Source organism: Pseudophryne corroboree, unplaced genomic scaffold (genome assembly GCF_028390025.1).
Source record: "Pseudophryne corroboree isolate aPseCor3 unplaced genomic scaffold, aPseCor3.hap2 scaffold_1212, whole genome shotgun sequence".
NCBI classification, from domain to species: domain Eukaryota; kingdom Metazoa; phylum Chordata; class Amphibia; order Anura; family Myobatrachidae; genus Pseudophryne; species Pseudophryne corroboree.
This window is the reverse complement of record NW_026967838.1, coordinates 42,204-170,000: the sequence shown is the minus strand read 5'-3', so window position 1 is coordinate 170,000 and position 127,797 is coordinate 42,204. Positions and strand designations below refer to the sequence as shown.

The 127,797-nt window shown below is 48.0% G+C and overlaps 1 long non-coding RNA gene across 2 annotated transcripts; it reads right to left on the bottom strand.

The window, feature by feature from the left end:
- Positions 1-10,497: 10,497 nt before the first annotated feature.
- On the bottom strand, positions 10,498-87,477 carry LOC134992604 (uncharacterized). Of its 2 annotated transcripts, none has more exons than XR_010196738.1 (3): positions 87,378-87,477; positions 10,709-10,854; positions 10,498-10,590 (listed from the first exon to the last, which is right to left on the bottom strand). It is a non-coding gene; the product is annotated as an uncharacterized LOC134992604 (long non-coding RNA). The 2 variants fall into 2 exon arrangements; XR_010196737.1 differs by having other exon boundaries at positions 10,709-10,787; positions 87,378-87,475.
- Between the last annotated feature and the right edge of the window lie 40,320 nt (positions 87,478-127,797).

The following is a 127,797-nucleotide window of genomic DNA, read 5'->3' as shown; positions in this document are numbered from 1 at the left end:
ACAGCAGAACCATGGTTCCAGATGTTAGCTTAATGTTTTATTACTATATTGTGTTATAATAATCAAATGGATAAATACACATATAGGAGGTTTTTGTGTTAAATAAAGAAGTGAGTTCCAAGTAAGGGCTGAATATGTTATAAGCCTCACTATATGAAACAGATTTAATTAACTGTATTGAGCTTAGAGACAGTCAGCAAACTTATCTGTACTATATTTATCTATATGAAGTAAAGGACAGCTGGAGACAGCAATATAAGTACAGAGTTAAGAATATACTCTGTTGGTAGGGAGAAACATCTATAGAAAGTGTATGATGTAACCAATGCTGTAAAATGAACTGTACACTGCACATTTGCTGATTACCAAAGATGGAAAGAACATATGTTATATTGAGTGTGCCCCCACCTTCGGGGACAGTAATGTGAGCTGACCACCATGACTAATATGTACAATGTGCCTTATATATGCTCTGAAGACAACACAGTAAACAGATTACTTATGAGACATACGGCTGTGTGTCTTATTGAGTTCTCTCAGCAATACATTATGACCTGATATCCAGAGGTGACATGATACTTGATGGGATCCACAGGCTACCTAGACAGCAACGATATCATTAAATGAGGGCTCTTGACGGGATGACTAACACAAGGAAAAGCATCTAATGAGAAGTTTCTGTGTTGGAAGCAAAATTGTTCTCACGGACTCTGATTTCATATTGGGTGAGTAAAACGATTGTAATACAGTCATATTTTACTCAAAATCAGACTCCCTGAGTGTAATTTTTAGTACATTATAGAGACAATAGGCATTTATGTTTTTCCTTGAACGGTCATTATAAAGAAACCCAAGTATCTTGTCACACAGCCTAGATTACTTAAATTATGTTGTATTGCGCAGCTAAAGTATTGCTTGTTGTAATCTAAGGCAGATACAGGTGTATTGCTTGCGCAGCTAAAGTTTATTGCTTGTTGTAATCAAAGGCATATACAGGTATATTGCTTAAGCTAAGGTGCATTGCTTGTTGCAGCTACAGTATAAAGATAAGGCATAAGGCGTAAGGCATATTGCAGTTGTTGTCATATGTTTGTATGAGAGTTGGGTCAGCCATTTACGGGACCTGAATGCTAGCTAGAATTTGTGGTATGCTGACCAATAGTTGATGCCATAATGAACAGCTTACTGTCTTGTCTGTGTCATGTAAAGTGTCTGTTTTAAGATAACAAGAAACGGTGTAAAGTGTATAAAGGAGGTTGGTCCATAAGGTCATCAAAGACAGCCCTTGGCACGCGCAACTGTAGGCTTGTCCTGTCACCTGTCAATGGAAGCACCTGGGTGGTCATATGAGACACAAACCTTGCCTTGCCTACACCATTGATAAAAACATTGTTACATGTTGTACAAAGTCTACAGTGGCTGAATGACTGAATCTTTGTTTATGTCTTATTAGCGCATGCGCCCACAGAACAATTGAAATTGTGTACAAAGGCGTACCAAGTTTGCAATTGTTTGCGGTACAAAGGCGTACCAAGGTTAATTATTTTGCAGTATTTACCCAGTGTTTTTTGCAACATAGATAGCAAATCAAAATAGGAAAGGCGTTTTAACAGAATTTGCTAGAATAGTGGGATATCATTTGAATGCTCAATTATTGTCAGTGCATAGAAATGAATTCTTTATAGTTAAATGATTGACTATGATGATCATATGATCATTGTAGCAGACTGGCAGTGTGCACAGCAAGTTCTCAGACATTAGTAAATGGTGAATATGGTGTTTTAAATTACATGCATTATAGATGTGGTAGGTTAAAGCCAGACAAGTTAAGTTAATTTTCAGTAGAAACAAAAATAGGCTAAGAAAGGTTTGTGTCCAAACAAAACTTATAGCCAGTGATATACAGATACTTCTCGTTCAAGGACATATCCCTCTTCACCGCAGGTGGATTCGGCCACACCCAGGGGGCTTAATTACCCCAATGGGAGGGAAAGGGAGTAGAATGAAAAAGCGCTTACCTATAGACATTGTAGCAGAGCGAGAGGGAAGGAGACGAATTAAGCGTATTAACGCTATCCTTAAAAGAGCTAATTTTCCAAAGAAAGGAATATTAGATACTCAGGCTTGGAAAAGGTTCCAGGCCACAGATGGTCACTGGTTACAAAAGAAAGGTTATTTGGACACTGTAAATATATGGCTTATTGTCTCACAAGAACTGGAAGATGAGAGAAGAATTAGACAGGATGATTGTATGTCTAATGTAATACCACCACCCTATGTTCCAATAACATGTAATGCTATTTATAATGATGGGAATGTGGAAGGGGGGTCAGCCCCCTCAGCAGTATCAATGCACACAGAGCTAAAGTCACCAGCTGTTACAGGGAGCTTATATCCCTCACTGATATCAATGCATGCAGAATCAAGGACACATGATAAAGCAGGAGTTTTAACTCCTTCAGCAACATATGCAGAACAAATGACACCTGAAAAACGTTATGTAAATACTTTAAGTTATGAAAAAAAAAAAATCCAGAAGGTACACTGGTTCTTAGAGATGTTATCCACTACCCTGAAAGAAAGTGTCTTTATTGTGGGAGATGTGTTCTGGAGGGAAGTGAAAAATGTTTCTTTTGTGGTAACTGGGTAGAGCCAAATTCAGGACCATGTGAATCACAAAATGTTAATGACGGGGGAAATGTTAAACCAAAAACTCCAGGGATATTTAGGAGGTTGTGGAACTTTGCTAGTAGTCCTAACAGAGATCCAAGAGGAATATCTCGTAAAAATTACAATGTAATGCTTGTTAGAGTTAGTAGTCATGCTAATCCCAGACATACAACTAATTTGTTACCTAGTGATAATGGTTACATTGCAGAATATGTGGAACAGGAACAGTACATACCATGGTTCCCCTCAGACATTATGCGAATTGTAAATGAGTTACCAAATATCAGAAAAAGCCCAGCAGAGTTTGAAAAAAAAATTAAACAAGTGTATCTTGTGTATAGACCGTGTTGGGTTGATTTAGAACAGATCCTTAGAGCTTCTATAGCAGGGGTGGCCAAACCAGTCCTCAAGATCTACCAACAGTACACATTTTCCAGATCACCTAGCTGGTGCACAGGTGTAGTCATTACTAATTAAGATGTGCTGCATTCATTCCTAACTGACAATTCTACAGGTCTCCAGGAGGCCTGGAAAACATGAACTGTTGGTAGATCTCGAGGACCGGTTTGGCCAGCCCTGTTCTATAGGAATAGGTGAATATAATATGCTTCTTGCCATAGCTGCTCAGGAGGCAGATGGTGATAGAGGGAAAATTGAGAATGCTCCCCTTGAAGCCAACCGCTATACTATGGCTTCAGGCTCACAACTGTTGTATAGAGTACAAGTCAGATGTCAGCAAATCAGAGACACTGCACCAGCTGAGCCTGATCTGATACAGAAAACCTCAGCATAAGGGAATATTATGACAGACTGTCTGTCAAACAAGAAAATGAAGGTTTTCCCATTGCAGAGCCTAATAATGCCAGACTGTTAAAGCCTACATTCCTTAATGGACTTAGACATGAATACAGGCAGCAGTTGTATGCTGTCAGACCAGAAGCAAATTTGATGAACATTACCTCATTAGTAGAAGTCCTAGAAGGAATTGAGGATCATGAACAGGGAAAACAGAATAAAAAAACATCCAAAGCACCAGCTGTTACTATACATGTGGTACAGGCTGCCCAGTCTAACACCAAGACACATAAGGTCCAAAACCAAAGTAGAGGTGTTAATAACTCCATACCCTACACTACAAGGGATGTACAAGGTGAAGACATGACTGGTAAATGTTTTTGGTGCAAGGTTACAGGTCATCAAAAGAAGGAATGCAGAAAATACCTTGCGTGGCTGAAGTCTAAGGATGGTGTTCCAGCTTTCACGGTAGAACGGGAATGACAGATTCCTGCTCCGGGATACACCTGCTCAAGCAACACCTACACTGACCCCAATAAAGTTACTGTTATGCTTACTCTACCTACAAGAAACACCCTGGAATGCCTTTTGGACACTGGAACAGCAGTCACTGTACTTAAGAAAACTGATGTCCCAAAAGAACTTTTAACCAATCACTATGTTAATGGGACAGGACTGGGAGGACAGCCCCTCCCTCTTCAAAGAAGTAAGCCAACTTCTCTCCTTATAAATGATGAACTTACACCTGTACCCATTGAATTTCTGACTTCACCTACATGCCCAGTGAATTTGTTGGGAGCTGATATCCTTAACGTCATGCAAGCTACTATTCAGTATACTCCACAAGGAATCAAGTACACCAGCAATATTCCAGCTATCATGAAGCCTAACATTGAAGCAGCAATTGAAGTTTACCTACTGCAAGAAACTGCCAAGTCCAGCTCAGAACTAACCCTCCCAGAATGGGTTACTTCTCAAGTTCCAGACAGACTATGGTCAAAAGGAAAGATGGATACTGGACTACTACGAGTTCAACCTGTCCACCTACAGCTCAAGCCTGGAACCATACCTGTCTCAATCAGGCAGTATCCTCTCACCCCAGCACAAACTGAAGCTATTACAAAGCAAATCCAAGCCTTTCAAGAAAATGGGATCATTGTCCAGTGTAGATCCCCATGGAATACTCCATTGTTTCCTGTAAAAAAGAAAGGTGGTCAAAGTCAAGGTCAAGGTCAAAATGAAGCACAAGAAGTACAATATAGACTTGTTCATGATCTAAGAGAAGTCAACAAGAGACTGGTGATCAATTCTCCTATTGTGCCAAATCCTTATACCTTGCTGAACCAGATCCCACCTTCAGGGGCCTGGTTTACGGTAATTGATTTGGCCAACGCATATTTTTCCGTACCGATCACTGAAGAATCACAGGCAATGCTAGCCTTCACCATGATGGAAGACAGTACTGTTGGACTAGACTTCCACAAGGAGGAGCAACCAGTCCATCAGACTACACCGAAGCAATGTCACTCATCTTACAAGCTTGGAGACCAGTGTTTCCAGAAAACACCCAGCTCATACAGTATGTAGATGATCTACTGCTATCCACAAGCACAGAAGACCAATGTAAACAAGAGACTGTATCACTGTTGAAATTTTTGGAAGAACAAAACTGCAGAGCTTCCAAAGCAAAGCTTCAACTATGCCAGAAGAAGGTCATCTTCCTTGGTCACTGTATCTCACAAGGAGCCAGACACCTTACAGAAGAAAGGAAACTGCTTATTCTACAAACCAAAGTACCAAAGACTATTAAACAGACCAGATCATTCCTAGGTCTTGTTGGGTACTGCAGAGAATGGATACCACATGCTTCTATCTACATGCCAGTTTTGTATGACAGCACAAAGAAAGATGCTCCAATCTACACCACAGAACAAGTTGAAGCAGTTCAGAACCTTAAGGCTGCCATAGCATCTCCACCGGCTTTGGGTCTGCCAGACTACACCAAGCCATTTACTCTTTATTGCCATGAGGAAAGAGGTCATGCACTTGGAGTCATTACACAGACGCATGGAAGCAAGCAATGCCCAGTGGCTTATCTTTCAAGCAAACTGGACAACATTATCCAAGGAGCACCCACCTGCATCAGAGCAGTTGCAGCAACAGCAGTCCTCAAACAGAAATGCATAGACATTGTGCTTAATCATGAACTGATCATTCAGGTACCACATGCGGTGACTGAAATACTACAGCAAGCCAGAACCAAGCACTTATCAGCTGCAAGACTCACCAAGTATGAAGTAGCTCTACTAAGTGCCACAAATGTCACCATTAAAAGATGTACCACCCTCAACCCAGCAACTCTACTACCAGCCCTATTGCAGGAAGAAGCAGCAGAGTGTGAATCCCTAGATTCAAAAGGAGGGAGAAGAGAGACATATAATATCTCTAGCAATGGTACCCAGAATAACCAGGATGATGTGGACCACATGAACTATGGGAATGCAGAAAGTGATAAAAATATACACAATACAAATTTTTCCCATGACTGCATGGCTCTGATGGAACAAGAGACTCAACTGTTACCTCATGTCACAGACACAGCCCTTCCTGATGCCCAGCACAACCTCTATGTGGATGGATCAAGATACTATGATAATGGAACCCCATATACAGGGTATGCTGTTACAACAGAGACTGATATCATTGAATCAGGAAGTTTACCAGCACAGCTATCAGCACAAGCTGCAGAGCTAATAGCTCTCACTAAAGCTCTGGAGTATGCAGAAAACACAACAGCTAATATATACACAGACTCCAGATATGCTTGGGGAATTACGCAAGATTATGGCCAAATTTGGAAAAGCAGAGACTTCAAGACAGTTACAGGAAAACAGATACAGCATGCAGATCTGATAAAGAAACTATTTGAAGCTCTGGACAAGCCAACCAAAGTAGCCATCATAAAAATCCAAGCACACACCAAGAACCAAACTAAAGAAACAAGAGGAAATAACTTGGCGGATGCCGAAGCAAAGAGAGCAGCCAAAAGCTCTGACAAATCAGAAGTACAAGTGGCAAAAGAAGGGAGCCATACAAGACCAAGATACAGGACTCTGTAAAACAGAAGATAAGACATGTTTGCCAAGAGTGCTATATTCAGCTATGTGCCAAGTAAGCCATGGAATTACCCATGCAGGAAAAGATCAAATGACGAGACAAGTCAACCAAAAATGGATAGCCCCAGGATTCCAAGGTGCAGCAGAAAAGCACACACAAGCATGTTGGATATGTGGAATTTCAAATCCAGGAAGTAGAACCAAGACTCCAGCAGGAGCCATTCCAAAAGCCAATATGCCATTTCAGAGACTACAGATAGACTATATTCAGATGCCAACTCAAGGCACGTTCCAGTTTGTACTGGTTTGTGTCGATACCTTCTCCAAATGGGTAGAGGCCTTCCCAGTAGCTAAAGCCACAGCAAAGAATACAGCAAAGAAAATATTGACTGAAATAGTATGCAGGTACGGAGTACCAGAAGTGATTGAATCAGATAGAGGAAGTCACTTCACAGGAGCAGTCATGACTCATATCATGGAGGACATGGGCATACAACAGGCCTTCCACACGGCCTACCGTCCAAAGGCAAGTGGATTAGTGGAGAGAACGAACTATAGCATCAAGGCAAAGCTCATGAAGGCTATGCAAGACACAGGGAAGGGATGGGTTGACTGTTTGCCTTTGGCACTATTTAGTCTTAGAACTGCACCTAACAAAAAGTCAGGTTATTCACCATATGAAATCTTGTTTGGTAGTATACCTAAGATAGGATGTTATTATCCACAGGAATTGCAGCATAAACATGGTGATTTAACTGCTTATGTGAAAAGTCTAACTGAGAGACTAACCCATCTTCATGTTGTAGCACATGATTCCCTTCCAGATTCTACTGCAGATCAGAATCCACATCATCTCCAGCCAGGAGATTGGGTGTACCTGAAGAGACACGTGAGGAAATCTCTGGAGCCCAGATATGATGGCCCATTCCAGGTGTTACTAACTACACCAACATCTGTGAAATTGAAGGACAGAGAGGCTTGGGCGCATGCATCACACTGCAAACTTTTGAAAGTTAAGTTTGGATAAGAAGAAACAAAAAAAATGTACAAATTGCTAGGCCCCAGGCCAGATAAAGCACTTTGGGGAATAATATTGGGTGTCCCACTGGTAACAGTAGGCACTATTCTTGCCATATACGTTGTAGTTGGGGAAAAAGATTGTATGTGTAACAAGAAACTGACAGGTCAAAACCACACATACAAGAAAAACATAAGTGATGAAATAGGGCAACACAAAAGAGAGTTACATGACATTTTGGAGAAAGGAGGAGGCAGTGAAGTGAACGTCACACGCCAGGAAAGGGAAGTAAAAAACCCTATCCATGAATGCAGAAATCTGTCACTCACCCCAAAATGTATTTGTGAGCACTGTGGACATCCACCAGAAGAGTCATGTACAGAATGGTGTAAGGCCCCTAGTGGATCAGACCAAAACATGTTGCTACAGTTGCTTCAGTTAGTAGGGAATGCCCTTGACACAACAAATTGTTGGGTCTGCTCTCATGGTCCCACCTCAGCAGGAGGGGGAGAGTGGACATTCCTTCCCATCACATTTGAGGAATGGGAGGAATTTCAAGAAGACTACACTGATGAAGTATTATTTAAGGCAAGATCAGATAGATATTTTAACCAGAAACCACCTAAGTTGCTGGCACATCTAGTTACCCCAGAGGTATTCTTTTGCATTGAATTTGAAAAAAGGGAAAGGGAAAGTGCAGTTGACCACAGACAGGTTCAACAGTATCCATCAAATGTCTACTTAGGAACATTTTACCCTTGTACTATAGCCCCATTCAGAGTAGGTGGTGTAAAGGGGGAGACAAAGCCAGGAGAAGCTCCATACCCCATAACCCTTACAACCCATGGAGGGACACCACTTGAAGGGAGATCAATGATAAATATTGGAGTATGGCCAGGACCAGATTTCCCTAACTGGATGAATGAGACGGGAAGCACCCCTTCTCAGTTAATGGTACATGGAGATACCAGAGTAGGACTAGAGAACATAAAAAGAATGTGGGACTATATAGCCCCTTAGCTTCCAAGAGATCTGTATTTTCTATGTGGAAAATATGCCTATAAGTGGCTCAACTATGGTGATTATGGGAATTGCACCTTAGGATGCATAGTACCATTAGCAAGAGCAATAGATCACGAGGAGCTGAAAGAAATGATTAAAAACCAAAAAGGGCAAGTGAATAAGTATAGTCCTATGCACAGAGGTAGGAGAGGTAAAGCAAGCAGGGAGAAATGCAAAGAAACTAATCTATGCACCCTGGCATGAGAGAATGGGATTTCTGGACCTCTTTGGGTCAAATGCATATTACAGAGTTGAATCTCCTGCAGGACTCTTAGATGACATTACAGAAATTTATGATAGTACCTTCAGATATGTAGGTAAAGAAATTCAAGAAATAAAGAAAGAACAGTTACAACACAGGCTTTTGTTGGATTATTTAACAGCTCAGACAGGAGGTTATTGCATGACCTTGTATACACAGACAGGAAAGTTGTGTTGTACATTTATTACCAATGAAACAGACAATGCTCAAGAAATAGTGGAAAAACATGTACAAGAGATAGAAGATGCAAAGCTGACTTATGGCAACAAACATAACATCCCTGACACTCTAGAGGGTGAATGGGGTTGGCTGTCATGGCTGAATCCAGTTTCATGGTTCAGTGGAATTAAAGGATGGACTGTAGGAATCCTAATGTTTTTGTTGAAAGCAGTTGGAATTGCAATTTTATTAGATTTGTGTTTTAAGATGCTGCTTTGTTGTTTTTCAGTTTGCCAGAAACGAGTAAAGGATGCTTTGGACACCTCCAAATATAGGTCAATACAGAAGCATCTAGCGAAGCAGGTCCAACAACAGTCTGCCCTAATGGATATGAATCAAAGGTCTACCAACCAAAGCCAAGACAAAGACACCAATTTTGTGACAAATAGGGTGTAGCTTCCTACCTGTAGGGAGATAGGTAACCATCAGTATCATTAGAGTAGACTGTTATTGCATAGACTTGTTAGGAATGTGCTAGATAAACCTGTAATCTTTGATTTATTATAAAAAGGAGGGAAATGTTAGCTTAATGTTTTATTACTATATTGTGTTATAATAATCAAATGGATAAATACACATATAGGAGGTTTTGTGTTGAATAAAGAAGTGAGTTCCAAGTGAGGGCTGAATATGTTATAAGCCTCACTATATGAAACAGATTTAATGAACTGTATTGAGCTTAGAGACAGTCAGCAAACGTATCTGTACTATATTTATCTATATGAAGTAAAGGACAGCTGGAGACAGCAATATAAGTACAGAGTTAAGAATATACTCTGTTGATAGGGAGAAACATCTATAGAAAGTGTATGATGTAACCAATGCTGTAAAATGAACTGTACACTGCACATTTGCTGATTACCAAAGATGGAAAGAACATATGTTATATTGAGTGTGCCCCCACCTTCGGGGACAGTAATGTGAGCTGACCACCATGACTAATATGTACAATGTGCCTTATATATGCTCTGAAGACAACACAGTAAACAGATTACTTATGAGACATACGGCTGTGTGTCTTATTGAGTTCTCTCAGCAATACATTATGACCTGATATCCAGAGGTGACATGATACTTGAAGGGATCCACAGGCTACCTAGACAGCAACGATATCACAGACGCCACAGGAAGAAGTCTGGTGGTGGCAGCATAGTACCCGCCCACTGCGCAGTGGGTGGAGTCAGTAACACGCGGTTACTGGCGGTAAGCGGGAATCCCATAAATGGCCAGGTCCCGTGTGACCTGGACTCCATTCTGTGACATTGGGACGCGAGGTGGTGAGTGCTGTCGCAGGTGTCCGGTCACAGATAGTCACTTTGGTTTATTGGTGAGACCCTAAATCCCACATACCTTATCCTCCTGTGGGATCCTGTGATTCTCCTTTGTACAGTCCTGGGAATACAGAGGATGGGGACATCTCTCTGGGGTAGCTCTGTTACTGGGCCCATCTGTAGGAGACACACAGAGACTGAGTACAGTGTATATATGTGATTATCAGATGATGTGTGTATATAGGGGCCCCCATACCTGCTCTCCCCTGTACAATACATGACAGTCTCCTCTTACCCAGTGATGTGAGGGGCCGGTGATTCTCCATCATCACGTCCTTGTACAGACCCCTGTGTTCCTCTATATATTCCCCCTCCTGCATGGAGAGATGGACAGTGACATCCTGACACCTTATAGGCACCTGACACACCCAATGATACACACTATAGAAAAAGAACATCGTCACAGGTTATCCTGACATTCTCTTAGTGTTATGTTAGTCAATGTGAATTTAAGGAGATGCTACCTACTACCACAGTGTATACACAAAGAGCAGAAATCTGCAGCTGAATGGGCGCCGGTCACTTCTCATATATAAAACACAAGCTTTTATTAAAAAATATTAAAATAATAGAACTCCTCACAAAACAGCCCATAAAATAACAAACGCAGAGGTTATGGTAGACTTACCTATATCACCCTCTTTCTCTGAAGTCCACAGGTACTACCTTGGGATATATAGTAGCGACAGCGGAACGGGCACCAAACAGTTAAGCTTTTCAGACCCCCAGGATGCAATGGGCCAGCCCCCTATATCCCTGCCTCCCGGTTCAGGCAATTCAGTTTATTCCAAAGCTCAAGGCAGGAGCAGTTCAAGAGAAGACCTATTCAGGTGAGAAGAACATACACACACTTCTATACCAAAGGACAGGAAGAGGTTAGTAAGCGAACAGATTTTCAAATCAGGTGCCTCTGGGTGGGATTCTCTGTGGACTTCAGAGAAAGAGGGTTGTCTAGGTAAGTCTACCATAACCTCTGCTTTCTCTATCAGGGTCCACAGTGATCCACAGGATCTACCTTGGGACGTCCCAAAGTAGCTACTAGTGGAGGGAATTCTCCTGATTGCAAAGGAGAATCCTTCGCCTCAAATGCAGCATCCTGAGAGGCAAATGTGTCAAAGGCATAATGTCTAATGAATGTGTTAATGGATGTTTTAATGGATGACCATGTAGCTGCCTTACAAATTTGATCAGCTGAGGCGCCTTGGTAGGCTGCCCAAGAAGGTCCTACCTAACGAGTAAAGAGGCCAGACACATTGGGCCCAATGCAGATCTGATCGCTGCTGTGCATTTTCGAAGCACTGGGCGGGCGCCCAGCATCCTCTACGGACTACGAGAAAATGATTTACCGGTAGGTAATTAAAATCCTATTTTCTCTTACATCCTAGAGGATGTTGGGGTCCATTTTAGTACCAAGGGGATGTACCAAAGCTCCAAGTATGGGAGGGAGAGTGCTGAGACTCCTGCAGAACAGACTGACTAACATGAGGTCCTCAGAGGCCAAAGTATCAAACTTGTAGAACTTAGCAAACATGTTCGACCCTGACCAAATAGCTGCTCGGCCAAGCTGTAAGCCGAGACACCCCGGGCAGCCGCCCAGGAGGAACCCACCTTACGAGTAGAGTGGGCCTTGACAGATTTTGGACATGGCAAGCCTGCCGTAGAAATAGCATGCTGGATAGTGAACCTGATCCAGCGAGAAATCGTCTGCTTAGAAGCAGGACACCCAACTTTGTTGGGATCAAAGAGAGAGTCCGATTTCCTGTGACGAGAAGTCCTCTTCACATAAATCTTCAAAGCCCTCACAACATCCAAGGACTTGGAGGAAATTGAGGAGTCAGTAGCCACTGGCACCACAATAGGTTGGTTGATATGAAAAATTGATACAACCTTAAGAAACTGCTGACGCGTTCTGAGCTCAGCTCTATCATCATGAAAAATCAAGTAGGGGCTCTTGCAGGACAAAGCCCCCAATTTCGACACACGTCTAGCAGATGCTAGAGCCGACAGTGTGACCACCTTCCAAGTAAGAAACTTGACTTCCACCTTCTGCAAAGGCAAATACCAATCCGACTGTAAGAACTGCGGCACCACATTAAGATCCCAGATGCCGTAGGAGGCACAAAGGGTGGCTGGATGTGCAGAACCCCTTTCAAGAAAGTCTGAACCTCAGGGAGAGCACCCAATTGTTTCTGGAAGAAAATGGATAAGACCGAAATCTGGACCTTAATGGAGCCCAAGCGTAGGCCTACATCCACACCCGTTTGCAGAAAGAGGTGAAACCGTCCCATTGAAACTCCACCATAGGAAACTTCTTGGATTCACACCAAGACACATACTTCTTCAAAATCCAATGGTAATGTTTAGACGTTACTCCCTTCCTAGCCTGGATCAGGGTAGGGATGACCTTCTTCGGAATACCCTTCCGAGCTAAAATCAGGCGTTCAACCTCCATGCCATCAAACGTAGCCGTGTTAAGTCTCGATAGGCGAACGGCCCCTGTAGGAGAAGGTCCTCGCAAAGAGGAAGAGGCCTCGGATCCTCCAGCAGTAATTCCAGGAGATCCACGTACCAAGCCCGTCTTCGCCAGTTCAGAGCAATGAGGATTGCCTAAACTCTTGTTCTCTTTATTAGTTTGAGAACATTTGGAATAAGTGGAAGTGGAGGGAACACATACACGAGTTACCAAGGCATCCACCGCCACTGCTTGTGGGTCTCTCGACCTGGAACAGTACCTCCAAAGCTTTTTTTGAGGCGGGAGGCCATCAGGTCTATCTGAGGAACTCCCCACGACTTGTTACCTGTCACGATCCGGGTATCTGGACGCCATTTCTTACCCATCAGATGTCTCCTAAGGCTGGCTCAGCGCTCCAGGACCGGATCCCATCTGTTATCCTGATGTTTACATTCCTGTATCCTCTCCTGTCACTCTGAGACACTGTCACAGTAAACGCCATATTACATCTGGCATGGCGTCTCCCGCGGCCTCCGCCGCCGTCCCTGAGCTTCTGCATGCAGAGTGTCTGAGTGGCGATTACGTCAGCCGCGGCCTCCGCTGTGTCCGCGTGGTTGGATGTGCACCTGTCAGCCTGGCGTCTCCTGTCTCCGGTGGCCGGCGCCGCCATTACTGTTTTCATTACCACATGGATTACAAACCAAACTTCCCTCCAAGTGTCTGCATGGGCGCAGCCATCTTGGATTCTGTCAGCTGATCATTTCCACCAATCTGTTCTCAGTATTGATAATCTGCATAATTGCCTAGCTTGCAGATAATAAGAACTGTCTCATACTACCAGAGCTCTGTGGCCCCTGCCACCCTGTAGTACCCAGGAACTGTATTATTTCTCTACTGATTTTATGTCTCTCTTTACTGCTACTGTGATGCATGGAGTTTGTCATAAATAAACATCGTTGACTTTTATTCAAGTTGTCGTGGTCACGCCTTCGGGCGGTTATTCTTCATGTTACTTACATGTCCAGGGGTCTGATACAACCTCCCAGGTTCCGGTACATCTCAGCCCCTACAACTGAGGCTGCCTCCCGTCAGCTCAGGCCCTCAGTTGAGAGTTGTGACAGTAAGCACTGACCTAATGAATCCAGCCGGAGACCAGGATCAAGCGGCCAGGCCGATGCAAGAACTGGCAGCCCGACTTGAACATCAGGAGGCTGCACAGGGCCACATCATCCGCTGTCTCCAGGATCTCTCTACTCGGCTGGATGGGATTCAGACAACTCTCCGTGGATCAGACGCGTCCGGTGCGTCAACCACAGTGACTCCAGCTATAACCCCACCCACCTTACCCATTTCTGCTCCACGTCTTCATCTTCCAACGCCAGCAAAATTTGACAGATCCCCAAGATTCTGCAGGGGATTTCTCAACCAGTGTGAGATTCAGTTTGAGCTACAACCCGGCAGTTTTCCTAGTGACCGTACAAAAATTGCCTACATTATCTCTCTTCTCAGTGGCTCAGCCCTTGATTGGGCATCACCGTTATGGGAGAGGTCCGACACCCTGCTATCTTCTTACACTGCATTCGTGTCAACATTCAGGCGCATCTTCGACGAGCCAGGCTGGGTAACCTCAGCTTCATCCGAGATTCTCCGTTTACGCCAGGGATCACGTACTGTAGGACAATACCTTATACAGTTCCAGATCCTGGCATCCGAACTGGCATGGAACGACGAGGCCCTGTATGCTGCATTCTGGCATGGCTTATCTGAGCGTATTAAAGATGAGTTAGCTACCAGAGACTTACCTTCCAAGTTAGATGAGCTAATCTCACTCTGCACGAAAGTTGATTTACGTTTCAGAGAGAGAGCAACTGAGCGTGGAAGATCATCTGCTCCAAAATCTTCTGCTCCTCCTCCTCGCCAACTGTCACCATCTAAAGATGAGCCTATGCAAATTGGCCGTTCCCGTTTAACTCCTGCTGAGCGCCGAAGACGTCTCTCCGAGTCTCTCTGTCTTTATTGTGCAGCTCCGTCTCACACCATTAATGCCTGTCCCAAACGTCCGGGACTCCAGACCCTAGCTCGCCAAGGAGAGGGCCGGCTAGGAGTAATGATCTCCTCATCATCTCCTCAAGATTGTAATCTCCCAGTCTCGCTTCAAGTTGCTCAACGTTATCGGAACGTCATTGCCCTCCTTGATTCCGGAGCAGCTGGGAACTTTATTACCGAAGCCTATGTTAAACGGTGGTCCCTACCCACCGAGAGACTTCCTTCGTCCATTTCCTTAACTGCCGTGGATGGCAGCAAAATTTTTGATGCAGTTATTTCTTTAAGGACTCTACCAGTTCGTCTGAGAGTGGGAGTTCTTCATTCCGAACTTATTTCTTTTTTAGTGATTCCAAGAGCCACACATCCTGTGGTCCTGGGCCTTCCATGGCTCCGTCTTCACAATCCTACTATTGATTGGACGACTACGCAAATCCTGGCATGGGGTTCCTCCTGTGCTGAGACATGTTTGTTTAAAGTATTGCCTGTCTGTTCTTCCTCCCCCAGGTCGTCTGATGTTCCACCTCCTCCATATCAAGATTTCACGGATGTGTTCAGTAAAGCTTCTGCTGATATCCTTCCTCCTCATAGAGAATGGGACTGCCCGATTGATCTCGTTCCAGGGAAGGTTCCACCTCGAGGCCGAACTTATCCGTTGTCTCTGCCTGAGACGCATTCTATGGAGGAATACATTAAAGAGAACCTAGCAAAGGGGTTCATTCGACCTTCTTCTTCTCCAGCCGGCGCAGGCTTCTTTTTTTGTAAAGAAGAAAGATGGTGGTCTGCGGCCGTGCATCGACTACAGAGGTTTGAACGACATTACCATCAAGAACCGTTATCCTTTACCCCTGATTACTGAGCTCTTTGACAGAGTTAGCGGAGCTACCATCTTTACAAAGCTGGACTTGAGAGGTGCATACAATCTCATCCGGATCCGTGAGGGTGACGAGTGGAAGACCGCCTTTAACACCCGTGATGGACATTATGAGTACCTCGTCATGCCCTTCGGATTGAGCAATGCTCCAGCTGTCTTCCAGCATTTTGTCAATGAGATCTTCAGAGACATTCTATACCGTCATGTCGTGGTCTATCTAGATGATATCCTCATTTTTGCCAACGATTTAGAGGAACATCGTTTTTGGGTTAAAGAGGTTCTGTCCCGTCTCCGTGTCAATCATCTCTATTGCAAATTAGAGAAATGCGTCTTTGAAGTCAAGTCCATTCCGTTTCTAGGGTACATTGTGTCCGGTTACGGACTAGAGATGGATCCTGAGAAACTACAAGCAATCCAGAATTGGCCGGTACCCTTAACCCTCAAAGGGGTCCAGAGGTTCTTAGGGTTCGCCAACTATTACCGAAAGTTTATACAAGACTTTTCCACCATTGTGGTGCCTATTACTGCTTTCACTAAGAAGGGTGCTAACCCGTCCAAGTGGTCTGAAGAAGCTATGCAAGCATTTCATCTTTTAAAACAAAGGTTCATCTCTGCGCCTGTTCTGAAACAGCCTGACATCGACTCTCCTTTCATCTTAGAGGTGGATGCCTCCTCCGTTGGAGTAGGAGCGGTGTTATCTCAGAGGGCTAAAGATGGCCATTTACATCCTTGCAGTTTCTTCTCCCGGAAGTTCTCCCCAGCGGAGCGCAACTATGCCATTGGCGACCAGGAGTTGCTAGCCATCAAGCTCGCTCTAGAGGAGTGGAGATATCTGTTGGAGGGAGCTTCTCATTCAATCACCATACTTACAGACCACAAGAACCTTTTATATCTGAAAGGCGCACAATGTCTCAACCCTCGTCAGGCCAGATGGGCACTTTTCTTTTCCAGGTTCGACTTTAAACTCCAGTTCTGTAAGGGCTCTCAGAATCGCAAGGCCGATGCCCTTTCCCGCTCATGGGAGCAAGCAAATGAGTCAGAGTCTTCAGACAAGCATCCTATTATAAATCCGTTGGCATTCTCCACGGTAGGGATGGACTCTACGCCCCCATCAGGGAAAAGTTTTGTGAAGCCGATGCTAAGGAAGAAGCTCACGCATTGGGCCCATGCATCCCGTTTTGCCGGACATACAGGTATCCAAAAAACCCTGGAGTTTATCTCTAGGTCCTATTGGTGGCCAACTCTGAAAAAGGACGTCTTGGAGTTTATTGCATCTTGCCCAAAGTGTGCTCAACATAAGGTATCCCGCCAGTCGCCCGCGGGGCAACTGGTTCCACTATCTGTTCCCCGTCGACCATGGACCCATTTGTCGATGGATTTTATTACAGATTTACCCATGTGCAACAAGTTCAATACCATCTGGGTGGTAGTTGACCGGTTCACCAAGATGGCACACTTCATTCCTCTCACCGGTCTTCCGTCAGCTTCCAAGTTGGCTCAAGTATTCATACAAGAGATCTTCCGACTCCACAGTCTTCCTGAAGAAATTATCTCAGACCGAGGAGTTCAATTCACAGCCAAATTCTGGCGAAGTTTATGTCAAGTCCTCCAAGTCAAGCTAAAGTTTTCCACGGCTTACCATCCTCAGACCAATGGTCAAACTGAGAGGGTGAATCAGGACTTGGAGGCCTTCCTCTGCATCTATGTGTCCTCCTCTCAAGATGACTGGGTTCAATTACTTCCCTGGGCCGAGTTCTGTCATAACAACCAGTATCATTCTTCATCTGCTTCAACACCATTCTTCACTAACTTTGGATTCCACCCTAAAGTCCCTGAGTTCCAACCGCTTCCAGCAACTTCTGTTCCCGCAGTGGATATCACCTTGCATCAGTTTGCCAATATCTGGAAGAGCGTACGATCAGCTCTGCTCAAGGCATCGTTCAGGTACAAGAAGTTTGCGGATAAGAAGCGTTGAGCAGTTCCTGCTCTCAAGGTGGGTGATCGGGTATGGTTATCCACGAAGAATTTGAGGTTAAGAGTTCCCAGTATGAAGTTTGCACCTCGCTACATCAGTCCTTTTAAAATTGAACAAGTCATCAATCCTGTTGCTTACAGACTCCAGTTGCCTCCCTTCTTAAAAATACCCAGGACATTCCATGTTTCCCTGTTGAAACCGCTGATCTTGAATCGGTTTCATTCCTCACTTCCTCCAACTCCGAAAGTCCAAACTCAACGAGGCGTTGAGTATGAAGTGGCCAAGATCCTGGACTCACGTCACCGTTACGGTTAACTACAGTATCTTATTGACTGGAAGGGTTACGGCCCTGAGGAACGTTCATGGACCAATGCTTCTGATGTCCATGCTCCTGCCTTGGTCCGGAGATTCCCTTCCAAGTTTCCTCAAAAGCCAAAGAAGTGTCCTGGGCCCACTCCTAAAGGGGGGGGGGGGGGGGTGTGCTGTCACGATCCGGGTATCTGGACGCCATTTCTTACCCATCAAATGTCTCCTAAGGCTGGCTCAGCGCTCCAGGACCGGATCCCATCTGTTATCCTGATGTTTACATTCCTGTATCCTCTCCTGTCACTCTGAGACGCTGTCACAGTAAACGCCATATTACATCTGGCATGGCGTCTCCCGCGGCCTCCGCCGCCGTCCCTGAGCTTCTGCATGCAGAGTGTCTGAGTGGCGATTACGTCAGCCGCGGCCTCCGCTGTGTCCGCGTGGTTGGATGTGCACCTGTCAGCCTGGCGTCTCCTGTCTCCGGTGGCCGGCGCCGCCATTACTGTTTTCATTACCACATGGATTACAAACCAAACTTCCCTCCAAGTGTCTGCATGGGCGCAGCCATCTTGGATTCTGTCAGCTGATCATTTCCACCAATCTGTTCTCAGTATTGATAATCTGCATAATTGCCTAGCCAATCCCTTCCTTGCTGTGGGTATAAGTATGTTGTGCCTGAGCAAGGAAGGCGTAAGTGCTTTGGTTGAACCTAGTTCCAGTTTGTCTCTCTCCTGTGATTGTCTTCCAGGTTCCAGCTCCTGTCTCAAGACTTCCACTATAGAGACCCGCACCAGCATTCCACCTGCGGTGTAGCCTGACTCTCCGATCCAATTTGGATTCATCTGTTTCCAGCTACAACATTACCTGCTTCCAGCCCAGCTTCCAGCAGAGTACAGCTTCTCTTAAAGGGCCGGTGTCCTTTCTACAGTTTACCACTCTCCACCGGTATTATTATTTCTCCGCTCTCAAGCTCTACATTTCATTCATATTGCATCGCTCTCAAGCTTCATTTATTATTTAACTGGTTCCAGCCAGTATCCACTCTGTGCCAACATCTGTCTGGTTCCAACCAGAACCCACAGCAGCTATTTTATTTACAGCAGTCCAGCTTTCCCTGGAACACCAGCTGGTACGATCCTGGGCTTTCTTCATTGCTACAGTCGGGCCTGGTAAGGACTTTCCAACTTGCAGATAATAAGAACTGTCTCATACTACCAGAGCTCTGTGGCCCCTGCCACCCTGTAGTACCCAGGAACTGTATTATTTCTCTGCTGATTTTATGTCTCTTTTTACTGCTACTGTGATGCATGGAGTTTGTCATAAATAAACATCATTGACTTTTATTCAAGTTGTCGTGGTCACGCCTTCGGGCGGTTATTCTTCATGTTACTTACATGTCCAGGGGTCTGATACAACCTCCCAGGTTCCGGTACATCTCATCCCCTACAACTGAGGCTGCCTCCCGTCAGCTCAGGCCCTCAGTTGTGACATTACCTTTGCGAACACCTACGAGTGGAGGCCCCATTCTCCTGGATAGAGATCGTGTCTACTGACGAAGTCCACTTCCCAGTTGTCCACTCCCAGAATGAAGATGGCTGACAGCGCCAGCACGTGCTTTTCTGCCCAGAGGAGGATTCTTGTCACCTCTGACATCGCCGCTCTGCTCTTCGTTCCGCCTTGACGTTTTATGTAGAACACTGCCGTTGCATTGTCCAACTGAACCTGAGTGGCCCGATCTTGCAGAAGATGTGCCACATGTAGAAGACCGTTGTATACGGCCCTCAGTTCCAGAATGTTTATCGGAAAGGATGGATTCCAGACTTGACCACTTTCCTTGAAAGTTTTCCCCTTGGGTGACTGCTCCCCAACCTCTGAGACTGCATCCGTGGTTAGAAGGATCCAATTCTGAATTCCGAACCTGCGGCGATCGAGAAGGTGAGAAGCTTGCAGCCAACATAGGAGCAAAATCCTGGCTTTCGGCGACAGGCATATCCGCTGGTGCACGTTTCCAGGAGATCCAACTGGAAGAACCGTGCGTGGAATCTTCCATACTGTAGAGCCTCGTAAGATGCTACCATCTTCCCCAGAAGGCGAATGCACTGATGAACCGATACCCAGGCTGGCGTGACCAGTGTTAGGGTACAAGCGCGGGCCCAGGACGTCCCTCACGCGCCAATACAGTGTTTTCTGAGCCAGCCGGAGAGCAGCCTGCGAGAGCTGCGCTCCCACACTTGTGCCGCTATACCCGCGGGTTTCCCTCTAACCGGGCAGCCAGCATCATACTCACCACCTCTTCTTTCTTCTGGCTCTGTTAAGGGGTGGCGGCCGTCTTGCGGGAGTGAGCGGTCGCCTCGGGGGCTTGCGATCATCACCGTCAGGAGCTCAGTGTCCTGTCAGCGGAGATAGAGAACCATTAACTTCTAGAGTTGGTTCCTACTCCCCCCCTTAAGTCCCACAAAGCAGGGAGGCTGTTGCCAGGAGCCTGCCTGTGACCGAACAACTCAGAAAACAATAAAAACTAGAAAAACTCCTCTAAGAGCTCTCCTAGCTGTGACCAGCTCCTCCGGGCACCTTTTCTAAACTGGGTCTGGTAGGAGGGGTATAGAGGGAGGAGCCAGCCCACACTATCAAACTTTTAAAGTGCCCATGGCTCCTAGTGGACCCATCTATACCCCATGGTACTAAAATGGACCCCAGCATCCTCTAGGATGTAAGAGAAAAGAACTTTAGCTGTCAACCATTTGAGATCCACTCGAAACAGTGGTTCAAAATGAGCAACTTGAAGTGCCCTGAGAACTCATTCTAGATCCCAGTGAGCTTTAGGGGGAAAGAAAAGGAGGTTGAATGTGAAGCAATACCTGGAAAATAAGACGATATGGTAAGAACTTACAGTTGATAACGTAGTTTCTCTTATGTCCACAGGTATACACAGGATAACATTGGGATATGCCGGAGCGACAGCGGAAATGGCACCAAACGGTCACAAGCTTTCTGGTCTCCCAGGTGCATCGGGGCTTCACACTATAATCCCGCCCACTGACTCAGTCAAATCAGTTCTTTCCACCGCGATTAGGCAGGAGCATCAGGTAGAAACCTATTTAGGTGATAAGAAAACACATGCACACCCTTCCATACAAGAGGGAATATGTTTAGTGATTGTCAAGATCCTCAAATCAGGTGCGTCAGGGTGGGACCCCTGTGGATACCTGTGGACATAAGAGAAATTACGTTATCAACGGTAAGTTCTTACCATAACGTCTATTTCTCTGGCTGGGTCCACAGGTTATCCACAGGATAACATTTGGATTCCCAAAGCCAGTTTTAGTGGTGGGGACGCTTCTGATTACACAGGAGGACCTTTCGCCCGAAGTCTGCGTCATGAGAGGCAAAAGTATCCAAGGCATAATGTCTGATGAATCTGTTCATGGAAGACCATGTGGCTGCCTTATAATTCTGTTCTGCTGGAGCACCCTGTCGTGCTGCCCATGAAGGACCTACCTTACGTGTAGAGTGAGCAGAGACATTAGCCGGAGTAGGGAGATCTGCACGAGAATAAGCTTCTGATATTACCATTCGGAGCCATCTTGCCAGCGTCTGTTTACTAGCAGGCCATCCTCTTCTATGAAATCCGTAGAGGATGAAGAGAGAATCTGTTTTTCTGATGGCACTAGTACGATCTATGTAGATTCTTAATGCTCGGACTACGTCCAGCGACGCTTCTCCCGCAGAAAGTCCCGATACCTGAAAAGCTGGGACTACAATCTCTTCATTAAGGAGAAACTTTGAAACCACATTCGGAAGATAACCAGATCTGGTTCCGAGAACTGCTTTATCTGGAAAAAAACTTAGGAAAGGAGACTTACACGATAATGCTCCTAATTCTGACACTCTTCTGGCTGACACCATTGCCAGTAGAAAAAGTACTTTAACCGTTAAACATTTAAGATCTGCTCTCTTAAGTGGTTCAAACGGAGGTCCTTGGAGGAATTTAAGATCTAGATTCAAATCCCAGGGAGCTGCAGGAGGAACAAATGGAGGTTGAATATGCACAACTCCCTGAAAGAAAGTACGTACATCCTGTAATCAGCAATCTCTCGCTGAAACCATACAAGTTAATGCTGATACTTGAACTCTCAAGGAAGCTACTTTCAAACCTTTATCCAATCCTGCTTAAAGGAAATCCAAAATCCTGGATACTTTAAAAGATCTTGGATTCAAACTTTTTTCAGTACACCAATGAATATAGGCTTGCCATATTCGATGATAAACACGAGCTGAAGAAGGCTTTCTTGCTCTAAGCATAGTTTGGATTACTTGTTTTGAAAATCCTCTAGCTTCTAAGATAGAGGTTTTAATAGCCACGCCGTCAAAGACAGACGATCCAGATGACTGTGACAACAAGGACCCTGCATTAGCAGATATGGACGTTGAGGGAGCAGTATCGGTGCTTCCACGGACATTCTCAGTAGATCTATGTACCAATGCCTTCTTGGCCAAGCTGGAGCTATTAGAATTATGGCTCCCTTTGCTTGCTTTATTTTTCTCACTACTCTGGGTAACAGAGATATTGGAGGGAACAGATATGCCAGATGAAATTTCCATTCTACTGACAGTGCGTCTACAAGGACCGCTCCGGGATCCTTTGTTCTTGATCCGTACCTCGGAACTTTGTTGTTTAGACGAGACGCCATGAGATCTATCTCCGGTAGACCCCATCTGTTCACTATTGTCTGAAACACTTCTGGGCGTAAAGCCCATTTGGTTTCCTGAATGGTGTGTCGACTGAGAAAATCCGCTTCCCAGTTCAGTACACCTGGGACAAACACTGCTGACAATGCTGGGAGATGGAGTTCTGCCCATCTTAGAATGGGAGTTACTTCCTCCATCAATCTTTTGCTGAGTTCCTCCTTGATGATTGAGGTACGCTACTGCTGTCGCATTGTCTGAGTGAATCTGGACCGGTCTTCCTTGCAGACTGTCCTTTGCCTGAACTAGAGCCATATAAATGGCCCTTATTTCCAACAGATTTATTGGCAGGCGACTTTCCCTTATGGTCCATTTTCCCTGGAATCAAAACCTTCCGAGTACCGCACCCCCAGCCTTGCAGACTGGCATCTGTTGTCAGGACTTACCATTCTTTTATCCAAAAGGGTCTCCCCTTGTTTAAATGGTCTGTCTGTAGCCACCACGCTAGAGACCTTTTTACGTTTACTGGAAACTTTATCATCTGCTTTTTCAACGTCTGATGATTTCCGTTGCATTTGGTCAGAATAAGGTGCTGTAAGGTCTCGAGTGGAATTGCGCATATTCCACCATGTCGAAGGTTGATACTTTCAGACCCAACAGTCGCATTGCTGCATGGACTGACATTGTCTGGGTGTGCAACGCTTCCTGAGTCATGACCTGCACCTCGACTATCTTTTTATCTGGTAAGAGAACTTTCTGTAGACCTGAATCCAATATGGCCCCCAAATGAACAATCCACTGTGACGGATTCAGAGACGACTTTTCCCAATTTATGAGCCACCCGTGTCTCTGTAAACAAACTACTGTCTGTTGAAGATTTCTCTAAAGTAACTCCTGCGAATGTGCTAGGATTAACAGGTCGTCTAGGTATGGGAATATTCTTATCCCCTGCTTGCGGAGATAAGCTGCCATCACCACCATAATTTTGGTAAACACCCTGGGTGCTGTTGCTAGCCCGAAGGGCAAGGCTTGGAACTGAAAATGTTCCTGGAGGATGGCAAACCTGAGGTAACACTGATGAGACCGTGCTATAGGCACATGTAGGTAAGCATCCTGTACATCCAGAGATACCATGTAATCTCCCGGTTCCATAGCCAACATTATGGAGCGTAATGTCTCCATGTGGAACCTTGGGATCCAAATGTATTTTTTTAACATTTTCAGAATGAGAATTGGTTGAAATGACCCATTTGGCTTCTGGAGCAGAAATAGATTGGAGTAAAACCCCTGTCCCCTTTGTAATGGAGGTACTGCGACAATCACACCTGACTGCAGTAATTTTTGGACTGCTTCTTGCAGGGCATTGGCCTTCGACTCTATACAAGACGGGCCGGTGCAAAAAAATCTTGGAGGAGGCTGCCTCCTGAATGGGAACCGATACCCCTGAGATACCACCTTCTGCACCCAAGCATCTGTTGTCGACTTTTGCCATATGTGTGCAAAATGAAGGAATCGGCCACCAACCCTGGAATCCTTCAGGCGGAGGCCCATCTCTTTCAGGCTGATGGTTTCTGTTCAGGCTTGGAAGCTGGCTTTCTACTAGCCCATTGCTTCCTACCCCCGGCCGATCTATTGGACTGGGGTTGCTTAGACTCCTCTTTAGCTTTCGCTTTGCCTTGCCATCGAAATGGCCGAAACTTCGAACCCTTGGTCTTAGGGTTATAACTAGCCGGAAATCTGACCTTCTTTGATTCAGCTTCCTATTCTAGAATATCAGACAATTGTTTTCCAAACAATATATTACCAATGAAAGGCAATGCTTCCAATTCTTTCTTGGATTCAGCATCTGCTTTCCAGGTACGTAGCCAAACTGCTCTACAAGCAGCTACTGTCAAGGCTGAAGCTTTAGAAGCAATTGTACCCATATCAATTGCTTCTTCTTCCAAATATTGGGCGGCTTTTCTCAATCGGCTCAAATGATACTTTTGCTCCCTATTAGGAGAGAGGCCATTCTCTAGTTCCTCTATCCATTCGCCCATTGCCTTTGCTATCCAGGCCGAAGCCATAGCAGGTCTTACCGCTGCTACTAAGAGAGAAAATATATTTTTCAAGAAGCTATCTACCCTTCTGTCAGTGACATCATTTAGTGAGGTAGATGACAGTGGTAAAGCAGACTTATGCACAAGTCGCAGTACATGTGCATCTACTTTTGGAGGAACTTCTCTTTTCGAACAATAAGCAGATGGAAAATAGGATTTTAATACCTACCGGTAAATCCTTTTCTCCTAGTCCGTAGAGGATGCTGGGGACTCCAAAAGGATTATGGGGTATAGAAGGGATCCGCAGGAGACATGGGCACACTAAAAAGACTTTGACTGGGTGTGAACTGGCTCCTCCCTCTATGCCCCTCCTCCAGACCTCAGTTATAGGAACTGTGCCCAGGAGAGAGACATTTCGAGGAAAGGATTTTTGTTAAACTAAGGGCGAGAGACATACCAAGTCACACCACAAACACACCGAACAACTGGATTAGCAGGAATACCAGATAACAGTATGAACCAACAACAGCAACAAGCTGAATCTAACTGATACACAACCTTTGTGTAACCGAAAACAACCATGGGGTCTATACCAAAGCTCCAGACTGGGCGGGAAAGTGCGGACGACTCTGCAGCACCGATTGAGCAAACATGAGGTCCTCCTCAGCCAGGGTATCAAACTTATAGAACTTAGCAAAAGTGTTTGAACCCAACCACGTAGCTGCTCGGCAAAGTTGAAGTGCCAAGACCCCTCGGGCAGTCACCCAAGAAGAGCCCACCTTCCTGGTAGAATGGGCCTTTACTGACTTCGGCAATGGCAACCCAGCCGAAGAATGAGCGTGCTGAATCGTATTACAAATCCAGCGTGCAATAGTCTGCTTGGAAGCAGGATTTCCAATCTTGTTGGAAGCATACAGGACAAACAGAGCTTCCGTTTTCCTAACAAGCGCCATTCTGGCGACATCAATTTTCAAAGCTCTTACGACATCAAGAGATTTTGGGACTGCCACAGGTACCACAATAGGTTGATTTATGTGAAACGAAGAAACCACCTTCTGCAGAAATTGTTGGCGAGTCCTCAATTCTGCTCTATCCACATGAAAAATCAAATATGGGCTCTTGTGAGACACTCGTCTGGCAGACGCCAAAGCCAAAAGCATGACCACTTTCCAAGTGATAAACTTTAACTCAACCTTTCTTAAAGGTTCAAACCAGTGAGACATAAGAAACTGTAACACTACTTCAAGATCCCACGGTGCCACAAATGGAGGATGGATATGCAGCACTCCCTTCACAAACGTCTGAACCTCAGGAAGGGCAGCCAATTATTTTTGAAAGAAAATAGATAAAGCCGAAATCTGGACTTTGATGGAACCCAATTTCAGGCCTGCATCCACGCCTGCCTGCAAAAAGTGAAGGAAACGACCCAAGTGAAACACCTCCGCAGGAGCTGCTTTGCTTTCACACCAGACACATATTTTCTCCAAATACAGTGATAATGTTTTGCTGTGACCTCCTTCCTAGCCTAAAGGAGAGTGGGGATGACCTCCCCGGGAATACCTTTCCGAGCTATGATTTGGCGTTCAACCTCCACGCCGTTAAACGCAGCCGCGGTAAGTCCGGAAACACACAGGGCCCCTGCAGTAACAGGTCCTCTCTTAGAGGAAGGGCCAAGGATCCGGATACCAGGCACTCCTTGGCCAATCTGGAACGACAAGTATTGCCTGAACCCTTGTTCATCTTAAAATCTTCAACACTCTTGGAATGAGAGGAAGAGGTGGGAACACATACACTGACTGAAACACCCACTGAATTACCACTATTCACTGCACTGGCTTGGGGGTCCCTCGACCTGGAAAAATACTTTGGAAGCCTCTTGTTGAGGCGAGACGCCATCATGTCTATTTGAGGAATTCCCCAACTCCTTGTCACTTCTGCAAATACCTCTTGATGAAGGGCCCACTCTCCTGGATGGAGATCGTGTCTGCTGAGGAAGTCTGCTTCCCAGTTGTCCACGCCCGGAAGGAAGACTGCTGACAGTGTGCTCACATGCTGTTCCGCCCAGCAGAGAACTCTTGTGGCCTCCGCCATTGCCACCCTGCTCTTTGTTCCGCCTTGGCGGTTTACGTACGCCACCGCTGTTATGTTGTCCGACTGGATCAGGACAGGGAGACCCTGAAGAAGGTTCTTCGCTTGCAGGAGGCCGTTGTAAATGGCTCTTAACTCGAGAACATTTATGTGGAGACAAGATTCCTGGCTTGACCATTTTCCCTGGAAACTTCTTCCTTGTGTGAATGCACCCCAGCCTCGGAGATTTGCATCTGTGGTCAGCAGAACCCAGTCCTGGATTTCAGAATCGGCGTCCCTCTAGAACAGGCTTTCCCAACCACGGTCCTCAAGGCACACCAACAGTGCAGGTTTTAGTGATATCCAGGCTTCAGCACAGGTGACTAAATTAGTAGCTCAGTTATTTTGATTTAACCATCTGTGCTTCAGCCTGGATATCACTAAAACCTGCACTGTTGGTGTGCCTTGAGGACCGCGGTTGGGAATGCCTGCTCTAGAAGGTGAGAATCTTGCAGCCCACCACAGGAGAGAAATCCTGGTCCTGGAAGATAGACTTATTTTCCGGTGCATGTGCGGTGAGACCCGGACCATTTGTTCAGCAGATCCCACTGAAACACCCGGGCATGAAACCTGCCAAACGCAATGGCTTCGTAAGCCGCAACCATCTTCCCTAGCACTCGAGTGCATTGATGAATCGATACTCTTGGCGGTCTCAGAAGCTCCTTGACCATGGTCTGTATTTCCAGAGCTTTGTCCGCCAGAAGAAATACTCTCTGTAGTTCCGTGTCTAGGATCATGCCCAAGAAGGGCAGCCGAGTTGTCGGGAATCAACTGAGACTTTGGCAAATTTAGAATCCAACCGTTATTTCGCAGAACCGACAGGGAGAGTTCCACATTTCTTAGCAACTTTTCCTTTGATTTCGCCTTTATCAGGAGAACGTCCAAGTACGGGATAATTATGACCCCCTGCTTGCGAAGGAGTACCATAATTTCCGCAATTACCTTGGTGAAAACCCTTGGGGCCGTGGAAAGCCCAAACGGCAACGTCTGAAATTGGTAATGACAATCCTGCACCGCAAATCTTAGGAAGGCCTGATGAGGAGGATATATCGGGACATGTAAGTAGGCATCCTTTATGTCGACTGACGCCATAAAATTCCCCCCTTCTAGGCTGGAGATCACAGCTCGAAGAGATTCCATTTTGAATTTGAAAGTTTTCAAGTATGGATTGAGGGATTTTAGGTTTAGAATCGGTCTGACCGATCCGTCCGGCTTCGGCACGAGAAAGAGGCTCGAATAGAACCCTTCCCCCCGTTGGGACGGGGGAACCGGCACAATGACCCTCTGTTGACACAGCTTTTGTATCGCAGCATTTACCACTTCCCTTTCTGGAAGAGAAACTGGCAAGGCCGACTTGAAACTCCAGTTTGTAACCTTGGGACACTATGTCTAAGACCCAAGGATCCAGGACCGATTGAAACCAGACCTGACTGAAGAATTTTTATTTTTGAGACGGCCCCCCACCGGCACGGACTCCCGCAGGGGAGCCCCAGCATCATGCGGTGGACTTGGTAGAGGCGGGGGAGGACTTTTGGTCATGGGTGCCTGACACGGCAGGTGTTCCCCTTCCTCTACCCTTTGAAGCGAGGAAGGACGAGCCCTTTCCTTTTTTGTATTTAAAAGCCGAAAGGACTGCATCTGATAATGGGGCGCCTTTTTCTGTTGTCTGGGAACATAAGGAAGAAAAGATGACTTACCCGCAGTAGCGGTAGACACCAGGTCAGCAAGGCCATCACCAAACAAGACACAGCGCCCTCCTGGCCGAGACCGCCATGGCATTGGCTCTTGATCCCAAGAGGCCAATATCCATCGCAGCATCCTTTAGGTAACCTGCAGCGTCCTTGATATAACCAATAGTCAAAAGAATGTTATCCTTATCAAGGGTAACCATGTCAGATGCCAAATTATCAGCCCACTTAGCAATAGCACTACTCATCCACGATGACGCCACAGCAGGCCTGAGGAGCGCACCCGTAGTGACATAAATGGCCTTTAATGTCGTCTCCTGCTTGCGATCCGCAGGATCCTTGAGGGCAGCCATGTCAGGAGACGGAAGCGCCACCTTTTTGGACAATCGGGATAGAGCCTTGTCCACATTGGGAGACGACACCCATTTCTCCCTGTCGTCAGAGGGGAAAATAAAATTTTAAACCTACCGGTAAATCTTTTTAACCTAGTCCGTAGAGAATGCTGGGGACTCCATAAAGACCATGGGGTATAGATGGGCTCCTCAGCCAAGGTATCAAACTTGTGGAATTTAGCAAGTGTTTGAACCTGACCAAGTCGCCGCTCGGCAAAGCTGTAATGCCGAGACGCCTCGGGCAGCCGCCCAAGAAGAGCCCACCTTCCTAGTGGAATGGGCCTTTACCGAATTTGGTAACGGCAATCCAGCTTTAGAATGAGCCTGCTGAATCGTGTTACAGATCCAGCGAGCAATAGTCTGTTTAGAAGCAGGAGCGTCAACCTTGTTGGCTGCATACAAGACAAACAGTGCCTCTGTTTTCCTAACCCGAGCCGTCCTGGCTACATAAATCTTTAAGGCCCTGACCACATCAAGGGACTTGGAATCCTCCAAGTTACCAGTAGCCACAGGCACCACAATAGGTTGGTTCATATGAAAAGATGAAACCACCTTAAGCGAAAATTGAGGGTGAGTCCTCAATTCTGCTCTATCCACATGGAAAATCTGATAGGGGCTCTTGTGAGACAAAGCCGCCAAATCTGACACCCGCCTTGCAGATGCCAAGGCCAACAGCATGACCACCTTCCAAGTGAGAAATTTAAAGTCAACTGTTTGAAGAGGCTCAAACCAGTGAGATTTTAGGAACTGTAACACCACGTTAAGGTCCCATGGTGCCACTGGGGGCACAAAAGGAGGTTGGATATGCAGCACTCTCTTTACAAAAGTCTGGACTTCTGGGAGAGAAGCCAATTCCTTCTGAAAGAAAATTGATAGGGCCGAAATCTGTACCTTAATGGAGCCTAACTTTAGGCCCATATCCACTCGTCTGTAGAAAGTGGAGAAAAAAGGCCCAGATGGAAATCTTTCATAGGAGCATTCTTGGCTTCACAACAAGATACATACTTCCTCCAGATACGGTGATAATGTTTCGCCGTCACCTCCTTCCTAGCCTTTATCAGAGTAGGGATGACTTCCTCCGGAATACCCTTCCCCGCTAGGATTTTGTGTTCAACCACCATGCCGTCAAACGTAACCGCGGTAAGTCTTGGAACACGCAGGGCCCCCTGCTGCAACAGGTCTTCCCTGAGAGGAAGAGGCCACGGATCTTCTGTGAGCATTTCCTGAAGATCTGAGGCCAATCTGGAACAATGAGTATTGTCTGCACTCTTTTTCGTCTTATGATCCTCAGTATTTTTTTGATGAGAGGAAGAGGAGGAAACACATAGACCGACTGAAACACCCATGGTGTCACCAGGGCGTCCACCGCTACTGCCTGAGGGTCCCTTGACCTGGCACAATACCTCCGAAGCTTCTTGTTGAGGCGTGACGCCATCACGTCCAAAGACTTGTCACCTCTGCGAAGACTTCTTGGTGGATGCCCCACTCTCCTGGATGGAGATCGTGTCTGCTGAGGAAGACTGCTTCCCAGTTGTCTACTCCTGAAATGAAAATTGCAGACAGAGCCTTTACATGTCTTTCTGCCCAGAGGAGGATCTTCGTCACCTCTGCCATTGCCGCTCTGCTTTTCGTTCCGCCTTGACAGTTTATGTACGAGACTGCTGTTACATTGTCCGACTGGATATGCACGGGATGATCTTGAAGAAGATGTACCGCTTGTTGAAGGCCATTGTAAATGGCTCTCAATTCCACCACATTTATGTGAAGGCAGGCATCCAGACTTGACCATTTTCCTTGGAAGCTTTCCCCCTGAGTGACAGCTCCCCAGCCTCGGAGACTTGCATCCGTGGTTACCAGGAGCCAGTCCTGAATCCCGAACCTGTGTCACCCTAGTAGTTGCGAGCTGTGTAGCTACCAAGGGAGCGAAATCCCGGCTTTTGCAGAAAGGACTATCTTCCGGTGCATCTGTAGGTGGGATCCCGACCACTTGTCCAACAGGTCCCACTGGAATACTCTGGCATGGAACCTACAAAACTGTATGGCCTCGTAGGCCGCCATCTTCCCCAACAACCGAATGCACTGATTGATCGACACACTCGGTTTCAATATCTGTTTTACCATTTTCTGGATTTCCAGAGCCTTTTCCACCGGAAAAAATACTCTCTGAACTTCTGTGTCCAGAATCATCCCGAGAAAAGACAATCTTGTCGTCGGCTGCAACTGTGACTTTGGAAAATTTATGATCCAACCGTGTTGTTGGAGTATGGACAGGGAGAGCGTGATGTTCTGTAGCAACTGTTCCCTGGATCTCGCCTTTATCAGGATATCGTCCAGATAAGGAATTATATGGACTCCTTTTTGACGAAGGAGGAGCATCATCTCAGCCATCACCTTGGTGAATACCCTTGGCGCCGTGGAGAGACCGAAAGGCAACGTCTGGAACTGGTAATGGCAATCCTGAACCGCAAATCTCAGATAAGCCTGGTGAAGAGGAAAAATGGGAACATGCAGGTAAGCATCCTTTATGTCCACTGACACCATGTAAACCCCCTCCTCCAGACTGGAAATCACTGCCCTGAGTGATTCCATCTTGAACTTGAACCGTTTCAAGTAGAGATTCAGATTTTTTTAGGTTTAGAATCGGTCTGACAGAGCCGTCCGGCTTCGGAACTACAAAGAGGCTTGAATAAAACCCCTGCCCTTGTTGTGACAAAGTTACCAGGACTATGACCTGATCCTGACATAATTTTTGAATTGCCGCTGTTACTGCCTCTCGTTCTGGAAGAGAAACTGGCATGGTTGATTTGAAAAATTGGCATGGGGGAACGTCTTGAAACTCCAGCTTGTACCCCTGGGATACTATCTGCAAAACCCAGGGGTCCAGTCCAGACTGAACCCAACGTTGGCTGAACAGTTTGAGACGTGCCCCCACCCAAGCGGCCTGCCGCAAGGGAGCCCCAGCGTCATGCTGTAGATTTGGCAGAAGTAGGGATTGGCTTCTGCTCCTGGGATCCTGAAGTCGTGGAGGACTTCTTTCCCCTTCCCCTACCTGCAAAGAAGAGAGAACCTTTTTGTATTTATTGGGCCGAAAGGACTGCATGTGAGAGTGATATGTCTATTTTGCTGGTGCAGGAGCAGAAGGCAAAAAAAGTCGACTTACCTGCGGTAGCCGCTGAGACTAACGTATCCAGTCTATCACCAAATATGGCCTCACCTTTATACGGGACAGCCTCCATATTCTTTTTGGAATCTGCATCCGCGTTCCACTGGCGAATCCACAACGCCCGCCGAGCCAATACTGCCATGGTAGCAGCTGTTGAACCCAAGAGTCCAATATCTTTCATCGCCTCTATCATGTATGTGGCAGCATCTTTGATATTCCCTAACTTAAGGAGTATCTCATCTTTATCAATCGTGTCAATTTCTGATGACACGCTTTCTGACCATTTTTCAATAGCACGACTCACCCATGCGCAAGCAATTGTGGGCCTGAGCAGCGTACCATTGGCAACATAAATGATTTTAATGTAGTTTCCATTTTGCGTTCTGCCGACTACTTTAGTGAAGCCGTCCCAGGTGCAGGGAGAATGACTTCGTTGTCAACCTGGACAGTGCACTGTCTAACACTGGGGGTGACTCACACTTTTTCCTGTCCTCTGTAGGGAAAGGATAAGCCATCTGAATCCTCTTGGGAATACGAAATTTATTTTCTGGATTCACCCACACCCCTTCAAAGAGAGTATTTAGCTTGTGGGAAGGAGGGAAAGGAAACTTATATTTCTTTTCTTTATAGAAAATAAGATTTTACTCACCGGTAAATCTATTTCTCGTAGTCCGTAGTGGATGCTGGGAACTCCGTAAGGACCATGGGGAATAGCGGCTCCGCAGGAGACTGGGCACAACTAAAGAAAGCTTTAGGACTACCTGGTGTGCACTGGCTCCTCCCACTATGACCCTCCTCCAGACCTCAGTTAGGATACTGTGCCCGGAAGAGCTGACACAATAAGGAAGGATTTTGAATCCCAGGTAAGACTCATACCAGCCACACCAATCACACCGTATAACTTGTGATAATATACCCAGTTAACAGTATGAACTATAACTGATCCTCTCAACAGATGGCTCATAACAATAACCCTTTAGTTAGGCAATAACTATATACAAGTATTGCAGACAATCTGCACTTGTGATGGGCGCCCAGCATCCACTACGGACTACGAGATATAGATTTACCGGTGAGTAAAATCTTATTTTCTCTGACGTCCTAGTGGATGCTGCGGATGACTCTGCAGCACCAAATGAGAGAATTCAAGGTCCTCCTCAGCCAGGGTATCAAATTTGTAGAATTTTACAAACGTATTTGCTCCTGACCAAGTAGCAGCTCGGCAAAGTTGTAAAGCCGAGACCCCTCGGGCAGCCGCCCAAGAAGAGCCCACCTTCCTTGTGGAATAGGCTTTTACAGATTTAGGATGCGGCAGTCCAGCCGCAGAATGCGCCAGCTGAATTGTGCTACAAATCCAGCGAGCAATAGTGTGCTTTAAAGCAGGAGCACCCACCTTGTTGGGTGCATACAGGATAAATAGCGAGTCAGTTTTCCTGACTCCAGCCGTCCTGGAAACATACATTTTCAAGGCCCTGACTACATTCAGTAACTTGGAATCCTCCAAGTCACTAGTAGCCGCAGGCACCACAATAGGTTGGTTCAAATGAAAAGCTGATACCACCTTAGGGAGAAACTGTGGACGAGTCCTCAATTCTGTCCTATCCATATGGAAAATCAGATAAGGGCTTTTACACGACAAAGCCGCCAATTCTGACACACGCCTGGCCGAAGCCAAGGCCAATAGCATGACCACCTTCCACGTGAGATTTTTTAGATCCACGGTTTTAAGTGGTTCAAACCAATGTGATTTTAGAAAATCCAACACTACGTTGAGATCCCAAGGTGCCACTGGAGGCACAAAAGGGGGCTGAATATGCAGCACTCCCTTTACAAAAGTCTGAACTTCAGGCAGTGAAGCCAGTTCTTTCTGGAAGAAAATCGACAGAGCCGAAATCTGGACCTTAATGGAACCCAATTTTAGGCCCATAGTCACTCCTGACTGTAGGAAGTGCAGAAATCGACCCAGCTGAAATTCCTCTGTTGGGGCCTTCCTGGCCTCACACCACGCAACATATTTTCGCCAAATTGCGGTGATAATGGTTTGCGGTTACTTCTTTCCTAGCTTTCATCAGCGTAGGAATAACTTCCTCCGGAATGCCGTTTTCTTTTAGGATCCGGTGTTCAACCGCCATGCCGTCAAACGCGGCCGCGGCAAGTCTCGGAACAGACATGGCCCCTGCTGTAGCAGATCCTGTCTGAGCGGCAGAGGCCATGGGTCCTCTGATATAATTTCTTGAAGTTCTGGGTACCAAGCTCTTCTTGGCCAATCCGGAACCACGAGTATCGTTCTTACTCCTCGTCTTCTTATTATTCTCAGTACCTTTGGTATGAGAGGTAGAGGAGGGAACACATAAACCGACTGGTACACCCACGGTGTCACTAGAGCGTCCACAGCTATCGCCTGAGGGTCCCTTGACCTGGGGCAATATCTTTCTAGCTTTTTGTTTAGGCGGGACGCCATCATGTCCACCTGTGGCCTTTCCCAACGGTTTACAATCAGTTGGAAGACTTCTGGATGAAGTCCCCACTCTCCCGGGTGTATGACTTAGGGCATTGTAAATGGCACTCAGTTCCAGAATATATATGTGTAGGGAAGTCTCCTGACTTGACCAAAGTCCTTGGAAGTTTCTTCCCTGTGTGACTGCCCCCCAGCCTCGAAGGCTGGCATCGGTGGTCACCAGGACCCAATCCTGTATGCCGAATCTGCGGCCCTCTTGAAGATGAGCACTCTGCAGCCACCACAGCAGAGATACCCTGGTCCTTGGAGACAGGGTTATCAGCCGATGCGATCTGGACCACTTGTCCAACAGGTCCCACTGAAAAGTTCTTGCATGGAACTTGTCGAATGGAATTGCTTCGTAGGAAGCTACCATTTTTCCCAGGACTCGCGTGCAGTGATGCACCAATACCTGTTTTGGTTTCAGGAGGCCTCTGACTAGAGATGACAGCTCCATGGCTTTCTCCTCCGGGAGAAACACTTTTTTCTGGTCTGTGTCCAGAACCATCCCCAGGAACAGTAGACGTGTCGTAGGAACCAGCTGTGACTTTGGAATGTTTAGAATCCAACCATGCTGTAGTAGCACTTCCCGAGATAGTGCTACCCCGACCAACAACTGCTCCTTGGACCTCGCCTTTATCAGGAGATTGTCCAAGTACGGGATAATTAAAACTCCCTTTTTTCGAAGGAGTATCATCATTTCGGCCATTACCTTGGTAAATACCCTCGGTGCCGTGGACAGCCCAAACGGCAGCGTCTGGAATTGGTAATGACAATCCTGTACCACAAATCTGAGGTACTCCTGGTGAGGATGGTAAATGGGGACATACAGGTAAGCATCCTTGATGTCCAGGATCACCATGTAATCCCCCTCGTCCAGGCTTGCAATAACCGCCCTGAGCGATTCCATCTTGAACTTGAATTTTTTTATATATGTGTTCAAGGATTTCAAATTTAAAACGGGTCTCACCGAACCGTCCGGTTTCGGTACCACAAACATTGTGGAATAGTAACCCCGTCCTTGTTGAAGTAGGGGCACCTTGACTATCACCTGCTGGGAATACAGCTTGTGAATTGCCTCCAGCACAGCCTCCCTGCCTGAGGGAGTTGTCGGCAAGGCAGATTTGAGGACGGCGGGGGGGTGACGTCTCGAATTCCAGCTTGTACCCCTGAGATACTACTTGAAGGATCCAGGGATCTAACTGTGAGCAAGCCCACTGATCGCTGACATTTTTGAGGCGGCCCCCCCACCGTACCTGGCTCCACCTGTGGAGCCCCACCGTCATGCGGCGGACTTGGAGGAAGCGGGGGAGGACCTTTGCTCCTGGGAACCGGCTGTTTGTTGCAGCTTTTTCCCCCTACCTCTGGGCAGAAAGGACCCGCCTTTTCCCCGCCTGCTTTTCTGGGGCCGAAAGGACTGTACCTGATAATACGGTGCTTTCTTAGGCTGTGAGGGAACATGGGGCAAAAATGCTGACTTCCCAGCTGTTGCTGTGGAAACCAGGTCTGAGAGACCATCCCTGAATAATTCCTCACCCTTATAAGGCAAAACTTCCATGTGCCTTTTAGAATCTGTATCCCCTGTCCACTGCCGAGTCCATAAGCCTCTCCTGGCAGAAATGGACATTGCACTTATTTTAGATGCCAGCCGGCAGATATCCCTCTGTGCATCTCTCATGTATAAGACTGCGTCTTTTATATGCTCTATGGTTAGCAATATAGTGTCTCTGTCTAGGGTCTCAATATTTTCCGACAGGGAGTCTGACCACGCAGCTGCAGCACTGCACATCCATGCTGAAGCAATAGCTGGTCTCAGTATAATGCCTGAGTGTGTATATACAGACTTCAGGATAGCCTCCTGCTTTCTATCAGCAGGCTCCTTTAGGGCGGCTGTATCCGGAGACGGTAGTGCTACCTTCTTTGACAAGCGTGTGAGTGCTTTATCCACCCTAGGGGGTGTCTCCCAACGTGACCTATCCTCTGGCGGGAAAGGGTACGCCATTAGTAACCTATTAAAAATTACCAATTTTTTATAGGGAAAAGCCCACGCTTCTTCACACACTTCATTTAATTCTTCAGAAGGGGGAAAAACCACTGGTAGTTTTTTCTCCCCAAACATAATACCCTTTTTTGTGTTACCTGGGGTAATATCAGAAATGTGTAATACATTTTTCATTGCCTCAATCATGTAACGAGTGGCCCTATTGGACATTACATTAGTCTCTTCGTCGTCGACACTGGTATCAGTATCCGTGTCGACATCAGTGTCTGCCATCTGAGGTAGCGGGCGTTTTAGAGCCCCTGATGGCTTTTGAGACGCCTGGGCAGGCACGAGCTGAGAAGCCGGCTGTCCCGCATTTGGCATGTCAAATTTTTTATGTAAGGAGTCGACACTTTCACGTAATTCCTTCCATAAGTCCATCCACTCAGGTGTCCGCCCACGTAGGGGGCGACATCACATTTATAGGCATCTGCTCCGCCTCCACATAAGCCTCCTCATCAAACATGTCGACACAGCCGTACCGACACACCGCACACACACAGGGAATGCTCTGACAGAGGACAGGACCCCACAAAGCCCTTTGGAGAGACAGAGAGAGTATGCCAGCACACACCAGAGCGCTATATAATACAGGGACTAACTGAATTATATCCCCTTATAGCTGCTATGTATATATATATATATATATATATATATATATAAATATATATATACTGCGCCTAAATTTAGTGCCCCCCCCCCCCTCTTTTTTTTACCCTTCTGTACTTGTATACTGCAGGGGAGAGCCAGGGAGCTTCCTTCCAGCGGAGCTGTGAGGGAGAAATGGCGCCAGTGTGCTGAGGGAGATAGCCCTGCCCATTTTTCGGCTGACTTCTCCCGCGTTTTTGAAACTCTGGCAGGGGTATTAATTTACACCTATATAAGCCTCTGGGACTATATATGGTGTAGATTTGCCAGCCAAGGTGTGTAATATTGCCCTCAGGGCGCCCCCCCCCCAGCGCCCTGCACCCATCAGTGACCGGAGTGTGAGGTGTACATGAGGAGCAATGGCGCACAGCTGCAGTGCTGTGCGCTACCTTGGTGAAGACCGAAGTCTTCTGCCGCAGATTTTCCGGACAATCTTCATGCTTCTGGCTCTGTAAGGGGGACGGCGGCGCGGCTCCGGGAACGAACATCAAGGTCGGGTCCTGCGGTCGATCCCTCTGGAGTTAATGGTGTCCAGTAGCCTAAGAAGCCCAAACTACCACCAGTTAGGTAGGTTCGCTTCTTCTCCCCTTAGTCCCTTGCTGCAGTCAGTCTGTTGCCAGCAGATCTTACTGTAAAATAAAAAACCTAAATATACTTTCTTTCTAGGAGCTCAGGAGAGCCCCCTAGTGTGCAACCAGCTCAGCCGGGCACAAGATTCTAACTGAGGTCTGGAGGAGGGTCATAGTGGGAGGAGCCAGTGCACACCAGGTAGTCCTAAAGCTTTCTTTAGTTGTGCCAAGTCTCCTGCGGAGCCGCTATTCCCCATGGTCCTTACGGAGTTCCCAGCATCCACTATGACATCAGAGAAATAGGCCTTCTCCTGAGGTACAGGAGTGGATTCAGTAACCTCCAGAACTTCTCTTATAGCCACAATCATATATTGTATATTTTTCGTCAATTTATGATCTATTTCCCTGGAGTCACTATTGTCGACACAGGAATCAGTGTCCGTGTCGGTATCCGTATTTACAATATTTGCAAACGGTCTCTTATGTGACCCAGAGGAGTCGCCTGCGGGTGGAAGAACAGAACCCTGAAAAATTGCATCTTCCACAGACTTTCTCCAGCATTCTGCATGAGATTCAGACTTATCTAACCTCCTATTGATATGATGCATACTGTCACGTATTTCTTTCACCCATGCAGGCTCTTGCATTCTTTCTCCAGCATTCTGCATGAGATTCAGACTTATCTAACCTCCTATTGATATGATGCATACTGTCACGTATTTCTTTCACCCATGCAGGCTCATGCGCCCCCCCCCCCCCCCCTTGAGTGCTTGTGTGTGTGGGCAGCAATGGCGCGCTGCGCTCCCGCCAGCCTCGCTGTACCTCAGCCGTCACTTTACTTGATTGAAGATGTATCTTCTTACACTCACCTGTCTTCTGACTTCTGGCTCTGTGAGGGGGGTGACGGCGTGCTGTGCGAGTGAGCATCTAGACACGGCTAGCGTTCAGTACCCTTCAGGAGCTAATGGTGTCCTGTCACCAGAAGCAGAGCCATGAAACTATTCAGGAAGTTGGTTCCTACTTCTGCCCCCTCAGTCCCACGAAGTAGGGAAACTGTTGCCAGCAGTTCTCCCTGAAAATAAAAAACCTAACATAAGTATTTTCAGAGAAGCTCAGTAGAGCTCCCTTGGAGTGCATCCAGTCTGCCTGGGTACATTTCTAAAACTGAGGTCTGGAGGAGGGGCATAGAGGGAGGAGCCATTTCACACCCATTGAAAAGTTTTAAGAGTGCCCATGGCTCCTGCGGAACAGTCTATACCCCATGGTCATGCAGAGGACCCCAGCATCCTCTAGGGCGTATGAGAAAGGTTGGTTGATATGAAAAGCCGACACAACCTTAGGAAGGAACTGTTAATGTGTCCCGAGTTCTGCCCTATCTTCATGGAAGACCAAATAGGGACTTTTACAGGACAAAGCCCCCAATTCCGACACACGTCGCGCAGAAGCTAAGGCCAACAAAGTGACAGCCTTCCACGTGAGAAAACTGACCTCAACATCCTGTAGAGGCTCAAACCAATCTGAATGCAGTAGGTGCAACACCACATCCAAATCCCAGGGTGCCGTCGGCGCCACAAAGGGAGGCTGGATGTGCAGAACCCCTTTCAAAAAGGTCTGAACCTCAGGGAGGGCAGCCAATTGTTTTTGGAAGAAAATGGATAAAGCCGAAATCTGGACCTTGAGGGATCCCAATCTCAGGCCAATATTCACACCTGCTTGCAGGAACAGGAGAAAACTTCCAAGTTGAAACTCCACCACAGGAAACTTCTTGGATTCACACCAAGACACATTTATTCCAAATGTTATGGTAATGTTTAGACATTACCCCCTTCCTAGCCTGTATAAGGGTAGGAATAACTGCTCTATGAATACTCTTCCGAGCTAAGATCTGGCGCTCAACCACCTTGCCATCAAACGTAGACGTGGTAAGTCCTGATAAGCAAACGGCCCCTGTATTAGAAGATCCTCCCGAAGAGGCAGAGGCCTTGGATCTTCCAGCAGTAGATCCAGCAGATCCGCGTACCAAGCCCTCCTTGGTCAGTCCGGAGCAATGAGGATTGCCAGAACCTTTGTTCTTCTTACAAGTTGTAGAACTCTTGGAATGAGAGGAAGTGGAGGGAACACATACACTGACGGGAACACCCTGTTATGAGCCACGGCTGTGGCTCATTCCTGTTTTGCATTTTTGTTAGGTATTTCATGTTATACTTCTGTTTATGTTCCCCGTGGGTGTCATGGGGTGCTCGGAGCCCACACTTAAGGAGGGGATACTGTTATGAACCACAGGTAGTGGTTCATTTCTATTTTATGTTTATTAAGTTGTCTTGCATGCCAGGATTTCCTGTTGCTGTTTTAGTATGCTCTTGTCTGCTGCCGCTGGTTAGTCTGTGTAATTGCAGCTTGTTCCATGTGTTCAGCCTCACCTGGCTGCTAATTGCATCTTGTCAGTTGGAATCATGCAATAGGCCAGCTGCTCTGGATTATTAATTAGGCCTCTCTGTTATATGCTGGCTGATTGCAGTTCACAGACGCTGGTGATATTTCTGGGTTTTCAGTCTGCTTGAGTTCTGAGCTTGGTTCCTGCTAGTTCCTGAGCTTCCTGTTTGCTGTATCTGTTGCAGAGAGTGTTTCCAGTCCTGCTCTATCCGGTCGTTCCTGTCCTCAGTGGTCCAGTACTCGGAAGTTGTCATCTGTTCCTGGAGTCCTGACCGAGCACCTTTAACATCCTGTGGTGTTCGTGAGTCGCGGCGTAGCCGTGTGTTGCGGCTTGACCGCTTGCTATTTGTTATTTGTTATATTGAGTCTCGGAGCTTTTGCGGAGGATTCCGCTCCCACAGATCCACTCTGGTATCCAGCGGTGCTGGGTAGGAGTAACGGATTAGTGGATTTTGGTTGTCCTATTCCCTGGCGGTTTGTCCGCACATACTTCTGGTTTGAGTTTAGTTAGCTTGTAGCCCCTGGCCTGGTTGTTTAGTCAGAGGGCCCCTTGTTATCACCCTGTCCCGGATTTCCCTTTGTCTCCCATTAAGACCTGAGGGGGCATCGGAGTTGGGCAGACATAATCCGCCCTTCAAACGCGGCTGCCATGGGCTCAAGCAACCATAGTCTCGCAGGGGATTTCTGATAACACGGGCGAGACAACGGAGTTAGGGCGCCAGGGGTTACTAGGCTTTCCTGCTCCCGTAACCAGCATTCCCCTCCAGTACTCTGGCCTTTGTCATAAGATCTCCTCTGGTCAGAAGTACTGGAATCATAACATTATCACCAGCCATACCACAAAAAAGAAATAAAACTTTTTTTCTTTTTTGGCCCAGTCCAGTGTCTAGTCTAGAATCCAGTCCTGTCTTGAATTCAGTGTGCAGAATCCAATCCGGTGTTTAGAAACCAGTCCGGTATAGAATTCAGTGTGCAGATTCCAGTCCGGTGTTTAGAATCCAGTCCTGTCTAGAATTCAGTGTGCAGATTCCAGTCCGGTGTTTAGAATCCAGTCCGGTGTTTAGAATCCAGTCCGGTGTTTAGAATCCAGTCCGGTGTTTAGAAAAAAAAAAAAAAAGTCTTGATTTGTTTAGCAAAATTTAGTCTTGCCTTGTCTTGCCTTGTCTTAAATCCTCCTATGTCTACTATGCAAGCCCTGCAGGCATCTCTCGAAGCCCTGAACTCTGTATTCAGTGCTTTGAGACCAGAGCGACTACAAGTTTGGCAGCAATCCCTAAAGCAACTGCAAAACCTTCTGACTAAAATCTTGCTCATTTTGCCAGAAGTCGTTGAGAGTACATCTATCTCTAAAGAGACTCTTGTTCACAGTATGGTGACAAGAGAATCCTCTGGTTTAATTGAAGAGAAAAGGTTTAAAAGTTTTCTGCGGCCCAGGCTCTCAGAAGAGGAGCGTCTGCGTCGCAGAAACTTAAACTTATGCCTATATTGTGGGGGTTTAGGCCATTATCTGCAGACCTGTGAGTTGCGCAAGCCAAAGTGTGGTGACGAGTCTTGCCCTCTGGCCAAGTTGAGTCATGATACAAGACCTACTCCTGTCTCTACTGTGGCAGAGGTACTTGTCACACAACCCACACAAAAAAGCTCTCTGTCCTATAATTGGGGTCCTTGGGCAAGGGAGCCCCATTATAGATTCAGGAATCAAAAGAGAATGTTTATCTCCTCTCTTGAGGTTCCTGTGGAAGCGGAGTTGCAAGTCCCTGGAGGGGTGCCCGATGCCCAGGTTCCTGGAGTGGTGCCCGATGCCCAGGGTCCTGGAGTGGTGCCCGATGCCCAGGGTCCTGGAGTGGTGCCCGATGCCCAGGGTCCTGGAGCGGTGCCCGATGCCCAGGGTCCTGGAGCGGTGCCCGATGCCCAGGGTCCTGGAGCGGTGCCCGATGCCCAGGGTCCTGGAGCGGTGCCCGATGCCCAGGGTCCTGGAGCGGTGCCCGATGCCCAGAGTGCTGGAGCGGTACCCGATGCCCAGAGTGCTGGAGCGGTACCCGATGCCCAGAGTGCTGGAGCGGTACCCGATGCCCAGAGTGCTGGAGCGGTACCCGATGCCCAGAGTGCTGGAGCGGTACCCGATGCCCAGAGTGCTGGAGCGGTACCCGATGCCCAGAGTGCTGGAGCGGTACCCGATGCCCTAGCTTATAGAGGGACATCAAATATTATAGTTCAGGTGTCCATACCGGAAGGGGTCTCAGAAGCTGTTACCCCAGGTAGGGATTTGAAAAGCGCAATCCCAGAAAGGGTATCTAAAACCATAGTTCTTGAAGGGAACTCGAGAAGCAAAACCCCAGAAGGGATCTTTGAAGTAATATCCCCAAGTGGGGTCTCGAGAGACGCAGCCCCAAAGAAGGGTCTAGAAGTCGCTTCCCCAGTAAAGAACTTAAGAAGCATAGCATTAGTGGAGGATCTGAACGTTATTGCTTCAGCAAAAGTCCCGGAAGTCATAGTCCCGGGAGAACATTCGATAATTATCGACTCAGAGAGGGAGGCCGATGGCCCGATCCCAGTCAGGGAGGCCAACGGCCCGGTCCCAGTAAAAGAATCCAAGGTGCTGACCCCAGCGGGGTTCCCGGAGGCCACTGCCCCAGCGGGGTTCCCGGAGGCCACTGCCCCAGCGGGGTTCCAGGAGGCCACTGCCCCAGCGGGGTTCCCGGAGGCCACTGCCCCAGGTGGGGTTCAGAAAGTCACTGCCCCGGGTGGGGTTCAGAAAGTCACTGCCCCGGGTGGGGTTCAGAAAGTCACTGCCCCGGGTGGGGTTCAGAAAGTCACTGCCCCGTGTGGGGTTCAGAAAGTCACTGCCCCGTGTGGGGTTCAGAAAGTCACTGCCCCGGGTGGGGTTCAGAAAGTCACTGCCCCGGGTGGGGTTCAGAAAGTCACTGCCCCGGGTGGGGTTCAGAGAGTCTCAGCCTCAAGTAAGGGCAATAGTGACCAGGTCCTAGCAAAGCACTTCAGTCAGTCAGATGGGAAGGAAACAGATTCTGACTCTGATATCTCAACATCCATAATCTTTGATGGGGACTTAGCCCAATTTCTGGCGCTTTACAAACACTATTACATTATTATGTTGTCTAGACCATTTCTGGGCATCACTCCAGAGAACCTTGTGCTCTATCTTATTTATTCTTTTAAAGGAGAGCCTTTTGAGTGGGTGACCAGCCTAATGAAAGCTGAAGATCCCATTCTTCAGGATCCCCCAGCATTCAGTGATGCAATTATTAAAAGATATGGTTCCAAAGAAATTGGTTCAGGTTCCTCTAAGTCACCCGTCTTGTCTGCTGAGATTCCACCAAATACTGTAAACTCGGCACAAGAGTCCCAGCCCGTTGTTTTGACTGCAGGATGTGCTTTTCTGACTTCTTCTTCTTCTAATAATAGTACTTTGCCAGAAAGTTCAGCTCCCAAGGGTAAGAAACCTGTCTCTGATTTGAACGCAGCCTTGTTGGGTGGTACCATCAGTTCAGAAAATGTTTGGGGAATTACCTTGGTCAGACCTAAAGAGCTTTGTAAAAAGAAGAAGAAGAAAAAGAAATAATTTTTGACTCTTGCCTTGATAAAAAAAAAAAAAAAAAAAAAGATTTTTTTTTCCTTATCTTGTGTCCAGTGGCCACCGTCAGGGGGAGGGCACTGTTACAAGCTGTGGTTGCAGCTTGTTTCTGTTTTCGTGTCTGTCTGACCAATGTGTCAGGTTTTTTTTTGTATCCCTTGTTCTGGATAGTCTGAATTTTGGGGTCTTTTGACCCCTCCTCAAGGGGGGGGGGTAATGTTATGAGCCACGGCTGTGGCTCATTCCTGTTTTGCATTTTTGTTAGGTATTTCATGTTATACTTCTGTTTATGTTCCCCGTGGGTGTCATGGGGTGCTCGGAGCCCACCCTTAAGGAGGGGATACTGTTATGAACCACAGGTAGTGGTTCATTTCTATTTTATGTTTATTAAGTTGTCTTGCATGCCAGGATTTCCTGTTGCTGTTTTAGTATGCTCTTGTCTGCTGCCGCTGGTAAGTCTGTGTAATTGCAGCTTGTTCCATGTGTTCAGCCTCACCTGGCTGCTAATTGCATCTTGTCAGTTGGAATCATGCAATAGGCCAGCTGCTCTGGATTATTAATTAGGCCTCTCTGTTATATGCTGGCTGATTGCAGTTCACAGACGCTGGTGATATTTCTGGGTTTTCAGTCTGCTTGAGTCCTGAGCTTGGTTCCTGCTAGTTCCTGAGCTTCCTGTTTGCTGTATCTGTTGCAGAGAGTGTTTCCAGTCCTGCTCTATCCGGTCGTTCCTGTCCTCAGTGGTCCAGTACTCGGAAGTTGTCATCTGTTCCTGGAGTCCTGACCGAGCACCTTTAACATCCTGTGGTGTTCGTGAGTCGCGGCGTAGCCGTGTGTTGCGGCTTGACCGCTTGCTATTTGTTATTTGTTATATTGAGTCTCGGAGCTTTTGCGGAGGATTCCGCTCCCACAGATCCACTCTGGTATCCAGCGGTGCTGGGTAGGAGTAACGGATTAGTGGATTTTGGTTGTCCTTTTCCCTGGCGGTTTGTCCGCACATACTTCTGGTTTGAGTTTAGTTAGCTTGTAGCCCCTGGCCTGGTTGTTTAGTCAGAGGGCCCCTTGTTATCACCCTGTCTCGGATTTCCCTTTGTCTCCCATTAAGACCTGAGGGGGCATCGGAGTTGGGCAGACATAATCCGCCCTTCAAACGCGGCTGCCATGGGCTCAAGCAACCATAGTCTCGCAGGGGATTTCTGATAACACGGGCGAGACAACGGAGTTAGGGCGCCAGGGGTTACTAGGCTTTTCCTGCTCCCGTAACCAGCATTCCCCTCCAGTACTCTGGCCTTTGTCATAAGATCTCCTCTGGTCAGAAGTACTGGAATCATAACACACCCACGGTGTTACCAGTTCGTCCACTGCCACTGCTTGTGGGTCTCTCGACCCGAAACAGTACCTCCGCAGCTTCTTGTTGAGGCGGGAGGCCATCATGTCTATATGAGGAACCCCCCGCCAACCGGTTACCTCCTCGAACACCTCCGGGTGGAGGCCCATTTCTCCTGGATGGAGATCGTGTCTGCTGAGGAAGTCTGCTTCCCAGTTGTCCATTCCCAGAATGAAGACTGCCGACATCGTCACCGCGTGTCTTTCTGCACAGAGGAGGATTCTTGCCACCTCTGACATTGCAGCCATGCTCTTCGTTCCGCCTTGTCAGTTTATGTAGGCCACTGTGGTCACGTTGTCCGACTGCACCTGAACAGCCCGATCCTGTAGAAGGTGTGCTGCTTGAAGAAGGCCGTTGTACACAGCTCTTAGCTCCATGATGTTTATTGGAAGAAGGGATTCCTGACTTGACCACCTCCCTTGGAAGGTTTCCCCTTGAGTGACTGCTCCCCAACCTCTGAGACTTGCATCCGTGGTTAGAAGGATCTAGTCCTGAACCCCGAACCTTCGGCTCTTCAGAAGGTGACGCAGCTGCAGCCACCAGAGGAGTGAAATCCTTGCTTTCGGCGACAGATGTATCCTCTGTGTAGGTGAGATACCGACCAGTCGTCCAGGAGATCCAGTTGAAAGGACCGAGCATGAAACCTTCTGTACTGCAGAGCCTCGTAGGAGTCAACCATCTTCCCCAGAAGGCTGATGCACTGATGAACCGATACCCGGGTAGGCTTCAAGACATCCCGAACCATTGACTGTATCACCAACGCTTTCTCCACCGGGAGAAACACCCTCTGCACCTCTATGTCGAGGATCATCCCCAGGAAAGACAGCCCCCTTGTCGGCTCCAGATGAGACTTGGGAAGGTTCAGGATCCAACCCTGCTCACTGAGCAGATGCGTTGTGAGAGCAATGGACCATAACAACTTCTACCTGGATGACGCCTTGATCAGCAGATCATCCAGATATGGAATAATGTTCACCCCCTGCTTGCAGAGAACCATAGGCTCTGCCATCACCTTGGTGAAGACCCTCGGTGCTGTGGAAAGACCGAATGGCAGTGCTTGAAACTGATAGTGATTGTCTAACAGTGCAAACCTGAGATAAGCCTGATGCTATGACCAAATCGGAATGTGGAGGTATGTCCAGACCTGAGATCACCGCTCTCAGAGACTCCATTTTGAACTTGAACTTCTTCAGATAAGGGTTCAGCGACTTCAAGTTCAATATTGGCCTGACCGAACCATCCGGTTTCGGTACCACAAAAAGGTTCGAATAGTAACCTTGTTCAGCTGATGAGGCGGAACTGGAACAATGACTTCTGACATTACCCATTTTTTTATGGCGTCCAGAAGGATTTCCCTGTCTGCCGGCAAACCTAACTTGAAGAATCGGTGAGGTGGAAGAGTTTGAAACTCCAGCCTGTACCCCTGGGACACAATATCCAGTACCTAGGAATGTAGGCCGGAGGACATCCAGATGTAGCTGAAATGTCGAGGCTGGGCGGTCCACCGTCATGCTGCAGATTTTGAGGCACCAGAAGCAGGCTTCTGGTCCTGGTTTCTTGGATTTGGCTCGACCACCTCTAAAGAAGGTGTGAGAGGGTTTGTTCTTTCCAGTCCTAGCGGGCTGAAAGGACTGTCACGTGTTGGGAGTAAAAGGTTTCTTCGTAGCCGGTGCAGCTGAGGATTCCACACATCCACACATCCAGCACCTCCCCAAAAAGAGCCTGACTTGTATAGGGTAGGTTCTCCACACTTTTTCTGGATTCCGCGTCTGCAGACCATTGGCGCAACCAGAGACCCCTGCAAGCCGACATAGACATAGCGGAGATCCCCGCAGCCATGGAACCCAGATCCTTCATAGATTCTACCAGGAACCCTGCAGAATCCTGTATGTTACGTAAAAACAAATCAACATCACCTTTATCCATCGTAGTCAAGTCCTCCTGCACAGTGATTGACCACTTTGCTATTGCTTTTGAAATCCATGCATAGGCAATAGTGGGCCGCAGGATCGCCCTCGTAGCCGTGTAAATGGATTTGAGCGTAGCATCAACCTTGCGATCTTCCGGGTCTTTCAACGTGGTGGATCCCGGGACAGGTAAGATCACCTGCTTTGACAGTCTGGAGACAGACGCGTCAACTATAGGCGGTGTCTCCCATTTTTTTCTATCTTCCTCCGGGAAGGGAAAAGCAACCAGAACCCTTTTAGGGATCTGGAATTTTTTCTCCGGGTTTTCCCAGGATTTTTCAAATATAGCAATTAATTCCTTAGATGCAGGGAAGGTGAGCGGGGCTTTCTTACTGTCTGTGAAAAAAGCCTCCTCATACTGCTCAGGAGGGGTGTCAGCAATATTCAACACATCCCGCATGGCCTCAATCATCAACTGCACCCCCTTAGCAAGTGATGCCGTCCCCCTCGATACATCCCCATCACCGTCTGCTGGGTCAGAATCGGTATCAGTGTCATCTTGCGTAATGTGGGCAAGATCACGTTTATGAGAATGTACCGCAGGGGACCCCGAGGGAACAGGACCGGGCCATACAGCCATCGAGGTCTGTAACACCTGAGTTGCAGTTTCAGTCCTAGCAACCCTTTCAGAAATCTGAGAAAATAGTCCCCCTAAGAGAGGCTAACCACTCCGGTTCCATAGCCGGGATCTGCGCTACAACAGTGCAATCCTGATTACATGGGATGGGCTCTTCCTGAGAAGAGATATCCTCTGCAGCATATGAGACAGAGGCTCTAGACATGTTTGCTTGTACACCCCACATACACACAGGGTAAAGGGTAGACAGAGTTTCCCCCCCAAAAATGGCAGAGAGACACAGAGATTGGAGCCAACCCACACAGAGCGCTATATAGGTATAGGGAGACCCTTAACCAGCGCTGACTGTGTCCCTTAATAGGTGACACAGTCTATACACAGCCTCCCCTCCCTTCTACAACCCCCTGGTACCGTATAGATAGCTGGAGTTGCTCTGGAGGAACTGCTCTTCACCTGGCAGCGTGTCTGCAGGCAGGAAAATAAGAATTTACTTACCGATAATTCTATTTCTCGTAGTCCGTAGTGGATGCTGGGATTCCGTCAGGACCATGGGGAATAGCGGCTCCGCAGGAGACTGGGCACAAAAGTAAAAGCTTTAGGACTACCTGGTGTGCACTGGCTCCTCCCCCTATGACCCTCCTCCAAGCCTCAGTTAAGATACTGTGCCCGGACGAGTGTACACAATAAGGAAGGATTTTTGAATCCCGGGTAAGACTCATACCAGCCACACCAATCACACCATATAACTTGTGATCTAAACCCAGTTAACAGTATGATAACAAGAGGAGCCTCCAGAAAAGATGGCTCACTACAACAAAACCCGAATTTTTGGCAACAATAACTATATACAAGTATTGCAGACAATCCGCACTTGGGATGGGCGCCCAGCATCCACTACGGACTACGAGAAATAGAATTATCGGTAAGTAAATTCTTATTTTCTCTGACGTCCTTGTGGATGCTGGGACTCCGTCAGGACCATGGGGATTATACCAAAGCTCCCAAACAGGCGGGAGAGTGCGGATGACTCTGCAGCACCGAATGAGAGAACTCCAGGTCCTCCTTAGCCAGGGTATCAAATTTGTAGAATTTTACAAACGTGTTTTCCCCTGACCACGTAGCTGCTCGGCAAAGTTTTAAAGCCAAGACCCCTCGGGCAGCCGCCCAAGATGAGCCCACCTTCCTTGTGGAATGGGCATTGACAGATTTTGGCTGTGGCAGGCCTGCCACAGAATGTGCAAGCTGAATTGTACTACAATTCCAACGAGCAATCGTTTGCTTAGAAGCAGGAGCACCCACCCAGCTTGTTGGGTGCATACAGGATAAACAGCGAGTCAGATTTCCTGACTCCAGCCGTCCTAGAAACATATATTTTCAGGGCCCTGACTACATCCAGTAACTTGGAATCCTCCAAGTCCCCAGTAGCCGCAGGCACCACAATAGGTTGGTTTAGGTGAAACGCTGAAACCACCTTAGGGAGAAATTGAGGGCGAGTCCTCAATTCCGCCCTATCCGAATGAAATATCAGGTAAGGGCTTTTATAGGATAAAGCCGCCAATTCTGAAACGCGCCTGGCTGAAGCCAGGGCCAACAGCATTACCACTTTCCATGTGAGATATTTTAAATCCACTGTGGCAAGTGGTTCGAACCAATGTGATTTTAGGAATCCCAAAACCACATTGAGATCCCAGGGTGCCACTGGAGGCACAAAGGGAGGCTGTATATGCAGTACCCCCTTTACAAAAGTCTGGACTTCAGGAACTGAAGCCAATTCTTTCTGGAAGAAAATCGACAAGGCCGAAATTTGAACCTTAATGGATCCTAATTTTAGGCCCATGGACAGTCCTGTTAGCAGGAAATGCAGGAAACGCCCTAGTTGAAATTCCTCTGTCGGGGCCTTCCTGGCCTCGCACCACGCAACATATTTTCTCCAAATACGGTGATAATGTTGTGCAGTTACATCCTTCCTGGCTTTGATCAAGGTAGGGATGACTTCATCTGGAATGCCTTTTTCCTTCAGGATCCGGCGTTCAACCGCCATACCGTCAAACGCCGCCGCAGTAAGTCTTGGAACAGACAGGGTCCTTGCAGAAGCAGGTCCCTTCTTAGAGGTAGAGGCCACGGATCCTCCGTGAGCATCTCTTGAAGTTCCGGGTACCAAGTCCTTCTTGGCCAATCCGGAGCCACGAGTATAGTTCTTACTCCTCTCCATCTTATAATCCTCAGTACCTTTGGTATGAGAGGCAGAGGAGGGAACACATACACTGACTGGTACACCCACGGTGTTACCAGAGCGTCCACCGCTATTGCCTGAGGGTTCCTTGACCTGGCGCAATACCTGTCTAGTTTTTTGTTGAGGCGGGACGCCATCATGTCCACCATTGGTTTTTCCCAACGGTTTACAAGCACTTGGAAGACTTCTGGATGAAGTCCCCACTCTCCCGGGTGGAGATCGTGTCTGCTGAGAAAATCTGCTTCCCAGTTGTCCACTCCGGGAATGAACACTGCTGACAGTGCTATCACATGATTTTCCGCCCAGCGAAGAATCCTTGCAGCTTCTGCCATCACTCTCCTGCTTCTTGTGCCGCCCTGTCTGTTTACGTGGGCGACTGCCGTGATGTTGTCCGACTGGATCAACACCGGCTGACCCTGAAGCAGAGGCCTTGCTTGACTTAGGGCATTGTAAATGGCCCTTAGTTCCAGGATATTTATGTGAAATTACGTTTCCAGGCTTGACCACAAGCCCTGGAAATTTCTTCCCTGTGTGACTGCTCCCCAGCCTCTCAGGCTGGCATCCGTGGTCACCAGGACCCAGTCCTGAATGCCGAATCTGCGACCATCTAGAAGATGAGCACTCTGCAACCACCACAGGAGAGACACCCTTGTCCTTGGAGACAGGGTTATCCGCTGATGCATCTGAAGATGCGATCCGGACCATTTGTCCAGCAGATCCCACTGGAAAGTTCTTGCATGGAATCTGCCGAATGGAATCGCTGCGTAAGAAGCCACCATTTTTCCCAGGACCCTTGTGCATTGATGCACTGACACTTGGCCTGGTTTTAGGAGGTTCCTGACTAGCTCGGATAACTCCCTGGCTTTCTCCTCCGGGAGAAACACCTTTTTCTGGACTGTGTCCAGAATCATCCCTAGGAACAGCAGACGTGTCGTTGGAATCAGCTGCGATTTTGGAATATTTAGAATCCACCCGTGCTGTCGTAGCACTACTTGAGATAGTGCTACTCCGACCTCTAACTGTTCCCTGGACCTTGCCTTTATCAGGAGATCGTCCAAGTAAGGGATAATTAAGACGCCTTTTCTTCGACGAAGAATCATCATTTCGGCCATTACCTTGGTAAAGACCCGTGGTGCCGTGGACAATCCAAACGGCAGCGTCTGAAACTGATAATGACAGTTCTGTACCACAAACCTGAGGTACCCTTGGTGAGAAGGGCAAATTGGGACATGGAGGTAAGCATCCTTGATGTCCAGAGACACCATATAGTCCCCTTCTTCCAGGTTCGCTATCACTGCTCTGAGTGACTCCATCTTGAATTTGAACCTTTGTATGTAAGTGTTCAAGGATTTCAGATTTAAAATAGGTCTCACCGAGCCGTCCGGCTTCGGTACCACAAACAGCGTGGAATAATACCCCTTTCCCTGTTGTAGGAGGGGTACCTTGATTATCACCTGCTGGGAATACAGCTTGTGAATAGCTTCCAGTACTGCCTCCCTGTCGGAGGGAGACGTTGGTAAAGCAGACTTCAGGAACCGGAGAGGGGGAGACGTCTCGAATTCCAATTTGTACCCCTGAGATACTACCTGCAGGATCCAGGGATCCACTTGCGAGTGAGCCCACTGCGCGCTGAAATTCTTGAGACGGCCCCCTACCGTACCTGAGTCCGCTTGTAAGGCCCCAGCGTCATGCTGAGGACTTGGCAGAAGCGGGGGAGGGCTTCTGTTCCTGGGAAGAGGCTGCCTGCTGCAGTCTTTTTCCCCTTCCTCTGCCCCGGGGCAGAAATGAGTGGCCTTTTGCCCGCTTGCCCTTATGGGGACGAAAGGACTGAGCTTGAAAAGACGGCGTCTTTTTCTGCTGAGAGGTAACCTGGGGTAAAAATGTGGATTTTCCAGCCGTTGCCGTGGCCACAAGGTCCGATAGACCGACCCCAAATAACTCCTCCCCTTTATACGGCAATACTTCCATATGCCGTTTGGAATCCGCATCACCTGACCACTGTCGCGTCCATAACCCTCTTCTGGCAGAAATGGACAGCGCACTTACTCTTGATGCCAGAGTGCAAATATCCCTCTGTGCATCTCGCATATATAGAAATGCATCCTTTAAATGCTCTATAGTCAATAATATACTGTCCCTGTCCAGGGTATCAATATTTTCAGTCAGGGAATCCGACCAAGCCACCCCAGCGCTGCACATCCAGGCTGAGGCGATTGCTGGTCGCAGTATAACACCAGTATGTGTGTATATACTTTTTAGGATATTTTATCTACCCTAGGGGGTGTTTTCCAACGTGCCCTAACCTCTGGCGGGAAAGGGTATAATGCCAATAATTTTTTAGAAATTAGCAGTTTTTTATCGGGGGAAACCCACGCTTCATCACACACCTCATTTAATTCATCTGATTCAGGAAAAACTACGGGTAGTTTTTTCACACCCCACATAATACCCTTTTTTGTGGTACTTTTAGTATCAGAAATGTTCAAAACCTCCTTCATTGCCGTGATCATGTAATGTGTGGCCCTACTGGAAATCACGTTTGTTTCCTCACCGTCGACACTGGAGTCAGTGTCCGTGTCTGGGTCTGTGTCGACCATCTGAGGTAACGGGCGCTTTAGAGCCCCTGACGGTGTCTGAGACGCCTGGACAGGCACTAGCTGATTTGCCGGCTGTCTCATGTCGTCAACAGTCTTTTGTAAAGTGCTGACACTATCACGTAATTCCTTCCATAAGACCATCCAGTCAGGTGTCGACTCCCTAGGGGGTGACATCACTATTACCGGCAATTGCTCCACCTCCATACCATTTTCCTCCTCATACATGTCGACACAAACGTACCGACACACAGCACACACACAGGGAATGCTCTGATAGAGGACAGGACCCCACTAGCCCTTTGGGGAGACAGAGGGAGAGTTTGCCAGCACACACCAGAGCGCTATATATATATACAGGGATAACCTTATATAAGTGTATTTCCCTTATATAGCTGCTGTATAGATTTATCTGCCAAATTATTGCCCCCCCTCTCTTGTTTTACCCTGTTTCTGTAGTGCAGGACTGCAGGGGAGAGTCAGGGAGACGTCCTTCCAGCGGAGCTGTGAGGGAAAATGGCGCTTGTGTGCTGAGGAGATAGACTCCGCCCCCTTCTCGGCGGCCTTTCTCCCGCTTTTTTCAGTAAAACTGGCAGGGTGTCAGAGTCGGTTTAGTTTGTGTCCCCGGAGGGGGCGCTAGTGGGTCAGTGGAGGTAGGAGGAATGAAGTGAGGAGGCAGTATTGGGTTTCTGCGCATGTGCACAATGTAGTTTATTAATAACAGAAAGTCCAGATAATAATGCAGCAGAAAGTAAAACAAACGAATGCAATGGTAACGGCAATGGTAATGGCAATGGTATAATATGGTTTGAGAACTGAAAGTCTATGGCAAGGTATGAAACATGGAAATGAAACCGGAATGGTTAAAACGTGGAGCCAGCAGAGATGGGAATAATAGTAGCAAACCTGGTAGCAATGCAGGAGACGTGGTGTTAAATGTCCACTGTGCTGGTGGAGAAGCACAGTCAGCTTGCAGGCTGAATCACAGGTGAGATGTTAGAATGCACCTGGATAGGGAGTCTCTACTGCTGAAGGCTGGAGCACACTGCAGGTGTGGAAGGTGTGAAGCCAGAAAGGTATTGCTGTGATGCTGGTGGTTCCACGGAGTAACAGGTACAGGAGAATATCCAGAAACAGGGAGGAACAGGAGAATATCCAGGAGCACGGAGTATCAGGAGAATATCCAGGAACATGGAGGAACAGGATAACAGGTCCAAACACACGAGTCGCAGGAGTGACACAAAGTTCAGGACAACCTCTGACTCACCCAGCAGCTCCTAATATACCCCCTGACCGGCAGGCATTGGCTGGAGTGAGACAAGGGGGTGCGGCCAAGCTCCGGATTGGCCGCCGCACTTACACTGGGGAACACTGTCACGGCGGTGCCCATGCCGCGGCCCGGCAGGAACGCGGCGCGCTCACACGCCCGTTGACTCTAGGGGCGCTTCCAGGCCTGAGGGTGCATCCACGAGCAGAGCGACAGGTGACAGCAACATGCAGTGACCCCGGACGGAGTCCGCTCCGGCGGACCTTCATAACAGCGGTGAGTCGATTCCTGACAGTACCCCCTCCTTTATGGGTGGGCACCGAACACCCACGTGGCTTGGAAGGATGAGACTTGTGGAAAACACGGACCAACCTGGGAGCGTGGACATCAGCAGAGTTCACCCAACTCCTCTCCTCAGGACCATAGCCGGCCCAGTCGATGAGATATTGCAGACGACCATACCGGTGACGGGAGTCCAGGATCTTCTCTATCTAGAACTCTATGCCCCGCTGAGTTGGAATGCTGGGGCCAGCTGGTAGAGCTCTTTGGAAGCGATTCAGGACTAATGGTCTGAGGAGAGAGACATGGAAAGCATTAGGAATTCGTAATGAAGAGGGTAACTTGAGTTTGTAAGCCACAGGATTAAGAACTCTTTAGATGGAGAAAGGACCGATGAAGCGTGGTGCAAACTTCATCGAAGGCACTTTAAGACGGAGATTCCGAGTAGACAGCCAGACTTTATCCCCTGGTTTCAGGCTGGGAACTGCATGTCTCTTGCGGTCGGCAAAGAACTTGTACCGGGCAGAAGCCTTTTTGAGGGAAGTATGAATCCTCCTCCAGATTGTCGAAAACTGACTAAGGACAGTAGTGGCAGCAGGAACATCGATGCTAGGAAGATCTTGAAAGTCAGGAACACGTGGATGTTGCCCATAAACAGCGAAGAACGGAGTAGTTTCAGTAGCTGTGTGGTAGCGGAAATTGTGAGCGAATTCAGCCCACGGGAGCAAATCCACCCAGTCATCTTGGGAAGATGATACGTACAGTCTCAGGAAAGTTTCCAACTCCTGGTTTACCCTCTCTGTCTGCCCATTCGTCTGAGGATGATATGCTGACGAGAACTTGATATGGACCTGCATGGCAGAACAGAGAGCTCTCCAAAACCTTGCCACAAACTGAACTCCACGGTCAGATATTATTTCAGTGGGTAGTCCATGTAAACGGAAAATCTCCCGCAGGAAGATTGAGCCAGTTTTGGAGCTGAAGGAAGTCCTTGGAGTGGAACAAAATGAGCCATTTTGGTAAATCTGTCGACCACTACCCAGATGGTATTGAATCCTTGGGAGGAGGGAAGGTCAGAGATGAAATCCATCGACAGATGTGACCAAGGACGGCTGGGAATGGATAATGGCTGTAACTGACCTGCTGGAGACTGACGAGGAGTCTTGTGCTGCACACATTTAGGACAAGAAGCTACAAAGTCTTTGATGTCAACTTTCATCTTCAGCCACCAGTATGTCCCGGAGAGAAATGTAAAAGTCTTTAGGACACCAGGATGCCCAGTAAATTTAGACTGATGGGCCCAAGACAGCAACTTAGAACGGAGTTCAGGAGCAACAAAAATCTTACCAGGAGGCGGAGCTGGAGAAACTTGTGATGAGGCAAACGCCACAGGATCCAGGATGGAGCGTGGTACTGGATCGGACATCTCGTCCTCGGATTCCATGGATCGAGACAGGGCATCTGCTTTGGTATTCTGAGAACCTGGGCGGAAATGGAGCTTAAAATTAAAACGGGAGAAGAACATAGCCCATCGGGACTGGCGAGGATTAAGGCACTGAGCTGCCTTCAAATAGAGCAGGTTTTTATGATCCGTATAGATGTTAAATGGAAACTTCGCCCCTTCCAGGAGATACCTCCATTCCTCAAGGGCCAGTTTAATCGCCAGAAGCTCTTGATCTCCGATGGAATAATTAACTTCTGCAGGAAGAAATTTGCGGGAAAAGAATGCACAGGGATGGATCTTCCCGTCAGCTCCTATCTGAGAGAGAACAGCTCCCACTCCTACTGTGGAAGCATCCACCTCCAACTCGAATGGCTTATTAACATCAGGTTGTAGCAAGACTGGTGCGGTCATAAAAGCCATCTTGATTTTCTGAAACGCAGCCAGGGCATCTTCTGACCAGTTGGAATGATCTGCCCCTTTTCGAGTTAAGCTGGTAATAGGAGCAATGAGAGTTGAAAAGCCTCAGATGAATTTCCTATAATAATTGGCGAAGCCCAGGAATCGTTGAATGGACTTGAGAGTATTCGGAATGGACCAATTGGCAATGGCTTCCAATTTTGCCGGGTCCATCTGAAGATCCGATCCAGAAATTATATACCCCAGGAAGGGTATGGAGGCAACTTCAAAGGTGCACTTGGACAACTTGCCGTAGAGACGATTCTCACGAAGACGTCGGAGAACTTCACGGACTTGGAGACGAGGAGAGGTCTTGAGAGAAGATGAGGATATCGTCCAGGTAAACAACGAGATACTTGTACAGAACATCACGAAAGATTTCATTAACAAAGTGCTGGAACACTGCTGGAGCATTGCTCAACCCGAATGGCATTACCAGGTACTCGTAATGGCCATCCCGAGTATTGAAAGCTGTCCTCCATTCATCACCGCTGCGGATTCTGATGAGATTATAGGCACCGCGGAGATCTAACTTGGTGAAGATGCGGGCTCCTTTGACCCTATCAAATAACTCGGTAATAAGAGGTAACGGGTAGCTGTTCTTAATGGTAATGTCATTAAGTCCCCGGTAGTCAATACATGGACGTAGTCCTCCATCTTTCTTTTTAACAAAAAAGAAACCTGCCCCAGCAGGTGATGATGATGGACGGATGAATCCTTTCTGTAGATTTTCTTGGATGTATTTATTTGTATCGCTTCGGTTTCAGAAACAGATAACGGGTAGGTGCGCCCCCTAGGTGGTTTTTTGCCAGGAACAAGGTCGATGGGGCAATCCCACTCTCTATGGGGCGGTAGAACATCAGCGGCCTTTTCGCTGAAGACGTCAGCGAAGTCTTGGTAGGCCATTGGAAGAGTAGACGGGGTCTTGATTTCAGAAGTCTTGACAGGAACAACTTGGGCTAAACAAGACTGACGGCAATGTGACCCCCAAGCAGTTAGTTGTAATGTAGACCAATCAATCTGCGGGTTATGTAGCTGGAGCCAGGGCATACCTAACACAATCTCCTGAGTTGCCTGAGGAATAACTAAAAACTTTATTAACTCAGAATGCAGGAACCCAACCCCCAGTATCACTGGCCTGGTTTGTTGAGTGATATACCCCTTAGAGATACGGCTACCATCTACTGCCGTAATGTAGACTGGACATGGAAGTTCACAGACCGGCAGATGAAACTTGTCTACCGCAGCTTGAGTGATGAAATTCCCCGCTGCACCACAGTCTACCAACGCAGTTGCAGATTGGAGTCCGGCCGCCGTCTCTAAGGTCACAGGAAGAATGAGATCTTGGGTTGAAGGAGCTTGCTTGAAAGATCCCAACTTGACTCCTCCCTTACAAGTCAGGATCTGGCGTTTCCCGAACGCACTGGACAAGAACTTATTTGGTGGCCTACTGCCGCACAGTAAAGACACAGTCTCTCACGGAGTCTCCTTGACCGCTCCTCAGCAGTTAAGCGGGACCTATTAATTTGCATAGGCTCGTCAGAAGGTGGAGGCTGCAACTGTACAGGAGGTACCATTCTTGGTTTGCGACACTCAGCACGAGCACGCTCATTGTTGCGTTCGCGGATGCGAGAGTCCAACTTGATACATAGGGAGATTAGCTCGGGTAATTGCTCAGGAATATCACGGGTTGCCAGTTCATCTTTTATCCTCTCCGAGAGTCCATGCCAGAAGGCTGCTACCAAGGCTTGGTTATTCCACTGGATCTCTGCGGCTAGCGTCTGGAACTGGATGACGTATTGGTCCATACTGCGAGTCCCTTGACGGAGCTGGAGAAGATCTGCGGAGGCTGATGTTGCACGACCCGGTTCATCGAAGATGCGTCTGAAGATGGAAACAAACTCGGCATAGTTGTTCATCAACGGGTCGGCACGTTCCCACAGAGGAGACACCCAGCTCAGGGCTGATCCAGAGAGCAGTGAAATGATATAAGCAACCTTGGATCTTGGCGTGGGAAAATTGTGAGGTAAAAGTTCAAACTGGACTTCACACTGGTTGAGGAACCCACGGCATAACTTCGGACTGCCATCATACCTGCTAGGCACAGGCAAGTGCAAACGAGATACAGGAGCAGATGCAGCCGGAGAAGAAGAAGAACCCCCAACACTGGCATGTGCAGGGGTAACAGGAACTGGAGGTGCAGGCGCACTTAGCAGAGATTGTTGTAACGTATCAATCCGGGAGGACATCCCTTGCAGAAACTGGAATATCTGCTGCTGCACAACCTCTTGTCCATCCAAACGGGAGACCAGATTTTGTAAGGCCCCTGACCCCACACTCTGACCACCGTCCAAGTCCATCGGTCCTGAACTTACTGTCAGAGTCGGTTTAGTTTGTGTCCCCGGAGGGGGCGCTAGTGGGTCAGTGGAGGTAGGAGGAATGAAGTGAGGAGGCAGTATTGGGTTTCTGCGCATGTGCACAATGTAGTTTATTAATAACAGAAAGTCCAGATAATAATGCAGCAGAAAGTAAAACAAACGAATGCAATGGTAACGGCAATGGTAATGGCAATGGTATAATATGGTTTGAGAACTGAAAGTCTATGGCAAGGTATGAAACATGGAAATGAAACCGGAATGGTTAAAACGTGGAGCCAGCAGAGATGGGAATAATAGTAGCAAACCTGGTAGCAATGCAGGAGACGTGGTGTTAAATGTCCACTGTGCTGGTGGAGAAGCACAATCAGCTTGCAGGCTGAATCACAGGTGAGATGTTAGAATGCACCTGGATAGGGAGTCTCTACTGCTGAAGGCTGGAGCACACTGCAGGTGTGGAAGGTGTGAAGCCAGAAAGGTATTGCTGTGATGCTGGTGCTTGTAGTTCCACGGAGTAACAGGTACAGGAGAATATCCAGAAACACGGAGGAACAGGAAAATATCCAGGAGCACGGAGGAACAGGATAACAGGTCCAAACACACGAGTCCATACCTCCCAACATGACCCTCTCCAGGAGGGACACAATGCTCTGTTTCTGGACTTTTCTCTTAATGTATGATTGTCTGCACCTGTATTGAACAGGTTAATGGATAAGAAAGGTGTTTCAGCACAGGTGATGGCAATCATAAATTAAGAGGGAAGCCCAGGAGCAGAGCATTCTGTCCCTCCTGGAGAGGGTCATGTTGGGAGGTATGTGAGTCGCAGGAGTGACACAAAGTTCAGGACAACCTCTGACTCACCCAGCAGCTCCTAATATACCCCCTGACCGGCAGGCATTGGCTGGAGTGAGACAAGGGGGTGCGGCCAAGCTCCGGATTGGCCGCCGCACTTACACTGGGGAATACTGTCATGGCGGCGCCCATGCCGCGGCCCGGCGGGAACGCGGCGCGCTCACACGCCAGTTGACTCTAGGGGCGCTTCCAGGCCTGAGGGTGCATCCACGAGCAGAGCGACAGGTGACAGCAACATGCAGTGACCCCGGACGGAGTCCGCTCCGGCGGACCGACATAACAGCGGTGAGTCGATTCCTGACACAGGGGTTAAATGCATCCATATAGCCCAGGAGCTATATGTGATGCATTTTTTTGCCATCAAAGGTATTTTTATTGCGTCTCAGAGCGCCCCCCCCCCCAGCGCCCTGCACCCTCAGTGACCGGAGTGTGAAGTGTGCTGAGAGCAATGGCGCACAGCTGCGGTGCTGTGCGCTACCTTATTGAAGACAGGACGTCTTCTGCCGCCGATTTCCCGGACCTCTTCCGTCTTCTGGCTCTGTAATGGGGCCGGCGGCACGGCTCCGGGACCCATCCATGGCTGGGCCTGTGATCGGTCCCTCTGGAGCTAATGTCCAGTAGCCTAAGAAGCCCAATCCACTCTGCACGCAGTTGAGTTCGCTTCTTCTCCCCTTAGTCCCTCGGTGCAGTGAGCCTGTTGCCAGCAGGACTCACTGAAAATAAAAAACCTAATTTAAAACTTTTACTCTAAGCAGCTCAGGAGAGCCACCTAGTCTGCACCCTTCTCGTTCGGGCACAAAAATCTAACTGAGGCTTGGAGGAGGGTCATAGGGGGAGGAGCCAGTGCACACCAGGCAGTCCTAAAGCTTTTACTTTTGTGCCCAGTCTCCTGCGGAGCCGCTATTCCCCATGGTCCTGACGGAGTCCCAGCATCCACAAGGACGTCAGAGAAAATGGCGCTGAATGCTGCTGGGTCCGCTGAGAAGCTCCGCCCCCTTAATAACGCTGTCTTCTCGCTCTTCCAAGAATATACTGGCCTGAGGATTTAGTGCTGGCTGAGATCCGAGGACCTTGACAGGCTTTCTGGTCAGTGTAGGGTTAAGGCGCCGGCTCAGGGTGCCCCTCACAGCGTCGCACATTGTACCGCTGAGCCCCCGGAGCGCAGTCAGTACGGCGCTCCTACCCTGTAGCTGCCATCTTCACATCAGCTCCCTGCTTGTTAGGGAGCCGATGACTCACTCGCCACACTTAAGCTCTGCAAGGTAGTGGCGGCATGCTACCGCGTTGAGCGTTCCCCTGCGGCGGGGAGCGATTTATCCCCTCTGGAGCTCAGTGTCCAGTCAGCGGAGACAGTGGCTCAGACCCCGCAGGGCATACAATCCCTCGATGCAGGGAGGCTGTTGCCAGCAGCCTCCCTGTAAAATAAAATAAAAAATCTAAAATAAACTTTACTAAAGAAGTTCAGTAGAGCTCCCCTAGCTGTGACCGGCTCCTCCGGGCACATTTTCTAAACTGAGTCTGGTAGGAGGGGCATAGAGCGAGAAGCCAGCCCACACTGTTAAACTCTTAAGGTGCCAATGGCTCCTGGTGGACCTGTCTATACCCCATGGTACTAATATGGACCCCAGCATCCTCTAGGACGTGAGAGAAAAAGGAATTTAATACCTACCAGTAATTCCTTTTCTCGTAGTCCGTAGTGGGCCTGAATAGATGTCGGCAAAGGCAGAGCCTCTGAAGTATTAGCCTGTTGAATGGTCAACCTGGGCCAACGAGCAATGGATTGCTTGGAAGCCGGACGACCAATCTTGGTGGCATCATAAAGGACAAACAGCGAATCATATTTACGATGACGAGCCGTCCTTTTGACATAAATCTTAAAAGCCCTCACCATCCAAGGACTCTGGCCCAATGGAAGCGTCAGACAATACTGGAACCACAATGGGTTGATAGACATGAAGGACGGGTCCTGAGTTCCGCCCTGTCTTCATGAAAAACCAAATAAGGGCTATTCAGGATAAGGCTCCCAATTCAGAGACACGTCTTGCAGGTGTCAAGGTCAATAACATCAGCGTTTTCCAGGTGAGAAATTTTAACTCCACACTATGTAAGGATTCAAACCAATCCGAGTGAAGAAAGGACAGAACCACATTGAGATCCCATGGAGCCGTGGGAGGTACGAAGGGCGGTTGCATATGAAGAACTCCTTTTAGGAAAATTTGTACTTCCGGCAACATGGCAAGTTGTTTCTGGAAGAAAATAGAGAGTGACGAAATATGGACTTTGATGGAGCCTAAACGTAGGCCCATATCCACTCCCGCGTGTAGGAAAAGTATAAACAACCAATTCTAAATTCCACGGGAGACACCTTTCTACTTTCACACCAGGAACATACTTTTTCCAGATACGATGATAATGTTTTGATGTCACCATCTTCCTGGCTTGGACCATGGTAGAAATAACCCGGGAGGGAATACCTTTTCATGCTAGAATCTCCCTCTCAATTTCCAAGCCGTCAAACGTAGCCGCTGTAAGTCTGGATAGACAAACGGACCTTGTTGAAGAAGATCCTTTTGGAGCGGTAGAGGCCAGGGATCTTCCAGAGCCATGGTTAGGAGGCCGAAGTACCATGCCCGTCAAGGCCAATCAGGGGCAATTAGAATTGCTTGAACGCTTTTCCTTTTTAGTCAATTTAGAACCCTTGGGATTAGCGGTAGAGGAGGGAACAGGTACACAAACTGGTACGTCAAAAGCGACGTCAGCGTGCCCACTGCTACAGCCTGCGGATCCCTCAATCTGGAACAGTAATGGCATAGCTTCTTGTTGAGACGAGAAGCCATCAGATCTATCTGCGGACAGCCCCACCGGTGAATTAACTGTTGAAATACCTAGGGATGATGTAGGCCCCATTCCCCATGATGGAGGTCGTGTCTGCTGAGGAAGTCCGCATCCCAGTTGTCCACTCCATGAATATGGCTGAGATGGCCCTTGCATTGACCTCCGCCCAGAGGAGGCATGTGACACTTCTCGCATCGCTGCTCTGCTTCTTGTTCCCCCTTGTTGGTTTATGTACGCCACCGCCGTGGCTTTGTCCGATTGAACCTGGATCGCCCGATTCCTCAGGAGATGGGAAGCTTGCAGAAGGGCATTGTAAATTGCCCCGAGTTCCAGGATGTTTATCGGCAGATGAGATTCCTGACTTGACCATATCCCCTGGAACTGGGCCCCTTGGGTCACAGCCCCCCCAACTACGGAGGCTGGCATCTGTTGACAGTAGAATCCATGATTGGATATCGAAAATCCTGCCTTCTACCAGGTGAGGAACTTGTTGCCACCATAATAGAGAAATCCGGGCTTTCGGAGAAGAGTTCACCTACTGATGCATGTGAAGGTGAGACCCCGACCATTTGTCCAGCAGATCCAGCTGAAATGGCCTGCCATGAAATCTGCCGTATTGGACTGCCTCGTAAGCAGCAACCATCTTGCACAGCAAACGTATGCAAAGATGTATGGACACCTTGCGAGCACGGAGTACTGAGCGGACCAAAGCCTGGATAGCCAAGGCCTTTTCCATCGGAAGACACATTTTTTGAGACACTGTACCCAGTATCATTCCCAGGAATTGGAGACATTGGGTCGGTTCCAGGTGAGATTACTGGAAGGTTAGGATCCACCCATGATCCGTAAGCAAGCGAGTCGTCAGATCGATGCTGTGCAATAGACGCTCCCTGAACATAGTCTTTATCAGGATATTGTCCAAGTAAGGGACTATGTTGACTCCCATCCTGCACAGCGGCAGCCTCATCTCCACCATGACTTTGGTGAAGACCGTTGGAGCTGTGGATGGGCCAAAGGGCAAGGCCTGAAACTGGAAATGGTCGTCCAAGATGGCGAACCTGAGGGAAGCCTGATGAGGGGGCCACATGGGAATATGTAGGTAAGCATCCTTGACATCTAGGGATACCAAGAATTCCCCCTCCTCCAGACCAGACAGCACTGCCCGCAGGGATTCCATCTTGAATTTTAACACCCGCAGATACGGGTCTAGAGACTTCAGGTTTAAGATGGGTTGCACCGAACCGTTCGGTTTTGGAACAACAAAAAGACTAGAGTAAAACCCCCGTTTATGTAATGGAGGAGGTACTGGAACCACCACCCCTGTCCGCAAAAGTTTTTGTATGGCCTCTTGCAAGGTAACTTTTGCAGCGGGCAGAATTGGTAAGCCCGATTTGAAAAATCTGTGAGGAGGAAGTGCTTGAAATTCCAGCCAGTATCCCTGGGAAATGAAATCCCTCACCCAAGGATCCCGGCAGGACTTCGCCCACACGCGTGCAAAGTGTTGAAGGCAAGCACCCACCTAAAAGTTGCCTTGCTGCTGGGGATAACCGTCACGTGGAAGGCTTAGCGGCTGGGAATCCAGTGGTCTGGTCCAGGGTGGCAGCATTTGCAGGTTTACGGGACTTACCACAAGATCCTCTCGGAGTGGTGGAGACTCCCCGGCCCCTGCCTCTGAACCTTGCCACACGAAAGGACTGCAAGGAGGGTGGAGCAGACAAGGGCAGATAGGTAGACAAACTATTGTGGGGCACTGTGCTACACCCGCTGCCAAATAAATTGCCTTGAGAGTGGTCAACCGGCTCTTTTAGGGATATACCCTCTGGCACCGGCAGTACCAATTTCTTAGACAGTCTGGACCCAGACATATCCACTGACGTGGGGTTTTCCATACCTTCCTCAGCTGGGAGGGGAAAGGTAGCTAAAAACCATGAGGAATTTTACATTTCTTATCAGGGTTTAACCATGCTTCCCTGGTCAGGGAGTTTAACTGTTTAGACACAGGAAAAGTTGCTGAGGTCTTTGGTCTTACATTAAAGCACAACTCCTCATCTGGTTCTGACTCCTGCAAAAATCTTACCGCAAAAATGAGGGCCTCCACCCCTGGAGAAAAAGAGAGCTGTCCTCATCCATATCATCATCCACATCGGGCGGATCAGAATCAGACTGGAGCACCTGTGGCAGTGAGCGTTTATGTGAAACCAACAGAGGGGGCTGAAAAGCCTTCTGTTATCTGCTGCTTTTGCAATACAATCAATAGACAATGTTTTAACACCTGTCTCTCCTTTTTAGCTGCCGCTAAATCTGAATTAACATTCTGAATCATGCTTTAAAGGTATCAAGCCAGTCAGGTGCCTGTGAACTGTGTCCCTGAGGAGATAAGGAACATTGCTCACACATGAGGGACCCCACTGATAAAGGGGTAGAGTTACACGCAGCACACATAACCATGTCAACAGACATCTTGACACAACTGTAATACAGCGCAGCTCACAGGAAAACACCCCCACACAGACCCTAGAGAGCCCCTGGAGTGACACTGAGGAACGGAGACCAGCACACAGAACACAGCGTGTGAAATAATGTGTATAACCTGATAAAAGTGCAGCGGCACTACCGCTCTAGTGCTCCCCACCAGCCATGATCCCCTGGTACCGGTACACAGTCTGTAACAGCGTGGGTCTGTGGAGGAGCAGCGTGCATGCAGCCTTGATGTTCCGCAGCAGCAGGAAATGACGCCATCCCGCCTCTGGTCCAGCTCTGGGAAGCCCCGCCCCTTGCAATGGCGTGCGGCCCCTCACATTATTATACTGACCATGTGTAAATTTCGGGTGTAGATCTCTAGGTTGACAATGTTTAGGTCGACCACTATAGGTCGACAGTCACTAGGTCGACAGGGTCAGGTCGGTCGACAGGTCAAAAGGTCGACATGAGTTTGTAATGTTTTTTGTAGTTGTTTTCTTCGTAGAGTGATCGGTAACCCCAATTAGTGCACCGTGTCCCCTCGCTTCGCTCGCCATGCTTCGGGCAAGGTGCCTTGTTTCACTCGGTACAGATTACCGTTCCAATCGTAGTCCACGTGGATCATTAAGTATGAAAAAGTAAAAAAAAGATTTTTTTATTTAAAAAAAAACTCATGTCGACCTTTTGACCTGTCGACCTAGAACATGTCGACCTTCTGACCCTGTCGACCTAGTGAGCGTCGACCTATAGTGGTCGACCTAAACATTGTCGACCTAGACACTGTCGATCTTCAGACCGGATCCCGTAAAATTCATATAGATAACAGCACAGACAAGCCCTAAGGAGCAGTGAGCACTGCAGGGCATGAGTCCTGAGCCAGTTTTGTCCACGGCGGGCACTGCAGCTCATGGCTCGTGACCGCCACGCGACATGCCGCCAAACTGCAACGGGGACCCACTAACCAGGACCCCGGTGTAACACTCACAGCACCTCGATCTTCGGCACCTGTTAGAGGGTGGCGGCTTGCATACTAACGATGTGTGATCAGCACCTCAGGAGCTCAGTGTCCTGTCAGCTGGGATTACAAACCATTAACCCTCAGGAGGTTGGTTCGGTTTCCCCTCTAAGTCCCACGAAGCAGGTAGCCTGGTTGCCAACCAGGACTACCTAAAAATAATAAACTAAAACAAAAATTAAAGGAAACTCTCTGGAGCTCCAGAGAGATGCACCCGGTTCCTTGGGCACATTTTACTAAACTGAGTCTGGTAGGAGGGGCATAGAGGGGAGGAGCTAGCACACACATACACACACTAAAGGTGTTAAAGTTCCAGGATCCAGTGGACCCGATCTATAACCCTATGAAAGTACAGTTTCCCAGAATCCACTAGGAAACTCTGCAGACACTGGTCATGAACTGGGAGGAGGTACGACCAGGGGAGCGTCTGACTCCCCACTGCTGACATCAACCTCAGGGATAACGGCCTCTACTATTCCCCAGAACCTATGATCTCTGAGGTCTAGCGCTGGTGCACCCGATGTGGCAGCAGCATTAGCGACTGTCCGGTAGTCTCCACCTGAGACAATAAGGTTGCGTTATACGCATCTTAAACCGCTGATCGGTAACAGACGCCTTACCTTCTCCCGTTCTACGGCCGCAGCCTGGGATCATCAGTACATCCAGTCTGAAGCCCGCCGAAACAGCAGTGTACTCAGAGGTAACAGTTGTCGCAACCCGGCAGAAAGTTGTTGGAGCATCTTTATTAAGGTGCATAGAGAGATCACTCATAAAAAGAAAAAATACTATAAAATAACAAAAGCTTGTGGCTGCAGACATTTTTTGTGTAGCCCAACTGTTCTAGTGGTCCGGCTCCTGCCGTACCAAACTAAAACTGATTTGCCTGAGCCGGGAGGCAGGGATATAGGGGGCTGGCCCATTACATCTTGGGAGTATGAAAAGCGTAATTGTTTGGTTCCCGTTCCACTGTCGCTACTATATATATATATATATATATATATATATATATATATATATATATATAGGTAGCGTGCCTATCCCACCTGTGGCTCAGGTATATCTGGAAAGGACAGAGGCAGCACTCCAAGGACTTGTAAAAAATGATTTATGTGCAAAACATAGCAACTCAAAAAAATGTGCAATCAATCAAAAAAACATGGTGGTCTTACGTCTTACAACGTTTCAAGGCGGCAAGCCTTTTCTTCAGGTAAGGAGACCCATGTGGAGAGTGTAGTGAGGAAAAGCGAAAACCATATATATATATATACACACACACACACACACACACACACACACACGTTATGGCAAGAACTTAACGTTGATAAAGGTATTTCTAAGTCCACAGGTTCCACAGGATAACAATGGGATATGATGAAGTGATAGTGGATTGGCACCAAACGATCACAAGCTTTCAGTCCTCCCAGGATGCAATGGGCTTGTCCATATATCCCACCCACTAGCTGAAGCAAATCAGTTTATTCCAAAGCATTTAGGCAGGAGCATTATGTAGAACCCTATTCAGGAGAGAAGACCACACACGCACACCCCTTCCTACAAGAGGGAAGAGGTTCAGTGAGTGTAAAGATTCTCAAATCAGATGCGTCAGGGTGGGATCCCTGTGGAACCTGTGGACTTAGGAGAAATACCGCTATCAACGGTAAGTTCTTACCATAATGTATATTTCTCCGGCAGGGTCCACAGGTTATCCACAGGATAACAATGGGACTTCCCAAAGCAACCCTAGTGGTGGGGACGCTTCTGATTGAACAGGAAAATCCTATGCCCGAATTAAGCATCATGAGAGGGAACGTAACCTAGCATAATGTCTATTGATTGTGTTAACGGAAGCCATGCAGCTGCCTTCCAATCTGTTCTACTGAAGCACCCTGTTGTGCTGCCCATGAAGGACCTACCTCATGAGTAGTGTGAACAGAGACATTAGCCGGAACAGGGAGATCTGCTTGAGAATATGCTTGCGAAGTCCTTATTCGAAGCTACCTAGCAAGAGTCTATTTAGTAACCAGCCATCTATTCTTATGGAATCCATAAAGAATGAAAAGAGAATCTGTCTTTCTGATGGCACCGGTATGATTCACGTAGATCCTAAATGTTTAGACTACGTTCAGCGACGCATCTCTCGCAGAGAAGTCCTGCTACCTGAAAAGGACGGGACTACCATATCTTCATTAAAGTGGAATACAAACCCCACGTTAGGAAGGTACCCAGACCTAGGTCTGGGAACTATTTTACCTGGATAAAAATATCCAGAACTAGGAAACGACATGACAGCGTTCCTACATCTGATGCTATAATCCGTAAAAAGAGTACCTTTGTTGTCAACCATTTAAGATTCACCTATTAAGTGGTCCCAATAGGCAACTTTGAAGGACCTACAGGACTAGACTTAAGTCTTCTGTAGGTGAAAAAAGCGATTGAATGCGCAGCATTCCCTGAGAAATGTGCGCACAACCTGTAATTTTGGCAATTTACTTTGGAACCATACAGTAAATGCCAACACTTGCATTTTCAAGAAAGCCATCCTCAACCCCTATTCCTTCCTGTATAAAGGAATGGCAGAACTCTGGACACTCCAAAAACTTTCGGATCCAAGCCTCTTTCAGTGTTACCAATGAATATACCATATTTGGTAAATATGAGCTGAGAAGGTCTTTCCTTGTTCTGAGCATAATTTGAATTATTTGCGAGAATCCTCTGGAGTTCAGGATACAGATCCAAGAACCATGCCGTCCAAGACAGTTGATGCAGATGTCTGTAACAACCAGGACCCTGTATGAGTGGATGTGAGCGTTGAGAAGCAGAAGTGGAGCACCATTCCCTGCAAATCTTAGTACCAACGCCTTCTGTATCAAGCCGGAACCATTACATCATGGCACTTACCTTATTTCATTTTCCTCACCATCCTGACTTAGCAGAATTGATTGGTGGACACACATAAGTGAAATAAATTCCCATAGCGCCCATAAAGATCAGTCCCTGATCCTGTGTTAGTGTATCTGAGTCTGAACCGACCGTTAAGCCCATTCGTCTACCAAAATGGTATGTCGAGTTGAGAAACGCTTCTCAGTCTAAGACTCCTAGTCACTTGCTACGGAAAACCTGAAAGATGGAGTTCTGGCCACTTTTGTACGTGACCTACCTCCTTCCTTTTTATCTGCGCTTTCCTCTTGAAAAGTTGAAATACGCTACTGTCGTAGCCTCGTCTGGCCAGACGTGGACTGGTTTTCCCTTAGGAATGTCCTTTACCCGAACAATACCATGTATAGGCCTGAAGTGTAAACAGGCTTATTAAAAGACAATTTACTTCTGTGGTCTATGGTCCCTAGAATATTCTTCTGGACAGTGACCCCTGAAGACTTGCATATATTGTTAGGATACTCCAAACCGATATCCAAAATGATATCCCCTGTCTAGATGAGCTGTCTGTAGCCACTAGGCCAATGACCATCCTTAACTTCTGATAGTAACTTGTTCACAGATACCACACCTGACACTTACAGGTGTTTTTTTACCCAAAGACCAACCAGACAAACATTTGTGTAGCTTCCAAGGACATCTGAGATTGGGCATCTCCAGTGTGACTCGGCTGCCGATAAATTAGATACCATAGAAGCCCTGAGTGCAATTGTGCACACTTCAGCATGCCGATTTGTTAACACCGTTAACCGCTCATTTGCACTATTACGTGAAAAGATATAATCACCTGTGTAACAAGTCCAAAGTCTTATCATACCTTGGATACTTACTTCAAAGTAAATACTTCCTGCAGACTTGAGTCAGACAAAATCCATTATGAGTAATCCGTTGTTATGAAACCAGACATGACCTTGCCCATTAAAAACCCACCGTGCCACTGTTGACAAGTTATTGTATGTTAGAAATAGCATAAAATCCTGACAGGATAAGAAGTGGTCAAGAATGGCAATTGACTTATCTCCTATCTATGGGGATAAAACTGTCCGGTAAATACTCTGGGATTGTGGCTAACCCAAAGGGTAAGGCCTAAACTGAGATGTTGCTGAAAGAGAAAAACCTTGAAATAACACAGATGGACAATGCCATAGAAATTTCTGCTAGGCTTGTCACAAGATTAGACACACACGGTGCACATTTCAGTATGTGTACAACAAAAGAAAGTATCAGGAGTATTGTGTTGGTAGTGAGAAATACATATAGCACCTGGTATTCCCAGGTGATTTCCCATCCAAGTACTAACCAGGCCCAACACTGTTTAGCTCCTGAGGTATACAGTCTGCATGCCATAACCTACAGAAACTGATAATTATCCAGAGATACTAGGTATTCTCCTGGATCCCCAAACTATGGGACGTAATGTTTCCATATAAAACGCAATACCCAAACTTATCTGTTTTGGTTTTATGAGAATGGAGTCGCCATCCTTCTATATCAGTGGTTCTCAAACTCGGTCCTCAGGACCCCACACAGTGCATGTTTTGCAGGTAACCCAGCAAGTGCACAGGTGTACTTATTACTCACTGACACATTTTAAAAGGTCCTCAGGTGGAGCTAATTATGTCCCTTGTGATTCTGTGAGACCTGCAAAACATGCACCGTGTGGGGTCCTGAGGACCGAGTTTGAGAACCTGTGCTATATCAACCAGATTAGACAAATCCCTCTATTTGGATTACCTGAAAAGCATTATCTCCTGTGAAGAGATAGTCGCTGTACTGACTTCCACTTCTATGGGACCTGAATCCCCTGCCCAGGAGGCCAGTACCCCCATTAAGCCCCTGGGGCTCAGTCTGAGGTAAAACTATTTCAACTGCTTTCCTATAAAACCCCTGCCATTGCCTCTACCCGAGATGAGCTGGAGCAATGGAACCTTCGAGAGGACTACTTCATGAAAAGATTAGTAAGGATACCCCTTTTCTGCACTCCCGCACCTGCCTGGGTCAATATTTGCACAGCCCCACTCGGTATCAAACCCGGGATGCACACATTGCAGGCAGACACTGTATTCATATTATAGTCACCATGAAGAAGTCAGCCCCCTACTCTGGGTATCCCCCAGAAAAGAAGCCCACACCATCTCCTGATGGTGAATGTGATTTGACAGCTGGCCCTCTGGTTGCTGTCACCATCCTTTAGTTTTCCGTTTTATGCCCGTGAAGGCCAGAATTAGACTCCTAAATAAGGATTAAATGAGGGAAAAAGGTAAGACTTTTCTGGAGTCTGCTACTCCAAAGTCAAGTTCCCAGAACCCTTTCCTGACTCTGAATCATCTTTCTTATAAAGAAAATAGCTCTGCCACCCGCTTTAATTAAGGGTGATACAGCAGCAGCATTACAAACATCTATAGCTGCCTTAAGCTACAAATGGAGCCACTTCTATCCTGGCCTGCCCTGGGACAATCAAACACTGTCTCTTCTCTGCATTGTCACAGAGACCGCAGATATGCTAATAAATATTAGCCCCTTACAGAAACCAAGATAACGTGACTCATATATGGAATCTTGTTCCTAACCAGGTACTGAACGTTTCCAGTACCCTAGCCCAAACAGCTATTTGCTTTCATGCCAGCTGAAAATCCAGGCTGGCCTTAATCTGATGTAGAGGTCATTGTAATAAATATGCATATTTAAAAATAAATTTTTAAAGACAGTACCCAGCTGGAAAAGGAAAAAGAAACAGATATCCCATTTAGTGAGATTTCTATTTAATTTGGGTGTCACCCAACTCTCTCCCCTTTAAACCGCTGGTGCCCCCGTCAGGAGGTCCTACCTTATTATGGGATTTTCCCCCAAAAATGCCTTATACAACCTAGGATCTGCTGCCTCCAAGGACAGCTAGCCCCCACTGCTCCATAATAACAGTTTACGTACTGAGTAAAATAAGATTTTACTCACCGGTAAATCTATTTCTCGTAGTCCGTAGTGGATGCTGGGGACTCCGTAAGGACCATGGGGAATAGCGGCTCCGCAGGAGACTGGGCACATCTAAAGAAAGCTTTAGGACTACCTGGTGTGCACTGGCTCCTCCCACTATGACCCTCCTCCAGACCTCAGTTAGGATACTGTGCCCGGAAGAGCTGACACAATAAGGAAGGATTTTGAATCCCGGGTAAGACTCATACCAGCCACACCAATCACACCGTATAACTCGTGATACAATACCCAGTTAACAGTATGAAATACAACTGAGCCTCTCAACAGATGGCTCAACATAACCCTTTAGTTAACAATAACTATGTACAAGTATTGCAGACAATCCGCACTTGGGATGGGTGCCCAGCATCCACTACGGACTACGAGAAATAGATTTACCGGTGAGTAAAATCTTATTTTCTCTGACGTCCTAAGTGGATGCTGGGGACTTCGTCAGGACCATGGGGATTATACCAAAGCTCCCAAACGGGCGGGAGAGTGCGGATGACTCTGCAGCACCGAATGAGAGAACTCAAGGTCCTCCTCAGCCAGGGTATCAAATTTGTAGAATTTTGCAAACGTGTTTGCCCCTGACCAAGTAGCCGCTCGGCAAAGTTGTAAAGCCGAGACCACTCGGGCAGCCGCCCAAGACGAGCCCACCTTCCTCGTGGAATGGGCTTTTACATATTTAGGGTGCGGCAGTCCAGCCGCAGAATGCGCAAGCTGAATCGTACTACAGATCCAGCGAGCAATAGTCTGCTTAGAAGCAGGAGCACCCAGTTTGTTGGGTGCATACAGGATAAACAGCGAGTCAGTTTTCCTGACTCCAGCCGTCCTGGAAACATATATTTTCAAGGCCCTGACTACGTCCAGTAACTTGGAATCCTCCAAGTCCCTAGTAGCCGCAGGCACCACGATAGGTTGGTTCAAGTGAAACGCTGATACCACCTTAGGGAGAAACTGGGGACGAGTCATCAATTCTGCCCTATCCATATGGAAAATCAGATAAGGGCTTTTACATGATAAAGCCGCCAATTCTGACACACGCCTGGCCGAAGCAAAGGCCAAAAGCATGACCACTTTCCACGTGAGATATTTCAAATCCACTGTTTTAAGTGGCTCAAACCAATGTGGCTTTAGGAAACTCAACACCACGTTGAGATCCCAAGGTGCCACTGGAGGCACAAAAGGAGGCTGAATATGCAGCACTCCCTTAACAAAAGTCTGAACTTCAGGCAGTGAAGCCAGTTCTTTCTGGAAGAAAATCGACAGAGCCGAGATCTGGACCTTAATGAAACCCAATTTTAGGCCCATAGTCACTCCTGCCTGTAGGAAGTGCAGAAATCGACCCAGCTGAAATTCCTCTGTTGGGGCCTTCCTGGCCTCACACCAAGCAACATATTTCCGCCATATGCGGTGATAATGTTTTGCCGTTACATCTTTCCTGGCTTTAATCAGCGTAGGAATGACTTCCTCCGGAATGCCCTTTTCCTTTAGGATCCGGTGTTCAACCGCCATGCCGTCAAACGCAGCCGCGGTAAGTCTTGGAACAGACAGGGTCCCTGCTGCAGCAGGTCCTGTCTGAGCGGCAGAGGCCATGGGTCCTCTGAGCTCATTTCTTGAAGTTCTGGGTACCAAGCTTTTCTTGGCCAATCCACGAGTATAGTCCTCACTCCTCGTCTTCTTATTATCCTCAATACCTTTGGTATGAGAGGTAGAGGAGGGAACACATAAACCGACTGGTACACCCACGGTATCACTAGAGCGTCCACAGCTATCGCCTGAGGGTCTCTTGACCTGGCGCAATATCTTTTTTTTGTTGAGGCGGGACGCCATCATGTCCACCTGTGACCTTTCCCATCGGTTTACCAGCAATTGGAAGACTTCTGGATGAAGTCCCCACTCTCCCGGGTGGCGGTCGTGCCTGCTGAGGAAGTCTGATTCCCAGTTGTCCACTCCCGGAATGAACACTGCTGACAGTGCGAACACGTGATTTTCCGCCCATCGGAGAATCCTTGTGGCTTCTGCCATCGCCATCCTGCTTCTTGTGCCGCCCTGTCGATTTACATGGGCGACTGCCGTGATGTTGTCTGACTGAATCAGTACCGGCTGGTTTTGAAGCAGGAGTCTTGCTTGACTTAGGGCATTGTAGACGGCCCTCAGTTCCAGAATATTTATGTGTAGGGACAGCTCCTGGTTTGACCATAGTCCCTGGAAATGTCTTCCCTGTGTGACTGCCCCCCAGCCCCAAAGGCTGGCATCCGTGGTCACCAGGACCCAGTCCTGTATGTCAAATCTGCGGCCCTCTAGAAGATGAGCCATCTGCAGCCACCACAGCAGAGATACCCTGGTCCTTGGAGACAGGGTTATCCGCCGATGCATCTGAAGATGCGATCCGGACCACTTGTCCAACAAGTCCCACTGAAAAGTTCTTGCATGGAACCTGCCGAATGGAATTGCTTCATATGAAGCTACCATTTTTCGCAGGACTCGCGTGCAGTGATGCACCGACACCTGTCTTGGTTTCAGGAGGCCTCTGACTAGAGATGATAGCTACTTGGCTTTCTCCTCCGGGAGAAACACTTTTTTCTGGTCTGTGTCCAGAATCATCCCCAGGAACAGTAGACGTGTCGTAGGAACCAGCTGTGACTTTGGAATATTTAGAATCCAACCGTGCTGATGTAGCACTTCCTGAGATAGTGCTACCCCGACCAACAACTGCTCCCTGGACCTCGCCTTTATCAGGAGATCGTCCTGAGTACGGGATAATTAAAACTCCCTTTCTTCGAAGGAGTATCATCATTTCGGCCATAACCTTGGTAAATACCCTCGGTGCCGTGGACAGACCGAACGGCAACGTCTGGAATTGGTAATGACAATCCTGTACCACAAATCTGAGGTACTCCTGGTGAGGATGGTAAATGGGGACATGCAGGTAAGCATCCTTGATGTCCAGGGATACCATGTAATCCCCCTCGTCCAGGCTTGCAATAACCGCCCTGAGCGATTCCATCTTGAACTTGAATTTTTTTATATATGTGTTCAAGGACTTCAAATTTAAAATGGGTCTCACCGAACCGTCCGGTTTCGGTACCACAAACATTGTGGAATAGTAACCCCTGCCTTGTTGAAGTAGGGGCACCTTGACTATCACCTGCTGGGAATACAGCTTGTGAATTGCCTCTAGCACAGCCTTCCTGTCTGAGGGAGTTGTCGGTTAAGGCAGATTTGAGGAAACGGCGAGGGGGAGACGTCTCGAATTCCAGCTTGTACCCCTGAGATACTACTTGAAAGATCCAGGGATCCACCTGTGAGCGAGCCCACTGATCGCTGAAATTTTTGAGGCGGCCCCCCACCGTACCTGGCTCCGCCAGTGGAGCCCCACCGTCATGCGGCAGACTTGGATGAAGCGGGGGAGGGCCTTTGTTCTCGGGAACCAGCTGTGTGTTGCAGCTTTTTTCCCCTACCTCTGCCTCTGGGCAGAAAGGACCCGCCTTTTCCCCGCCTACTTTTCTGGGGCCGAAAGGACTGTACCTGATAATACGGCGCTCTCTTAGGCTGTGAGGGAACATGGGGCAAAAATGCTGACTTCCCAGCTGTTGCTGTGGAAACTATGTCCGAGAGACCATCCCTGAATAACTCCTCACCCTTATAAGGCAAAACTTCCATGTGCCTTTTAGAATCTGCATCCCCTGTCCACTGCCGAGTCCATAAGCCTCTCCTGGCAGAAATGGACATTGTACTTATTTTAGATGCCAGCCGGCAGATATCCCTCTGTGCATCTCTCATGTATAAGACTGAGTCTTTAATATTCTCTATGGTTAGCAATATAGTGTCCCTGTCTAGGGAGTCAATATTTTCCAACAGGGAGTCTGACCACGCAGCTGCAGCACTGCACATCCATGCTGAAGCAATAGCTGGTCTCAGTATAATGCCTGAGTGTGTATATACAGACTTCAGGATCGCCTCCTGCTTTCTATCAGCAGGCTCCTTTAGGGCGGCCGTATCCGGAGACGGTAGTGCCACCTTCTTTGACAAGCGTGTGAGCGCTTTATCCACCCTAGGGGGTGTCTCCCAACGTGACCTATCCTCTGGCGGGAAAGGGTACGCCATTAGTAACTTTTTAGAAATTACCAATTTTTTATCGGGGGAAGCCCACACTTCTTCACATACTTCATTTAATTATTCAGAAGGGGGAAAAACTACTGGTAGTTTTTTCTCCCCAAACATAATACCCTTTTTTTGTGGTACCTGGGGTAATATCAGAAATGTGTAATACATCTTTTATTGCCTCAATCATCTAACGAGTGGCCCTATTGGACATTACATTAGTCTCTTCGTTGTCGACACTAGTATCAGTATCCGTGTCGACATCTGTGGTAGCGGGCGTTTTAGAGCCCCTGATGGCCTTTGAGACGCTTGGGCAGGCACGAGCTGAGAAGCCGGCTGTCCCGCATTTGCCATGTCGTCAAATTTTTTATGTAAGGAGTCGACACTTGCACGTAATTCCTTCCATAAGTCCATCCACTCAGGTGTCCGCCCCGCAGGGGGTGACATCACATTTATAGGCATCTGCTCCGCCTCCACATAAACCTACTCATCAAACATGTCGACACAGCCGTACCGACACACCGCACACACACAGGGAATGCTCTGACAGAGGACAGGACCCCACAAAGCCCTTTGGGGAGACAGAGAGAGAGTATGCCAGCACACACCAGAGCGCTATATAATACAGGGACTAACTGAATTATATCCCCTTATAGCTGCTATAATACTTATACTGCGCCTAAATTTAGTGCCCCCCCTCTCTTTTTTACCCTTCTGTAGTGTAGACTGCAGGGGAGAGCCAGGGAGCTTCCTTCCAGCGGAGCTGTGAGCTAGAAATGGCGCCAGTGTGCTGAGGGAGATAGCCCCGCCCCTTTTTCGGCAGACTTCTCCAGCGTTTTTGAAACTCTGGCAGGGGTATTAATTTACACCTATATAGCCTCTGGGGCTATATATGGTGTAGATTTGCCAGCCAAGGTGTGTAATATTGCCCTCAGGGCGCCCCCCCCCCAGCGCCCTGCACCCATCAGTGACCGGAGTGTGAGGTGTACATGAGGAGCAATGGCGCACAGCTGCAGTGCTGTGCGCTACCTTGGTGAAGACTGAAGTCTTCTGCCGCCGATTTTCCGGACCATCTTCTTGCTTCTGGCTCTGTAAGGGGGACGGCGGCGCGGCTCCGGGAACGAACACCAAGGACGGGTCCTGTGTTCGATCCCTCTGGAGCTTATGGTGTCCAGTAGCCTAAGAAGCCCAATCCACTCTGCACGCAGGTGAGTTCGCTTCTTCTCCCCTTAGTCCCTCGTTGCAGTGAGCCTGTTGCCAGCAGGTCTCACTGTAAAATAAAAAACCTAAAATATACTTTCTTTCTAGGAGCTCAGGAGAGCCTCTAGTGTGCAACCAGCTCGGCCGGGCACAAGATTCTAACTGAGGTCTGGAGGAGGGTCATAGTGGGAGGAGCCAGTGCACACCAGGTAGTCCTAAAGCTTTCTTTAGATGTGCCCAGCCTCCTGCGGAGCCCATCTATACCCCCATGGTCCTTACGGAGTACCCAGCATCCACTAGGACGTCAGAGAAATATCTTTTATCTTGTATGCTGAAGTATAGAGCCTTCATCGTGTGATGAATTATCTGTGTAGCCTGTGAAGTGGATGCTTTATTTGTGTTTGGTTTCTCAGCTTGCTTTACTCTGAAAATCTGTAGGGGACATACCGTATGACGAGAGCTGCATTTGTAAAAAAAAAAAAATAAATTCAAGTTAAACCTAGACAATCTGCCTAGGTCAGAGAGGATAATACAGTTCATGCAAACAACATATGTATATGAGTATTGCTTACTGTAAATACAACCTCTTAACTTGCCGCTCTAAGACATGCTAACATCTAGCACCTTCACAGAGTTATACACTATTTATGACTGTAATCACAATACCTCTGAAAGTGATATCAAACTGACCCTCCAGAGACAGTACCCACATCAGTACTGAGGTCAAAAAAGAACCACTGACAATATTATAACAAAGTCAGTAATCAAAACTAGCAGTCAGTCATACATGTAATGTATAAATTAGACATATGAGCATATCATCAACTACAACACATTTCAAAGTATGTAGGGGTACATATTACTGAATTCTGTTCTATACAGACAATAATGTATTTAGAACGCAAAAGCGAAGAAAACCACAGTATGTACACAGACTCATATGCAACAGGCACTAAGCTTAACTATTCATACTGACAAGTAGATAGAATTGTAGTGCTGTATCGCCCGCACTCAGAGTGGGATACAGGGAGACTCACCTCACTTCCAGGCTCGATCAATACGTTAACAAACACTGAGTGGAACCAGACGCTACCAGTGTACACCGACGCTCCGGGATTACAGCGAACACAGACGCACTGTGCACACAAACGCTCCGGGACTATACAGATACAGTAACCGGGTCTCCACACGGTAGCGTTTTAGTGAACACAGAAGCAGCGGCCCAAGCTGCGACCGAGACCCCTCATGGCAGCGTCTGAGACACGCAGAAACTGGTCATGAACGGGAGAGGGGGGAGACCAGGAGAGAGTCTGACTGCCCACTGCTGACATCAACCCTAGGGATCGCAGCCTCATCCTAATCCTGGCGCCTATGATCCCTAAGGCATAGCGCTGGAGCACCCGTGGTGGCAGCGCATCAGCCATTGTTTGGTAGTCTCCTCCAATACAGTGCGGCTGTGTCCGTATTACCCTAGTAAGCGGCACCGATGCCTTACCTTCTCCCCGTGCTCTGGCCACAGCCTGGTAACGTCTGCTGGACCTGCTAGAATATCCAACACAGACGCTCGCCGAGACAGCACTTGTACCGTGGGTAAACGTTGTTGCGACCCAGCGGAGAGTTGTTGGAGCGACTCTTTCCAATATGCGTGTAAGATGCTGTTAAGAAAGATCGTTCAAAACATAGTAAGACTATAAAAATAAAATAATAAAGCTTAGGGCTGCCCAGAACAGCAGCCCTGTGACCATGGTCCGAGTCCTGCCGCACCAAATCAAAAACTGATTTGTCTCAGCTAGTGGGCGGGATATATGGACGAGCACGTTGCATCCTGGGAGGACTGAAAGCTTGTGATCGTTTGGTGCCAATCCGCTATCGCTCCATCATATCCCACTGTTATCCTGTGGATAACCTGTGGACCCTGCCGGAGTAATACCAAGGTAGATCCTGTGGACCCTGATAATAAGATTTTACTCACCGGTAAATCTATTTCTCGTAGTCCGTAGTGGATGCTGGGAACTCCGAAAGGACCATGGGGAATAGCGGCTCCGCAGGAGACTGGGCACAACTAAAGAAAGCTTTAGGTCACCTGGTGTGCACTGGCTCCTCCCACTATGACCCTCCTCCAAGCCTCAGTTAGGACACTGTGCTCGGACGAGCTGACATAATAAGGAAGGATTTTGAATCCCGGGTAAGACTCATACCAGTCACCAATCATACCAATCACACTGATATTATACCCAGTTTACAGTCTGAAAACAACTGAGCCTCTCAACAGATGGCTCAACAATAACCCTTTAGTTAACAATAACTATGTACAAGTATTGCAGACAATCCGCACTTGGGATGGGCGCCCAGCATCCACTACGGACTACGAGAAATAGATTTACCGGTGAGTAAAATCTTATTTTCTCTGACGTCCTAGTGGATGCTGGGAACTCCGAAAGGACCATGGGGATTATACCAAAGCTCCCAAACGGGAGTGGAATTGGCTTTTACTGATTTAGGATGCGGCAGTCCAGCCGCAGAATGCGCCAGCTGAATTGTGCTACAAATCCAGCGAGCAATAGTCTGCTTAGAAGCAGGAGCACCCAGTTTGTTGGGTGCATACAGGATAAACAGCGAGTCAGTTTTCCTGACTCCAGCCGTCCTGGAAACATACATTTTCAAGGCCCTGACTACGTCCAGTAACTTGGAATCCTCCAAGTCCCTAGTAGCCGCAGGCACTACAATAGGTAGGTTCAAGTGAAAAGCTGATACCACCTTAGGGAGAAACTGAGGACGAGTCCTCAATTCTGCCCTATCCATATGGAAAATCAGATAAGGGCTTTTACATGACAAAGTCGCCAATACTGATACACGCCTGGCCGAACCCAAGGCCAATAACATGACCACTTTCCACGTGAGATATTTTATATCCACGGTTTTTAGTGGCTCAAACCAATGTGATTTTAGGAAACTCAACACCACGTTGAGATCCCAAGGTGCCACTGCGGGCACAAAAGGGGGCTGAATATGCAGCACTCCTTTTACAAATGTCTGAACTTCAGGTAGTGAAGCTAGTTCTTTCTGGAAGAAAATCGACAGAGCCGAGATCTGTACCTTAATGGAGCCTAATTTCAGGCCCATAGTCACTCCTGCCTGTAGGAAGTGCAGAAATCGACCCAGTTTAAATTCTTCTGTTGGGGCCTTTCTGGCCTCGCACCAAGCAACATATTTCCACCATATGCGGTGATAATGTTTTGCAGTTACATCTTTCCTGGCTTTAATCAGCGTAGGAATTACTTCCTCCGGAATGCCCTTTTCCTTTAGGATCCAGCGTTCAACCGCCATGCCGTCAAACGCAGCCGCGGTAAGTCTTAGAACAGACAGGGCCCCTGCTGCAGCAGGTCCTGTCTGAGCGGCAGAGGCCATGGGTCCTCTGATATAATTTCTTGAAGTTCTGGGTACCAAGCCCTTCTTGGCCAATCCGGAAACACGAGTATCGTTCTTACTCCTTTCCTTCTCATTATTCTCCATACCTTTGGTATGAGAGGCAGAAGGGGGAACACATAACCCGACTGGTACACCCACGGTGTCACTAGAGCGTCCACCGCTATTGCCTGAGGGTCTCTTGACCTGGCGCAATATTTCTCTAGTTTTTTTGTTTAAGCGGGACGCTATCATGGCCACCTGTGGTCTTTCCCAACGGTTTATCAGTTGAAGGACTTCTGGATGAAGTCCGAACTCTCCCGGGTGGAGGTTGTGCCTGCTGAGGAAGTCTGCTTCCCAGTTATCCACTCCCGGAATGAACACTGCTGACAGTGCTAACACGTGATTTTTCGCCCATAGGAGAATCCTTGTGGCTTCTGTCATCGCCATCCTGCTTCTTGTGCCACCCTGTTGATTTACATGGGCGACTGCCGTGATGTTGTCTGATTGGAACAGTACCGACTGGATTTTGAAGCAGAGGCCTTGCCTGACACAGGGCATTGTAAATGGCCCTCAGCTCCAGAATATTTATGTGTAGGGAAGTCTCCTGACTTGACCAAAGTCCCTGGAAGTTTCTTCCGTGTGTGACTGCCCCCCAGCCTCAACGGCTGGCATTCATGGTCACCAGGACCTAGTCCTGTATGCCAAACCAGCGGCCCTCTTGAAGATGGGCACTCTGCAGCCACCACAGTAGAGATACCCCGGTCCTTGGAAACAGGGTTATCAGTCGATGCATCTGAAGATGCGATCCGGACCACTTGTCCAACGGGTCCCATTAAAAAGTTCTTGCATGGAACCTGCCGAATGGGATTGCTTTGTAGGAAGCTACCATTTGTCCCAGGACTCGCGTGCAATGATGCACCGATACCTGGTTTTGCTTCAGGAGGTCTCTGACTAGAGATGACCGCTCCTTGGCTTTCTCCTCCGGGACAAACACTTTTTTCTGGTCTTCCAGAACCATCTCCAGGAACAGCAGACGTGTCGTAGGAACCAGCTGTGACTTTGGAATGTTTAGAATCCAACCGTGCTGTTGTAGCACTTTCTGAGATAGTGCTACCCCGACTAACAACTGCTCCTTGGACCTCGTCTTTATAAGGAGATTGTCCAATTACGGGATAATTAAAACTCCCTTTTTTCGAAGGAGTATCATCATTTTGGCCATTACCTTGGTAAACACCCTCGGTGCCATGTACAGTCCAAACGGCAGTGTCCGGACTTGGTAATGGCAATCCTGTACCGCAAATCTGAGGTACTCCTGGTGAGGCTGGTAAATGGGGACATGCAGGTAAGCATCCTTAATGTCCAGGGATACCATGTAATCCCCCTCGTCCAGGCTTGCAATAACCGCCCTGAGCGATTCCATCTTGAACTTGAATTTTTTTATGTATGTGTTCAAGGATTTTTAATATAAAATGGGTCACACCGAACCATGCGGTTTCGGTACCCCAAACAGTGTAGATTAGTAACCCCGTCCTTGCTGAAGTAGGGGCATCTTGAGTATTACCTGCTGGGAATACAGCTTGTTAATTTGCCTCTAGCACAGCCTCCCTGCCTGAGGGAGTTGTCGGCAAGGCAGATTTGAGGAAACGGCGGGGGGGAGATATCTCGAATTCCAGCTTGTACCCCTGAAATACTACTTGAATGAAACAGGGATACACCCGTGAGCAAGCCCACTGATCGCTGACATTTTTCGAAGCGGCCCCCAACCGTACCTGGCTACACCTGTGGAGCCTCCGCGTCATGCTGTGGACTCAGAGGAAGCGGGAGAAGAATTTTGATTCTGGGAACAGGCTGACTGGTGCAGCTTTTTCCCTCTTCCCTTGTCTCTGTACAGAAAGGAAACGCCTTTGACCCGCTTGCTTTTCTGAAGCCGAAAGGACTGTACCTGATAATACAGTGCTTTCTTAGTCTGTGAGGAAACCTGAGGTAAAAATATTTCTTCCCAGCTGTTGCTGTGGGTACGAGGTCCCAGAGACCATCCCCAAATAATTCCTCACCCTTATAAGGCAAAATCTCTATGCGCCTTTTAAAGTCAGCATCACCTGTCCAGTGACAGGTCTCTAATATCCTCCTGACAGAATGGACATTACATTAATTTTGGATGCCAGCCGGCAAAATATCCTTCTGTGCATCCCTCATATATAAGACGACGTCTTTAATATGTTCTCATGTTAGCAAACTAGTATGTTTGACAGGGTCACCGACCACGCTGCAGCAGCACGCTCTGCAGGTTTCAGTCTTGTACCTGAGTGTGTAAATACAGACTTCAGGATAGCCTCCTGCTTTTTATCAACAGGTACCTTCAAAGTGGCCGTTCCTAAGACGGCAGTGCCACCTTTTGACAACCGTGTGAGCGCCTTATCCACCCTAGGGGATATCTCCCAGCGTAACTTATCCTCTGGCGGGAAAGGGTACGCCATCAGTAACTTTTTAGAAATTACCAGTTTCTTATCGGGGAAACCCACGCTTTTCACACACTTCATTCATTCATCTGATGGGGGAACAAAACACTGCCTGCTTTTTCTCCCCAAACATAAAACCCATATTTAGAGGTACTTGGGTTAATGTCAGAAATGTGTAACACATTTTTTATTGCCGGGATCAAATCACGGATGTTCCTAGTGGATTGTGTATATGTCTCAACCTTGTCGACACTGGAGTCAGACTCCGTGTCGACATCTGTGTCTGCCATCTGAGGGAGCGGGCATTTTTGAGCCCCTGATGGCCTTTGAGACGCCTGGGCAGGCGCGGGCTGAGAAGCCGGCTGTCCCACAGCTGTTACGTCATCCAGCCTTTTATGTAAGGAGTTGACACTGTCGGTTAATACCTTCCACCTATCCATCTACTCTGGTGTCGGCCCCACAGGGGGCGACATCACATTTATCGGCATCTGCTCCGTCACCACATAAGACTCCTCATCAAACATGTCGACACAGCCGTACCGACACACCGCACACACACAGGGAATGCTCTGACTGAGGACAGGACCCACAAAGCCCTTTGGGGAGACAGAGAGAGAGTATGCCAGCACACACTAGAGCGCTATATAATGTGGGGATTAACACTATAACTGAGTGAATTTCCCCCAATAGCTGCTTGTATATACAATATTGCGCCTAAATTTAGTGCCCCCCCTCTCTTTTTAACCCTTTGAGCCTGAAAACTACAGGGGAGAGCCTGGGGAGCTTTCTTCCAGCTGCACTGTGAAGAGAAAATGGCGCCAGCAGGGGTGTATCTTCGTATTGGCCAGGATGGCACTTGCCAGGGGCGCCGGCCAAGAAGGGGGCGCCACCTGGCAGTGCCACCCACGCCAGGGGATAGAATGACATAGTAGTTCTCACTGAGTACATCCCTTAGCAGTGCTCATCCACTGCGGGACTCTCAGAAGCATATTGCACTCTGACACTTTCTGTGACTACAGTCACAATGATGGTGAATATAGGCGGGGAGCAGGGCACTTCCAGGTATGGGGAGGCACCTCCTCTTCCTCATCCGCTCCCGCTCTCATTGGTCCAACGCGGTCTGTCACCAAACAGCAGCCACTACAATCAGTACCAGTCAGCAGTGCAGCATGAGCATACCTGTACATTTTCTGCAGTACCGTAGCTGCACTGCATGGTCAGTGTCCCTGCCCGCAACTGCCCCTCAGTGACCCTGCCCATACACTCCTGTAATTCCCTCTCAGTGTCCCTGCCCGCACCCTCCCCATAATTCCCTCTCTGTATCCCTGCCCGCACCCTCCCCGTAATTCCCTCTCAGTGTCCCTGCCCACATCCTAACAGTAATTCCCCCTCAGTGTCCCTGCCTGCACCCTCCCATAATTCCATCTCCCTGTCCCTGCCTGCACCCTCCCATAATTCCATCTCACTGTCCCTGCCTGCACCCTCCTTGTAATTACCACTCAGTATCCCTGTCCATACCCTCCCCATAATTCCCTCTCAGTGTCCCTACCGGCACCCTAACCGTAATTCTCCCTCAGTGTCCCTGCCTGCACACTTCTCATAATTCCCCCTCAGTCTCCCTGCCTGCACCCTCCCCATAATTCCATCTCAGTGTCCCTGCCCGCACCCTCCGCCTGCATCCTCCCTGTAATTCTCCCTCAGTGTTCCCGACCTCAGCCTCCCCCCTCAATGCCCGTGCCCGCACACTCCTGTAATTGCCCCTCAGTGTCCTTGACCTCAGCCTCCCTGTAGCCCCTCCCTCTCATTTTCCATACCCGAACCCTCCCTGTAATTCTCCCTCAGTGTTCCTGACCTCAGTCTCCCTGTAGCCCCTCCCTCTCATTTTCCATACCCGAACCCTCCCTGTAATTGCCCCTCAGTGTCCTTGACCTCAGCCTCCCTGTAGCCCCTCCCTCCATTTTCCATACCCGAACCCTCCCTGTAATTCTCCCTCAGTGTTCCTGACCTCAGTCTCCCTGTGACTCCCCCCCTCAGTGTTCCTGCCCACACCCTGCTGTAACTCGACCTCAGTGTCCCTGCCCGTACCCTCCCCGTAATTTCCCCTCAGTGTCCCTGCCCACACACTCCCTGTAATTGCCCCTCAGTGTCCCTGACCTCAGCTTCCCTGTAAGCCCTCAACCTCATTGTCCCTACCCGCACCCTCCCTGTAATTTTCCCTCCGTGTCCCTGACCTCAGCCCATCTGTACCTCCGCACTCTGTGTCCCTGGGTGGGGGAGGTGGAGGGCGCTAGTTCCTTACTTTGCCAGGGGCGCTCAGACCCCTAGATACACCCCTGGGCGCCAGTGTGTCTGAGGGAGATAGCTCCGCCCCTTTTTCGCTGACTTTTCTCCCGTTTTTTTATGGATTCTGGCAGGGGTATTTACCACATATATAGCCTCTGGGGCTATATATTGTGGTATTTTTGCCAGCCAAGGTGTTTTTATTGCTTCTCAGGGCGCCCCCCCCCAGCGCACTGCACCCTCAGTGACCGGAGTGTGAAGTGTGTATGAGGAGCAATGGCGCACAGCTGCAGTGCTGTGCGCTACCTTGGTGAAGACTGATGTCTTCTGCCGCCGATTTTCCGGACCTCTTCTTGCTTCTGGCTCTGTAAGGGGGACGGCGGCGCGGCTCCGGGAATGAACACCAAGGCCAGTTCCATGCGGTCGATCCCTCTGGAGCTAATGGTGTCCAGTAGCCTAAGAAGCCCAAGCTGGCTGCAAGCAGGCAGGTTCGCTTCTTCTCCCCTTAGTCCCTCGCTGCAGTGAGCCTGTTGCCAGCAGGTCGCACTGAAAATAAAAAACCTAATTTTATACTTTCTTTCTAGAAGCTCAGGAGAGCCCCTAGTGTGCATCCAACCTCGGCCGGGCACAAAATCTAACTGAGGCTTGGAGGAGGGTCATAGTGGGAGGAGCCAGTGCACACCAGGTGACCTAAAGCTTTCTTTAGTTGTGCCCAGTCTCCTGCGGAGCCGCTATTCCCCATGGTCCTTTCGGAGTTCCCAGCATCCACTAGGACGTCAGAGAAATAGAAATATTTGTTAACAAACAAAGGGAAGAAAGAAGTAGTGTTTACAATAAGACAGCTGTATATAATGTCACTATGTGGGAGCTCTACACTTACTTATACCACTTGTATTGACTACATCACTCACCTAAACATGATATACACGTACGGACCGTACATCATACACACACTGCAGGGTCACTACATCTCATGTGCTCCTATTGTGAGGGGAGTGTACATCATACAGACACTGCAGGGTCACTACATCTCATGTGCTCCTATTGTGAGGGGACCGTACATCATACAGATGCTGCACGGTCACTGCATCTCATGTGCTCCTATTGTGAGGGGACCGTACATCATACAGACACTGCAGGGTCACTACATCTCATGTGCTCCTATTGTGAGGGGAGTGTACATCATACAGACACTGCAGGGTCACTGCATCTCATGTGCTCCTATTGTGAGGGGACCGTACATCATACAGATGCTGCACGGTCACTGCATCTCATGTGCTCCTATTGTGAGGGGACCGTACATCATACAGACACTGCAGGGTCACTGCATCTCATGTGCTCCTATTGTGAGGGGACCGTACATCATACAGACACTGCAGGGTCACTACATCTCATGTGCTCCTATTGTGAAAGCCACTCCTCCTGTTCCCACTCCCCTAGGCGTTCATGCAGGATCTGGCGCAACAAACCTCCGACCAGTGGGAGCCTCTGCCGCATAAAGTCAGCAGCAACGCTGGCTACCAGTAAATTCCCTGTGTACTGCGCTCCCCTGGCCCGCCGCCTCCCTCCGCCCCCATGTGCTCAGCTGTGCAGTGTACAGAGGGAGCGTCGAGTAAGAAGCCGGCATCAGCGCCGAAAGAAGGGGAAATCATGTAATTGGCTGCCTACACACTGCACTACAGTACACTATATTAAACTACTGTACACTACATTACACTCTAAGGGCAGGGAGGGATGTAAAGGGCTCTACCTGGCGTAATGTGTGTAAGTGGCGCTACTGTGCGGCGTGATTTGAATAATGGAGACTACTGTGCGGCGTAATTTGAATAATGGAGACTACTGTGCAAGGTAATATGACATGATATTATTTTGTAGCTAAGCCTCTTACCCATGAAGCCACGCCCCTACATTTTGGCCACGTTCAATCCCCTATTGGAGCCACAGTCATATATATATATATATATATATATATATATATATTCAGCCTTAATATAAGAGCACGACCGTGCCCTTATAATATATAGAGGGTAATGCCTGCGCTCACTGATATACAGGGGGGGGGGGCAAATATGTAGCAGGCGATATACAAGGGGGTATATGTGTTACAGGTAATATACAGGACACTACATGCCTCTCCCCCTGTATAATAATTATAACAACAGGACACTACAGGCTGCTCCTCCTGTATAAATATAACAACAGGAAACTACAGGACACTCCGCCTGTATAATAATGACAGGACACCACAGGCTGCTCCACCTGTATACTAGGACCAGTTACCTGCTTTTGCGGACGACTGACTCCCGCTCGAGGGAAACCCGGAAGTTGCTGCGAAAGAAAAAAACTATCTTCCTGTGTGTGGAACGCAGAGGCCGGAAGTGGGATGGAACGCACAGGCCGAAAGTGAGGTGTGATTGGCAGGGGAACACAAGCTGCTTCCTCCTCAGTGACCGGCCACACTGACGTTCATATCCCCGCCCCCGGCCCCTCCTCCAGCCCCGCCCCCGGCCTCAGCACAGGGAGAGGGCGCGGGTCCCGCACATGGCAGTGTGACAGGCGCTGGGGGCAGGCAGGGAGGTGTGAGAGAGGGCGGGTACCCGTGCAGCTGCTGCAGGACACAGAGCAAGGGCTGCATAGGTGCAATGCTTTCTGTGTGTATATCCAGAGATAGATGTACAGGGCGCCGGCACATCTGCAGCGCAGCCTCATGTGGGGGAGGGGGAGCGCTGCTCTCATGGTGCCAGGGTGGTCTGTCATCATGAACCGGCCGTCTGTGCGTCATGCCGGGGCTTCTATGGAGCATATGTGCCTTGTTCTGGGACGTCTGTGCCTCATGTCCACGCGTCATTCTGAGGCGTGTGTGCCTCGTGCCGGGGTATCTGTGCTTCGTGAGCAGTCAGCGGCTCTTTCGCTCATGCCTGACTGTCTCTCTCTTATAGACTTGACTCGTCCCTCATGTACTCTTCCTTCCAGTTCCATGGGTGAAACATGAAACCAGGCTCCAGCACTCAGATTTGGGGCATGCATTTGGGATGTTGGCCATTTCATCCTTAGATGTCCGATTTTCCTGCAGCCCGCGGCCATATTGCGGCTTCAATGGTGTTATGAGTTGCTACCAAAATCATGAGGTTACAGAACCCACTTGGCGAGTGCTTCGCCTATAACAGGACACTTTCCTGGAATTTATATATACTGGTCTGCTAGCTTGGCTTCTGCTTTCAAAGTGGGTGGTTCCTGGTCTAGCATCCTCTGCTTCATCTCTGGAGGGCACCCGCTGTAGAACTGCTCTTGGCACATCAGGTCAGTTAGTGCTTCCCATGTGGTGGCACGAGATCTCTCCCAACATAGTTACATAGTTGATGAGGTTGAAAAAAGACAAAATGTCCATCGAGTTCAACCTGTATTATAAAAAATGATATCATTTAAATGCTGTAACCTTGGATATTTCAGTTAGGAATTTTATCTAATCCATTTTTAAACTTTTTGACTGAGCCCACCATTACTACCTTCACTGGTAGAGAATACCATATCCACCATCACTACCTTCTCTGGTAGATAATTCCAAATCCACCATTACTACCTTCTCTGGTAGAGAATTCCAAATCCACCATTACTACCTTCTCTGGTAGAGAATTCCAAATGCACCATTACTACCTTCACTGGTAGAGAATACCTTATCCACCATCACTACCTTCTCTGGTAGATAATTCCAAATCCACCATTACTACCTTCTCTGGTAGAGAATACCATATCCACCATTGCTACCTTCTCTGGTAGAGAATTCCAAATCCACCATTACTACCTTCTCTGGTAGAGAATTCCAAATGCACCATTACTACCTTCTCTGGTAGAGAATTTCAAATCCACCATTACTACCTTCACTGGTAGAGAATTCCAAATCCTTACTGCTCTTACTGTGAAGAACCCTTTCCTCTGTTGTGTATGAATTTTTTTTTCTACTAACCTCAGGGGGTATCCTCGTGTCCTGTGTAGCATTTTTAAATAAACAGATTGTCTAATGAATCCTTGTATTGTCCCTTTATGTATTTATAAATATTAATAATGTCCTCTCTTAGCCACTTCTTTTCCAGTGTAAACATACCTAATCTTGTAAGTCTTTCCTCATAATCCAGTGCCTCTAACCCCTTAATCAGTTTGGTGGCACACCTCAGAAACCTTTTGAGTTCCAAGATTTCTTTCTCATATGTCCTAGAGGATGCTGGGGTCCACTTCATGAACATGGGGTATAGACTGTTCCGCAGGAGCCATGGGAACTTTAAGACTTTTCAACGGGTGTGAACTGGCTCCTCCCTCTATACCCCTCCTCAAGACCTGTTTTAGAAATGTGCCCAGGCAGACTGGATGCACTCCAGGGGAGCTCTACTGAGTTTCTCTGAAAAGACTTATGTTAGGTTTTTTATTTTCACGGAGAACTGCTTGCAACAGTCTTCCTGCTTCGTGGGACAGAAGTAGGAACCAACTTCCTAAAGAGTTTTATGGCTCTGCTTCTGGCTGACAGGACACATTACCTCCTGAAGGGTACTGAATGCTAGCCGTGTCTAGATGCTCCCTCCCACAGCGTGCCTTCACCCCCCTCACAGAGCCAGAAGTCAGGTGAGTGTCAGAAGATGAATCTTCAATCATGATAGTGACAGCTAAAGGTACAGCATGGCTGGCGGGAGCGCAGTGCGCCATTGCTGCCCATACATACACAGTCACTGCAGGGGGGGGGGGGGGCATAAGATGCCAAGGCACAGCCCTACCCCCGCCAGTATAAATATTATGTGAAAAATCTCTGAGGGGAAATGCGCCATTGCGGGGGTGGAGCTTCCTCCTCAGTCACAACCAGCACACTGCTCTGCGCCATTTTCTCTCCTCAGCTGCGGAGACAACGCTGGTCCTCCTCCACTACTGAATACAAGTATCAGGGTGCAAAACAAGGGGGGGCACAGTGAATTTGGTGCTTTACAGGTGTATTTGCATTATATAAAGCGCTTGTGTCAGTGGGCATTTTGTATTCACAGACTTTGTGTACTGGCGCTGGGGTTGTGAATTGTCTGCTCCTAACTGTGTCCTGACAGATTTTACTATGGGTCTGTCCCCTATAAGTCCCAGAGTGTCTGTGGTGTGTGTGTGCATGAGTGTGACATGTCTGAGGCAGGGAGTTCTTCCCCTGAGGGAGCCATTTTAGGGACACAGAGTTGTAATGTGGTGGCGCTGCCGGCACTCCAAGAGCCTGCATGTCACGTCTGAGGATTCTTGTGGATCCGGATTTGGGGAAGATGATTTGGATGCACTTGGATCTCTGAATAACAAACGAGCGGGACGGATGAAGGTCTTGCGCATTTATTACTTGGAGTAGTTTAACAGAGTTCGCCAAAGACAGTTGAATAGAAATACTACTGTAGGTTAGCGGGTGGCTGAGGATACCGGAACCGTGACCCAGTACTTTAAAGGAGGAATTCCGTAGGCTGGTTACTGCGGCGTCCAGAACAGGTAGCTGGGTAGGACAGGGGAACAGAGTCGACAGTCTGCGTAGGCTATATCAGGAGGCTTGGGTAATTTGCTGTAACAAGAACCTGACACTGGAGACGCTGCGGGAGCACAGAGAACTAGCTTCACAGATACTGTGAAAGACGTTGCACAGGCAATTTCCCTCCTCCAGGCCTTCCTGTGTTATAGCAGCTGCTCAGAGCTAATTGACCACAGGAAAGTGATAAATTGGCGAAGTGTGGGCAAGACAGGCTTTTTGCCTACATCCAAGATGGCCACCGGGAACACAACCCAGCCTGTACACAGAAGCCCTGGCTCCACAGCAACACTGCTAACCCCTGCCGGAGGAACATGCTGCCAGTCTGCTGAGCTGCCAAACAGTGCCCCTGCCTGTCCTCCCAGCACACCCTGCCCGGTGCCAGCAGCCCGTACCTCCACCAGCTGGACCTCTCCAAAGGGACCGGACAGGTAAGAGCCGGCTCCCCTGCACAGTCTCCCGCCTGACCGTGACACTACATGGCTGAAAGAAATATGTGATACTGTGCATCATATCAATAGGAGATTAGATAAGTCTGAATCTCATGTTGAGTGCTGGAGAAAATCTGTGGAAGATGTGATTTTTAAGGTTCTGTTCTCCCATCCGCAGGCGACCCCTCTGGGTCATATAAAAGACTGTTTGCAAATATTGTAAATACTGATAACAGGGAAGTAGATCATAAATTGGCAAAAAATATACAATATGATTGTGGCTATAAGGGAAGTTTTGGAAGTCACTGAAGCCCCTCCTGCACCTCAGGAGAAGGCTTATTTATGTAAGGAAAATAAATCCAAAGTCACGTTCCCTCCTTCCCACAAGCTAAATACTCTCTTTGAAGGGGTGTGGGTGAATCCTGAAAATAAACTTCACATTCCCAAAAGGATTCAGATGGCTTATCCCTTTCCTTTAGAGGACAGAAAAAAATGGGAGTCAACCCTGGTGTTAGACAGTGCCCTGTCTAGATTGACAAGGTGATTCTCCCTGCACCTGGGACGGAGCCAGCAGACCGCAAAATGGAGACTACATTAAAATCAATTTATGTTGCCAATGGAACGCTGCTCAGGCCCACAGCTGCTTGCGCATGGGTGAGTCGTGCTATTGAATAATGGTCAGACAACTTGTCAGTAGAAATTGACACGATTAATAAAGATGAGATACTCCTAAAGCTACCATGGCAGTATTGGCTAGGCGGGCGTTGTGGATTCGCCAGTGGAACGCGGATGCAGATTCCAAAAAGAATATGTAGGCTCTCCCATATAAAGGTGAGGCCTTATTTGGTGATGGGCTGGATGCGTTAGTCTCGTCGGTTACCGCAGGTAAGTTGTCGTTTTTGCCTTATGCTCCTACACCGGCAAAAAAGACACATCACTCTCACATGCAGTCCTTTCGGCCCAACAAATACAAAAAGGCCAAAGGTTCCCCCTTCTTTGCAGGTAGGGGAAGGGGAAAAAGAAAGAAGTCCTCAGCGTCTCCAGGATTCCAGGAGCAGAAGTCAACCCCTTCTGCCAAATCTAAGCATGACGCTGGGGCTCTCTTGCGGGAGGCCACTTTGGTGGGGGCATGTCTGAAACTGTTCAATCAAGGTTGGATTCAATCTGGCCTGTACCCACAGGTTTTACAAATCGTATCCCAGGGGCACAAGATGGAGTTTCAAGACGTCCCCCCCCATACCGATTTTTCAAATTGACCATGCCAGCTTCTCTTCCAGAAAGAGAGGCAGTAACAACGGCAATTCAAAAGTTATGTCAGTATTAGGTCATAGTCCTGGTACCCTTGTCACAACAAGGAGAGGGGTTTTATTCAAGCCTTTTTGTAGTTCCAAAGCCGGACGTCTCGGTCAGACCAATTTTAAACCTAAAAGATCTGAATCTCTACTTGAAAAGGTTCAAGTTCAAAATGGAATCACTGAGGGCAGTGATTTCCAGTCTGGAGGAAGGGGACTTCATGGTGTCCGTAGACATAAAGGATGCTTACCTGCATGTTCCCATTTATCCTTCTCACCAGGTTTATCTGAGATTCGCGGTTCAGGACTGAAATGACCAGTTCCAGGGGTTGCCTTTCGGTCTCTCTACAGCGCTGAGGGTATTCACCAAGGTGATGGCGGAGATGATGGTCCTCCTTCGTCAAAAAGTAGTCAATATAATTCCTTACCTGGATGAGCTCCTGATAAAGGCGAGATCCAGGGAGCAGTTGCTGCAGAACATCACACTCTCCCTGTTAATACTCCAACAACACGGGTGGATCATAAATTTTCCAAAGTCTCAGTTGGAACCGACAATGAGATTGTCTTTTCTCGGGATGATACTGGACACAAAAGTTGAGAGTATTTCTTCCAGTGGAAAAGGCTCTGGAAATCCAGAGAATGGTCAAACAGATACTGAAACCAACCAGTGTGTCGATCCATCAGTGCATTCGGTTGTTGGGGAAGATAGTGGCGGCCTACGAGGCCATACATTCTGGCAGATTCCATGCCAGAGTATTCCAGTGGGACCTGTTGGACAAGTGGTCCGGATCCCACCTACACATGCACCGGAAGACAATCCTGTCATCAAAAAACAGGATTTCGCTCCTGTGGTGGCTACACAGTTCTCACCTATTGGAGGGACGCATGTTCGGGATTCAGGACTGGGTCCTCGTAACTACGGATGCAAGTCTCCGAGGCTGGGGAGCTGTCACTCAGGGGGAAAGCTTCCAAAGAAAATGGTCGAGTCAGGAAGCCTGCCTTCCCATAAACGTTCTGGAATTGAGAGCCATTTACAACGGCCTTCTACAAGCGGTACATCTTCTTCAAGATCATCCCGTGTAGATCTAGTCGGACAATGTAACAGCAGTCACATACATAAACCAGCAAGGCAGAACGAAAAGCAGAGCAGCAATGGCAGAGGTGTCAAGGATTCTCCTCTGGGCAGAAAGACATGTCAAATCTCTGTCGGCGATTTTCATTCCAGGAGTGGACAACTGGGAAGCAGACTTCCTCAGCAGACACGATCTCCATCCAGGAGAGTGGGGCCTCCACCAAGAAGTCTTCGCAGATGTGACATGATGGCATCTCGTCTCAACAAGAAGCTTCCGAGATATTGTTCCAGGTCGAGAGACCCTCAAGCAATAGCAGTGGATGCACTGGTGGCCCAGTGGATATTCTGATCGGTGTATGTCTTCCCTCCACTTCCGCTGATCCCAACAGTTCTCAGGATAATAAGAAGAACAAGAGTTTGAGCAATCTTCATTGCCCCAGACTGGCCAAGGAGGGCTTGGTACCCAGATCTTCAGGAGTTGCTAATAGAAGATCCTCGACCTCTTCCTCCTCGCGAGGACCTGCTACAGCAGGGTCTGTTCGTGTATCAAGACTTACTGCGGCCACGTTTGACGGCATGGCTGTTGAGCGCTGGATCCTAGCCCGAAAGGGTATTCCCAAGGAAGTCATTCCCACACTTATTCAGGCCAGGAAGTAACGTATAAACATTTCCACCGTATTTGGAGAAAATACATATCTTGGTGTAAATCCAAGAAGGCTCCTACGAAAGAGTTTGAGTTGGGACGTTTTCTCCATTTTTTGCAGGCTGGTGTGGATGTGGGCCTTAGATTGGGGTCAATCAAGGTCCAGATTTCGGCCTTATCAGTTTTCTTTCAAAGACAATTGGCTTCTCTTCCAAAAGTTCAGACCTTCGTGAAAGGGGTTCTGCACATCCAGCCTCCATTTGTGCCTCCAGTGGCATCATGGGACCTTAATATGGTGTTGCAGTTCCAGGAGATAGAGTTGAAGTTTCTCACTTGGAAAGTGGTGATGCTTTTGGCCTTGGCATCCGCAAGGTGGGTATCTGAGTTGGGGGCCTTGTCTCACAAGAGCCCTTACCTGATCTTCCGTGAGGATAGGGCGTAGTTGAGAACTCGCCAACATTTTCTTCCAAAGGTGGTTTCATCTTTCCACATAAACCAACCAATTGTGATGCCAGTGGCTACTGACACGTTCACTGAGTCAAATTCTCTAGATGTGGGTAGGGCTTTGAAGATTTATGTCGCTAGAATCGCTCGGATACGGAAAACAGAGGCTCTGTTGGTCCTGTATGCTCCCAACAAGATTGGGTGTCCTGCTTCCAAGCAGACTATTGCGTGTTGGATCAGAGGTACGATTCAGCATGCTCATTTTACGGCTGGATTGCCGTTACCAATGTCGGTGAAGGCCCATTCTACCAGGAAGGTGGGCTCATCCTGGGCGGCTGCCCGGGGGGTCTCGGCTTTACAACTTTGTCGAGCAGCTATTTGGTCAGGGTCAAACACTTTTGCTAAATTTGATAAGTTTGACACTTTGGCCGATGAGGACTTAAAGTTTGGTCAATCGGTGCTGCAGGGTCATCCGCACTCTCCCGCCCGTACTGGAGCTTTGGTATAAACACCATGGTCATGAAGTGGACCCCAGCATCCTCTAGGACGTATGAGAAAACAGGATTTTAATACCTACCGGCAAATCCTTTTCTCCTAGTCCATAGAGGATGCTGGGTGCCCGACCCAAGGTGTACTTTACCTGCAGTTTTGTTTATTAGAGTTACACAAGTTCTGTTCTATTAGTTTTCAGTATGTTGCTGTAATTGGTTCATGCCTGTTGGCGTGTGTCCTGTCGAATGCCATGTTGTGCGGCATGGTTGAGGTGTGAGCTGGTATGAATCTCACCATTAGTATTAAAGTAAATCCTTTCCTCGAAATGTCCGTCTCCCTGGGCACAGTTCCTATAACTGAGGTCTAGAGGATGGGCATAGAGGGAGGAGCCAGTTCACATCCTTTGAAAAGTCTTAAAGTGCCCTGCGGAACCATCTATACCCCATGGTCATAAAGTGGACCCCAGCATCCTCTACAGACTAGGAGAAAAGGATTTACCGTAGGTATTAAAATCCTGTTTCTCTAACGTCCTAGTGGATGCTGGGGACTCCGTCAGGACCATGGGGAATAGCGGGCTCCGCAGGAGACAGGGCACATCTAAAAAAGCTTTTAGGTCACATGGTGCGTACTGGCTCCTCCCCCTATGACCCTCCTCCAAGCCTCAGTTAGGTTTTTGTGCCCGTCCGAGAGGGTGCAATCTAGGTGGCTCTCTTAAAGAGCTGTTTAGAAAAGTTTTTTTTAGGTTTCAATTCAGTGATTCCTGCTGGCAACAGGATCACTGCAACGAGGGACTTAGGGGAGAGATTTCCAACTCACCTGCGTGCAGGATGGATTGGAGTCTTAGGCTACTGGACACTTAGCTCCAGAGGGAGTCGGAACACAGGTCAGCCTGGGGTTCGTCCCGGAGCCGCGCCGCCGATCCCCCTTACAGACGCTGAAGACGGCAGAGACGGAGGTCCGGAAAGCAGGCGGCAGAAGACTCCTCAGTCTTCATGAAGGTAGCGCACAGCACTGCAGCTGTGCGCCATTGTTGCTACACGGCTCACTGACTTGGTCACGGAGGGTGCAGGGCGCTGCTGGGGGCGCCCTGGGCAGCAATATAAATTACCTTGGTGGCAAATAAATACATCACATATAGCCATTAAGGCTATATGTATGTATTTAACCCAGGCCAGTTTCTTAAAAAACCGGGAGAAAAGCCAGCCGAGAAAGGGGCGGAGCTTATTCTCCTCAGCACACAGCGCCATTTTCCCTCACAGAAAGGCTGAGGGGAAGGCTCCCATGCTCTCCCCTGCACTGCACTACAGAAACAGGGTTAAAACAGAGAGGGGGGGCACTGATTTGGCGATATAAATATATATTAAATGCTATAAGGGAGGAACACTTATATAAAGGTTGTCCCTGTATAATTATAGCATTTTGGTGTGTGCTGGCAAACTCTCCCTCTGTCTCCCCAAAGGGCTAGTGGGTCCTGTCCTCTATCAGAGCATTCCCTATGTGTGTGCTGTATGTCGGTACGTGTGTGTCGACATGTATGAGGAAAATGTTGGTGAGGAGGCGGAGCAAATTGCCTGTAATGGTGATGTCACTCTCTAGGGAGTCGACACCGGAATGGATGGCTTACTTATGGAAGTACGTGATCATGTCAACACGCTGCAAGCCGGTTGACGACATGAGAGGGCCGGCAAACAAATTAGTACCTGTCCAGGCGTCTCAGACACCGTCAGGGGCTTGTAAAAACGCCCATTTACCTCAGTCGGTCGACAGACACGGACACTGACTCCAGTGTCGACGGTGAAGAAACAAACGTATTTTCCTTTAGGGCCACACGTTACATGTTAAGGGCATGAAGGAGGTGTTACATATTTCTGATACTACAAGTACCACAAATAAGGGCATTTTGTAGGGTGTGAATAAACTACTTGTAGTTTTGCCTGAATCAGATAAATTAAATGAAGTGTGTGATGATACGTGGGGTTCCTCCGATAGAAAGTTATGGGCGGTATACCCTTTCCCGCCAGAAGTAAGGGCGAGTTGGGAAACACACCTTAGGGTGGATAAGGCGCTCACACGCTTATAAAAACAAGTGGCGTTACCGTCTCCAGATACGGCCGCCCTCAAGGAGCCAGCTGATAGGAAGCTGAAAAATATCCTAAGAAGTATATACACACATACTGGTGTTATACTACGACCAGCAATCGCCTCAGACTGGATGTGCAGCGCTGAGGGGGCTTGGTCGGATTTCCTGACTGAAAATTTTGATACCCTTGACAGGGACAAGATTTTATTGTCTATAGAGCATTTTAAGGATGCATTTCTATATATGCGTGATGCGCAGAGGGATATTTGCATTCTGGCATCAAGAGTAAATGTGATGTCCATATCTGCCAGACGAAGACACGACAGTGGTCAGGTGAGGCAGATTCCAGACGGCACATGGAAGTATTGCCGTATAAAGGGGCGGTCCATCGGACCTGGTGGCCATGGCAACAGCTGAATAATCCACCTTTTGTTACCCCGAGTCACATCTCAGCAGAAAAGGACACAGTCTTTTCAGTCTCAGTCCTTTCGTCCCCATACGAGCAGGCGGCCAAAGGCCAGTCATATCTGCCCAGGGGTAGAGGAAAGGGAAGAAGACTGCAGCAAGCAGCCCATTCCCAGGAACAGAAGCCCTTCACAGCTTCTGCCAAGTCCGCAGCATGACGCTGGGGCAGTACAAGCGGACTCAGGTGCGGTAAGGGGTCATCTCAAGAGTTTCAGCACGCAGTGGGCTCACTCGCAAGGGGACTCCTGGATCCTACATGTAGTATCCCAGGTGTACATTGGAAATTCGAGACGTCTCCCCCTCACAAGTTCCGGAAGTCTGTTTTACCAACGTCTACCTCCGACAGGGAGGCAGTATTGGAAACAATTCACAGGCTGTATTCCCAGCAGGTGATAATCAAAGTACCCCTCCTACAACAAGGGAGGGGGTATTATTCCACACTATATTGTGGTACTGAAGCCAAACGGCTCGGTGAGATTTGAAATATTTGAACACTTACATACAAGCGTTCAAATCAAGATGGAGTCACTCAGAGCAGTGATAGCGAACCAGGAATAAGGGGACGATATGGTGTCACTGGATATCAGGGACGCTTACCTACATGTCCAAATTTGCCCTTCTCACCAAGGGTACCTCAGGTTCGTGGTACAGAACTGTCACTATCAGTTCAGACGCTGCCGTTTGGATTGTCCACGGCGCCCCGGGTCTTTACCAAGGTAATGGCCGAAATGATGATTCTTCTTAAAAGAAACTTGGACGCTTTCCTGATAAGGGCAAGGTCCAGAGAACAGTTGGAGGTCGGAGTAGCACTATCTTTAATAGTTCTAGGACAGCACGAGTGGATTCTAAATATTCCAAAATCGCAGCTTTTCCGACGACACGTCTACTGTTCCTAGGGATGATTCTGGACACAGTCCAGAAAAAGGTGTTTCTCCCAGAGGAGAAAGCCAGGGAGTTATCCGAGCTAATCGGGATCCTCCTAAAACCAGGAAAAGTGTCAGTGCATCATTGCACAAGAGTCCTGGTAAAAATGGTGGCTTATTACGAAGCAATTCCATTCGGCAGATTTCACGCAAGAACTCTTCAGTGGGATCTGCTGGACAAATGGTCCGGATCGCATCTTCAGATGCATCAGCGGATAACCCTATATCCAAGGACAAGGGTGTCTCTCCTGTGGTGATTACAGAGTGCTCATCTTCTAGAGGGCCACAGATTCAGCATTCAGGATTGGATGCTGGTGACCACGGAGGCCAGCCTGAGAGGCTGGGGAGCAGTCACACAGGGAAAAAATTTCCAGGAAAGTGTGATCAAGTCTGGAGAATTCTCTCCACATAGATGGAGCTAAGAGCAAAATTATAATGCTCTAAACTTAGCAAGACCTCTGCTTCAAGATCAGCCGGTATTGATCCAGTGGGATAACATCACGGCAGTCGCCCACGTAAACAGAAAGGGCGGCACAAGAAGCTGGAGGGCAGTGACAAAACTGCAAGGATTTTTCGCTAGGCGGAAAATCATGTGATAGCACTGTCAGCAGTGTTCTCTCCGGGAGTGGACGACTGGGAAGCAGACTTCCTCAGCAGGCATGACCTCCACCCGGGAGAGTGGGAACTTCATAGGGAAGTTTTTCCGCATGTTTGTGAACCATTGGCAAAGACCAAAGGTGGAAATGATGGCGTCCCGCCCGAACAAAAAACGGGACAGGTATTGCGCCAGGTCATGAGACCTTCAGGCGATAGCTGTGGATGTCCTGGTAACACCGTGGGTGTAACAGTCGGTGTAGGTGTTCCCTCCTCTGCTTCTCATAACCAAGGTATTGAGAATTATAAGACATAGAGGAGTATGAACTATACTCGTGACTCCGGATTGGCCAAGAGGGACTTGGTACCCGGAACTTCAAGAGATGCTCACAGAGGACTAAGGGCCTGGGGAGCTAAGAAGGGACTTGCTTCAGCAGGTACCATGTCTATTCCAAGACTTACCGCGGCTGCGTTTGACGGCATGGCGGTTGAATGCCGGATCCTGACGGAAAAAGGCATTCCATAAGAGGTCATACCTACCCTGGTCAAAGCCAGGAAGGAGGTGACCGCACAACGTCATCACCACATGTGGTGAAAATATGTTGCGTGGGTGAGGCCAGGAAGGCCCCACGAAGAAAATTCAACTAGGTCGATTTCTACACTTCCTGAAAACAGGAGTGTTTTGAGCCTCAAATTGGGGTTCTTTAAGGTTTTAAGTTTCGGCCCTGTAGAATTTCTTCCAGAAAGAATTGACTTCAGTTCCTGAAGTCCAGATTGTCAAGGGAGTATTGCATATACACCCCTTTTTGTGCCTCTAGTGGCACCGTGGGATCTCAACATAGTGTTGGGATTCCTTAAAATCATATTGGTTTGAACCGCTCAAATCTGTGGATTTGAAATATCTCACATGAAAAGTGACCATGCTGTTGACCAATATCTCACATGGACAGTGACCATGCTGTTGGTCCTGGCCTCGGCCAGGCGATTGTCAGAATGGGCGGCTTTGTCTTACAAAAGCCCATATTTAATTTTCCATTCGGACAGGGCAGAACTGGGACTCGTCTCCAGTTTCTTCCTAAGGGGGTGTCAGCGTTTCACCTGAAACAACCTATTATGGTGCTTGCGGCTACTAGGGACTTGGAGGACTCCAGGTTACTAGACGTTGTCAGGACCCTAAAAATATATATATATATATATATATATAGTTTAGGACGGCTGGAGTCAGAAAGTCTGATTTGCTGTTTATATTGTATGCACCCAACAAGATGGGTGCTCCTGCTTTTAAGCAGACGATTGCTCGTTGGATTTGTAGTACAATTCAGCTTGCACATTCTGTGGCAGGCCTGCCACAGTCAAAATCTGTAAATGCCCACTCCACAAGGAATGTGGGCTCATCTTGGGCGGCTGCCCGAGGGGTCTCGGCTTTACAACTTGGCCGAGCAGCTACGTGGTCAGGGAGGAACACGTTTGTAAAATTCTACAAATTTGATACTCTGGCTAAAGAGGACCTGGAGTTCTCTCATTCGGTGCTGCAGAGTCATCCGCACTCTCCCGCCCGTTTGGGAGCTTTGGTATAATCCCCATGGTCCTGACGGAGTCCCCAGCATCCACTAGGACGTTAGAGAAAATAAGATTTTACTTACCGATAAATCTATTTCTCGTAGTCCGTAGTGGATGCTGGGCGCCCATCCCAAGTGCGGATTGTCTGCATTACTTGTACATAGTTATTGTTACAAAAATCGGGTTATTATTGTTGTGAGCCATCTTTTAGGAGGCTACTTCTTTGTTATCATACTGTTAACTGGGTTCAGATCACAAGTTGTACGGTGTGATTGGTGTGGCTGGTATGAGTCTTACCCGGGATTCAAGATCCTTCCTTATTGTGTACGCTCGTCCGGGCACAGTACCTAACTGAGGCTTGGAGGAGGGTCATAGGGGGAGGAGCCAGTACGCACCATGTGACCTAAAAGCTTTTTTAGATGTGCCCTGTCTCCTGCGGAGCCCGCTATTCCCCATGGTCCTGACGGAGTCCCCAGCATCCACTACGGACTACGAGAAATAGATTTATCGGTAAGTAAAATCTTATTTTTTCTCTGACGTCCTAAGTGGATGCTGGGACTCCGTAAGGACCATGGGGATTAGCGGCTCCGCAGTAGACAGGGCACAAAAAGTAAAAGCTTTAGGACTAGCTGGTGTGCACTGGCTCCTCCCCCCATGACCCTCCTCCAAGCCTCAGTTAGATTTTTGTGCCCGGCCGAGAAGGGTGCAATCTAGGTGGCTCTCCTGAGCTGCTTAGAGTAAAAGTTTAGACTTAGGTTTTTTTTTATTTTCAGTGAGTCCTGCTGGCAACAGGCTCACTGCATCGAGGGACTAAGGGGAGAAGAAGCGAACTCACCTGCGTGCAGAGTGGATTGGGCTTCTTGGCTACTGGACATTAGCTCCAGAGGGACGATAACAGGCCCAGCCATGGATGGGTCCCGGAGCCGCGCCGCCGGCCCCCTTACAGAGCCAGAAGACAGAAGAGGTCCGGAAATCGGCGGCAGAAGACAGCTGTCTTAAGTAAAGGTAGCGCACAGCACTGCAGCTGTGCGCCATTGCTCTCAGCACACTTCACACTCCGGTCACTGAGGGTGCAGGGCGCTGGGGGGGGCGCCCTGAGACGCAATATAAACACTATTTTTGGCTAAAAATACATCACATATAGCTCCTGGGCTATATGGATGTATTTAACTCCTGCCAGTTTTTCCTAAAAAAGCGGGAGAAAAGGCCGCCGAGAAGGGGGCGGAGCCTATCTCCTCAGCACACAAGCGCCATTTTCCCTCACAGCTCCGCTGGAAGGACGTCTCCCTGACTCTCCCCTGCAGTCCTGCACTACAGAAACAGGGTAAAAAAGAGAGGGGGGGGCACTAATTTGGCTAGATAAAACTACATAGCAGCTATAAGGGAGAAACACTTATTATAAGGTTGTCCCTATACATATTATAGCGCTTTGGTGTGTGCTGGCAAACTCTCCCTCTGTCTCCCCAAAGGGCTAGTGGGGTCCTGTCCTCTATCAGAGCATTCCCTGTGTGTGTGCTATGTGTCGGTACGTGTGTGTCGACATGTATGAGGAGGAAAATGGTGTGGAGGCGGAGCAAATGCCTGTATTAGTGATGTCACCCCCTAGGGAGTCGACACCTGATTGGATGGTCTTATTTAAGGAATTACGTGATAGCGTCAGCACTTTACAAAAGACTGTTGACGACATGAGACAGCCGGCAAATCAATTAGTGCCTGTCCAAGCGTCTCAAACACCGTCAGGGGCTCTAAAGCGCCCATTACCTCAGTCGGTCGACACAGACACGGACACTGACTCCAGTGTCGACGGTGAAGAAACAAACGTATTTTTCAGTAGGGCCACACGTTACATGATCACGGCAATGAAGGAGGTTTTGAACATTTCTGATACTACAAGTACCACAAAAAGGGGTATTATGTGGGGTGTGAAAAAACTACCCGTAGTTTTTCCTGAATCAGATGAATTAAATGAAGTGTGTGATGATGCGTGGGTTTCCCCCGATAAAAAACTGCAAATTTCTAAAAAATTATTGGCATTGTACACTTTCCCGCCAGAGGTTAGGGCGCGTTGGGAAACACCCCCTAGGGTAGATAAGGCGCTCACACGCTTATCAAAACAAGTGGCGTTACCGTCTCCTGATACGGCCGCCCTCAAGGAGCCAGCTGATAGGAAGCTGGAAAATATCCTAAAAAGTATATACACACATACTGGTGTTATACTACGACCAGCAATCGCCTCAGCCTGGATGTGCAGTGCTGGGGTGGCTTGGTCGGAGTCCCTGACTGAAAATATTGATACCCTGGACAGGGACAATATATTATTGACTATAGAGCATTTAAAAGATGCATTTCTATATATGCGAGATGCACAGAGGGATATTTGCACTCTGGCATCAAGAGTAAGTGCGCTGTCCATTTCTGCCAGAAGAAGTTTATGGACACGACAGTGGTCAGGTGATGCGGATTCCAAACGGCACATGGAAGTATTGCCGTATAAAGGGTAGGAGTTATTTGGGGTTGGTCTAGCGGACCTGGTAGCCACGGCAACAGCTGGAAAATCCACCTTTCTACCCCAAGTCACCTCTCAGCAGAAAAAGACACCATCTTTTCAGCCTCAGTCCTTTCGTCCCCATAAGGGCAAGCGGGCAAAAGGCCACTCATATCTGCCCCGGGGTAGAGGAAAGGGGAAAAGACTGCAGCAGGCAGCCCCTTCCCAGGAACAGAAGCCTTCCCCCGCTTCTGCCAAGTCCTCAGCATGACGCTGGGGCCTTACAAGCGGACTCGGGTACGGTGGGGGGTCGTCTCAAGAGTTTCAGCGCGCAGTGGGCTCACTCGCAAGTGGACCCCTGGATCCTGCAGGTAGTATCTCAGGGGTACAGATTGGAATTCGAGACGTCTCCCCCTCGCCGGTTCCTGAAGTCTGCTTTACCAACGTCTCCCTCCGACAGGGAGGCGGTATTGGAAGCCATTCACAAGCTGTATTCCCAGCAGGTGATAATAAAAGTACCCCTCCTACAACAGGGAAAGGGGTATTATTCCACACTGTTTGTGGTACCGAAGCCGGACGGCTCGGTGAGACCTATTCTAAATCTGAAGTCCTTGAACACTTACATACAAAAGGTTCAAATTCAAAATGGAGTCACTCAGAGCAGTGATAGCGAACCTGGAAGAAGGGGACTATATGGTGTCTCTGGACATCAAGGATGCTTACCTCCATGTCCCAATTTGCCCTTCTCACCAAGGGTACCTCAGGTTCGTGGTACAGAACTGTCACTATCAGTTTCAAACGCTGCCGTTTGGATTGTCCACGGCACCCCGGGTCTTTACCAAGGTAATGGCCGAAATGATGATTCTTCTTCGAAGAAAAGGCGTATTAATTATCCCTTACTTGGACGATCTCCTGATAAGGGCAAGGTCCAGAGAACAGTTAGAGGTCGGAGTAGCACTATCTCAAGTAGTACTACGACAGCACGGATGGATTCTAAATATTCCAAAATCGCAGCTGAATCCGACGACACGTCTGCTGTTCCTAGGGATGATTCTGGACACAGTCCAGAAAAAAGTGTTTCTCCCGGAGGAGAAAGCCAGGGAGTTATCCGAGCTAGTCAGGAACCTCCTAAAACCAGGCCAAGTGTCAGTGCATCAATGCACAAGGGTCCTGGGGAAAATGGTGGCTTCTTACGAAGCGATTCCATTCGGCAGATTCCACGCAAGAACTTTCCAGTGGGATCTGCTGGACAAATGGTCCGGATCGCATCTTCAGATGCATCAGCGGATAACCCTGTCTCTGAGGACAAGGGTGTCTCTTCTGTGGTGGTTGCAGAGTGCTCATCTTCTAGAGGGCCGCAGATTCGGCATTCAGGACTGGGTCCTGGTGACCACGGATGCCAGCCTTCGAGGCTGGGGAGCAGTCACACAGGGAAGAAATTTCCAGGGAGTATGGTCAAGCCTGGAGACTTCACTTCACATAAATATGCTGGAGCTATGGGCAATTTACAATGCTCTAAGCCTAGCAAGACCTCTGCTTCAAGGGCAGCCGGTGTTGATCCAGTCGGACAACATCACAGCAGTCGCCCACATAAACAGGCAGGGCGGCACAAGAAGCAGGAGGGCAATGGCGGAAGCTGCAAGGATTTTTCGCTGGGCGGAAAATCATGTGATAGCACTGTCAGCAGTGTTCATTCTGGGAGTGGACAACTGGGAAGCAGACTTCCTCAGCAGGCACGACCTCCACCCGGGAGAGTGGGGACTTCATCCGGAAGTCTTCCACATGATTGTGAACCGTTGGGAAAAACCAAAGGTGGACATGATGGCGTCCCGCCTCAACAAAAAACTAGACAGGTATTGCGCCAGGTCAAGGGACCCTCAGGCAATAGCTGTGGACGCTCTGGTAACACCTTGGGTGTTCCAGTCAGTGTATGTGTTCCCTCCTCTGCCTCTCATACCCAAGGTACTGAGAATTATAAGACGGAGAGGAGTAAGAACTATACTCGTGGCTCCGGATTGGCCAAGAAGGACTTGGTACCTGGAACTTCAAGAGATGCTCACAGAGGACCCGTGGCCTCTGCCGCTAAGAAGGGACCTGCTTCAGCAAGGACCCTGTCTGTTCCAAGACTTACCGCGGCTGCGTTTGACGGCATGGCGGTTGAACGCCGGATCCTGAAGGAAAAAGGCATTCCGGAGGAAGTCATCCCTACCCTGATCAAAGCCAGGAAGGAGGTGACCGCACAACATTATCACCGTATTTGGCGAAAATATTTTGCGTGGTGTGAGGCCAGGAGGGCCCCGATGGAGGAATTTCAACTGGGTCGATTCCTGCATTTCCTGCAGACAGGAGTGTCTATGGGCCTCAAATTGGGGTCCATTAAGGTGCAAATTTCGGCCCTGTCGATTTTCTTCCAGAAAGAATTGGCTTCAGTTCCTGAAGTCCAGACGTTTGTTAAGGGAGTACTGCATATACAGCCCCATTTTGTGCCTCCAGTGGCACCGTGGGATCTCAATGTAGTTTTGGGAGTCCTCAAATCACATTGGTTTGAACCGCTCAAATCGGTGGATTTGAAATATCTCACATGGAAAGTGACCATGCTGCTGGCCCTGGCCTCGGCCAGGCGAGTGTCAGAATTGGCGGCTTTATCTTGCAAAAGCCCATATCTGATTTTCCATTCGGACAGGGCAGAACTGCGGACCCGTCCCCAGTTTCTCCCTAAGGTGGTGTCAGCGTTTCACCTGAACCAACCTATTGTGGTGCCTGCGGCTACTAGGTACTTGGAGGACTCCAAGTTGCTAGACGTTGTCAGAGCCCTGAAAATATATATTTCAAGGACGGCTGGAGTCAGAGAGTCTGACTCGCTGTTTATACTGTATGCACCCAACAAACTTGGTGCTCCTGCTTCTAAGCAGACGATTGCTCGTTGGATTTGTAGTACAATTCAGCTTGCACATTCTGTGGCAGGCCTGCCACAGCCAAAATCTGTAAATGCCCACTCCACAAAGAAAGTGGGCTCATCTTGGGCGGCTGCCCGAGGGGTCTCGGCTTTACAACTTTGCCGAGCAGCTACTTGGTCAGGGGCAAACACGTTTGCAAAATTCTACAAATTTGATACCCTGGCTGAGGAGGACCTGGAGTTCTCTCATTCGGTGCTGCAGAGTCATCCGCACTCTCCCGCCCGTTTGGGAGCTTTGGTATAATCCCCATGGTCCTTACGGAGTCCCAGCATCCACTTAGGACGTCAGAGAAAATAAGAATTTACTTACCGATAATTCTATTTCTCGTAGTCCGTAGTGGATGCTGGGCGCCCATCCCAAGTGCGGATTGTCTGTAATACTTGTACATAGTTATTGTTACAAAAATCAGGTTTTTATTGTTGAAAGCCATCTTTGCAGAGGCTCCTCTGTTATCATACTGTTAACTGGGTTCAGATCACAGGTTGTACAGTGTGATTGGTGTGGCTGGTATGAGTCTTACCCGGGATTCAAAATCCTTCCTTATTGTGTACGCTCGTCCGGGCACAGTATCCTAACTGAGGCTTGGAGGAGGGTCATGGGGGGAGGAGCCAGTGCACACCAGCTAGTCCTAAAGCTTTTACTTTTTGTGCCCTGTCTCCTGCGGAGCCGCTAATCCCCATGGTCCTTACGGAGTCCCAGCATCCACTACGGACTACGAGAAATAGAATTATCGGTAAGTAAATTCTTATTTTTTATAGTGCAGTGCCCAGAACTGTACACAATTATCCAAGTGTGGCCGTACCAATGATTTATACAGTGGCAGGATTACACTCTGATCCCATGTCTCCATTCCCTGTTTTATGCATGCTAACACCTTATTAGCTTTTGTTGCTGCATTGTGACATTGCGTACTGCTATAAAGTCTACTATCGATGAGCACCCCCAAATCCTTTTCAACTACCGTTATCCCTACATTTTCCGCATTTAAATTATAAGCTGCCCGATTGTTCTTAGTCCCAAAGTGCATAACTGTACATTTTTCTATATTGAACCTCATTCTCCATCTGTCTACCCAAACCTCCAGTCTAGATAAATCATTCCGCAGAGACTCAACATCCTTGTCTGTATTAATGACTCTACACAGTTTAGTATCGTCTGTGAAAATTGACACTGTGCTTTCCAGGCCCACTCCTAGGTCATTAATGAGTATGTTATACAGCAATGGCCCGAGTACTGAACCCTGCGGTATTCCACTAAGCACCGAGGCCCATTCAGAGAACATCCCATTAATCACCACTCGCTGTTCCTATTGAACAGCCAATTACTCACCCAAATACAAATAGTATTTCCTACCCCAAGCTCTCATATTTTGAAAATTAGTCTCTGATGAGGGACTTTGTCAAAGGCCTTAGCAAAGTCCAAAAAGACCACATCCACTGCTTTACCCTGATCAATATTAACGCTCGCTTTCTCGTAGAAGCTAATTAAATTAGTTTGACATGACCTGTCCTTCACAAAACCATGCTGATTTCTATTAATAACCTTGGAGAAATCGAAGTACTCTAGTATGCTATCCCTTATTATACCTTCCAGTATTTTCCCCACTACAGATGTCAAACTTACTGGTCTATAGTTACCGAGATGAGTTTTAATTCCCTTTATAAATATTGGGACTACCTCTGCTATAAAGCCAGTCCTTCGGTATCATTCCTGATGTAATTGACTCACTGAAAATCAAATATAGGGCCTCGATAGCTGTGAGTTAAGTTCCATAGGAGCCCTGGGGTGAAGTCCATCCGGCCCAGGAGATTTATTTATCTTAATTTTACTCTCAGACTACTTCCTCGTTTAATCAAGTACTTAGCAACGGGTCGTTATTATAGCTTATGTTTTGCACTACTTTCGTCAACCTGTCCTCTCTCGTGAATACTGATGAAAAGAATTTATTCAATAAATCTGCTTTTTCCCTATCTTCATTAATCAAGATATCCAACTCGCCCTTTAAAGGTCCAATATTCTCCTTTTTTAACCTTTTACCATTTTATATACTTAAAGAACTTTTTGGGGTTTGTTTTACTCTCCTTTGCCATGTTTGTTGTTTTAGCTGCTCTGATTTCTTTTTTGCATTTTTTGTTACATTCCTTGTAGAACTGGAATAATTCCACTTTCCCGCCAGACTTAAATGCTTTGAAAAGCTCGCCTCTTTTTATCAGTTAGAAGTTACTACTCCTGTTTTTGTTGACCTTGGGAATGAGCAAATGAGTGTACTTATTGAGCAGTTGTAAAAACATCCCACATTGCAGCCGTATTCTTACCATGAGATACAATTTCCCAATAGATGTCCTTCATTGTTTCAGCAAGTTGAAATTATCTTTTCTAAAGTTAAAAGTCTTAGTTAGACCATTATAGTGTTTTTGGAAGCTGATATCGAATGTGATCATATTAAGATCATTATTTCCCAAGGTCTCCCCTACTTTAGTATTTGATATTATCTCCACATTACTAGTTAGTACTAGGTCCAGTATAGTCCTAATTCTAGTTGGTTCCTCGTTTACCTGGGACAAGTAATGATCTTTTAGCATGTTTAAGAACCTGTTACCCCTAGCTGTATATACTGTTTCGGTGTTCCAATTTATGTCTGGGTAATTAAAGTCCCCAATGATAATGACCTCCCCCATTCCTGCAGCTTTTTCGATTTGCTGCAAGAATTGTAATTCCTCAGACACACTAATATCTGGTGGTTTGTAGCATGTCCCTATTAAATGCTTTTCTGTATCTTTACACCCACTCGAAATCTCAATCCATAATTACTCCACATTATCTCCAGTCCCCTCGTAAATGACCTCCTTTAAATATGATTTTAAGAATGACAAAACAAAAAGTCAAACACCCCCTCCTTTCTTATTAGTCCTATCTCTCCTGGAGAGAGAGTACCCCTCCATGTTTGCTGCCCAGTTGCGAGAATCGTCACGCCATGTCTCTGTAATGCCTATTATGTCATATTGGTCATTAAGTGCAATCATTTCTAATTACCCCATTTTACTTGTTGTGCTTCTTCCATTTGCAAGCATACACTTAAGTTTAGTAATTCCCTGATCTGTAAGTATTGTTGTAGATAATGATGAAGCGTGTACTGCTTCAGCTGTTTGCTGAACTGCTCATGGGCGCTGTGAGGGTATCAGGTATTGGCAGTAATTGAAGACTGCTTTAGGAGGGCACTTACAACTTTGGTATAGCCTCCAGAGTCCTCATTGGCCAGTCCTTAATAAGCCTCCAGTGCCTGTCTTTGCAGATTGGGTACTAGGCCCACTCCTGCCAGGGCAAGACATGCCTGGGTTGTAACTACTTTCAAAAGCCTGCAAATGCCCATCAAAATCCCCACACTGTCCTCATATTTGGAAAAATAGATGGGTCCTGATCTGGGCACAGCAGCTGGCAAAGGTTCTCCTGGTACCACGGCCAATGGTGCTTGCTTATTGTGCCACCTCTAGATGATGAGAATCCTTTTCATTCTCTATTGTACGATCTGCCAATCTTTTAGCTAGGGTATTAGTCACACCCATTTTGGTACGTTGGGATGCCCGTCTTGCTGGAGAATGTGGGGACATATGGCTTCTGCTAGATGGGGATTGGTCTGAAGTTGTCAATATTTTAAGTCAAGTGTCTGCTGTTAGACTGCCCTTGTGGTTGCTATTGCCTCCAGCTTCTTTCTCCTCATGATGCTTTTGGTTGTGTTTTAGGAGATAATAATAATCCTTTGCTGAACAACTTCAAGATCTTTTTCGGACCTTCCACTGTACTGTGCATCCTCCTCTGCTGTACTTACTCCACTGAGTAATGTTGGGCAAACACTGTCAAATAACATGTCTGTCAGACCAAGAGATATTTTATCTGACATCCTGAAAACCAGCAGATACTGTGGCCATATACTGTGAATTCTCAGTGTATGGTCACACAATCAGCGGGATGTAATCCTGCCCGAGTCTGGTGACTCGTACGGTGGGCCGGCTGTACTCAGACGTTTTTTAAAGGGGCAATCACAAGGCATGGTTTCTCCTTGTAATGGATTGTCAATTTAAAAAAAGTCAGAGTTCAGCTGGCATGGACTCCGGACTCAGACGGCATTACATCCCACCGAATACCTGCATTCCTTCCCTGGGGTGGAGATATTTCCCCGTTCCTCCATTGTGAATGGCAGTCCATACACTTCCCAAATGTGGCCGACCAATGATTTATTGGACATGCTGGATGAAAAACCGATCATCGCTGATCTGTTGCAGCAATACACTATGTTATTACCTGTATGATACGCTGATGATATAATATATGCCTGGTGTCACGATTCCAGCCTGCCCTCAGATATCGCAATCTAAGACAGCTGGGTAATGATGGTTGCGCACTTTGGTCACTCAGGATAAAGACACAATTTCACTGTCACAACCAAAGATCTTAAGGGAGTCGTTATGTTGTATGCACAAATAGTAATATTTCACACTTAATTACACATAGATACGTAGCATTGTGCCTCACAGGTGCAAGTTCAATAAGAACACAGAAAATACGCTAAATTAAATGTATTTTAATCTGGAAATACTTAAGAATGACATACAGGTTATGATTTGCAAATAATTTCAATAATAATTTCACACACACACAGAAATCTGGATTGTCCCCCTCCTCACATTATAGCTTGCACGTAATAGAATGCTATACTTTAGTGGTTCATCATACAGTACCAATTCTGCTGCTCCTGTTCTCCCTGCCGCAGATATATGGCCGGATTAAGCCTTGGGGGGCAGGGGGGTATACAATATGCTTTAAATGTTTTTTGCTATAAAGATGAAATATCTTGAAACATTGACAAATGGATACACAGTCTTTAAACACAAGAGTGGGAGTGCCGTCGGTGGGAACTCATGCCGCGGACAGGAAGGGGTGTGTCTCGCTCCTGGGGGTGTATCTGACAGCAGCCACCATGGAGGGAGAGATTACAGCCTTTCTGTATGATCCAGGAAAGTGGTAAAAAAAACTGGAACAGTCCGGATCATACGGGGAGGCTGTAATCGCTCTCTCCCTGTCTCCCCGGTGACTGCTGACACATACACCCCCCGGACCGGGATAGACATGTGCGCAGTACAATCTCCAAAATAACTAAGATCGCTGCACAGGTCGTCTGGTACGGCGTTCCAGTTTTTACCAAACTGACACCCACCCACACTCAAGACTGACAGTACCTTGCTGGGACAGGAATGTATATACTATAAGAAAAGTACTTTTTTTTTTTACTACATTTTAATATTACTTTTAATAAACATTTTCTGTATAGCTGCTTACTTTTATTGTAGTTGATCCAGGACTACAGTAGCAGTGGTTAGTGGCAGCTCCTCCAGCAGCTCCCTGTATTGTCACAACTGTCTGCCTGCCAGAGGCTCCAGTCTGTGTCCAACTCCCTTGTAAAGGAGGCAGGGGGCGGAGCTTTACAGACTGGCTGGCAAAGCATGGAAGAGGCCGTTGCTGCCTGGCTTCCTGTTGCTTCACAGACTTTCAGTGACACTTGTTGTCACACTACATACAGCTAACCCAGAGAAGGGGGCGGAGCCAATGGCGGCACGCAGCATCTGAGGCAAGCTGCACAGCTGCATCATTCACAAGCCATCACTGATGTCTCATGAAGGCAACTGTACTCACCCCCTGCCCCCCCCCTTAATCTGTCTCTCAGGCTCTGCACAGACTGACAGCCGCGTCAGCCTCCCTCTCTCCTCTCACACTGTCTCCCAGCCGGCTGCTCAGTAGGCTCTAGGTTGTGGTCCGACGCAACTTCCATCCACGACCAGGGCACAGCCAGCACAGCGGAAAAAGTCACCAGGTCACGGAGGAGGAGCGCACGCTCGGCGGCTACTCTATTATTGCATTCTGAGAAGGGCACAGAACGGGGGACAATGGGCTGGAGCCCGGTGGCAGCTGACTCCGTTGTCTCCGGCAGTTCCGCCCCTGCCTCTGGAGCTCAGTGTACAGTCAGCAGAGTCAGTGGCTCAGAGATCGCAGGGCGGACACTGCCCCCCCCCCCCTTAGTCCCTCGCTGCAGGCAGGCTGTTGCCAACATTCTCCTGTAAAAAACAAACTCTAAAATAACTAACTAGAAAAGCTCTGTAGAGCTCCCCTAGCTGTGACTGGCTCCTCCGGGCACATTTTCTAAACTGAGTTTGGTGGGAGGGGCATAGAGCGAGGAGCCAGCCCACACTGTAAAACTCTTAAAGTGCCAATGGCTCCTGGTGGACCCATCTGTACCCCATGGTACTAATGTGGACTCCAGCATCCTCTAGGATGTAAGAGAAAACAAGTAATCTTAAGAATGTACTGGCTCCAAGTCACATTAAAGGATCAACTTCTTTAAAAGCTCCTGCTACTATGGATAGCTGGATAAGTTCTCGTACTATCATTAAAGGATGTTATAACTGTGGTAAGACCAAATGTATTACGTGTAGTCACAATTTGAACAGAAGCGCTGGATTTGATTCTAGGTCACTTGGACATAGTCTTAAGATCAAATACTTCATCAAATGTCAGAGTTCGTTAGTTGTTTATTTTATCACTTGTGTGTGCGGGGCACAGTATATAGGAAGAACAACCCGCACACTGAATCTGAGGTTCCTATAACACAGACGTAATGTTCTACATGTGGAAATGACACATAGCTTATCACGTCATGTAAACTTTAAGCATAAAGGGGGTGTTAATGTTTTATCAGTGCAGGGTATAGAACAGACAGAGGAGGAAACAGATTCAATCAGCTATGTAAAAGGGAAGCTCTCTGGATATTTTCTGTACATACCATGTCCCCTGTAGGTCTCAATGACACAACGGAGATGAACAACATCTAATTTGTGTGACATCCAGATATCAAAACCTCCTTTCCCTCCCCCTTTCTTTCTCTTTCACAGAATTTGTTTCGAAACCATAACATCCATCGCTCCGAGTATGGAATATAAGGTATCAATAGCTAGCTAAATAAAAATAAATGTGTATTGTGGAACATTACAGTTGTTATATATATTGTTATATATATATAAAACGAGTTTCATGGTAAGAACTTACCTTTGTTAAAACTCTTTCTGCGAGGTACACTGGGCTCCACTAGACATTGGGTGTAGAGTAGGATCTTGATCCGAAGCACCATCAAGATGGGTTAGATAAATTCCTGTTGGATAAGGATATCCAGGGGTATGGTGCATAGCCATGCATTATAGTTACTATAAATAGGGATAAAATGCAACGGCTGACAGCAGCATCAGTCAGCAATTTTAGTCAAATCATCATGCATAGGACACCACAAATAGGTTGAACTCGATGGACAATTGTCTTTTTTCAACCTCAGATACTATGTTACTATGTTACCAACAGGCTCAAAAGCTTTGACCTTTTTCTCAAGATGCATAGCGCCGCCTCCTATATCACCCCACCTCCGTGCACAAGAACTCAGTTTTGTTAACCAGCCCAATGCAGTAGCAGGTAAAAGAGACGACAACTGCAAGTTGCCACAAACACCACACTCTCACGACAGGAGAAAGTGTCAGCGGCTATAGCCACACCAACCCAAAGAAGCTAAGTGCGTCAGGGTGGGCGCCTTGTGGAGCCCAGTGTACCTCGCAGAAAGAGTTTTAACAAAGGTTATTTCTTACCATAAAACTCGTTTTCTGCTGCGGGGTACACTGGGCTCCACAAGGATAGACATTGGGAATGTCCTAAAGCAGTTCCTTATGGGAGTGGACGCACTGTAGCAGGCACAAGAACCAGGCGTCCAAAGGAAGCATCCTGGGAAGCGGCAGTATCGAAGGCATAGAACCTTATAAACGTGTTCACAGAGGACCACGTCGCCGCCTTGCACAATAGTTCAAGGGTCGCACCACGGCGGGCCGCCCAAGAAGGTCCAACAGACCGAGTAGAATGGGCCGTAATGTGAGCAGGAGCCGACAGACCAGCCCTCACATAAGCATGTGCAATCACCATTCTAATCCATCTGGCCAAAGTCTGCTTGTGAGCAGGCCAGCCCCGTTTGTGAAACCCAAACAGAATAAAGAGATAATCAGATTTCCTAACAAAAGCAGTTCTCTTCACATAGATACGGAGAACCCGTACCACATCCAAAGACCGCTCTTTGGGAGACAGATCAGGAGAGATAAAGGCCGATACCACAATCTCCTGATTAAGGTGGAATGAAGAAACCACCTTAGGCAAATAAGAACCTAAGAACCGCCCGGTCATGGTGAAATATCAAATATGGGGAACTACAAGACAAGGCACCCAAATCCGACACTCTTCTAGCTGAAGCAATAGCCAGCAGAAACACCACCTTAAGGGAAAGCCACTTAAGATCAGCTGAACCAAGAGGTTCAAACAGAGACTCTTGTAACGCCTCCAAAACCACGACAAATCCCAAGGAGCCACAGATGGGACATAGGGAGGTTGGATACACCACACAACCTGAGTAAAGGTATGCACATCAGGTAAGGTCGCAATCTTTCTCTGAAACCACACCGACAAGGAAGATATTTGGAACGTGAGGGAGGCCAGACGCAGGCCTAAGTCCAGGCCCTGCTGAAGAAAGGCCAACAACTTGGCTGTACTAAACTTGGAAGCGTCATAATTGTTAGATGCCCCCTAAACAAAGTAAGAATACCAGACCCTATGGTAAATCCTAGCAGAAGCCGGTTTTCGGGCCCGCAACATAGTTTGAATGACCGCCTCAAAAAACCCTTTAGCCCTCAAGTCAGAAGCTTCAAGAGCCACGCCATCAAAGACAGCCGGGCTAGGTCCTGGTAGACACAGGGGCCCTGAACGAGGAGGTCTCTGCATTGTGGAAGTAGAACTGGACACTCTGACAATAGGCCTCGCAGGCCTGAGAACCAGTGGCGTCTGGGCCACGCTGGAGCTATGAGAAGCAGAATTCCTCTTTCTTGCTTGAACTTCCAAATTACCCTGGGCAGGAGAGACACCGGAGGGAACACGTACGGCAGCCGAAACCTCCACGGTACCGCCAGCGCATCCACGAATGCTGCTTGAGGATCCCTTGTCCTTGCTCCGAAGACCGGAGCCTTGTGATTGTGTCGAGACGCCATCAGATCTACGTCTGGAAAGCCCCACTTTTCCACTAGGAGTTGGAACACTGCTGGACGGAAGCCTCACTCTCTGGCATGTACGTCCTGATGACTGAGAAAGTCCGCTTCCAGGAATAAATATTGCCGGTAGATGGTGTTCCGCCAATTGCAGAATCCGTGAGACTTCCTTCATTGCCAAACGGCTTTGAGTGCCGCCTTGATGATTTATGTAAACCACTGTGGTGGCGTTGTCCGACTGTACTTGAACAGGACGGTTCTGAATTAAATGCTGGGCCAGGTTCAACGAATTGAAGACCGCCCGCAATTCAAGAATGTTGATCGAGAGGAGATCCACCGGCCCTGGAGTATTGCTCCAGCACCGCGCCCCAACCTCTTAGACTGGCATCTGTCGTCAACAGGACCCAGTCGGATATCCAGAAGGGACGGCCTCTGAACAATCGTTGGTCCTGGAGCCACCAGTGCAGCGACAGACGGACCTCCGGAGTCAATGAGATCATGTGAGACCTGATCCGGTGAGGCAGGCCGAACCACTTGTTTAGAATCAGCCTCTGGAGAGGGCGAGAATGGTCTTGAGCATACTCCACCATGTCGAATGCTGACACCATGAGGCCCAGCACCTGCATCGCCTAATGTATCGACACTTGCGGATGAGAAAGGAAGCAATGAATCCTGTCCTGAAGCTTCAGGACTTTCTCCTGGGACAAGAACAACCGCTGGTTGTGAGTGTCCAATAGCGCTCCCAGGTGCACCATGCTCTGAGCAGGGACCAGAGAGGATTTCTTCCAGTTGATGAGCCACCCGTGGGCTTGTAGAAACCGGACAGTCATATCCAGATGACATAGGAGAAGTTCTGGGGAATTTGCCAGGATTAACAAGTCATCCAGATACGGCAGGATCCTGACCCCTTGACGGAGGAGTACCACCGTCACCACCGCCATAACTTTGGTGAAGACTCGCGGAGCCGTAGTTAAACCAAAAGGTAACGCCCGAACCTGGTAATGGAGGTTGCCAATCGCAAACCTCAGGTATTTCTGATGTGGACTGCTATAGGAATATGCAGGTAAGCATCCTGTATGGCCGGGGAGACCATATAATCCCCAGGTTCTAGGGCCAGAACTATAGAGCGAAGGGTTTCCATACGGAACTTGGAAACTTTCACAAACCTGTTCAATGCCTTGAGATTGAGAATGGGCTAAGAGGACCCATTCAGTTTCGGGACTAGAAACAGCGGAGAATAGCACACCCGACCCCTCTGAGCAAGAGGTACTTGTACTATGCTTCAATAGCCTCTGCCCATGTCACTGCAATAGTGGGCCTTTGTGCAGCACCCGTGAGGGTGTAAATCGCTTTCAGACAACCCTCCACACATTTATCCGTAGGCTCTTTTAGAGACGTAAAGCTATATAAAAAACACACAGAGAAGTGCGCTAGCAACAGCAGCCTGTACTGGGAAGGTCAATTCCCTGGATATTGGGGTAAAAATGAAAAAGAAATGTACTGGCGCTGGCTGAAATTCAATAAGAGATGAACGACTCAATGCATAAAATTAAAAGAATGGCATTTAATAGACATTTATCAAAGAGAGGTTATCCTACCCCTCAAAGGTAAAACACAAACAATTTGCTGAATAAAATACGCTTTGTAGGATCCCACAGTATTAACCCTTTGAAATGAAAAGTCCACAGTTCCTGGCTAGGACGCTGTTCCACATTTGCCCACAAGTTCAATTAGGTAAGAGGTGATATTACCAGACTGGATTCCAGATAAATTCCCTTAGGTCTTTCTTGCAGTTAGAACCAAATAGCAGTAGGGATGAGTCCAGATCAAAGGAGGAACTTGTGTCGGAATTTTATCCTAGTGGATTCCAATGGGTCCAAATTTTGCCAGGAAGTGGATAAGGGTGCTGATGCTTGTGGTCCTACAGGCTAGGGCTCAACGCGTTTCGCTGGTCTGATGGATGCCAGCTTCATCAGGAGCATTGGTTCTAACTGCAAGAAAGACCTAAGGGAATTTATCTGGAATCCAGTCTGGTAATATCACCTCTTACCTAATTGAACTTGTGGGCAAATGTGGAACAGCGTCCTAGCCAGGAACTGTGGACTTTTCATTTCAAAGGGTTAATACTGTGGGATCCTACAAAGCGTATTTTATTCAGCAAATTGTTTGTGTTTTACCTTTGAGGGGTAGGATAACCTCTCTTTGATAAATGTCTATTAAATGCCATTCTTTTAATTTTATGCATTGAGTCGTTCATCTCTTATTGAATTTCAGCCAGCGCCAGTACATTTCTTTTTCTTTTAGAGACGTGACGGAAGTGACAGGTAGAGCTGAGGAAACTACCATCCTAGCCACATGCGAGTCTACTGGAGCAGGCGTTTCCCAATTGTTAGACAGCTCTAGCGCGAGGGGATAGCGAGCCAGCATCTTCTTTTGAGGCACAAACTTTTTCCCGAGTTTCCCCAGGGTTCCTGACGTATATCCACATGGTGGTCAGAGTGAGGTAAAACTTGTTTAACTACCTTCTGACACTTGAACCTATCTGGTTTCTTAGGAGGGACGGATGGCTCGGGATCATCCGTAACCTGTAGAATCAACTTAATAGCCTCCAAAAGATCAGGAACATCACTTGTGAACTACCCTCCCCATCAGCAGATTCTGTGTCAGAATCTGTGGGGTCAGTGTACGTGCCATCTTTATCAGATGAGGTGTCAGTGACAGCAGTGGATTGTGAGGAGGTAAGAGCTCGCTTAGAGGACCCCTTGGTCTTAGGCGAGCAAGGACTTTTTAGTAGTCCAGGACTGGTTCAATTTCTTCAATTGAGCAGACAAGTTATCTGCCCATGGTGGGTTAGCCGCGGGGACCACATACAGTTGCACCGGCATAGGAGGTCCCATAGGGGGTGTTAGTTTAGTAACTAGCATATTTAGAAGCGTGGAGAAAGTAGCCCACGGTGGGTTATTATGGACCCCCGTTGCCACAGTCCCACTGGGGGGCAAGGAGCCCCCAGAACTAGAGCCCGCAGCTGCTATAGTCTCCTCATAGGGATCTGTGGCTTCAGCAACACCGGCAGTGTGTTCAGCCCCAGAACCGTTACCTTCAGAAGCAGACATGATATAACTTGCAGTATCAGGTAACACAGTACAATTGTCAGCAGCACAATACCTCATGCCCAAACCCCTGCGCAGTGTAGTCAGCACAAGCAGAGATACAGGAGAGATATGGTGACTAAAATCACAGAGAAAAATACGTATTAAAGTATATCTTGTGAATATCCTATATAATTATAAAACCTGACACACCAAGCCCCCTCAGGTTATAGAATATAGGGATAGCAAGGTGAGTGAGAGACACGAAATGGAAATCACTCCGCAAGCTAATGCACACACATATAGTCACAGTTGTACAATGCAGAGGTTATTACCAACAATAATACTGCACTGGACCAGCTTATATATAGCTATGTAGTCAATAGATATAACACTGCACAGTAAGAACTGGATGTATATCACAGGGTACTTGTACCAGAGAACCCTGACTAAATGCACTCTTTCTTAACTAACACTGTCTAATTGACATGTGGAATACCTAAGTGTCATGTAAAGGCACAGCGCTGACAACCAGGCGGCTTTACAAAGGAGGATTTGCCCAAGCAGTCCCAGGAACAGTGTAGCTGGGGAAATGGCACTCAAACACTTACAGGGAGTGAGGGAGAGACAGATATGCAGCTCCAGGGTAGGAACATTTACTGGAAATGGTGCCCTGGGGCTGGGGCTCCAGGTCTAAGCCTTATCCCCTCTGCTGGCAAAACCACCGGGTACTGCGGGCTACTAGCAAAAAGGTTTAGAGAGAAAACCTGACCTGCACCCATGCCCTGGTGATCTAGGGTGATCGTCTGTACTGCCACAGTGTCCACCACCAGCGCGCGCAGCCTACCTCCCACGCCGGATCGCGATAAAGTGCACTTACCTCCTCCCGAAGTGCGGCCACGCGATCCCGGAGAGCCCCAGTCGTGTGTCACTGACTTGGAAGAAAACCGGAGCCTGCTGTAGGTACCCAGCATCCAGGGCGTGGGAGTGTACAGTGCCACTGGGGGAGAGATGGAGCTGCAGCAGGTAATATCTACTGACATCTAACACAATCTGTGCCTCTGCTGCAGCCCTTGTAGTCTTCTTTTTTCCTCAGAAAAAGCTTTTTCTAGAGCTGCTGTGAGCAGCTCTTCCTGTTACATGCTTGCACTGCAAGCACCAACTACAAACTGAGCTCCTGTGCACGGAGGCAGGGTGATATAGGAGGCGGCGCTATGCATCTTGGGAAGAAGGTCAAAGCTTCAGAACAGTCTTCATTCAGAACGGGCACGGCACTCCAGGACTTAATGAAAATATCTTTATATCAACACATGTTCAAAGCATGTATACATCACCATAGAGCACTGTAATTGCCAGTGCTCTATGGTGATGTATACATGCTTTGAACATGTGTTGATATATAGATATTTTCATTAACTCCTGGAGTGCCGTGCCTGTTCTGAATGGAGACTGTTCTGAACTATTGCATATATGAATAATTCAGCAAAGGCACACAGGCGGGTGATTTTTTTACTCTTTGAATGCCGGATTTGTACTAGACTATATATATATATACGTACACTGCTCAAAAAAATAAAGGGAACACTAAAATAACACATCCTAGATCTGAATGAATGAAATATTCTTATTAAATACTTTGTTCTTTACATAGTTGAATGTGCTGACAACTAAATCACACGAAAATTATCAATGGAAATCAAATGTATTAACCCATGGAGGTCTGGATTTGGAGCCACACTCAAAATTAAAGTGGAAAAACACACTACAGGCTGATCCAACTTTGATGTAATGTCCTTAAAACAAGTCAAAATGAGGGTCAGTAGTGTGTGTGGCCTCCACGTGCCTGTATGACCTCCCTACAACGCCTGGGCATGCTCCGGATGAGGTGGCGGATGGTCTCCTGCGAGATCTCCTCCCAGACCTGGACTAAAGCATCCGTCAACTCCTGGACAGTCTGTGGTGCAACGTGGCATTGGTGGATGGAGCGAGACATGATGTCCCAGATGTGCTCAATTGGATTCAGGTCTGGGGAATGGGCGGGCCAGTCCATAGTATCAATGCCTTCTTCTTGCAGGAACTGCTGACACACTCCAGCCACATGAGGTCTAGCATTGTCTTGCATTAGGAGGAACCCAGGGCCAACAGCACCAGGCTATGGTCTCACGAGGGGTCTGAGGATCTCATCTTGGTACCTAATGGCAGTCAGGCTACCTCTGGCGAGCACATGGAGGGCTGTGCGGCCCCCCAAAGAAATGCCACCCCACACCATTACTGACCCACTGCCAAACCGGTCTGCCAAACCGGTCATGCTGGAGGATGTTGCAGGCAGCAGAACGTTTTGTCTCCAGACACTGTCACATGTGCTCAGTTAGAGCCTGCTTTCATCTGTTAAGAGCACCAGTGTCAAATTTGACAATCTTTGTGTTCTTTGGCAAATGCCAAACGTCCTGCACGGTGTTGGGCTGTAAACACAACCCCCACCTGTGGACGTCAGGCCCTCATACCACCCTCATGGAGTCTGTTTCTGATCGTTTGAGTAGACACATGCACATTTGTGGCTTGCTGAAGGTCATTTTGCAGGACTCTGACAGTGCTCCTCCTGTTCCTCCTTGCACAAAGGCTGAGGTAGCGGTCCTGCTGCTGGGTTGTTGCCCTCCTACAGCCTACTCCACGTCTCCTGATGTACTGGCCTATCTCCTTGTAGCGCCTCCATGCTCTGGACACTACGCTGACAGACACAGCAAACCTTCTTGCCACAGCTCGCATTGATGTGCCATCCTGGATGAGCTGCATTACCTGAGCCACTTGTGTGGGTTGTAGACTCAGTCTCATGCTACCGCTAGAGTGAAAGCACCGTCAGCTTTCAAAAGTGACCAAAACATCAGCCAGAAAGCATAGGAGCTGAGAAGTGGTCTGTGGTCACCACCTGCAGAACAACTCCTTTATTGGGGGTGTCTTGCTAATTGCCTATAATTTCCACCTGTTGTCTACTCCATTTGCACAACAGCATGTGAAATTGATTGTCAATCAGTGTTGCTTCCTGACGAAGCTGTCAGAGTAACGGCGGAACACGCGTGTGGGCAGCGTGTGTTCAGAGTCTTCCTATGTCCAAACCTAAGCATTGAAATAATGATTAGCCAGTTAACAATTCAGTAAATATAATTGAACCTAGGTATTGTTGTGAAGTGCAGGCAGAGAATTAGATCACAGTAATATGAGGACTGTTTAGTATTATATAGATTGCCAAGTGCTTGGATAATAAGTGGCGAATAGATGACAACAAAAAAAAAGAATTTACTCACCGGTAATTCTATTTCTCGTAGTCCGTAGTGGATGCTGGGGACTCCGTAAGGACCATGGAGAATAGACGGGCTCCGCAGGAGGCTGGGCACTCTAAAGAAAGATTAGGTACTACATCTGGTGTGCACTGGCTCCTCCCTCTATGCCCCTCCTCCAGACCTCAGTTAAGGAAACTGTGCCCGGAAGAGCTGACATTTCCATGAAAGGATTTGGAACCCAGGGTAAGACTCATACCAGCCACACCAATCCCACCGTACAACCTGTGATAAACTTACCCAGTTAACAGTATGAACATAAACTGAGCCTCACTGAACAGATGGCTCATAACAAAACCCCTGTATTACCCAATAACTATATACATGTATTGCAGAATGTCCGCACTTGGGACGGGTGCCCAGCATCCACTACAGACTACAAGAAATAGAATTACCGGTGAGTAAATTCTTATTTTCTCTAACGTCCTAAGTGGATGCTGGGGACTCCGTAAGGACCATGGGGATTATACCAAAGGTCCCAAACGGACGGGAGAGTGCGGATGACTCTGCAGCACCGAATGAGCAAACTCAAGGTCCTCTTTAGCCAGGGTATCAAACTTGTAGAACTTAGCAAAAGTGTTTGAACCCGACCAAGTAGCAGCTCAGCAAAGCTGTAATGCCGAGACCCCACAGGCAGCCGCCCAAGAAGAGCCCACCTTCCTTGTGGAATGGGCTTTTACTGATCATGGATGCGGCAATCCTGAATGAGCTTGCTGAATCGTGTTACAGATCCAGCGAGCAATAGTTTGCTTTGAAGCCGACACGCCCAACTTGTTGGGTGCATACAGTATAAACAGCGAATCAGTTTTTCTGACTCCAGCCGTTCTGGAAACATAAATCTTCAAAGCCCGGACTACATACAAGTCCCGAGTAGCCGCAGGCACCACAATAGGTTGGTTCAAATGAAAAGATGACACCACCTTTGGCAGAAATTGTGGACGGGTCCGCAGTTCTGCCCTGTCTACATGGAAAATCAGATAGGGGCTTTTACATGATAAAGCCGCCAATTCTGACACACGCCTCGCTGAAGCCAAGGCCAACAACATGACCACTTTCCAAGTGAGATATTTGAGCTCCACTGTCTTAAGTGGCTCGAACCAGTGGGATTTCAAGAAATCTAAAACTACATTAAGATCCCACGGTGCCACTGGTGGCACAAAAGGGGGCTGAATATGCAGCACACCTTTAACAAATGTCTGAACCTCAGGCAGTGAAGCCAGTTCTCTTTGAAAGAAAATGGATAGAGCCGATATCTGGACCTTTATGAAACCTAATTTCAGGCCTATAGTCACTCCTGACTGTAGGAAGTGTAGGAATCGCCCAAGCTGGAATTCCTCAGGTGGGGCCCTCCTGGCCTCGCACCAGGCAACATATTTTCGCCATATTCGGTGATAATGCTTTGCTGTCACATCCTTCCTAGCCTTAATCAGCGTAGGAATAACTTCATCCGGAATGCCCTTTTCTGCTAGGATCCGGCGTTCAACCGCCATGCCGTCAAATGCAGCCGCGGTAAGTCTTGGAACAGACAGGGCCCCTGTTGTAACAGGTCCTGTCTGAGAGCAGAGGCCATGGGTCCTCTGTGAGCATTTCTTGCAGTTCCGGGTACCAAGACCTTCTTGGCCAATCCGGAACAATGAGTATTGTTCTCACTCCTCTTTTTCTTATGATTCTCAACACCTTGGGTATGAGAGGTAGAGGAGGAAACACATAGACTGACTGAAACACCCACGGCGTTACCAGAGCGTCCACAGCTATCGCCTGAGGGTCCCTTGACCTGGCGCAATACCTTTTTAGCTTTTTGTTGAGACGGGACGCCATCATGTCCACCTGTGGCAGTTCCCAACGACTTACAATCTGCGAGAAGACTTCTTGATGAAGTCCCCACTCTCCCGGGTATAGGTCGTGTCTGCTGAGGAAGTCTGCTTCCCAATTGTCCACTCCCGGAATGAACACTGCTGATAGTGCTTGTACGTGACTCTCCGCCCAACGAAGAATCCTGGTGGCTTCCGCCATTGCCACCCTGCTTCTTGTGCCGCCCTGGTGGTTTACATGGGCGACCGCAGTGATGTTGTCTGACTGGATCAGCAGAGGCTCCGCTTGACTCAGGGTGTTGTATATTGCCCTTAGTTCCAGGATATTTATGTGCAGACAGTCTCCTGACTTGACCACAGTCCTTGGAAGTTTCTTCCCTGAGTGACTGCCCCCCACCCTCGGAGGCTTGCATCCATGGTCACCAGGACCCAGTCCTGTATGCCGAACCTGCGACCCTCGAGTAGATGAGCACTCTGCAGCCACCACAGAAGAGACACCCTGGCCCTGGGGGACAGGGTGATCAGCCGATACATCTGAAGATGCGATCCGGACCACTTGTCCAGCAGATCCCACTGAAAAATCCAGGCATGGAACCTGCCGAAGGGAATGGCTTCGTATGACGCCACCATCTTTCCCAGGACTCGTCTGCAGTGATGCACAGATACCTGTTTCGGTTTTAGGAGACCTCTGACCAGAGTCACGAGCTCCTGTGCCTTCTCCTCTGGGAGAAACACCTTCTTCTGGTCCATGTCCAGAATGATGCCCAGGAAGGGCAGACGTGTCGTAGGAATCAGCTGCGACCTTGGAATATTCAGGATCCAGCCGTGCTGTCGCAACACGTCCTGAGAGTGTGCTACATTTATCAGCAACCTAACTGTAACTCCTTGCTTTCGAAGGAGTACCATCATCTCTGCCATCACCTTAGTAAATATTCTCGTGCCGTGGACAGGCCAAACGGCAACGTCTGGAATTGGTAATGACAGTCCTGTACCACAAACCTGAGGTACTCCTGATGAGGTGGATAAATGGGGACATGCAAGTAAGCATCCTTGATGTCCAGCGACACCATGAAATCCCCCTCTTCCAGGCTTGCAATGACCGCTCTGAACGATTCCATTTTGAACTTGAATTTTTTCATGTAAATGTTCAGGGACTTTAAATTCAAAATGGGCCTGACCGAACCGTCCGGTTTCGGTACCACAAACATGGTGGAATAGTAACCCTTTCCCTGCTGAAGTAGGAAAACCTTTACCACCACCTGCTGGAGATATAGTTTGTGAATTGCCGCCAGCACTACTTCCCTCTCCATGGGGGAAACCGGCAAAGCAGAATTCAGGAAACGTGGAGGGGGCGTCTCTTCGAATTCCAGCTTGTATCCCTGAGACACAATTTGTATCGCCCAGGGATCCACCCGTGAACATACCCACTGGTGGCGGAAATTCTTGAGACGCGCCCCCACCGCTCCTGGCTCCGCCTGTGGAGCCCCAGCATCATGCGGTAGACTTAGAGGAGGCCGGGGAGGACTTTTGCTCCTGGGAACTGGCTGCGTGATGCAGCTTTTTTCCTTTTCCCTTACCTCTGGCAAGGAAAGATGCACCTCTGACCTTTTTGTTCTTTTGGGGACGAAAGGACTGCATTTGATAATACGGTGCTTTCTTCGGTTGTGAGGAAACATATGGCAAGAATTTTGACTTCCCATCTGTAGCTGTGGAAACCAGGTCCGAGAGACCGTCCCCAAACAATTCCTCACCCTTATATGGTAAAACTTCCATATGTCTTTTAGAATCAGCATCCCCTGTCCATTGCAGAGTCCATAAGTCCCTTCTGGCAGAAATGGACATTGCGCTTAGCCTAGAGCTCAGTGAGCAAATGGTAGATGCTAGAATCAAGTGGGCTAAGGGACCTTTTCCGTAAGGGGGAGGAGTTACGACACAAGGGGGAGGAGCTAGGCCAGCGGGATAGTTCCTCTACTATCCACGCCACCAACTATTACCTTTAGTAATTAGGTGGTGAGCGAAGCGGAGCGAGCCACCGTGCCCGAAGCGCGGCGAGCGAAGCGAGCCCACTTTTCGGGTACCCTGTTCACCCGTAGCTCCTCCCCTGGTGACGTAGCTCCTCCCCTCAATACGTCACAAGGTCCCTTCAGCCCCTCCGATATAGAACCAACCGTGAGCAAATGTCTCTCTGGGCATCCCGCATATATAGGACAGCGTCTTTAATATGTCCCAGGGTCAGCAAAATAGTATCCCTGTCCAGGGTATCTAACTCATCCGACAGTGTATCTGTCCATGCTGCTACTGCGCTGCACATCCATGCCGAAACTATGGCTGGTCTCAGGAGAGTACCAGAATGTGTATACACAGCCTTGAGGATAGCTTCCTGCTTTATATCTGCAGGATCCTTTAGTGCAGCCGTATCCTGAGACGGCAGGGCCACCTTCTTTGATAAGCGCGTTAACGCCTTGTCTACCCTGGGAGGGGATTCCCAGCGTAACCTGTCCGTTGGCGGGAAAGGATACGCCATAAGCAACCTTTTGGGAATTATTACCTTCCTTTCAGGGGATTCCCAGGGTTTTTCACATAATTCATGTGAAGGGGGGAAAGTCACTTGTTTTTTCTCCCCAAACATATGAATCCTCTTGTCAGGGACAGGTATTTCCTCAGCAATGTGTAATACATCTTTACATAGTAACATAGTATCTGAGGTTGAAAAAAGACAATTGTCCATCGAGTTCAACCTATTTGTGGTGTTCTATGCATGATGATTTGACTAAAATTTCTGACTGATGCTGCTGTCAGCCATTGCATTTTATCCCTATTTATAGTAACTATAATGCATGACTTTGCACCATACCCCTGGATATCCTTATCCAATAGGAATATATCTAACCCATTCTTAAAGATGTTGACAGATTCAGCCATTACAACTCCCTCGGGCAGGGAATTCCAAACACGTATTGTCCTTACCGTGAAAAAGCCTTTACGCCGTATTGTGCGGAATCTCCTCTCCTCTAACCTGAGCGAGTGTCCACGAGTCCTCTGTGTTGATCTAACCAAAAACAGGTCCAGCGCAAGCTCTGTGTATTGTCCCCTTATATATTTGTAGATGTTGATCATATCCCCTCTTAGTCTCCGCTTTTCCAATGTAAACATGCCTAGTCTTTCAAGCCTTTCCTTGTATTCCATCGTCTCCATGCCCTTAATTAGTTTGGTCGCCCTCCTCTGTACCTTTTCAAGCTCCAGGATATCCTTTTTGTAGTACGGTGCCCAGAATTGTACACAGTATTCAAGGTGTGGACTCACTAGTGATTTATATAACGGGAGTATAATACTCTTGTCCCTAGCATCAATACCCCGTTTTATGCATGCTAATATCTTATTAGCCTTCTTTGCTGCAGTCCTACTTTGGGTACTACTGCTTAGCTTGCTATCTATGAGGACACCTAAGTCCTTTTCCAGTACAGAATCCCCTAATTTTACCCAATTTAGTAGGTAGGTGTAATGTTTGTTCTTGTTACCACAGTGCATTACCTTACACTTGTCTGTGTTGAAGCGCATTCTCCATTTGGCTGCCCATGCTTCTAATTTTAACTAAGTCGTTCTGAAGAGACTCGGCATCCTCCTCTGTATTCATTGCTATAATCATGTATTGGATGGCTTTAGTAATTTTAGGCTGCAATTTAGCCTCATCATCGACACTGGAGTCAGACTCTGTGTCGACTAACTGGGATAGTGGATGCTTATGAGACCCTGACGGCCTCTGAGCTGTGGGATCAGGCACTGGTTGAGTCCTTGACTGTCCCAAGGCTTCAGCTTTGTCCAACCTTTTATGCAAGGAGCTTACATTATCATTTAACACCTTCCACATATCCATCCAATCCGGTGTCGGCACAGACACCACATCCATATTCACTTGCTCCGCCTCCACATACCCTTCCTCATCAAACATGTCGACACTGACGTACCGACACACCGCACACACACAGGGAATGCTCTGACTGAGTACAGGACCGCACTAAGGCTTTTGGGGAGACAGAGGAGTATGCCAGCACACACCACAGCGCTATATGACCCAAGAATGACACTAAAACAAGTGTGAACCCAGTAGCTGCTGATATACACTGTTTTTGCGCCTACATTTATGTGCCCCCTCCCCCCTTCTCCTTTGCCCTTGGAGTACCTGGATACTGCAGGGGAGAGCCCAGGGAGCTGCTTCCAGCGGAGCTGTGAAGTGATAATGGCGCTGGTGTGCCGAGGAAGAAGGCCCCGCCCCCTCAGCAGCTGGCTTCTGTCCCGCTCTGATCTGTGTAAAAAATGGCGGGGGTTTTCCCCATATACAGTCTAGGACTGTATATGTGGGTATTTTGTGCCAAAGGTATTAAAT